The 144,179-nt window shown below is 41.3% G+C and overlaps 1 protein-coding gene across 1 annotated transcript; it reads left to right on the forward strand.

Moving 5' to 3' along the window:
• Nucleotides 1-6,376: 6,376 nt before the first annotated feature.
• scgn (secretagogin, EF-hand calcium binding protein) lies at nt 6,377-66,614 on the forward strand. The gene is made up of 11 exons (XM_060850012.1): nt 6,377-6,605; nt 9,779-9,849; nt 26,629-26,721; nt 34,776-34,865; nt 36,946-37,002; nt 42,618-42,695; nt 47,076-47,131; nt 56,518-56,563; nt 58,570-58,629; nt 62,799-62,867; nt 65,627-66,614. Exons 1-11 carry the CDS (start codon nt 6,533-6,535, stop codon nt 65,753-65,755), a joined length of 822 nt encoding a protein of 273 aa, XP_060705995.1. The 5' UTR covers nt 6,377-6,532; the 3' UTR covers nt 65,756-66,614.
• Nucleotides 66,615-144,179: the final 77,565 nt, after the last annotated feature.

Below are 144,179 nucleotides of genomic sequence, written 5' to 3' on the forward strand. Positions count from 1 at the left end.
GATTGGAAACAAAAGGGCTGACGCAACCAGCATTGACACCTCTCTGGAACCACAGAGACCAGATCACAGGAGAGGACGGCATATTATGGGGAGCAAGGGTGATGGTCCCGAGCAAAGGTCGCCTCCAGACACTGGCTGATTTTCACTAGGGTCCAGAGGCTTCTAAAATGAACATGTTGGTGAAAGGTTATGCCTGGTGACCAAGATTAGATGCAGACATAGCCGTGTTGGTGGGGCAGAACCCAGAGTGCCAACAAGGTCAACAATTACTGCCAGAAGCTCCCCCACATTAATGGGAATGGCTGGGTAAACCCTGGATTTGGTTACATGTCAACTATGCAGGTCCTTTCCTTAGCATAATGTCCTTAGTCATGTGGACGCCCACTCAAGATGGCTGGACGTGCATAGAATTCATTCATCAAACAAGGGGAAGACAATAGAAAAACAGCTCACCTCATTTGCAAAACATGGAGTCCCGGTAGGATTGGTCACAGATAATAGGCAGTTGTTTACCTGCAGGGAATTTTGAATACTTCCTAAAGTCAAATAGTATTTGACAAATAAGGACATCTCCAAACCACCCATCATCCAATGGTGAGGCAGAAAGCGCAGTCCAAACTTTGAAAGCAGGCTTAAATAAACAGTCCCCAGCTTTACTAGTTACCAAACTGTCCTGGTTCCTATTTGAATTGTAAGACCTCCCCCTCATGCAGCTACAGGGATAGCTCCAGCAGCGTTGCTAATGGGAAGAAGATTCCGCACCAGGTTAAATCTGATCTTTCTGGACCTGAGGGGTGGGTGAAATGGCATCAGGAACGCCCAGGCCAGACACAAGATTCCGCTAAGCAAGAGAAGCAGTTTACTTCAGGGGATGACATTTGTTGTAGGAATCATGGGATTGGCCCTGCATGGGTAAGAGAAATGGGTTAACGTGAGGTCAGCAGCCCTGAATAACCACGTGGACCACATGAAAGCTGCAAACTCACAAACAGCGCAGGAGCAACACTTGCCTGGCCCCTTAACTGCCTTTCTGAATCTTCTGGAACCTGTGGGTTCTTCCTCTCAGTCAAGCGTTGAAGATACATAGGAAACTGAGATGGACATGGTAGGTGTCAATGCCTTTGCTGTCTGAAGAAGAGAATGAATTTCTTCTGAGAAGCTCCAGGGTGCAAGAGGCAAGCGACTGTACGTTACCCACTGCCTGTTCAGTGGCAGAGTTGGAGGAACCTGACCCTCCCCCAGGAGGAGTGACCAAAAAAGAACTGACCTATGACCTCAGACTGAGAGGGGGAAAAGCATGGCAGTGATTGTAATGAGGTTAGCTAGGTGGACCTCAGAATATGAGTTCCCTGACTGGGGCTGTTAATCGTGTCCAAACAGGGAGCCCTGGCTGACAGATAAGAACAGAAGTATCAGACATCCTGTTCACTCTGACAGCCAGCTCTGAGGGATCAGTATAAATAACGGGTGAGTTAGTAACGGGATAGCAACCTCTGTGGAATTATGTCCGTTCTGGATTAGTGGTGCTGGAAGAGCACAGCAGTTCAGGCAGCATCCAAGGAGCAGCGAAATCGACGTTTCGGGCAAAAGCCCTTCATCAGGAATAAAGGCAGTGAGCCTGAAGTGTGGAGAGATAAGCTAGAGGAGGGTGGGGGTGGGGAGAAAGTAGCATAGAGTCGAGTTTGTTTCACGACATGGTTGAAGAGCTTCAGGGCAAAGGAAATGACCTGGGAGTTGCAGAGGGAGAGGGACTCCCTGAGATTCTTGTAGAGAGAGGAGGAAAACTTCTTCAAGGCAGGCATCCTTGCAAGAGGATTTGCAGTAGGGTTAAAATCAATGAGGTAAAAACAATGACTGCAGATGCTGGAAACCAGATTCTGGATCAGTGGTGCTGGAAGAACACAGCAGTTCAGGCAGCATCCAAAGTGCAGCGAAATCGACGGTTCGGGCAAAAGCCCTTCATCAGGAATAAAGGCAGTGAGCCTGAAGCGTGGAGAGATAAGCTAGAGGAGGGTGGGGTGGGGAGAAAGTAGCATAGAGTACAATGGGTGAGTGGGGGAGGGGATGAAGGTGATCAGGGCAGAGGAAATGACCTGGGAGTTGCAGTGGGAGAGGGACTCCCTGAGATTCTTGTAGAGAGAGGAGGAAAACTTCTTCAAGGCACCACTAATCCAGATGCTGTGCTCTTCCAGCACCACTAATCCAAACTCTGGTTTCCAGCATCTGTTTTTACCTCGTTGATTTTAACCCTACTGCGAATCCTCTTGCAAGGATGCCTGTAATACCAATCACCTGTAAATATATATTTTAAAATACTGTTGGTAAATGTAGTGAAAGTGCAATAAATAAACAAGCATGAGGTGAAGACTACCAGGATGTGTTTTGCTTATTGATTGAAGAAAAATGTAATTGCTTTGAATGGTTTTATTCCATGCTCATTTTAAACTATTGTGAGTCTTCATTGATACATAAGCAATGATTGCAACAAAATGTACAAACAGGTGGCACACTCTTTGAACAGCTATTGCTCTCTTTCTCTCGATTATAACCAGTCTGTAAGTTGTGGCCCAAATATTTGCTGGAATCTGTAGCTTATAGATGGTGAGAGTAATAACATTGGCAATATCTTCAAATCCAGACTAGGGTTCCTCAATACAGAAAGATCTGGAAAAGAGAATTGTTAGAGATGTTGCAAAAACATCACAATGTCATTGTCAGGTGGTCAATTTTGTTCATGTAATTTATACTATCCCATTTATCTACATAACATTTGAACATTAAATCTATTATTTATCACCTGTTGACTGGTGTTCTGTGAGCTGTGATACAGGATTGGCTGATTTATGGATTTGAAATTTGATCCAATCAAGTTAAAGAGCAACAAATTTGATTCAAGTCTGCATGTGATGTCTGAGTTTCAGCTGGCTCTGTGCCCACTATGCATTTCCTAATTGGAATATTAGTTCACAATGCTATCCTGCATAAATATAAAATTGAATTAACTTGAGTAAAGAAGGAGTAGTAGAACTAAAGCAGATATTATTTTTCCCATTGGCCTTACAGCTGGTAATATTGAGTATTACAATTTTGAGAGGGAAAGGATTCCATTGTGACAGCAAGGATTATATCTGTTCAGTGTATTATCTTGCCTCTATCAGGTACAGAAATAGTTCTTAAAAATCATAATTGCAATATGAACTTAGGTGATTTAAAAACTGCATTCTTATTAAGTGGAGCTGTTAACCAATGATTGCACGGTTTCAACATAATTCGCAACTTCTTTTAAATAGGGATATCTAGTGGATGCAGAATAATGAATGGGTCACGGCATCTCTCTGGGCATCCAACACAAACATGCACAGTGTTCTTGTGATCACAGACAAGCTGCACATTAAACTAATGGAAATCCTTTATAAAGAGTTAATCTATAACCCTATTGATAAATACATCACAGATCTGAATGACTTTTGGTTGCATATGAGTATGCTCAAACACCGGCTAAATTAGAAATCCTGCCAGTAAAACAAAGCAGACAGCTATCTGATTTGACTAGTTTCATTCCTGTCAAAGTGAATATAGTTGGTGGCTTTGACAAACAAGAAATTAATAAATCTGAGTGACACAGTTATGAGCTGCAGACTGTAAGATCTACAGATGTCCTCAGCAGCTCCCCCAAAAGGTCCTGGAGATGAAGAAGTTGAGTGCTGTGATCACCTTGTCAGCCATGGCAGTGCCCCTGCCCCTGCTGCTCTTGGGCAGATATCAACATCCTAAAGGCTACAGATGTTTATACAGCTGCCTGAGAGCCTGAGCCGTCAGAGATATGTTGTTTAGATTTGTTGAGGAAGCAGATCCTTGGTTTTGATCTGAATCGATGCTGAACATATCACCTCCTTCAAGATGCATCTCTATATCCATCTCCTCTAAGCTGTGAGGTTTCACGTGGTTTTGGAGAAAACTGCTACTTTTGATGGTGGTGTTACTTCTGTTGCAGGCTTCTGGACTGGATCTGTGTGCTGCTGCTCTTTGGAGATCCAAGCTATTGTAGCATTGATAGCTCCGACACTGCAGGGAAGACTTACATTTTACTTTCAAAACATATGATTATTTTTAAGACTTGTAAAAATACATAAACCATTTTGGCTTAAATTGCAGAAAGAGCAAAAAAATGTAACTTGTCTCTATGCAGCGTATTCTATTCTTAAGTTTCTCAATACAATTGTAATAACCTTAATGCATACAATAAACATCCAATGTTAGGCATGTAGTCTGTGGGCAAAAATTTCAAATTAAAGCCTATATCCATGAACCACTCTGGGGTTCCCTTAATGTAATTTCAGTTTCACAGGTAAGAAACTGAGCAATAAAGATACTATTCTCAGAAGAAGTGGTGAATTCAAGCTAAAACAACTACTCCTAACAGTGCTATCTTTCACTGCAGGTAAGCACACGCTCCCTGATCTCAGAGAAAGAAAACAAAGAGGTGGAGGAACTCAGCAGATCTGGAAGCATCTGTTTGAAGAAAAACAAAACTAAAGTTCCAAGTCCAGTGACTCTTTGCCAGAACAGAAAGCAATTGGGAAAGGGGGAGAAGTAAGTCATCTAGATAGCGATAGTGCCCAGAGAAACTGAGGACAAAAAGGAAGCAGACAAACGGATAGGTGATAATGGGAACTGAATAGTTGAAAATACGTTGGTACACTGGGAGCAGCTGGTACAGAACAGGACCTGGGGGTGTGGGGATTGATAATGAACATGAAGGGAAATGTTCACATGCTGAAATTTTAAATCCAATATTCAATTTTTTCGGCACAAAGGTACCTTGGCAGAAGGTAAGGTATTGTTCCTCCAGTTTGTGTTGAGCATTGGTAGGACACTACAACAGGCCTGAGACATGCATGTTGGCATGGCAACACAGTGGTGTGTTGAAGAGGCAGGCAACTGGAAGCTTGGGGTCATTTTTATAGATAGAGTGGAGGTATTTGGTAAACTGCTTCAGCTGACCTCCTTACCCTGTCGTCAGCATAAATACCACCTTTCCCCAACTGTTTTCGGTTCTGGTGAGGGTCACTGGATTCAAATCATTAACTCTGTTTTTCTGTCCACAGATGCTGCCTGGTCTCCAATACTGTCTTTTTTTTGTTTCAGATCTCCAGCATCTACAGTTCTTTGTTTTATCTTGCTGATTTCAGTCTTTATGCTGTACTAGTGGGTCAGAATCAGTCAACAATGGCTTCCCACTGTGCACTCACATCCTCCAATCTATTGACTGGCTGTGAAAGTTAGCATAGTAAGTTGAAGAACGACTTAATTCGGGGTGGTGGGGGAATGCTGTTTGTTGATAATGCTGCCTGAGTGCAACTTGAAAGACCACTGGATAATCTTGAGATCCTGAGCCAATGTCACTTTTGAGGATTTCACTCCCCAGGCCTGTTTCCATACTGTAGGGAATCTAATCTAATCTAATCTAATCTACATCCTTTTGATTGTGGGAATGATTGGGCCCGATGGGGGCTTGCCAATTTAGGAGATTGTTGGATATTGGGACCAAACATGACTCCAGAATCCAAGTCCTGCCCACTTGAATACCCTTCCTGGAGGTTGCCAATGTACAGTGTGTGGAGCACCGTTAGTGGGAGGGCCCGTTATAGCTCAGATGGGTGCTGCTGATATAGGTGGGACCCCATGACAGCACCTCAAGTTGGAGTCACCTCTGAAGACTTCAATAAGCAGTTCAGTTAAGTATGGTCATAACTGGCAAACCTTTAGTGTGGAGAGGGAACTGTAAGGTGGGCCCACAGTTGCTCTCAAGTACGATGGGTTTAAATATCCCCACCTTTAAACTGGCCACCAGGGGGCACTAAATTGAGCCCAGTCTTTATTATTTGTGACTGGGTTAGGTCACTTGTTAAGCTCTCTGGAAACATTATGATAGACAGAGAGTGCACGCCTGTCAATTTCAGTTAGGCGGGAGCGATGTCAGGAAATCAGCAGAGACTGTTAGCTCCACCAGCGGCGTCTGCTCGACCGTGGAAAATGATTGTTCTATAGCATGCAATGTTCCCTTCATTTATCCCACAAACGCCAATTGTATGAAACCTTTTAGAATATTGCCCAGGATTGTGTTTTCTCTCCCCCCCACCCCGCACACATACCTTTCGAGTTCTGGGTCATTGCTGTTCGACAGTTTAGTTTCTTGTGCAAACAAAAAGAGAAATATCTGGCAGGGATACTACTTTCTGTGCTGGGGTGGTGTTATTATTCCAAACAGCCCTTCAATGCAGATTTCTCTCCATGACCTTAACAAGTGAGTGCATTGGAAGCTGATCAATAGGATGCTGAGATGGGAGGAGCCGGAGCTCGTCAGAGCTCCCTGGGGGACTCGGTGGGTGTTGTATTTCAGTGGAGTTGCCTTTCTCCTGGCGGTGAGAAAGGACCATTGCCCATTCCCGAATTCTGGATCTCTCCTGATAACTGCGGCACAGAAGGTCGCCAGCAATTCAAAACTTTTTTTCCCTCACTCGGCAGCACCATGGACAGTCCGGGCTTCCACAATCTGGATGCTGTCGGCTTCCTTCAGATTTGGCAACGATTTGACGCTGATGGTAATTTAAACATTTATTTTATCACTTTTGCTGCTAAATGGTGAGATACTTAAGTTCCTGTTATCTGTACGGGGACACGAAGGGGTGATTATATTTGAAAATCTTAATCCGTCTGTAAAGTAGAAATGATTTTCCCTCAATTGTATTTCGGAAACTTTTGCGATCAAATTGAGACGTGAAATATTCAGTAGATCTGAAAGGACGAAGCAAATTAGTTTGAACGAAATGTACACAAATCAGTCGCTTGCACAGTACAAAAGCAGAAGTGGCTGGAAAAGCTCAGCAGGTCTGGCAGCATCTGTGGAGAGAAATCAGAGTTAACTTTTCGGGTCCAGTGACCCTTCCTCAGAACCCAAAGTGTACAGTACATTTTGCCACATTTCTTTATGTGGGGGTTTGATTGTCCTTTAAGTTGTGTTCTGTTCTCGATATCACGTTGGTACAATGCTTCATTTTTTTCATTCTGTATGAGTGAAGTCAACTATTTATTCCATTGCAGCCTGAGACTTGTAGCAATAATTCACTTCCTGGTTCTTAAACCATCAGCGTTCCTTTTTCTTGCATAGTTTATTGTTTGAACGGACCCCCACCCTTGCATTTATTTAGTTTATCATGTTTATGTTATTTCCTTAGCAGCTGCATCGTTCTGGAGCTTTAGATTTTTATTTTAATGATTGAGACAGGCCAGGTGAAACCTTCAATTTTGCCACCTTTAAATGTTGCTCTTGAGAGATCCTGTGAAGGGTTTGTACAAGGGGTAGGAATTAGATTTGCTGTCGATTCCTTGATCCATAATCACAGATTTCACCATTTGTTTCTTGTGGAGAAATAACAAAGAGGGAGGCAATAATAGGATTGCTGCTAGACTGTTTTTCTAGAAAGTCCATTAATGTTCTGGGGACGTTCTTTTGATTTTACTGAATTCAAATACCACCATCTGCAAAGGCGGGTTTCGAACCATTGGTGACTCTTCAGATACTGAAGCAGACCATGCGCAAGTGCTGTCAGACCTGGACGATATTCAGGCTTAGGCTGACATATGCTAGGCAATGACCATCTCCAATAACAGGCAATATAACCGTCACCCCTAGGCATTCAATGGTGTTATCATCATTGAATCCCTAACCATCAACATCCTTGGGGTTACCATTGACCAGAATCTCAACTGGACTTGTCACATAAACATAGTTGGCTACAAGAACAGATCAGAAGCTAGGAATGCATTGGTGAGTAATTCACTTGTTGGCTCTTCAAAGCCTTCACCAGCAGTTTACCATCTAGAAGGCACAGGCAGGAGTGTAGTGGAATACTCCCCACTTGCCTGGATTAGTGCAGGCTCCAATAATACTTAAGGAACTGAACACCACCCAGGACATTGCAGCCTACTTGATTGGCAGCACATCCACAAACATCCACTCTCTCCACCACCGATGTTCAATAGCGGCAGTGTGTACAATCTACAAAACTCCTTAGACAACACCTTCCAACCACTTCCATCTAGAAGTTCAAATGTGGCAGATGTATGGGACCACCACCATCTGCAAGTTGCCCTCCAAGTCACTCACCATCCTGACTTGGAAATGTATTGACATTCCTTCACTGTTGCTGGGTCAAAATTACCCCCCCCCCACCCCCGCCCGCCCCAACTGCATTGTGGGTCAGTGTACTGCATGTGGTCTGCAGCAGTTGAAGGCAGCTCACCACCACCTTCTCAAAGGCAACGGGGACAGGCAATAAATGCTGGCCAGACAGTGATGCTCACATCCCAACAATGAATTTTTAAAAAAAAAATCTGTGAGTCAAGAGCATTCTAGTTTGCTTTTAGTCATTGGCCACCATTGCACTTGCTTTTGCATTTTAGAATGAATTGTGCCGTCACAACATTGGTGCTCATCAGGGCAGTGTCCCTCATCTGAGGACCAAATGTATCAGCATCACCAGGGAGTCACAGATTCCAAAGATGCAGCCAGGCTTGCTGTACAATGTTTACTGTTCTATTTCAGATTTCCAGCATTTGTGGTATTTTATTTTTATGTTTACATCGGTACCATTGAAGCGTTCACTTAATCTATATTCTAAAGAAAACTGTAAGGTTTTGCACACTATTACTATTGCAGAAATGTGGAGATGCGAAAGTTTTAGATTAGATTACTTACAGTATGGAAACAGGCCCAACAAGTCCACACCGATCCGCCACCCACCCATTCTCCTACATTTACCCAACACTACGGGCAATTTAGCGTGGCCAATTCACCTAACCTGCACATCTTTGGACCGTGGGAAGAAACCGGAGCACCCAGAGGAAACCCACGCAGACACGGGGAGAACATGCAAACTCCACACAGTCAGTTGCCTGAGGCGGGAATTGAACCCGGGTCTCTGGTGTTGTGAGGCAGCAGTACTAACCACTGAGCCACCGTGCCACCCTCATTTCAAATGTGCTCATCCTTTTGTGAAGTAAAAGTGATCTTTCAACCTTTCTGTGGTTTTTAAGGAGATGGGAACTTGTACTATTACAGTAAATAAAGTATTGTTTTATTTTTATTTTATGATTGCTCACTCCAGTCAGGATAATATGTGACATGGTGGGACCTGTTTTTTTGAGAGTACTCACTGAGCACACTCGTTCTTCACTGCAATATCTGTACATCCTCCTGCAGCAGCAGTTCCAAGCAAAACCACAATACCACTACAGCACACCAACATTTTAAAATTGCAGCTGTTGAAACTTCTAGGTTTAGGGGACAGCAACATCTCCCAAAATGTTGTAGTCACTACAAAAGCAACCTAGTCAGCCTTCCTAGCACATAGTTTCTATTGTATGTTCTCAGGAGTTGTACATCTAGGTCTATTCAGAGAAATGTTGAATGCAGCACTTATTACATGTGAATAATGAGGTCAACTTGCTGGAATCAACATAACAGTGAAATAGCTCAGACTCTAGCTAACCATGTTTATCTCAATACAGATTTAAGGCTGGGTAAGTGGCTTTTTGACATGTGCGATTTTATGCCTGAATAAATTCAGCTCGATTTACTGTGCTGTATTACATTTGTGCTGTTCATTCCATACCCAAAGGTCTTCAGACAGGATTTCCAGAATATTTTTATGTTATTCAATTCTTCAAATGATTTTATTGAAATGGTTACACTATTTGTTCACATCTCTTCTAGACAATGGCTACATCGAAGGCAAAGAACTGGATGATTTTTTCCTTCACCTTATGAAGAAACTTGGTGCTGAAGTGAGTACACATTCTCTTTTAACTTGTTAAATAGACCTCATTGTAAGCATTTCCAAGGCAACCAACTTAGTTCCCTTCTGACAGCTGTTTGCCAAATGCACGTGTACAGAGATGGAAAGGACTCACACAAAAACAAGATACATAGCAACAAGGTCAGTTCTGCCTGAGACTAACAATATATTCTAGAAAAAGGTTACTGGACCCAAAACATTAACTCTGCTTTTTCTCCACAGCTGATGCCAGACCCAGAGATTTTCCAGCAGTTTTCCTTTTTTTTGTTGTTAATAATAATGTATTGTTGAAATAATACAGATGCTGGAATTCTGAAACAGACAGTGCAAGATTTTTTATTTAAATGGAGGACCAACATCTTAAGGTAATGCTCTGAAGTTGGGAATTCAACGTCAAGCTTTTAAAATGTCTAAACACAAAATTGAGGTGTTGTTCCTCAAACTTCATTAGAACATTGCAGCAGGCCCAGGACAGAAATGTTACCGTGAGAACAAGGGGGCAAATGAGATGGGAGTTCGGAGTCATTGCTGCAGACAGAATGGAAGTGTTCCACAAAGTGGTTTCTTTGTCTGTTTGGTCTCGCCAACATAAAAGACTCAGCATTTTGAGCAGCATATGTGGTAGACTGATTTGAATGAAGTACAAGTAAAATGCTTTTTCCCCTGGAAGGTGAGTTTGGAGCCTTGGACAGTGAGGAAGGAGGTGGTGAAAGGAACAAAAATAAAGGGAGGGTAGAATCAGAGATGGACCAAGTGAAGTGAGAGAAGAATGGAAATTGAAAGCAAAATTGATTAATTTTCCACATTCAGAAGGGTTGTGGAGAGGGCCAGAGAAGGTCTGGAACAAGGAAAGTTCCACTTTCCGTGTTCCATTGCTCTTTCAGCCCTGCTCTGAGGAAGGGTCACTGGACCCAAAATGTTAACTCTGATTTCTCTCTACAGAGGCCACCAGGCCGACTGACCTTTTTCAGCAATTTCTCTTTTTATTTCTTATTTACAACATTCAGTTTCTTTCGGTTTTTATTCCTCTAAATCATCTGATCCCCTTGCTCTTCCTGTTCCTATGGAGAAAGTGAGGAACTGCAGATGTTGAAGGTCAGAGTCGAGTGTGTGAACTCCCCAATGCATCAAGAACAGAAACACCCCCCGGTCCTCACCTTCCACCCCATCAACCTCTGCATATGTCGCATCATCCTCTGCCACTTCTACCACCTACAAACAGACCCCACCACTAGGGATATGTTTCCCTCCCCACCCCTATTAGCATTCCAGAGAGACCATTCCCTCCACAACTCCCTTGTCAGATCCACGCGCCCCCACCAGCCCTCACCCCCAATTCCAGCACCTTCCCCTGCCATTGCAAGAAGCGCAAAATCTGCACCCACATCTTCCCCCTCAGCTCAGTCCAGGGACCCAAAGGATCCTTCCACATCCAACAGAAATTTACCTGTACCTCCACAAATGTCATCTACTGTATCTGTTGCACCCGATGTAGTTTCCTCTACACCTTGTGGATTGTTTCAGAGAGCATCACTGGGACACCTACACCAACCAACTCCACCACGCCATGGCTGAACATTTAACTCCCCCTTCCATTCCGCAAAGGACATGCAGGTCCTGGGCCTCCTCCATCGCCAAACCCTAACCACCCAACGCCTGGGGAATAGCACCTCACCTTCCAACTTGGGATTGTGCAGGATTAATGTGGATTTCAATAATTTTCTCATTTCCCCTCCCCCCCACCTTATCCCTGTCCCAAGCCTCCAATTCGGCACCGTCCTCTTGACCTGTCCACCATCTTTCCCATCTATCCGCTCGACCCTCCTCTCTAACCTATCACCTTCTCCCCCACCTATCTATTGCACTCCCAGCAACCTTCACCCAGCACACCCCCCCCTCCCATTTATCTCTCCACCCCCAAGGCTACCAGCCTCATTCCTGATGAAGGGCTTTTGCCCAAAACATCAATTCTCCTGCTCCTCAGATGCTGCCCTACCTGCTGTGCTTTTCCAGCACCACACTCTCGACTCTTCCTGTTCCTATGTCAAAAGTATAACAACTACCATTTTCCAACTCCTTTCAGTTCTGAAGCGTCATACCAGACTCAAAACGTTAACTCTATTTCTGTCTACAGGTGCTGCCAGACCTGCTGATTTTCTCCAGCATTTTCATTGATTATATTGTTCAAATCTGTTTGCATTTGCAAGGACATAAAATAATCATCTGAAAAGGTTGTATGACGTTTTCATAGCATTCACTCTTTTTCAAGGTTCAACAATCTAAATCATTTCCATGAATATACTTCCCATTATCCCTTTTTTGTCCGATTTATTCTAGACTTCAAATTATAATTGTCTAAATTTTGAGTTTAATAGTTCTGACAAAATTATTGTTTTCAGTGAACTAACATTCTGTACTGTTTTTTGAAGCTTTTAATTTTGTTGCTTCTAATCAACAAAAACTTTTTCCACACGAAATATTGTGAAGTAAAATTCAATATACATAGCACAGAGCAAATACTGTTTAAAAAGCAAGCAAACTGCAATTGTTTGAAAACGTGAAACATAAATTGCTGAAACGCAGCAGATCAACTAGTCTTTATGAAGAGAACTGACAGGTACTTGTGTCAGGCTGATGCCTTCTTGAGGACTGGAAAATAATAGAGGCTAGCCCTTAGAATCTGAAAAAAGGAAGGAACAAGCAGACAAATAAATCAACCAGCAATACCACAAAGAGAAAAATGAAATATCTTTTGAATAACCAGTTACCTGAACACAATGTCAATGTAAGAGATCACCTTAGCCAGGCAATAAGAATGTAGTGTTACAGAAACAAAGGATAGCAAAATAGTTAAAGTAGTGACCAGCAAATGCACACAAACACACATGCACAAAGACACACAACACACCGTCAACAAACCAACACAGAAGAAGAAACTGGAAGAACTTATCAAATAATTTGTTCATTTTGTGAGCATCTGTTTTAATAAGTTATTGTTTCTGGTCGGCTTCATTCTGGTAGAACAGTATTCTGTTGCTATCAACCTTCGTTTAGTGCCAGGATTACCTCTTGAGTCAAAGGGTTTGTGGGTTCAAGCATATTTTTAACTGGCATACAAATGTAATACAGAAGGATCACTACAATGTTAGAGTGCCATCATTCATATGAAATGTTAATTTAAGGTACTGTCTGTCTCTGACGTTATATAAAAGAATTGATTCAAAGAAGTGTAAAAATGATGTCTTGTAATCCTCAATGTAGGTACCTTAACCAGCACAACTAAGACAGATTACTTGGTCAATTTTTTTCATTACTGTTTGTGAAACTTTTCTGTGTGAAAATTTGTTGCCTTATTTTTCTAGGTGACAGCAATGATCATGCTTCTGAAATAATTCATTGGCTGAGACACGCTTTGAGACCTTCTAAGATTGGGAATGGTGCCATTCAAATGCATATCTCTCTTTGTTTATATTATACCTGAGTAAAGCAGCCAAATTAGATCATTTGTTAAAAGTCAACAATTATTACAAGCATTTCAAAATCTTGAGTGAAAAGTAAAGATTCTTCTTGATTGATTTATTGGATCAGAGGAAAAGCTTGGAAGTAGATCCGGAAATGCAACAAAAGTTCAATGTCACCACTTAGCCGCAAGCAAACTGCTTGCAGAAGGACTGGATCAATATATGTGCCTTTGGGAGGGAAATTTGCACTTTCACCAGTTTTTCCACATTATGAGGCATCTGATCTGAATCAAATTTTCAACATTGAGATAAAAGAAATTCTGCGTGGCAAATATATTCTGACCTCGAGAATACGAAAACTATATGAAGCTGGGTGCAGTAAACTGTTCATCTGTCTCTTTTTGATAACATTGAATTTCAAAAAAATGGTTTAAGGTTGAAGAATTGAAATTAGAACCCTCAGTTAGGAAGGCATTGCTATATAAAGATCAAAGTTGTATTCTAAAATATTCTGCACGATTGCTACTCAGCCTTGCTGATTTTGTTATCCTGTCAAGTTATTAGGTCAAAATTATGGCTCTTAGAGCAAAAGCATTTCTGTGTTGGAGAATAATCTAATTTAAAGAGCTAATGTCAATTCACAATTGCTTTATTTGTCAGTGCATGGAACATTGAAGTTTGACATTGATGAAGGAGTTTGTATAATGTACAGAAAATTGTGTTTGGACTTAGTTAATGGACAGAGGGGTTTAGATTAGATTACTTACAGTGTGGAAACAGGCCCTTCGGCCCAACAAGTCCACACCGACCCACAACCCATTCTCCTACACCTAACACTACGGGCAATTTAGCATGGCTAACTCACCTAACCTGGGAGGAAACCCATGCAGACACAGGGAGAATGTGTAAACTCCACACAGAGAGTCACCTGAGGCAGGAATTGAACCTGGGTCCCCGGTGCTTTGAAGCAGTAGTGCTAACCACTGTGCCACCATGCCACCCCTTTCAAAGTATAATGCTCCTTCAACATGAAAACTCTGAGTCACCTGTTAGAGAACTCCTTTAATGCCATTGGGAAAATGCTTGAATCTATTGTTAAGGAGTTAGTAGCAAGAAATTTAAAAGGTCTTAATACAATCAGACAGAATCAGCATAATTTTAAGAAAGGAAACACCACATTTACCAAATTTATTAAAGTTTTTTGAGATGTAACCAGAAGATTGATAAAAGGGAACCAAGAAATTTAGTCTAGTTGGATTTTGAAAAAGGCATTTGATCAGTCGTGATCATTTTTGTGTCACGAGTTAATATCTATTAAAACCGATACTACCAGCATTGATTTAATTCACAGTATTAATATCTATAATGAATGTGGAGGCTTCTCATGTTCAACTTACGTGAATTTCTTACAATTACTAGGAACTCTTACCATTAATGAAGAAGAAGCCATGTTAATTCTTCATGGATTGCTTAGATTCTCAGGTCAGAGAGGAATTATCCAGACTTTTTTTTTCCCTTTATTGAATTTTTCTTTGTCTCACCAGAACATGACAAAAAGATGGAAGAATTGGGGTGACATTGGGGTGGGTGATGGGTGTCATGTGGACCAAAAGAAGTGCCTTGTCATTGTGCAGCAGCCATCATGAGTTCACACAACCAGAAATGCTTCATTGGAAATTTAGATGCACCCAAAGTCATCTTGGCATCTGAATTCCTAATACTGCCCCATATTGTTTGTCGTTCCTTCACTATCATTGGGTCAACTTCCTGAAACTCCCATTCTCACAACACTGTGGCATACCATTACCCCCATGGGCTGCAGCAGTTCAAAATGGCAACTCAGTACCACCTTCTCAAGGACAGGCTGATGGAACCAACTATCTGTCTCCCATTCAATACCCTCTTTTCATTTGATTAGGGTTAGAGTCAAGTTCAGAGTCAAATGGCAGAGTCAGGTTTTGGTAACTAAAGATGCATTTCTTGGTGGGAAACCTTTTTAAATATTGAATGATCCCTTCAGCTTTGAATTCTCATTTCCCTATTTTAGTGAATTTGTTAAAGCTTTTTGAGTTAATGATTTCAGAAAGAAAATGGGGAGCAGTATTTCAAGACAAACAGTACTTTGCCTGAAACCCCACAAAACAATGTCAAGGCTTATGTTTTTGTTTCATTTCACTGAACAAAAACATAAGCTGACAGCAACCTGTCAGTATAAACTAAGTCTGTGAAAAATAAACTTCATTGCATTTGTGGTAAAGCAAATGTGCGCAAACCATATCACAGCAATGGTAGCACATTTGTAAGTATAAATATTGTGTTCACACAAATCCACAAATTTAAGAGTTTCAGTTGTCAGATATTCATCTGTCTTTACATACTATTTGCAAGTTCCCCTTTACAGTATATGGCTAGTTTCTGTTAGGCACATAGTTAAAAATTAAAGAGGACACATGCCAGATGCTATGCAATTGTAACACCACTGTTAATGTAAAATCTAGCTTGTATCAATTGATCCACTATGTTTCTTCCTTGTAATTAACTTATCTGCTTCAGGCCAAATTAAATTAAATAATGTTATCTTGTGCAATTGCATACTCAATGTTTTCAGTCCCTGTTTCCATGAAGGCTCAAAATGGATTTTTATCCTCGATTGACTCCTACATATCTCCGAAGGTGCAGGACTTTGTAGAAGAGCAATGTGTGGAAATTAGTAGCTGATAGATATAATCCTAATATTTGTAACTTAACCAACTTGGTCATGAGCACAGGTTGTTATAAAAGGTCCGTGGCAGTATTGTAACAGCAGAATTTTCTCCAACGTTCTCTCAATGCTTGGCTAAAACTATCAAAAAATAAGTTACCAGACCATTAATCTCACCGGGATTGTGGGACATTGCTGTGTTCAAATTGGCAGCTACTTTTGCCTTCATAAGGACAAATGGCCACCGTTCAAAAATAATTATTTGTGAAACAATTTGAGATACCTTAAGTGTACAATATAATTATAACATCCTCCTTCTAATCAATTTAATGATGATATGGACGAGTGGCTTTGCCTATAAACATTACTTCATTCATATCCCATATTTTATTGGTCATGTAATATTATTTCAGACTTATTAAGCAAAAACAATGAGGAATAGCATTTTAGCATAAAAAGTAGCTGCCATGCTGATATTGTGATACCTTCAATCTAGCGAGACTCCCCTTCAAGAAGAACATGACTCGTGCAAAGGGGTCAATGCATTGACTTGGTACTTCCACTAGGGAACCCCCACAAAGCGGGGAATGAGTCTGAGATGCAACTAGAATAGTGCAGTTCCAGTTTTGAGATTTGTACTTTCCAAAAGTGTCTTCCTTCCCCTTGGAGATGCTGAAGTTTTAAATTGCCAGTACTGCAGGATGTAATGTACTCTTCGTATTGTGGTTTAGAATGAAAGACCCAATTTTCTCTTACACGTCGTCTGAGTTATGTTTGAAATGAATCCTAGCTCTCTGCTGTCAAGCTGCACTCTCATGTGAATGGACCTCAATGAAGTGTGCATTTTTTTTAGTAAGAGTGTTTAGCATGATTTTGAAATGTTTGGGGATAATTTTGTAACTAATGTTCAAAGCAATTAATTTCTTACCAATTCAAATGCATGCCATGTTGTCAGGGAAGACAAAGCTTTAAAGATTAGTGTTTGATTCCATGTGATGTGATCCAATCATTAACTGTGTGAGTAAATATCCAAGTTAGTATTCATTGGCTCCTAGTTTCACACAACCAGAAATGCGTCATTGCAAATTTGCATGCATCCAAACATGCCTTAGTGTCTGAATTCCTCAAATTGGCACCTCATTGTTTGCCTTTCCTTCACTATCACTAGGTCAAAATCCTGGAACTCCCATTCTAACAATATTGTGGCGTACCATGATCACAATGAACCATAGCAGTTCAAGAAGGTGACTCATTACCACCTTGTGCATGTGAGGTGAATTGGCCATGCTAAATTGCCCATAGTGTTCAGGGATGTGTAGGTTAGATACATTAGTTAGGGGTCAATGTAGAGTAATGGGAAATGGGTTTGGTTGGGATACTCTTTGGAGGGTTAGTGTGGACCTGTTGGGCCGAGGGATTCTGTGATTTTCAAGGATAGTTATGGATGGACAATAAATAGCGAGTGTTACCCACATTCTGCGAATCAATTTTAAAATGTTACATATAACTTGGTATTTAGAAATCAAATTGATCAAATCAAATTGATTTCTGTTTCCAACAGAGCAGTATCCCCGCTGCCATAATCAAGGTGTTAGAACTGTTGATATCTGTGGACAACAAGAGTCAATGCAGCAAGAGGCTATGCTTCAAGAGAAATGAGCACTTAATTTGATTTGACAAGCATCATGAGTAAGACATAATATGACTTCAAATTCCAATTCAATTATCCTGAAACCTGCTGTTGCAAGTGTATGCAGTCTTGGACAGTAGCTAACATTAAAGTTAATTTGTCAGTATGTTATGTGAGGCTTGTTCAACTTTCATGGATGGGATGGGAGGAGAGTGGCATATTTCAATCATTCTCTAACTCGAGGGCCAGTGATTAAACTTAAGAAAGTGAAGGTTTGAGACAACAGTAAGCAAGAATTTCAAAATACAAACAATTCCAGCCAATAAATTGATCATTTTAAATGATTAATAAGCAATTTATCAGAGTTTGTTGAAGAATTAAGATATATTGTGGAGAAAGGAGACCAATGGATATACTGTAATGAAGTTTTCAATAGACATCTGGATAGATGCCACATCAAAGATTATTATGGAAAATAAAAGCTCACAGCACATGAAGTACATATTGATATGGTTAGAGGATTGACTGGCTGACAGGAAATAATAGCCATAAATGCATCAGTTTCTGGTTGGCAAGATGTAATGAATGATATACCAAGAGAATCAATCTTTAACAATAATATAAAAGAATTGAGTGAAGGGACCAAAGGCGTGGTAGCTAAATTTACTGATGACACAAAGGTAGGTAAGAAAATAAGTTGTGAAGAGGACACAAGGAGGCTACAAATGATATAGATAGTGAAGTGAATGGGAAAAGCTCTGACAAACAGTATCATGTATAAAAATGTGAAATTGTTCATTTTGGTAGGAAAACTAAAAGTGAACATTTTGTCCACATGTTGAAAGAATACAGAGTTTTGAGATCTAGAGAAATCTATGTGACCTAGTACATGAATCACAAAAGGTAAAGTATGCAGGTAGAGAACCTAATCAGGAGACGTAGCAAAGTTATTGGTTAAAATGAGGGAAATCAAAAGTAGGGAGATTATATCATTATACAGGGCACTGGGGAGACTACATCTGGAGTACCATAGACGACTGCATTTCATTGCTTATTTTATTGAATGATACAAATTCGTTGGAAGAAATTCACAGAAGGTTTACAAGACTAATATCTGGGATAGGTGGATCCTGAGGGGACTTGACAAGTTGATGTAGAAAGGATATTTCCTCCTGTGGCAGATCCTAAAATGAGGAATCAATGTTTTAAAAATAAGCATTTAAGACAGAGATAAGAATTATTTATCATGCAGTGGCTTATGTGTCTTTAGGACTGTCCTTCTCAAAGGGCGCTGGAAGTAAAGTTTTTGCTGAGGTAGATCACTTACCAGTAATCTAATTGATGATTGGCTATTGGGTGTAAATGGAAATGTGGAGTAATCAAATTAACCATGGTCGTATTGAGTGATGAGGAGACTAATCAGAAAGGGGATATTTTGTCTTGGGAGATCTCCTGGTAAACCCACTCTGTACACCAGACATATACACTTGCACCCTCCAACAGGCAACAGCAACTAAAGAGAATTTGAAGAACTTGTACCTTCTCCCTAGCTGAGAATTATTGAGCCCGACTGCAATGTTTATATTGAAACCTTCATTCTGATCAGATGACTCAGCACAGACTCATGTCTACTATCTCCTACTCCTGTTCCTAATTTATATGCTCATATATTTCTATTGTGCCATCTCTGCTGACTTTTTAGTCAGTTCAAGTGCACCTACTTCACTGTTTAATTTTAAATGTGTGTATTTTGTTATGTAAGATTGATATATTTGCATATATCAAGCATATGATTATGTGTGTTATTATAAGCACATTGAACAAGGGTGGCAAGGTGGCTCAATGGTCCACACTGCTACCTCACAGAGTCAGAGATCCAAGTTCAATTTTACCCTCAGGTGACTGTCTGTGTGAGTTTCTACCAGGTGTTCTGGTTTCCTTCCATGATCCAAAGATGTGCAGGCCAGGTGGATTGATTATGCTAAATTGTCCATTGTATCCAGCGATGTGCAGGTTAGGTGGATTAGCTATGGGAAGTGCAGGGTTGCAGGAATAGGATAGGGTGGGGGGAGGGTCTGGGTGGGATGCTTTTCGGAGGGTCAGTGTGGACTCGATGAGCTGAATGACCTGTTTTCATACTGTAGGGATTATAACGGGGCCACTTCATCTTTGATGCTATTTAGCAATGGAAAAATGAATGCTTTGCGGTTCAACATGTAGCTAACTTTGATCCCTGTCCCTGAGCATCTCTGTCTTGAGAAATGCCTCAATGTCTCCAAGATTTTGGGGAAGCAAATTCCAGATTTCTTTATATCTCCCGAGTATTGTTGTTGATAAAAAGGATAGCTAGGTTATCGAGGACCTTTACAACTTTGTACTCCAGGAATGGTATGAACGTACCAAGTTTCTAAAACGCTGCCTGCTGGCAAAATGTAGTAGCAGAAGTGTAAATCCAAAAAAGTTTAACATTCAGGATCTGCATTTTTCCATGCATATGCTAAGAGGCTGTACAGCAGCTATGTATTTTATTCAGAAGAATTTAAGGAGCTAATTTTATTTCCAAAAGCATTAAAATAACAGATTTGGCCCTCATTCCAACAGAAAATGATTGTATTTGCTGTTACAAATGTAAAATACTGCCACACAGCTGCAAATCCTTTGTCCAGTTTATCATTATTCAATTATTGTTACAGTGTTTCTGCAGTTGCATCTATTTTGGGGATTTATTAGTTGCTCAGTACCTTGCTTCTGTTGCTGTAGATAGTGTTTTTGACAATGTTAGTGTTGTTAGCTTTTATGGACCTTTTACTGTTCTTATGGTAAGATAACGAGGTGACAAGCGATACTCTCAGAGAAGGTTGATAGCTGTTGTCATAGAGAATTATGACCCTTGCAACTCTTTTTCAGTGTTCACGTGTGCCACTAGCTCGATCAGCATTTATTATCCATCCTTTATTGGTACAGCATTTTCATTCCTGGAATGAAACGACAGAACAGATTTCTTTTATTCCTCCTTTGGCCACTTGAAGATTGAAACTTAGACTAATACTACAAATTAAAAATTACGTGAGTTGCCAGTCAAGCCAGTTATTGGAAATAGATGTTACCATCTACCACAATGGGATTTCGTAGAACATCAATTTGCGGTTCTGGATTACTAATTGAGTGGCATTACAACGACACCATTATCCCATTCTGCATCTATGCAGAGAAAAAAAGTCCCATAAAACATTTCAACTTCCATTAGTGATGTGACTCAGTGCCTATGTTTGTAGGCACAATTCAAGCTTGTGTTTCTTTGGCGTGGGGGAGAGAGGAAGTGGGACTTTTGTTTAAGATATGGAAGTGCATGATGCTTTTCTGTAGATGTGCTTGTTTTATTCTTATGAATATGAATAGTGTGTAACATTAAGTAAACAAAGTGGCTGTGACAATTTCATGCTTTTTTCTCAGCTGACCCATAGCGAATTGTTCCCGTCATGGAGAAATTCATGTGATCATAAAGGCAAAGTTACCAAAAATAGCAATATTACAAGAACAAAACAGAGTATTAATAAAGTCAAAGTAGATTTACAAAAGTAGTTACGTTTTGGACAACTGTGAAGTTACTTTCCTGGTTTATAGCAATGGAATCCTTCACGTAGCATCCGTAACGAATACACTACCACAGGTTTACACTGGTGGCTCAACTGGAAAAATCACTGTCCAATGAGGCAGTCAGTTGAGAAACTTTTATTTTCAGGAGCATTAGAGTATCAAGCTTGGTCCTAACTGTGCTAGAGTTAAAATGCAATCTGCTTCATAACTGAAATGATGATTGATGTATCCCTGGTGCAAAGTCATACAAGGACTCAGTAAAATTCTGTGCTGATCAAGATCAAAATGGCAATACAATAATTTCAGTTGGCCTCAGTATTCTGCAGCTATGGAGAACTTACAAAGTTTTCAATTACTCTTCAGTTATTGTTGCCTGCTGGAAAGTGCAAGTGTACATGTTTGGTGTAGAGAGTGGTCTTGCTATGAGATCGCTCATTGACCAAATGAGACAAAATATTCCCCAATAAATGACATTCTTCTGTAATTTATTGTTCGTGAATGCTAACTTCAAACAAAACATGGGCTTCATCAGTCACCAAAGAACTCCTGTCAAAATATCAGATGATGGCCTGGCTGTTGTCTTCAGTACAAAGGATGAATGAATAAATAAAATTTGGTGCAGGAAAGGCTAAATTGAAAGTCATTATAAATCTATCAGACTGTTATAAGAAGCCTACTGATTCACGAGTGTCCTTAAGGGAAGGATATTGTGCTTGTTAATGTAGTACAGCCATTCAAGTGGTCAGGCTGTAGCTGGTGGCTAGATTACACTCATGTGCATAAAGGTTATGGTGACCTAGTGGGTCACATTGTTTGTAGAGAGAGATTTACATAGTTCTCTGCATGACTTGGAATCAAGGATTCATGAATGTGCTAGAATTTTAGTTATGAAGCAGATTTCATGTTGACTCTATCAGAATTAGGACCAAATCTGTTACTCTAATGCTGCTGAAAATAATACAGTTCCTCAAATTCTACTGAATAAAATACATAGCTGCTGTATAGTCTCATGGCATATGCATGGAAAGATGCAGATCCTGAATGTTAAACTTTATGGATTTACCCTCTGGAGGAGCATTTGTGTTAGAAAGTTGGTTATGTAGAATAATGCCCTTCCAGGAGTGCAAAGTTGTAAAATTACTCTATAATTGTCCTATTTATCGACAATATTATTCAATCATTATACCTTGAGTATCATGCAATTTTAGGTAAAAGCATTAACTCATAAACTAAAGGATTTATGTTGAACTAACATACACATGTAAATATATGTATATGTATTTAATGCTCAGGTGGTAGTTGAACTACAGGTCATGTATAGGCAAGACCAGGTAAGGACAGCAGATTTCCCTGCCTGCAAGGACTTAAGCAGGTGGGTTTTCATGATAAGTTTTTATTCTAGATTTTTAAAAATTAATTCAGATTTCACCATCTGCCATGGTGGAATTTGACCCAATCTCTCTAGATTGCTAACTTAGTGACATTACTACGATACCACTCCCTCACCCTGTAGATGCAGGGAGGAGAAAAGGTGGCATTAATATTTCAGTTTGCTAACCTTTACTCAGTTAGTGATGTGTAATGGATTTGAAGCAAATGCAGAGACTCAGCAAGCGAGTGAGAATTAAGGCTTAGGCCTGCAATAGGGCAGAGGAAATTGTGCAATATTCCCACAGGGGAAAAATCCTGGTGAATTTTTTCCTGGTAGCTTTTCCTCTTGACCTAGAAAGAGATGGACAGCTAATGGCCAAGGCACCGTTGTCATGGTCTCCAATTTTATACTCACCTACAAATGCTGGCCTGGGGAGGAAGTGTGCAATGCATACAACTCCAACCGTGGGTACACTTTCACGTATTGTGGTGTTTAGTTAACCCTTCTCATTTTCTTTTGGAATTGAAGTTGATTTGTTTCCACTCCAATTCAGTGGGTTCTGAGGTAAGTGCTAAGTCTGATGCTGACTTGTATACTCTCTGCAGGGTAATTGGTTCTTGAGGAATGGGCAGATAAGGTATTGCACAATTGTGCACTGTCTCTGACACCTCAACTTTGCTCCCATTGAAGATATGTTTGGTTCCTTTCAAATGAACCTTCTCCATTTTGGTGTCCACAAGTCAGGAACTCTCATCAGTTGATGGGGATGGTTTAATCTGTAAAGCATCCCTAAAGCATCTGCACTGTCCTTCTGGGAGTCTCCCGCCATGGCTGAGCCTGGAGTAGAACAGTTCCTTCAGGAACCTGGTGTCAAGTCCACAAATGATTATATCTCGACCATGGAAGCTGATTTTGTGTGATTCTTACCTCAATATTTGGCATGTTAGATTCAGCAAGGAAGCAGCTGTTGGAGCAGCTTTCTTCTAAGTGAATTGCAACTTTCTATGAAGGGACTGCTGATGGTGCTTCTCCAGTGATACAAGTTTTTCAAGTCTCTAAAGCACATCAGAGCATTTGGATCTCTCGTGCCCTTTAAACAGTGACTTTAGTATTGGGTTTGAAATTCTTATCCTAAAGTACTCTCTTTCTCACCCAGCTAAACTGTAAACTGGCACACTTCAGGCCCTGGTGAGTTTGTTGTCTATGTCTGCCTTCATCAAGGAGAAATTCCCCAGAAATGTGAATTTGTACAAGATTTCAGTGTTCATCTTGCTCCATGTGGGTAGGTGATCAACTGAGAGAGATATTTGGAAGGGGAGCTTAATCTTCTAGGTATTTAGTGAACGGCCTGTTTCTCACTTCCTTCAGAGAAAACGCCAACCATTCTGTGGACTCAGTTTCTGGGTGAACCTGCACACTGTCATCCTCTGCATTTTGAAACACAACGACTGAGGTTGAAGTGGTTTTGGTTTTGACTGAAGACTGCCCAGAGTTAAGCCATTTCCCATCTGTTCTGTAGATTATCTCCACACCTCTGAATAATTTGCTTCTACTTCTGCCCCATCACTTATGGTTTTACTTTAACATAATCATGATCACATTGTCCCTGACAGCATCCTGTATACTTCCTCTTCCCAGGTGAGGAACATGAGGAGATGTGCAGCTTTGGCAGGAGTGTAGCTTCACCATGTTTCAGAATTTTAGCAGAAGTTCCATCTCCCCCCAAAGGCCCTGTAAACTTTTGACTATTGCAATTACCTGATGAAAGTGCGGAGCTCCAAAAGCTGGTGCTTCCAATTAAACCTGTTGGACTATAACCTGGTGTTGTGTGATTTGTAACTTTGTATACCCCAGTCCAATACTGGCATCTCCAAATCATGAATATTTTTTCAACTTCCATAATAGGGTATTCAAAGTGAACTGGGAAAGGTATGTCAGAATGAAGTTGATGGTGTCCAAGTGGAAGCCAGAGTCTTGGTTGATGAGTTCTTCAAAATGTTCTGTCTAGCAAGCACTCACTATCTCTATGTTGTTTTCCTCTATGATTAGGCTTTCAGTGGAATGGACACTTGAATACTTGGCCTATGGATCACTTTGACAGAAGAAACTACACATATATTTCTTCAGTATTTGCAAAGAGTTGGATTTCTTGTGGTCTTTCTACTTATCATTTATTCTTTATGCCATATCATTTATGTTGTATCTACTGTCGTCAGCTGCTTATAGGATTGTTCCTTCTATCTTGACTATTGTAAAGTTTCCAGTTTGTGATAACTTTACACTTATATTTGATATGTCCTGTATCACTTGGTCCTTTTTAGCAAATCAGTCAAATCTTTTCTGGTAAAGAGAGTACTGAAGTTTCTGCCAATGTTTTTTTGCGATGGAGGTTGTACTATAGCTCCTGATGACTAACAGTTGAGAGTTTTGCAATGGAGTACTGACAGTCAAGTGCCCCTTTGGAAGCTTTAATGTTAATTTTTTTGTAGCATTGATTTTGCTGTTTTCTTTGTTTACGGACAGGCTGATGGAGATGGTAGATTAGACAAGGTTACATCAGCACCTAATGTAGCACAGTTAAATATACCTCCCTGTAATCCCTTGCCAGATGAGGTTGAGCAAGTGCCAATGTTTAACAGTGAGTGTTGCCATAGGATCTTGTGTTTGGCTCATTCGTGGAACAGTTGTTATAGAGTCATAGAGATGTACTGCACGGAAACAGACCCTTCGATTCAACCTGTCCATGCCGACAGATATCCCAACCAAATCTAGTCCCACCTGCCAGCACCCAGTCCATATCCCTCCAAACCCTTCCTATTCATATACTCTCTTTTATATCTTTCCCCTCTCACCCTAAACCTATGCCCTCTAATTCTGAACTCCCCGGCCCCAGGGAAAAGACTTTGTCTATTTATCCTATCCATGTCCCTCATTATTTTGTAAACCTCTGTGAGATCGCCCCTCAGCCCCCGACGCTCCAGGGAAAACAGCCCCAGCTTGGTCAGCCTCTCCCTGTAGCTCAGATCCTCCAAACCTGGAAACATCCTTGTAAATCTTTTCTGAACCCTTTCAAGCTTCACAATATCTTTCTGACAGGAAGGAGACCAGAATTGCACGCAATATTGTGTAGTGCTCAGACTCATCACAGTTTGAACTATTCATGAGCATGTTGACATCCCAGAGTCCAAACTGAATCTTGATGAGTGGGTGCTTGATTATTCATTTCATGTGGAGCAGTCATTGCACATCAACCACCACACAGTTTCAATAGCAAGAAACCTTGGTCAAACTGGAAGGATATTCTGAGATAACTGCAGACAAGCACAGTGTGAGACATTAACATCGTAAGTTTCATGTACACAGCTGTGTGTGACTCCATGGGCAGGACAAACTGAAGCCGAAAAATCAGTAGTTATATCTAGACTCAGCAGGAGACTGACGACAGTCTCTCAATCATTCCAGTGCTGGAGAAGGACAATAGACTGACCTGAGATACTTTAAATATCACATTTTTATCAGATACCTACACACGCTAACACTCGAGGAGAATTCATTGTATGACCACAAGGCAATGAAACTGCTGTCCAGTTTGTGGCAAAATTAAAAGTAATTCCAGTCATGAATGACACTTTAATTGTGACATATTGCAAACTAATTAATTCTATTTGCTATAAATTCTGTGTCTTACAATCTTATTCTCCACAAACCTGATGAAGAAGTAGCGGTCCGAAAGCTAGTGCTTCCAAATAAACCTGTTGGACTATAACCTGGTGTTATAACTAAATAATTCTATCAATGTAAAGGGGGCTGTTGTTAATGTGTTGCCATAAATGGTAATTTGAAGAATTAGACATGCTGACATTGAAATGATGGTGTTAGGGATGAGAAAAGTTGTGTGATATCTTCAGAAGCTTCATTGAGTTATCAGTCAGTTGGCAAACCTTACATGATTGGGCTGGATGTCAATTGGATTCTAATACGTGTCAATCAAACCTTGACTTTCACAGGATGACCTGAGTGCCGGGAAGGTCCAGAAAGTGAAAGAGCGATTTATGTCAGCTTATGATGTCACTGCGGATGGAAGGCTGCAAATCCAGGAGGTAATCACATGTTACTAACTCCAGCTCAGTGTCTGTACAGTGTAAGTCATACAGATAAGTTATGAGGACTAGGTTTGTATTTCATTGAATACAGCTCATAATGGGATGATTTGGTTTTGATTTTTAGGTTGTTTAAAGCAGCTGGTAGAATAAATAGTAAGAAACTATTTCCTCCTGTGGTGAGGAAAGCACAAAGAGGCAGAACCTTAAAACTGAAGTGAAGCCGGAGAAGGCTAGCACCAGGAAGCATATTTTCACCAACAGGAATCTGGTGTGTTCTCACTCACAAGGCTGTTGAGGTTTGGTTAATTCAATGTTACAAAATTCAGATTTTTCAGGTCAAGAATTCAATAGGATTTTGATCCAAAGCTGGTAAATAGAGTCACTGATTAATGGAATGGGCTTGAGAGACTGAATGCCTTATATATGTTCTTCTGTTCCTTAAAACCAGTTTCACTATTGTCAGGCATTTTAGAAAATTAAATCAAGGTAAGAAAACCTGAGAAATTTCTATGCTGTTTGGCTTTGCTGTACTATTTGAGTATATTTTATATGATTTGAATGATGTTCATGACAGCATAAAGAATTTGTTGAGGAATTACTTGATAGTATGAGGGAACTAGATTAACATGAATCAAGCACTCATTCCCCTTCAGTGGTTTATATATTAATCTTGAATGTGTAAATTATATCAATTCAGAGTGCGGTAGAATACAATTCTGCTGATACAAGTGACCTAAGTGCCTTATAGATGCCCCATTCTTGAGTTGCTAGATCTTTTCAAAATCTCTCAATTTAGCGCAATGCAACTCAATAGAGGTAATGCCTATTGTGAAGGCAGGACTTCAGCTACAAAGGATTTTGTAGTGGTTGCACTTACTAATACTGTCATGGACAGATGCATCTACTATAGATAGTTTGATGAGGACAAGCTCAAGTACATTTTTCCTTTTAGATTTTCTCACTAACAGCCAAAGGCCCAAATCGCAACCTATGTCCTTTAGTCCTTGCTCTCTTTAGTCAATGGTAATGCTACTAAGCCACATTCTGTAATGGACATTGAAATCTCCCAAACTAAAGTACATTTAGTGCTCTCACCACCCTCAAATGGGGTGTTCAACATGAAAGTGCACCATTTAATCAGCTGAAGGGGGTCACTAGGTGGTAAGTCATAGGAAGTTTACTTGCCCATGTTTGACGTAATGCCACAACTTCAGTGGGTCCAGAGTCAGTGTTGAGGACTCCCAAGGACAATCCCTTTCCGACAGCATTCTCCAGGTGGATCTGTTTTGTTGGTGGTATAGGACATACTCAGTAATGGTGGTAGTCTTTGTAAGGTATGATTTTGTGAGAATGACTGTGTCAGAGTGTTGCATTAATGCTGTGGGACAGGTCTTTCAACTTTGGCACAAAGGATTTTATAGGGTTAACAGGGCTGTCTGTGCTGTAATCACATTTGGTACTTTGGTCAATTCCAGATGATTTATTTTGATTTCATTTTTTTAAATCAGATTTTGCAGCAGTTATATACAACTGAGTAGTTTACTAGGCCATTTCAGAGGATACTTAAGAGTAAAACACATTGCTTTAGGTCTGGAGTCAAGTGTGGGCTGATAAGGTGACTCTGGCAGATAACAGTGAGCATTGAATACATTCACTGCTCACAATGGAGTCTCCTCGTCATTAAGGAAATGAAGTGTAGAATTGGTGACTCCTTCGTAGAACACGTACGTTCCGAGTACTTTGCAGAACACCCATGTTCTGTCCACAAAAACAATCCTGACCTTCCAGTTGCTTGCCACTTCAACACAATCACCTGTTCCCTGGCCAGCATCTCTGTCTCAGGCTTGCTACAATGCTCACTCAGTGAAGCTCAGTACAAGATGGAAGAACAGCACCTCATTTTCCGCTCAGGAACTTTACAGCCTTCAGGATACAACTTTAGGGCTAACCCCACACACCAGGCCTTGTCATCTCGTCGTCTGCTATTACGCACATCATATTGTTAGCCACTAACAACCCCCAATAATAGTTATTCACTCTCCTAGCCTGCTTGTTATCCATGTCTTTGTTTTTGTCTCTCTTTGAGCTCTATCACTACCTACTGTTTACTCCTTGTCCTCTGACTGCCCACCATATCTTCTGCATGAAAAGCGACATTTTCCTAGCTACCGTCATTTCTGAGGAAAGGTCACTGGATCCAAAATGTTAACTCTGATTTCTCTCCACAGATACTGTCAGACCTGCTGAGCTTTTCCAGCAATTTTTGTTTTTGTTTCTGATTTCCAGCTCCTGCAGTTCTTTTGGTTTTTATTAATGAATGAGATTTTTGTTGATACCACTAGGCAAAGGTTTTATGATCAATATAAAACTAGATATTATTTCCAGATTTATTAATTAATTTTAATTCTCTCATGAGTGGATTTGAACTCATATCCCCAGAGTACGAGGTTGGATCTCTGGATTACTAGCCCAGTGCCAGCACCGCTGCCAGAGTTCCCGTTGAATTTCTTTCCAACTGTATGAGCCATTTTATCCACGTCTGGAACTGGAAATCAATACTATAATTGGCGTGCTGACACTGATTGCTGTCCATGCAACCTTGAAGTGGCTGCACAAATGCAATGTTGACCATCACCTCTCTGGACGTTGTTTAAATCTGTGTCCTTTCACTTTAAAGGCTAACAGGGCTGTCATGTTATAGAAACTTATCATCAGAATGGAGTTGAATATTTAGTTCAGATTGAAATTTGTTGTCAACATTTATTTAGTTAAGCAGTCCATAATTGATATGTTAAAAAAAACGTCACTACGTCCACAGGTATGTAAAGGAAGAGGAGTAATCATGGGCCCTTGCATGTAGGAACTAAGACCTTCACAGTTTTTAAATAACAAATGCAGAATGTCTAGCCTTATACTGCTGCTCTGAAATTTTCACAAACTACACTCTTTCTCCAATATAATGTATTTCCTTAAATGCTCCCAGCAAACCCCTTTAATTTGGAGAGACTATAGTGACATTTGACTTAAATCAGTTCTACGTCAACTGCCCAATATCTTATCAATCTCCTGAGTTTTAGTAAGCTGAAATCAATTCTTTTGGTTTAGAATAACTTTTTTATGGCTTCTCTCTCCTGTCATAAATCATCACAAATTAAACCAATACCAATTAACATTCCAGGAAAAACACGTTTGTTTACAACCAGGGTTTCAGAAAGACTGACCTAGACCGACACTCCTGTCCTTTGGCAGGATCCAGTTGGGAAAACTAGAACGTACAGTGTAGATACTAGACATCAGGCCAAGTCTGTATGGAGACTCCATCTGAGTCTCCTCCCCTATTTCCTTATTTAACTGTATCACCACAATCCTTGAGTCCCTTTTCCTTCATATCCTTATCCATGTCCCCTTAATTGCATTTGTGCTGATTGCCACAATTATTGTCTCTGACAGTGAGTTTCACATGTTCAGCACACTCAGAGTAAATGCTTCTGAATACTTACCAATTTTTATTTCTTGGTGACCATCTAATATTTGATGATCTCTAGTTGTATTCCTCTTCACAAATGGAAATACACTATCTTTGTGAGTGTGTTATTGAAACATTTCATAATTTTAAAGACCTTTATTAGGACAGTCTTCAACTTTCTCTTTTCAAGAGAAAGGAGACTGAGGCAGTTCATCTTACTTTCGTAAGTATAACCTTACACGTTTATTTCATCCTTGTAAATCTTCAATACATTCCCTCAGTGTCTCAATATTGTCTTATAATCTAGAGACCAAAACATTACACGGTGCTTGAAGTGTGGTCTATCCAAGATTTGGGATGCATTTAGCATAGCTCCTCCATTGTTCACTTCTATCCTGCTAGAAAAGTTACCCGAGACTTGGTTTGCCTTTTATGTGGCCATCCTAACCTATGCCGCTACTTTTTGGAAAAAAAGGCAGTAAGTGCTGGAAATACTTAGTTCATAACCTGAAATATTGCACTGAGTTTTTTCACTTTTGGCAAAGACTTTTGATTGAAGTTCATGGCTGGTAGTCAGCAATAGCACATGTCGACTTTTCTCAACCAATTCCCCACTCTTCAGCTCTTAATTATGAAGGTGACCCCTTGGGTGACCAGCTGATGCTGTCATGTGACAAAATAGACAGAAGTGCTCGCTTACACATTCCCAGCATACGTAACCTTCGGTCCCATCATAACATTATATACTGCCAACTTGTGGAAGCTTGGATTTAACATTAATTCAGTTTAGGTCATCATTTTGATTTGGTTTGAATGGTAAGAGAGCATTTTTCTGAAGTTCACTCAGATTTTTTGTCAAAGGCGAAGGCAGAGCTTGGGCTTGCTTTCTTAATGCAAACACTGAACAGAAATCAAACTATACGTGGAAAATATCATGATTAGAGGGAGAGGCAATGAAAGATTTGATTATTGAGCCTTAATCCAATGCAAAGCAAAATTTCCATCCAACTGTTTCACATTCTGTATCTCCTTATACTGATGTATAAGGTGACGATTCTTAACAAGGTTCACGTTCACATTCATGTTACACTGGCTCCGCCACTCTATTGACATCAGACACATTTAATGGGTAGAAACAAGAGGTTCTGCTATAGATTTCAGAAGGAGCAGATTGGTCAGTTCTGGCTCCCTAAACTCCTAATAATTATGCCTGACAAGAAATAGGTGTATTGACTTCTATCATGCAATAAATCTTCTGTTTATCTAACAGCAGTGCCTGTTGTGTAGATATTTAATAGTCTTTCTACCACAAACCCCTGAATAGGTCCAAGACAAAGCAACAACAAAAGCAGTGAACTATCTCAAGCAACCCTGACCCTATACCACATACTGGTAGAGGTAGCAAATGCCACACAGTATCAAAGGTGGTTAATGGGGAAAATACTATATAGTTACAGCAATGTGGACCTGACAACCATCACAAAAAGAAAAATTCAGAAGAAAAAAAGCATGCAAATCACTCTAACAATTTACGAGCATTGCTACTTTTAAAAGGTACAGTCAGTTAGCTGCTGGAATGCAAGCTCAGCTCTTCAAAGACAAAACTTCATTTGGAAACTAGTCGGAAATGCTGGGGCCATGAGTTGTGATGAGGAAAAACGAGAAATGTCCATCACATTTAGAAAATACAGAACCCTGGGTGAATGTGCTCTCTATGGGGAACAACTGAAGGTACTCAAAGGTAAAATTAGATATCCCTAGGAGAAAAATTACAAAATAATGTACAAAGACGAGAAAGAAAAGGCAAAGAGTACAAAAGAAAGTTCTCAACCCTCAGAATGAGCATAACCGCCATTGACAATCGACTCATAAGAGGATGCTACAGTAAGGAGCAGTGAAAGGGACAGAAAAGGTATAAGATAGCCAGGAAGGATCTAAAGAGAGAGCTAAGAGCAGCGAGAAGGGGACATGAAAAGTCCTTGGTTGGTAGGATTAGGGAAAACCCAAAGGCTTTCTATAGGTATGTCAGGAATAAAAGGATGACTAGGGTAGGTATCGGTCCAGTCAAGGATAGTAGTGGGAAGTTGTGCGTGGAGGTGGAGGAGATTGGAGAGACACTAAATCAATACTTTTCGTCAGTATTCACTCAGGAACAGGACATTGTTGCTGATGTGAATATTGAGTCACAAGTGATTAGAATGGATGGCTTTGAGGTATGAAGGGAAGAGGTCCGGGAAAAACTGGAAAGGGTGAAAATAGATAAGTCCCCTGGGCCTGATGGCATTTATCCTAGGATCCTCTGGGAAGCTAGGGAGGAGATAGCAGATCAATTGGCCTTGATTTTTATGTCGTCATTGTCTACAGGAATAGTGCCAGAAGACTGGAGGATAGCGAATGTTCAAGAAGGGGAGTAGGGACAGCCCGAGTAACTATAGGCCAGTGAGTCTCACTTCTGTTGTGGGCAAAGTCTTAGAGAGAATTGTAAGGGATAGGATTTATGAACATCTGGATAGGAATAATGTGATCAAGGATAGTCAGCATGGTTTTGTGAAGGGCAGGTCGTGCCTCACAAACCTTACTGAGTTCTTTGAGAATGTGACCAAGGAAGTGGACGAGGGTAAAGCAGTAGATGTGGTGTATATGGATTGTAGCAAGGCGTTCGATAAGGTACCCCATGGTAGGCTACTGCAAAAAGGTATGGCATTGAGGGTGCATTAGAGGTTTGGATTAGGAATTGGCTGGCTGGAAGGAGGCAGAGGGTAGTAGTTGATAGTAAAGGTTCATCTTGGAGTGCCGTTACTAGCGGTGTTCCACAAGGATCTGTTTTGGGACCATTGCTGTTTGTCATTTTTATAAATGACCTGGAGGAGGGGCTCGAAGGCTGGGTGAGCAAGTTTGCGGATGATACGAAAGTCGGTGGAGTTGTGGACAGCGAAGAAGGATGTGGCAGGTTACAGCGGGATATAGATAAGTTGCAGAGCTGGGCAGAAAGGTGGCAAATGGAGTTCAATGTAGCTAAGTGTGAACTCATTCACTTTGGTAGGAGTAACAAGAAGATGGATTACTGGGCGAATGGTAGGCTACTTGGTAGTGTGGATGAGCAGAGGGATCTTGGTGTCCATGTACACAGATCTCTGAAAGTTGCCACCCAGGTAAATAGTGCTGTGAAGAAGGCATATGGCGTACTGGCTTTTATTGGTAGAGGAATTGAGTTCCGGAGTCCTGAGGTCATGTTGCAGTTGTATAAGACTCTGGTGCGGCCTCATCTGGAGTATTGTGTACAGTTTTGGTCGCCATACTATAGGAAGGATGCGGAGGCACTGGAACGGGTGCAGAGGAGGTTTACCAGGATGTTGCCTGGCTTGGTAGGAAGATCGTATGAGGAAAGGCTGAGGCACTTGGGGCTGTTCTCATTGGAGAAAAGAAGGTTTAGGGGAGATTTGATAGAGGTGTACAAGATGATTATGGGTTTAGATAGGGTTGACAGTGAGAACCTTTTTCCGCGTATGGAGTCAGCTGTTACTAGGGGACACAGCTTTAAATTAAGGGGAGGTTGGTATAGGACAGATGTTAGGGGTAGATTCTTTACTCAGCGGGTTGTGAGTTCATGGAATGCCCTGCCAGTATCAGTGGTGGACTCTCCCTCTTTATGGTCATTCACGCGGGCATTGGATAAGCATATGGAGGTTATTGGGCTAGTGTAGGTTAGGTAGGCTTTGGTCGGCGCAACATCGAGGGCCGAAGGGCCTGTACTGCACTGGATTTTTCTATGTTCTATGTTCTATGTAAAAGAAATTTAAACCAGGGCTACAGATTGGGAAAGTCCTCAGTTTATTTCTGCTCAAAATAAGTAAGTTCAAAGAAATCTAGTGAAAGTCTATCAGAAGAACAAACGCCAGGGAAAAAAATAATTTTAACTGCATAATAATTAATTTAAAAGAACAGGTAGAGGAGCAGGTAAATAGATTGTGTGTGAATTAATCCTCAGTTTAAATGCAGTTGGTACCATTCTATTTTGCTGTGTTCTTAAAGAAGCAGCTCACTTTGGGGTCAAGCTGCAATTATGCTAAAACTGAACCAAGCAACTTCTCAACACTGCTGCAGAGAAAATGTAAAATGCTCGTAAGAGTGCAGATTAATTTTGGAATGCAAGCTCTGCTGTTGTGAATTCCTTGTTATTGGCCTTATGAATGTAAAATGATGTCATAAATGCACAAGTCAGTCCAATGGTCAATATTTTTAATCGATGGGAGATGATTACCATCAACCTAACAGCCAGGACCTGTGCTAAAGAACACCCAAACATTCAGACTATTCTCATCCATATTAACTCTAAGACTACATGTTTGGTGTTAATCAGGATATTAGAGCATCGAAAGAAGCACTCAGCCCATCAGGCCTGTGCTCAATACAAAAACTCTTTGAGCTATTTTTGTGAGGTTAGTCGTGATGTTTACCAATGTTAAATATTAAATGACGTAAAACTGATCTTCGAACACAAGCACAGAACTCAATTTCTAGATTCTTTTTTAATAATAATATATCGAGATTCTGTGATCTGACATTTAATCTTTTAAATCTGTAGCTGGCAAATATGATCCTGCCTGAAGATGAAAACTTTCTTCTGCTATTCCGCCGTGAGACTCCATTGGACAATAGTGTGGATTTCATGCGGGTAGGTAACCAGCCTCTGGGTTAGAAACGGAGGGTGATTTATGCATAGCCGATAGTAAACTGTGGGATAAAACTCGAAAAAACTGGGCACATAATTTATTCAGGCATTGAGTTAACAAATGCTGTAACACTCTTCACTTATTTATTACATGAGAGCAGACTGATTTTCTTTTGAATGGGCTCACCCCAGGGCCATAGTTAGTGTAAAAGTTAGTTCTTTGTGCTATGAAGCATTCACATAGCTCCCCTCTGAACCCTTTCTAAGGTCACTAAAACACCATCACATGGGTGTATCAGAGCTGGGCACAATACTCTACATGTGGTCTGATCAGCTACAAAATGCTTTGATTTATATTTTATGGATCTATTCATAAATCCCACTACCGTGTTAGTTTAACTAATGTTTCTCTACTTTGAACATGAAGCTACAATGATCTATGCATAAAAACACCGAAACCTTTTTCTCAATTGATCCATTTCAGTATTGTGCCTTATAAATTATAAATGTACTTTGTGTTGATCCACTGAAAATGCTTGCTCCTATCAAAGTTAACTGCTATAGCCCCCTCCCCTAGCAAAGTCTTTTTGTATGTAATTGCACTCCCCTACCATCTAAAATCTTGCACATCATCTGCAAGCTGCCTGTACATGAAACACTTTATTAAAGATAGTGAAGGGTAGAAGTTTGAAGAGCAATCCCTGGGCAACAGTCACAGTAATGTGACTCCAAACTGAACCACATTTACCAACTGCAGCTTTTTAGTAAAAAGATTCGAGTTAATTGCTTATAAAATGTCTCAAAATTCCATTGATCTAACCTGTCTTGGAATGAGTTTTTGATGACTTGTCAAATCAAATGCTACCATTAGAATTTTGAGTCTGTGATGTTTGTATTCAAACAATTGATGCCCTTGTGTATTCTTATGTCTGTTGTAATGCTACTCTTATATTAATCCACAATATGACTTTTGCCAATCAAAAACAACAAATAACCATGGTATCCTGCACATGAGCAAAATGCAGGAAGCCCTGCAGGAAGTGGACTTGTGTTGACATTGGTGAAGTCAGAATCAAGTTTGGTTCTAATTCTACCCCTAAGGTATACATGAACACTATCACCTACAAATAGTCCTGCAAGTTGTTCAGCAGCATGAATTAGAAATACAGTATATCTTTATTTCTTCATCACTGGGTCAAAGTCCTAGAACCCCCTACCTAACAGCCCTGTGAGAATACCTGGCAGGGAGAGGACAGGAAGGGATTCAAGAAGGTGGTTGGTCCATCACCGTCTTTTCTAGAAATGTTAAGGATGGGCACCCACTTCTGGCTTTGCCAGTGATGTCCAATGAACAAAAAAACAGCTTGCACCTGTATTGGGAGAAGTGGAAGACATTCCCCAATGCTTATCCCTGAGACAGCGTGACTATATTAACAGTGCTTTTTATGGAACTTGCTCAACACAAACTGGCTGCCATTATTTTCTGTATTACAACAGGAATGCTTTGTTGGATTTTGAATTTCCTGAGGTCATGAAAGGTGCTTTATATGACAAGTCTGTTTTTAAACCACCATGAGTTAGCATGAACTACACTTTGGTACGCAAAGTTGTACTGGAAAAATCAAAAGTGCAAGGTCAATGAATCCAGATTCTGATTTCAATGCCTTACTGTAAAAGATCCAAACTGACTGAAATTGTTTTCAGAGTGATCTGTCTAATCTTGATTCAAGGTTGTCTCATTCAAATTTCTGTTGATTCAATCCTTTTCGCGCTGAAGACTTACTATGTTGTTCTAATTGTTTAACATGGCTCAAATTACTAAATTAAAACAAAATGATTTCATATCAGTAGTTGTTCGGACACATTTTGAGAAATTTGTGGATTTCAGTCAAATTTAATAATAAGTCTTGAAGTCATTGGTGGTTGAAGTGATAATTGGACCAAGAATTAAGATATAATCACATTGGAAGTCAATGCTTAATGGATGATGCATGACTCCTGCTGTGTACATCTATTGTAAGATTATAAATCTGATTGGTGCTGGAGTCTCCAAAACAATTAATTCCCCTGTTGTCCTTTTCAGATCTGGCGTAAATATGATGCAGACAGCAGTGGATATATTTCAGCCACTGAACTCCGAGTAAGTCACCTCTTGAGAGGAAACACAAATGTTATTCAAGTGATAGCGTGTTATGTGTAACATTCTCCACTGGAAACAATTTTTTCACAAATTAGCTAGTTAGTGGCTAGAGGACAGGTTCTCTAAACTGGATAGCCAATAGAAAGTTGTTCAGGTCTGGTTCAAGTTAAAAATCACATAACACCTGGTTATAGTCCAACTGGTTTATTTGGAAGCACTAGCTGTTCAGGTCTGGCTCATGAGAGAAATGCCCTGTCTGTCTATTTTAAACACTTCAAATTAGAAATGGCTTCACTAGCCAGGCTAACGTGGTGATGGAGATCCTCCCCAGGGTATTTCTAGCTGTAGCCATGGCCAAACATGTGACAGAGTCTTATCAAGGTCTAACAGAGATGCTAATGCATTGGCCGTCTGTCGGGGGGCTTCCAGCGGCTAGCCTAGTTTCTGACAGCTTGGAGGACGCACAGGCCATCTGGAAACTTCCAGCCAGCCTCTGACAATAGGCCTAAATGTCCCATTAACTCTAATCAATTATTTATCCCTCTTGCGGGTGGTAGCTCTTCAGCCATCCCACTTTCAGAAAAATGGCCCAGGGTGGGATGGTGCCAGAAAACCAGCATGCCTGCCAATAGCATATATGCTGCTTTTATACTCTCACCCTGTGACCCTGATTGATGTAGGAGCATCTTCCTCTCTGTCCCCTCATTAGATCATCTGTGATTAACAAAATGTACAGGAAAAGAGCCCTTCAACCTGAGCTGTGCCTCCATGTTGGTACTTTCATTTTAATGAGCAGGTTATGGGTTCAAGCCCCCACACTGGAGATTTGTGCACGAAATTTAGCTTCACACTTCAGTACAGTCCTGAAGGAGCACTAAACTGTTTGCTATAAATTCTGTGTCTTACAATCTTACACTCACAACCACCTGATGAAGAAGCAGCGCTCCAAAAGCTAGTGCTTCCAAATACACTGGTTGCACTATAACCTGGTGTTGTGTGATTTTTAACTTTGTACACCCCAGTCCAACACTGGCACCTCCTCATTACCCACACCGCACCAACCAACCCAACCATCCCGTGGTTGAACACTTTAACTCCCCCTCCCACTCCGCCAAGGACATGCAGGTCCTTGGCCTCCTCCATCGCCAGACCCTGGCCACACGATGCCTGGAGGAAGAGCGCCTCATCTTCCGCCTAGCAACCCTCCAACCACACGGGATGAATGTAGATTTCTCCAGCTTCCTCATTTCCCCTCACCCCACCTTACCTCAGTCCCAACCCCCAGATTCAGCACCGTCCTCTTGACCTGCAATCTTTTTCCCGACCTCTCCGCCCCCACCGCCTCTCTGGCCTATCACCCTCACCTCCTCTCACCTATTGTATTCCCACCACCCCTCCCCCAAATTCCCTCCCCCCTACCCTTTATCTCAGCATGCCTGTCACACCAGCCTCATTCCTGAAGAAGGGCTTATGCCCAAACGTTGATTCTCCTCCTCGGATGCTGCCTGGCCTGCTATGTTTTTCCAGCATCACATTTTTCACCTCCACATTATGCACTGTCAGAGGTTCTATCCATCCTCTTAAATGAGAGGCTCCATCCGTCTCCATGATCACCTGGCCCAGTTTTGAAGATAATCAGAATTTAGAATCTCTACAGTGTGAAAACAGGCCCTTCGGCCCAACAAGTCCACACCGACCCTCCAAAGAGTAACCCACCCAGACCCATTCCACTCCCCTCTCTTTATTCATGACTGTTAAATTGCAGGATGGGCAACTTAGCATGGCCAATTCATCTAACCTGCACATTTTTGGACTGTGGGAGGAAACTGGAGCACCCATAGGAAACCCACGCAGACATGGGGAGAATGTGCAATCAAAGCCAGGTCCCTGGGGCTGTGAGGCAGCAGTGCTAACCACTGCGCCACCATGCCGTGGTGGTAACCACGTGTTCTCCCAGACGTGCTGGTTAATATTTATCCTTCAACCAGCATAACATGCAAATACTATGTAACCATTTGAATATGTTAAATCTGAGATCTTCCTCTGCACTGATTGAGTGTCAGTTCTGACATTACAACAAAAAAAGGCAGTTCAAAATTCGTGAATCGTCTATAAGGCAATTTGGTCTGAGGTCATGAAAAAATTGTAGTCATTCACCTTTCAGAACAAGTTTTATAATTTATGATGGCTGCTTTATCTTTTAAAATTATAAACACTAAATAAGTAATAAAGATCTGATTATTCTTAAAAAATAGAAAATTAACTCATTTAGTGCTTAAAATGTATTTGTTCAGTACTATTGTACTTCTGTGTTTAAAATAATTTGTTACAGTACCATTCCTCTAATTCTCTGTTTTACGACTTCATTTTATAACAGGATAATATGTTGCAAAATTAGGAACCTATTGATTTGAATCTTGTGATCTGTGCATTATATATCCTCTAGAATTCCTAATACATTACATTGGGTTAATGGTCAATACATAGCATTTATGATCAGGTTGTAGGCTTTATGGTGAATGCATTGTACTTGTGATGATTGCTTAGAGTTTATGGTTAGCATACAAGTTTACAGTCAGTATGGAAGTGTTACAGGTCAGTGTGCAGAGTTTATGGACAGGGCAGAAGATGCGTGACTCAGTGCATAGGATATATGTCTCAGTCACAGCATTATTACAGTGCAGGAGGAAACCATTCTCGATATGACCATTGCTTAAATCAATTCTCCTGTCTTCTCCCTATAATCCTACATAATGTTTCTTTTCAAATAGAAGGCTATTCCCATTCAATACATCAATTGAACCTGCCTCTACCATACACTCAGGCCGTGCAATCCACTTGCTATGTGACAATTTCTCCTGTTAACACTGGGGCAGTGCCTTGTGAATCAAGCCTTGCTATTCCCAAATCTTAAAGTTTTTTTCTCAACTTGGACACATTGTCCCAAACTTACCTGACATTCAGATTAAGATTGATAGAAAGTATGGGCCAATTTCTTAAAAGAATTAAAACAAGAATTATTATTTTTTGCAAGTAATTGGGCTAATGCTACAGCTAAGAGATGTAAACCATTGGCATATGACATTACTAACTAAACTCCTTATATATTTCTCTTTACACAGAGACACAAGACAAGTAAATAAGGAAAATAGTTTACTGGCAGAGATAGAAAAACTGGAAAGTCAGTTTAGTGATCTTTGTTTTCTGGTTTTGATATTGAGATGATCCTTTTTAAGCTGCCTGAATACCTTGTTTAGATGTCTTTCTCTAGTTTGTAAAAAGTACAGAGTGACTGATAGATTCACTTGGAAAATGTCTCTGATGCATCAATTCAAAAGCTTGTAGTAACTGCTGCAGGAAAAGTACTGCAAGAAAAGCATTGAAGATTTAAGAGAATAGACAGCTTCTGGGCGCTGTATCTCCCTCATGTGTTCCCAGATCCAACCAAGAACCAATTACACAGTTGTCAGCAAGCAAAAGGTCTCGGTCATTGATAATTGTCACTAATTGAAGTTAAAATCACACAATACCAGGTTATAGTCCAACAGGTTTAATTTGAAGCACTAGCTTCACAACCATCTGATGAAGGAGCAGCGCTCCGAAAGCTAGTGCTTCCAATTAAACCTGTTGGACCAAAACCTGGTGTTGTGTGATTTTTAACTTCGTACACCCCAGTCCAACACTGGCATCTCCAAATCATCACTAATCAACTTCTTGTCACCAACAAGAACTACATCGGTGCGCACCCTCTGCCCCATATTGCCTGCAATCTGAACTTCAATTCCTGCTTGTCCAAACAGTTCTTTACAATGCCTATCAGGTTACTTGCTTGCAACATCCATTTCAAACTCTTTTTTTAAACTTTTCTTTCTTATTTCTTAAAAATGCAAAAATGAAAACCGTGGTCTTGTGCTCGTATCTTATGCTTCTATTGCCAATTATTTAAATCAGTGTAATACAGCATTGTAAATAATTTTTAAAAAGGTTAAAATAGCAGAATAATCTTTCTTTTTTATGGGCTTTGAAAATGCTCTTATTTGTTGTGTAAAATCCCTTTTCTGCCTGGACTACAGGTTCGGGTCTTGCTCTGTGTACATAATGGGTGTGCTTTAACCAACCTTCTTTCTTTCAGTTTCTATCATTACACTTATCAGTCCAACAGTTGCCTTCACATGTGCAAAGGTCCATCCTTGGGTGCTTGATCTGCCAAGCAAGACCTCTTCACGACATCAGTGGTTAACCAGACCATTCCTCTAAGCTGCAGGGTGGTTTTAGTGTGAAATATATCTCTCATGCCCATGGTCTCATCCACTTCAGGAAGTCAAACAATCATGGCATATGTATTTATCCAATCACCTCTCAGCTGGGGTTGTTGCCAGGCAGTTGTATCTGCCTTTGCCCCTGCTCATCTTATGGCCTTCTTCCAGTTTAACCCACCATTTATTATTCAAGGCTTTCTTGAAGTCGCATTTGTTATCAGGCTCAGGTGGAGAATAATAAATTCTTCCAAATTGTCAAAAAAGAAAAACAGACCTTTTTAAACCTTGTTCCACTATAATAGCAAATCATAAGCTGTCCATTGTATATTTCTTAAGTCATTGTTGGCTACCTTCCTTCAGCCTCCCTTTATCCATTCCCTGCACATGGGATTACCAACAATATATCAGTACAAAACACTAACAGAAATTAGCACATAAATAACTGGCACTAAAAATGACTAACTAATTACTATAAATTGTAAGGAACAGAGTTTAAACTCTATATAAAATATGCAAGGGGTTGATCTTACAATTCAATATTTATTTGATAATTTTCATTTCCTTTTCAACAGTCTTCCTCAGTTGAGCTGTTGTCCAGGTCTAGGAGTGCATGACATTTTAATCCAACAGTTTACAACAGAATACTATGTTACTTCAATTTATATAGGAATTGACTGTGTATTTCTGATTTAGTTACAATATAACTGAGTTAAATTGATTTTATCCTTTTTCTGCTAAAAAGATTTAAATCTAACGTAATTTCCTAATTCAGCAAATTAGTCAGGAAGAGTAGTAATGTCATTGATTGGATGGGATAGAGACTAAAGCTCTTGAGAGAAGTCTTTAAATCCCACCTTGAATTTAAATTCAAGGATGAATCTTGACTGAAAAGCTAGGCTTAGTAATGATGATTATGATAGCTATCATTGGTAATTATTAAAAATCAATCTAGGTTAATCCTTTAGGAAAGGAGATCTGCTGTCCCACATGTGACTCCGGATCCATAACAATGTGATTGACTTTTATTTGTCCTTGAAATAGGAAAGCTGCTGATTTTAAAGGCAATTAAGGATCAGCAACAAATGCTGGCATTGCCAGCAATGCCCACATTCTCTAAAAGAATAAAGAAACTGGACTGTCAGTTTGACCAACATACTGGCATTACAAAGGATGCTATGTAATTGGCATGATGCTGACAACCTCATAAAAATTAGATTGGTACAAATTCTGCATTTACCAGAGTGGAATTACTTTTCCCTGCTCCATTTTTCATTGAAATACAATACTTTAATGAACAAAGTGCTATTTTAACTGGATGTTAGGCAGTTAACTTTGTTTGGTCTGTTTGATGAACAGAATTTCCTGAGAGACCTATTTCTTCAACACAAGAAAATGATTTCAGATGCCAAGCTAGATGAATACACAGACACGATGGTGAGTATCCTTGTTAGTTGTTGCAAACTCCACCTAGTGCAGACAAAAAAACTTGTTGGTCTTTTTAAAATCAATGTTGTCTTCAATGTGAGCACTACAATTCCATTTATTCTGTAATTTTGCATATATCTGAACCCAAACATTTTTCTGCAATTTCTTAATGATTTAAGTATGCTCTTCAATGTATTTCTAACCAATTTGGACATGACTGTTTACTTTCTTTTCATGTAGTGGATATATTAGGTTGGATTTGAAAATCATGCCTGTAGATTTGTATGTCAGCTGATAGTGAATGTCTTTATAGTGAAAGAGTTGTCTGTCTATAATTGGAAATAGAGACACATTGTCCTTATCATTGAAGCTAACACAAATGAGGACCAGGTATAGTTTATTGATTCTGATGAAGAGTCATTGGACTTGAAATGTCAACTCTGCTTTCTATCCACAGATGCTTTCAGACCTGCTGAGTTTCACCAGCAATTTCTCTTTTTGTTTCACATCTCCAGCATCCACACTTCTTTGTTTTGTTGTTTATAAGAGACTGAATTTCGCTAATTTGTTCCTTCATCTAAGTTAATAACTAGCCCTAATTGTCCCTCTTATAAATACCTGTTATAGTGTTTTGTGTTGCAAAGGAGAGGGAAGCAAGCAGGTTTCTCTAGAGTTTACATTTTTGAGCAGATTGCAGTGAGACTGAGTCATCACTTTTCCCCTTTTTAACTTTAGGGATGCCTATGGTTTGGGACGAGTCAATACAATGAGGGGCTGGAATGCACAATAAATGACAGATTTGTGATTTGTTTATCAAACAGACTATATTTCCTTCTCCTCAGAACTGAGGTCAGTCATCACAACACAATTGCTGCCCTGACTGGCATCAGTTAACTCGGCACACGCTACAAAATTGAACCCAGGGCTTCCTTGGTTTGCAACCTTGGGTCTACACCAGGCAGTGAGTTATTCAGCTGTACCGCTAATGGAGCCAATTGATTTTGTGTCATGTGAAGCTCACAGTGGTGATTATTTATGAAGCAATGATAACACATTTCCCAATAATGTCTGAGGTACTTAAATCATTCAAGCTATTTGCATAATAGCTTCATGCATAGCTTTAATTGTGGTTATTGCTAATATTTCATTCACAGCATTTGCAAGAGGTCTATGGTAGAATTAAGTTTAGAAAATTATATCTGAGTATAATTTAACATTTTGAACAGAGATGCAAGAAGCTCCTATCCACCACCCTCTACCTTGTTGAACTTGTTCTGACATTGAACGATTTCTTTAACTCCACTTGTCCTTCAACTGAAAGGTGTTGCTATGGAAATCCACGTGGGTTCTAACTATGACTGTCTTTTTATGAAATATATCTTTGCTGCAGCCCCAGTCCAGCTGTATCATTAATGTGTTTTCCGGCTCTCCCTATAAACTGAAAAACGCCATATTTTTCAGGCTGACAGGAATGTCATGAGTGGTGTGTCTGAGAGATCAGTGCAGGTGCATCAACCGTTTTCAATTTATATAAACGATTCAGATGAAAGGACTGAGGATATGGTAGCTAAATTTGCTGGTGACACAAAATTAGGTAAGAAAGTGAATAATGAAGAAGACATAAGTCTGAAGATGTGCAGGATAGATGGATTGGCCATGGCGGAATGCAGTCGAAAAGTGTGGCAGGAAAAGCACAGCAGGTCGGGCAGCATCCAAAAAACAACAGGTGAATCAACATTTCAGGCATAAGCCCTTTATCAGGAATGCAGGGTTACAGGGATAGGGTTGCTCTGGGTGGGCTGTTCTCTGTAGGGGTCAAAGTGGACTCAATGGGCCAAATGGCCTGTTTCCATACTTTAGGGATTCTATGATAAGGAGCCTGTAAAGGGATATAGATAAGCTATTTGAATGAGCAAAGATCTGGCAAATGGAATAAGAAATTAATAAGTGTAAAATTGTCCATCTTGACAGAAAAAATAAAAAGGAAGATTGTCTAAATGGTGAACTGTTGTAGAGTTTTCAGATGCAGAGAGATCTGGGTGTCCAGGTACGTGAATCACAGAAGGTTAGTATGCAGGTACAGCAAGTAATGTGGAAAGTTAATAGGATGTTATGTTTTATTGTGAGGGGTATGGAATTCAAAAGTACAGAGGTTATGCTACATATACAGGGCATTGTATACTCTACAGTTCTTGTCACTGTACTTACCGATATTAATTTGTTGGTGGCAGTGTAGAGCAGATTTATGAGACTAATATCAGGAATAAGCAGATTGCCTTATGAAGAAAAGCTGGTCAGGTTATCCTCTGGAGTTTAGAAGAATCAGAAGTGACTTAATTGGAACCAAGAAAATCGTGAGGGGACTTGACCTGGTGGATGGTGAGAGAATGTTTCCTCTTGTTGGAGAATTTAGAACTAGGGGTTGCAGTTTAAAAATAAAGGTCCCCCATTTAAAACAGATGAGGAAAGAAGCATTTCTGAGGGTTGAGAGCTTTCTGAATTCCCTTCTCCAAAAGGCTGTGGATGCAGAATCCTTAAATCTTTAGGGCGGCACGGTGGTTAGCACTGCTGACTCACAGCGCCAGAGACCCGGGTTCAGTTCCCGCCTCAGGTGACTCTCTGTGTGGAGTTTCCACATTCTCCCCATGTCTTCGTGGGTTTCCTCCAGGTGCTCTGTTTCCTCCCACAATCCAAAAATATGCAGGTTAGGTGAATTGGCCATGCTAATTTGCCCGTAGTGTTAGGTGAAGGGGTAAATATAGGGGAATGGGTCTGGGTGGGTGGTGGGTTGGTGTGGACCTGTTGGGCCGAAGGCCTGTTTCTACACTGTAAGTAATCTAATCTAAAGGTAAGGATGCTGCCTGACCTGCTGTGCTTTAACCAGCAACACATTTTCAACTCAAATCTAATCTAAATCCTTTTCAGGCAGAGTTGGATTAGTTCTTGATTACCGAGGGGATGAAAGGTATTCAGGAATTCAGAATCAAGTTTAAAATTAGATCAGCCATGACCTTTTTGAATAGTGAAGCAGGTTTGGATGGCCAAATGGTCTTCTCTTGTTCATATATTTGTATCAACTTTGCTTCTAACTGGAACTCTTCCTTCTCTTGCCTGCATGTTTCTCTAATTCTTCCTCTCCCTCATTGAATTCTCTGTCTCATTTCCTAGTGATAGCCTTTTGACTAATATCCATTAAATGCTAATTGATCCCGAAGACACTTTGACTCCATTTCCTTCCACCTTAGTTCCATTCCATTCTCCTAGTTTTTCTATCTCCATTGTATTCTTTATGAAATACTAGCTGTAATATTCACAATGTCTCACCTTTTTTCTAAATTGAAAATTCCCTCTCCTCCATGGTTGAATTGGACCTTTGACATTCTGTTCTGTTTTCCATTCTCTGCTGATGTCCTTTTTGTCTCTTGTGTGAATCCTACGGGGATCCCCTTGTGAACTTGGCACCCATCAGCTTTCACATTCAGTGAATCATCATCTGCCATCTTGCCAGCCCCAGTGTTGCCACAACCAAATACACCTTACCCTGATCCAGTCCTCAGTCTCAACCTGATCCCCACCACAATATAATCTAAATCTACTTCCTCTCCAATTCCAACAATAAATTTTCAAGTATCTGCTTTTTTATATTGTTTGTCCTCATAATCCCACACCCAAACAATCCTTCCAAGTGAAAGATTGCTTTGCACATACTTTTACTAATTTAGTATGTTGTATACACTGCTCAAAATAATTTGTGCTAAGGAGATAAAATACAGACTGTGACCACTTGATAGAACACATCTGGTTGATCCTTGAATGGGACCCCAAGTTCCATGTCCCCTGCCATTTTAATTCTCTGCTTCACTCCCATTCTGACCTCCACTGCTCCTGTGAAGTTTACTAGAAGCCAGAGGAATAGTACCTCGTCTTTCAGATACTTTACAGCCTCCTGGATTCAAGAGCAAGTTTAACAATTTCAGATCACAACTTCTCCTCTCTTTTATTAAATGGAAGTTATTGACTGTGATGATGATGCTTCTTTAACAAGGTTGGGTTGTCCTTAGTTTTTATTTCAAAGGGGTCATAAACGCATAGATTCCAACGTGTCTGCTTTGGATGGGTTTTAAGGTCAATTTAATTGTTGCTACGGTAAAATGTTGCCGAAGGTAAAAGCCTTTCAAGTTTAAAAAAACACTTGTACATTAAAAGGGGAGTGGCCGGTTCCCCCAGCTTAGCTTTTTTCTGCTCTGGTTTAGTTTGGTTGGTTTTAGCAAGCAGTTAGTTTTTTTGAGGCTGTTGGTCAAAGTAATGGCATGCTATGATTTGATGTAAAATGTGAAACTAATTTACTGTTCTGATCACTTACTAAAGCTCATCGCTGCTTTATTTCAGATGAAATTTTTTGATAAAAACAAAGATGGCCGTCTGGACCTCAATGACTTGGCAAGGTTAGATACTTACTATACTCAGAACAAAATCTGTTACAAGAAATTGTTTTGTTAGAGAAACTTTCAGATTCACACCATCCTTTAAGTGAAAACATAGTTCCTCATATCACTGTAGAATGACCAAGTTCTGATTTTAAGATTGTGTCCCATTGTACAAGACAGCCTCTCAGTCCCTAATCCAGCAAATCTTTCTATAACATTAAACACCCCAATTTAAATAAATTCTCTATCTATACTTGAGGGAAATATAGCCAAATTTATTATTCTTGTTCTCAAAATAAAATCCTTGAAATCCCGGTCTCCTTGTTGATTTCAAACGCAGCATCCCTTTATAAAATCCTGAACCAATCTACACAGTTCACTGCCTTACAAAGTAGAGTTTCATATGAAATGTTATGTATACAATAAGAGAGTTTAAGGGTTACTGCAGATTATATCTGCCATAAATGCTGTTGGATGCGAATCTTATCAGATCGAGTGGATCGGTTGGAGAGACAGATAGAAGCGACGAGGAATTTGCAACAGCAACAGTATGTGATGGTGGCAGTTATAGGAAGGGGGGAAAGTCTCAGATACAGTCACATAGATGGGTTAACTCCAGGAAGGGTGAGAGAGGTAGGCACATAGGGCAGTTTTTTGTGGATATACCCATTTCAAACAGGTATGCTGTTTTGGAAAATGGATGGATTCTCAGGGGAACATAGCAAGAACAGCCAAGTTTCTGGTATTGAGACTGGCTCTAATGCAACGAGGGGTACATCAGGTTCCAAGAGATCAATTGTGTTAGGGAATTCTGTAGTCAGAGGTACAGACAGACGTTTCTGTGGCCAGCAGAGAAAAAGCAGAATGGTGTGTTTCCCTGGTGCCAGTATCAAGGATGTCTCAGAGAAGGTGCAGAATGTTCTCACGGGGGAGAGGGGCCAGCAGGAGGTTATTGTCCACATTAGAACCAATGACATTGGAAGGGAAAAGGTTGAGCCTCTGAAGGGAGATTACAGAGAGTTAGGCAGAAATTTAAAAAGGAGGTCCTCAAGGGTAGTAATATCTGGATTACTCCCAGTGCTATGAGCTAGTGAGGGCAGGAATTGGAGGATCGAGGAGATGAATGCATGGCTGAGGAGCTGGTGAATGAGAGAAGGATTCACATTTTTGGATCATTGGAATCTCTTTTTGGGTAGAAGTGACCTGTACAAGAAGGACGGATTGCAGCTAAATTGGAAGGGGACAAATATACCGGCAGGGAAATTTGCTAAAACTGCTTGGGAGGAATTAAACTAGTAAGGTTGGGGGGGTGGGGGGGTATCAGGGAGACAGTGAGGAAAGAGATCAATCTGAGATGGGTACAGCTGAGAACAGAAATGAGTCAAACAGTCAGGGCAGGCAGGGACAGGGTAGGACTAACAAATTAAACTGCATTTATTTTAATGCAAGGGGCCTAACAGGGAAGGCAGATGAACTCAGGGCATGGTTAGAAACATGGGACTAGGATATCATCGCAATTACAGAAACATGGCTCAGGGATGGGCAGGACTGGAAGCTTAATGTTCCAGAATACAAATGCTACAGGAAGGATAGAAAGGCAGGCAAGAGAGATGGGGGAGTGGCATTTTTGATAAGGGATAGCATTACAGCTGTGCTGAGGGAGGATATTCCTGGAAACACATCCAGGAAGTTATTTGGGTGGAACTGAGAAATAAGAAAGGGATGATCACCTTATTGGGATTGTATTATAGATCCCCCAATAGTCAGAAGGAAATTGAGAAATAAACTTGTAAGGAGATCTCAGATATCTGTAAGAATAATAGGGTAGTTATGGTAGGGGATTTTAACTTTCCAAACATCGACTGGGACTGCCATAGTATAAAAGGTTTAGATGGAGAGGAATTTCTTAAGTGTGTACATGACAATTTTCTGATTCATTATGTGGATGTACCTACTACAGAAGGTGCAAAACTTGACCTACTCTTGGGAAACAAGGCAGGGCAGGTGACGGAGGTGTCAGTGGGGGAGCACTTTGGGGCCAGTGACCATAATTCTATTAGATTTAAAATAATTATGGAAAAGGATAGAACAGATCTAAAAGTTGAAGTTCTAAATTGGAGAAAGGCCAATTTTGACGGTATTAGGCAAGAACTTTCGAAAGCTGATTGGAGGCAGATATTCGCAGGTAAAGGGACGGCTGGAAAATGGGAAGCCTTCAGAAATGAGATAACAAGAATCCAGAGAAAATATATTCCTGTCAGGGTGAAAGGGAAGGCTGGTAGATATAGGGAATGCTGGAGGACTAAAGAAATTGAGGGTTTCGTTAAGAAAAAGAAGGAACCGTATGTCAGGTATAGACAGGATAGATCGAGTGAATCCTTAGAAGAGGATAAAGAAAGTAGGATTATACTTAAGAGGGAAATCAGGAGGGCAAAACGGGGACATGAGATAGCTTTGGCAAATAGAATTAAAGAGAATCCAAATGGTTTTTATAAATATATTAAGGACAAAAGAGTAACGAGGGAGAGAATAGGGCCCCTCAAAGATCAGCAAGGCGGCCTTTGTGTGGAGCCACAGAAAATGGGGGAGATACTAAATGAATATTTTGCATCAGTATTTACTGTGGAAAAGGCCCTCTACGTTTTGTCATTTACATAAATGATTTGGATGCGAGCAAAAGAGGTATTGTTAGTAAGTTTGCAGATTACACCAAAATTAGAGGTGTAGTGGACAGCGAAGAAGGTTACTTCACATTACAACAGGATCTGGGCCAGATGGGCCAATGGGCTGAGAAGTGGCAGATGGAGTTTAATTCAGATAAATACGAGGTGCTGCATTTTGGGAAAGCAAATCTTAGCAGGATTTATACACTTAATGGTAAGGTCCTAGGGAGTATTGCTGAACAAAGAGAACTTGGAGTGCAGGTTCACAGCTCCTTGAAAGTGGAGTCACAGGTAGATAGGATAGTGAAGAAGGTGTTTGGTATGCTTTCCTTTATTGGTCAGAGTATTGAATACAGGAGTTGGGAGGTCATGTTGCAGCTCTACAGGACATTAGTTAGGCCACTGTTGGAGTATTGCGTGCAATTCTGTTCTTCCTATCGGTAAGATGTTGTGAAACTTGAAAGGGTTCAGAAAAGATTTACAAGGATGTTGCCAGGGTTGGACGATCTGAGCTACAGTGAGAGGCTGAACAGGCTGGGGCTGTTTATCCTGGAGCATCGGAGGCTGAGGGGTGACCTTATAGAGGTTTACAAAAGTATGAGGGGCATGGATAGGATAAATAGACAACGTCTTTTCCCTGGGGTCAGGGAGTCCAGAACTAGTGGGCATAGGTTTAGGGTGAGAGGGGAAAGATATAAAAGAGACTCAAGGGGCAACTTTTTCACACAGAGGGTCGTACGTGTATGGAATGGGCTGCCAGAGGAAATGGTGGAGGCTGGTACAATTGCTACATTTAAGACGCATTTGGATGGGTATATGAATAGGAAGGGTTTGGAGAGATATGAGCCAGGTGCTGGCAGGTGGGACTAGATTGGATTGGGATATCTGGTCGGCATGGATGGGTTGGATCGAAGGGTTTGTTTCCATGTTGTACATATCTATGACTCTATGACTTTTTATTAGATTGGCCGATTGACTCTGATTTAAACCTAGGCGAAAGTGAGTGCTGCAGATGCTGGAGATCAGAGTCAAGATTAGAGTAACGCTGGAAAAGCACAGCAGGTCAGGCAGCATCCGAGGAGCAGGAAAGTCGACGTTTTGGGCAAAAGCCCTTCATCATATATTTCTAGTATCTAATCTTGACTCTGATTTAAACTTGCCTGTTTTAAATGCAAACAAAGTTTACTATCAGTCATAATCAAATTGGTGCATTCTCTATGTCAAAGCTTCTATCAATCAGAGTCCAACTTGCCAATCAATTAGCCTGCTTTTTTATGCACTGTAAAATGTTGTTTTTCCTTTGCATTGGTGTTCTTGTGAAATATCCTGATGAGTGCATGACCAACTACAGGCCAAAATGGGATGTGCCTTAAATGGGCCGTAATCTCTACCCCACCCACCGCACCCACAGAATCTCACTCACTCCTTGAAAATCCAGCACATGGTCAATTTCACCTCACACATTGTTATCCAAGGGCAGACAGTACAGCAGCAGAGGAGAGAAAAAGTGTTTGGCTACTTGAATTTGTTTGTTTGCTGTATAATTTGCACATGTCTGTACAATGAGTTCAGTTGCAGAGCAAGTCCAATTCATTGTTGCAATTGTTATTTTCTCCAAAAAGACTTTTAAAAAGTGTGCATTTCCCAGTGACCAATGCAGCAATATTGGACTACAAAATTTCATGCTAGAAAACTTTTATTAGAACAAATACACTAAAATTCACATAGAGCTAACATTATCTAGTAAGCATCTATTACACAACACTGCAGACAAAGATATTCCGTATTAAATTTTAACACTCGTGAAAATCCCTCGCCATATTTTTACATTACGGTGCATTCTCAACAGACATGTACAGCAGAATCTTCCAAATTCCTGAATGACATGGGCTGTGTGCTAAGGGAGCTGGGAAAATCACAGATGATATTCCAGTGAGGAGTCTCTCGATGTTGAGAATAGGAAGTCCCATTTCCAACCAATTGTCAAATAGGAAGACAAGACTCTCACTTGTGAGCAGTGAGAGGCCAATTTGCATACATTAACATTTCATTATTACTTAATCCCATCTCATTAATATACAGTATTCCATTCTCCCAATCATCAGATAGAAACTGGAAGCTGAGAATTCCCAATATGAAAGTCAAAGTGGTTATCTAGTGACTCTAGCTCACTGCTTGCTCCTCTGAACCTCAATCTTGGATCTTGCATCTAAGGACACATTCCATGGGCAGCAACTGTGCACATCCCACATCCACAGACCTTAGGATTTGACTCACACCAGCCTCACTGCATCATTATGGAACATTTCTAATCCACCTACAATCGGTTCTGGACTTCAGTTCTTTCTTTCTCTCCCATTACACCTCAGTGCAGTCCCAGGGTGCACAGTTGGATTGGATGCAACCAGCCATTGTGTGAAGCCCATTGGATTTGGAGTTTGGGTGACTCTAGGGGACCTCAGACATGCTGAGAGACTCCTGGTCAGAGGCAGCTGCACCCTCCTTGGCTTGATCTCCCACAGGGCTGACAGGATGTAGGAGGAAGGCCCAACCATCTCTGAGTGTCCTGTAAGAAGACTTCTGCAAAGCCTGTATGTAATTCCCCCTCTAGGTGAGTGCCAACTGGTACCAGCATGTCCCCTTTTGAGGAAGGGACACCCAGTGTGAAATCAAGATCCCTTCATCCACTGTTGCTTTGTCATTGATGGTGAGTACCAATGGGTAGAATGAAAGGGGACTGGTTTGTCCACCTTTATAGCCAATATTGGGCGTGCTGGACCTGGCTTTCCAGAGCAGCCACCAATCAGTCTGTGGAGGCAGCTAGACACTGAGATGCCTGAGGCAACAAGGTCCCACGGTATTGCTGTAGTCCTGCAGCCTGTTTTTTAGATTACTTACAGTGTGGAAACAGGCCCTTCGGCCCAACAAGTCCCGCCGAAGCGCAACCCACCCATACCCCTACATTTACCCCTTACCTAACACTACAGGCAATTTAGCATGGCCAATTCACCTGACCCGCACATCTTTGGACTGTGGGAGGAAACCGGAGCACCCGGAGGAAACCCACGCAGACACGGGGAGAACGTGCAAACTCCACACAGTCAGTCACCTGAGTCGGGAAATGAACCCGGGTAACTTTGTGCCCCAATAAACCTGCCTGTTGCTCCTGAGCCTTCTTGGACATTTCACTGAAGTCCCTCATGGAGCCCTCTCCTAAACAAAGAACAAGACAGTTCAGGCAGTTCCACCCTCCAAGCCTGTACCGACACGTTTTGCTCTTCTATACTAAAATTGCCTTCACTTAAAGGATCCATATCCCTCTATTCCCCTCGTACTCTCCATATGCTTTTTGAATTCTACTATTGTTTCTGCTTCCAGCACCACCTCTAGCAATGCATTCCAGGCACTCACCACCCTTTGCATGAAACACTTGCCTCACGCATCTGCCCCACGTTGGACCTTGAACATGTGTCCCTAGTAAGTGGTCCCTCAACCTGGGAAAAAGCCCCATACTTCCCACTCTATCCATGACAATCTTTTATAAACTTCTATCAGGTTATCCCTCAAATTCCTGTGCTCCAGTGAAAACAAATCCAGTCTATCTGACCTTTCTTGGATAGCGGACATTTCTCATTCCAGGCGACATCCTGATAAACCTTTTCTGTACCCTCTCCAAAGCATCCACATCCTTCTGGGAGTGTGGTGACCAGAACTGTATGCAATATTCCAAGTGAGGTCTAACTAAAGTTCTATAAAACTGCAGCATTGCCGATTCTTATAATCAGTGCCCTTTCCAATGAAGGCAAGTATGCCATAGGCCTTTTTAATTCCCTTATCCATGTGTACTGCGCACCCAGATCCCTCTGCATATCAATGCTCCTAAGGGTTCTGCCATTCACTGTAGAATTTCCACTGGTACTTAACCATCCAAAATGCATCCCCTCACATTTGTCTGCATTAATCTCCATCTGCTATTTTTCTGCCCATGTCTCCAACTTATCTATAGCCTGCTGTTTCCTCTGAAAATCCTCTTTATTAACTGCAGCTCTACCAATCTTTGTTTCATCTACAAATTTACTGATGAGATTAGCCATGTTTTCCTCCAAATCATTTATGTAGACCACGAACAGCAGAGGTCTCAGCATTGATCCCTGTGGAACACCACTGGTTACAGTCCTTCATTCCAAAAGCATCCTCCCACTGCTACCCTCTGTCTCCTATAACTAAGCTGGTTCTGTATCCATCTTGCCAGCTCACCCCAATACCATGCGATTTCAACTTTTGTACCAGTCTGCCATGAGGGACCTTGTCAAAGGCTTTACTGAAGTCCATGTAGACAACATCGACTACTTTTCCCTCATCAATCATCTTCGTCACCTCCTCAAAAACTTGATTAAGTTAGTGAGACATGACCTCCCCCTCACAAAACAATGCTGTCTATCGCTAAATTGATAGATCTTGTCCCTGAGAATCTTTTCCAAAAATTCGCCTAACACCAATGTGAGACTCACAGGTCTGTAATTTCCAGGATTATCCCTGTAACCTTTCTCAAACATTGGGAAAACATTGGATATTCTCCAATCCTCAGGGACCTCACCTGTGGCCAAAGGGGATACAAAGATGTCTGCCAGTGCTCCAGCAATTTGTTCTCTTGCTTCCTTAATATTCTGGGATCGATCCCATCAGGACCTGAGGACTTATCTACATTAATACTTCTTAAGGCACACAACACCACTTCCTTTTTAGTACCAACTTGGCTTAGGAACTTGACACTCCTTTCCCTGACATCATTCTGCACCAATTGCTTCTCCTTGGTGAATACCAACACAAAGTATTTGTTCAGGACCTCACCTACCTATTCTGGCTTCACACATCGCCTGGGGCTGAGCAGGTGCCTATCTCTGTCGGTACTCTAAGTGCCAGCAATGGTGAATTCTCCCATGACTATCCGCAGAGGCAGAGCAGAGGTGTGCTCATGAGCATGTGCTCCTAATTAACATATTTGCCAAGGTGTCAGTGCCAGTGTCAGAGCTGCTGGCAGGTGCAGAAGACAATCTTGCATGTGTATCTACTCAAGCACTGATGAAGAGGGGATGGTCGGGTGGTAACTCTCCTCTTGGCTGCAAAGACCATGTTGATCCACTTGTGCCTTCAGGACCAAAAGGGGCAGGTTAACAAAATATCCGCATTGGCAGTAATGCAAGAACAGCACAGTATGGATAATGTTGCCTCACCAGTGACGAACCAATCTTCTCTGTGTGGGCAGTAAGGAGCCATTTGTCAGGCTCTCCGCCACTCATCCTGGCGTTTTAGGCCCAATTATAGGTGATTGTCTCCTGGAATAAACAAAGGGAGGGAGCTGTAAGTGGCAGGTACGGATGTTATTGCTGGTACAGGTGGGGACATAGTGGTGAGGTGTCCTGAGTGAGTGAGTACAGAGGACATGCAGGGTTAGAATTTTGGGGGATTTAGGTGGGTGAGAACAAGCAAAGGAACATGTTGGAGGCAACAGTGAAAATGAGAGCCTTGGTGGGATGTGTGCACTGGAGCAGAGATAAAGTGAATATGAGGTAACAGAGAGATGATGGTGACATTTATGCTGGCAGACTGCAGAAGGTCATTGACATTCTTTCTAAATTTCTCTGAATGGATGAGACCACACTGACCCAGTTGACAACCTTTGTCTGGGTTGGTAGGGTTGAATGTCATCACTATCAGTGTTGGTGCTGGGTCAAGAGGGCAGTGTTCCTCTGCACCACCCTATCTGCCAGGACTGCCTGATCCCTGTTCACAAAGTGAGATGCCAATTTCCCTTTGTCTGCCATGTCTGGGAACAATGTTACAAGTTGTGCAGGGCAGTTCCAGACTGATAGTGCTTGACTTGCGACACAACAGCCTTTTCAATATGGTACTGGTGCCAGGAATCTCAGGATATCCCAGTAGTGGTGAGTATTTCTACCTGCCATGAGTGGGAGAATTAGGCAAGGTGAGCACCACAGCGGCATGGTGCATGGAACTTGACAAAAATGACACTTAGCTGATTTCTGATAAATTCAACTTATTGTTGTGGTTTTAAAGTCCCGAGCATCACCCAGCTTTAACAAGATCTGTTCTCCCTGACCCACCAAGATGAATCTTCTAAATCTCCTTCACTCAATCTTCTGAGCATAGTTGAATGGATTTCCAGTAGCAAAGTATCCTGTACTAATTCCTTAGTTCTTAACTTACTGCAAGTGTCGTTTCCCTTCACCAACCCTCTGTTTAGTGATTAACCCAAAGTAATCCTTTCCATTAACCTTACCCATGTAAATCTCACTGTCTCTGTGAGTCTAGGCAGTGGCAAAACCAGCTGCTTCCCTTTCATGTGAATGTTTTCAAATTTATGATTGATTTTGAATAAATTTCATTATGCCTTTCTGTCTTCATAATAAACAGGTTGTGTTGCTTTGTCTTCAGGTAGATGTAGCACTAGGCTCATATCTCAGCAGATTCCACTGGATTTTCCCTCTCCAAACTATTCCAATTTACCTTGTATGGAAAGAGACAGTTTAAAAGACAGCTACTTAACAACATGCAATGTCATACAATGGATATAAAGCAGGCCTGTTGTGTTCTTTCTTACCTGTTCCACCTGCCTTAGTTTTATTATTGTAATACCATGAGTCTTTAACGAAGAGAATTGTAACTGATGTTGGTAATTGCTTTATGATTTGGATTTGATTTCTTTTCTGCCTTTTGAAGGATTCTATCACTGGAAGAAAATTTCCTTCTGCAGTTCAAAATGGATGTAAGTTCAACTTTTCTAGTAGGGAAATCTTTTATATTACTGTTCTGCAGCCTGACTGAAGTAACAGAGTACTTACATGTGAGCAATTTCATGGCCCGTTAGTGTACAAAGTGTACAGAGTTGGCTTGGACTGAGTGAGAAATTGGGAGTTTGGTAAATGAGGGCATCTGAACGTTATCTCTTTAAAATCTAATCTGATCTGTAATTTACTGTTTGAGGTTACGTCTTTCCAGCCTTAGGTAGATAGATACTTTCATCAACCTGTCCAGAGATGTTACTACATATACCTCTGAGATTAGAATCTGGGCCTCCTGGCTCAGAGGAAGGAACACTACCACTACATCGTAAGAGACCCCTAGCCTGAGTCAGGTCTTTTTAGGAAAGTAACTAACTAATTTAAAAGTTGGTCTAATCTTTCAGAAGGGCTCTCGTGTGGTGCAGTGGTACTAGGAGCCCTGCGTTCAGGTCCTTTCTGCTCCAGAGGTGTCTAATAACATCTCTGAACAGATTGATTGGAAAGTATCTCATTTGCTTTCAGTAGCTGAAACAGAGCTGACTCTCCTCTGATTGTTAGGTAGTATCAGTATTGGGTCTGAATGTACCTTACAGGGAGTGCATCTTGGACTAAGTATAAAGCTGGGAGTTTAATGACTAGGGGAGTTGGAGCAAGGGTCGAAGGAAAGTCTTGTTTCTTTTTCAACCTTTTTCACCCTCCAGTAGTTGGTTCTTACTTGGTAAAAGCTAAGAACCTGATTGTTGAATAGCTGGTAAATTATTTTACATATAATGAATAATTATAAAGTTGAGGTAGAGGAGGGCAGCTCAGCCAGACAGAATATGCAACCTGTGACTTATGGAAAGGCATGGACAAACGCATCTGCACAAAAGTGTCAACAGCAGCAAAAGCTTAACTTCCAAGCTTCAGAATTTGAATGACAGCCTCTGCTACAGTGGTGCATTGATGAGTCAGAGAGCTATGTGTGAGCACATTTTAGAGAAGTAGCCACACCACAGATTAGGAGCATGCTGGCAGAGAATGAACGGTAACTTTGAGAGAGTCCAAAAAAAACAGGTAGGTAGTGAGGGTGTTCCTGAGATGATCTCACTCAACTAATTGATGTGCCATTTTGGATACTAGTGAAAGTGATGATTCCTCAGTGAAGTATAGCCAAGCCAATTACATTGCACTGTCAGTGGCGCAATTACACAGGTCAGGAGGTCAAAAAGTGGAAGAGCAATCATAAGAGGGGAGAGGGGATTTACTAATTAGGGGAAGAGATAGACATTACACAGACTGCAAGTGTATTTCTTGTATGATCTGTTGCCTTCCTGGTGCCAGGTTCAAGGATGTCACAGAGTGACTGCAGGACGCTATTCTGGATGGAAGTGAGCAGCCAGAAATCATGGTCTATACTGGTACCAATGACCTAGCAAGAGTGATAAGGCCTGAAAAGCAGATTTTAGGGAGCTAAGGTTGGAAAGAGATTAAAAGTCAAGACTCTAAATGCAGTAAAAACACAATTAATCTCTGTGCCATCTGACAATGAGAGTGCGGGAATTAAGCATTTGAACCCATGGCTAGAGAATTGGTGTTGGAGAGAGGCCGCGAGATTTCTGAGCCAATTTTGGGGAAGATGGGAGTTGTATAGGATGGAAGGGTTGAACCTTTGCAGACCGGGTCTAACATCTTCCCAGGTAGGTTTGCTCGTGCAGTTGAGAAGAATTTAAACTAGATTTGCAAGAAGATAAGGAGCTGAGAGGGAGCTCAGATTGAAGGGGAAAGAAAACAGGTAACAGGAAGTAGAAAAATAGTAAGAAGACAGTCATAGTGAAATCAAATAGGATCAAAATATGGAGTAATATTGAAGCCAACTCAGTACAGTCATATATTGGTAAAATTTTCAAGGTTGATCCATTTCATTTTGGGTGCCAAAATTTTGGCAATTCAAGCATTCCATTTATCTTTCAAAGGAAAGGTTTGATTTTTGTCTTGTCCTTGTACTTAGGCCTGTAGCCTGGAGGACAGACGGAAAGATTTTGAGAAGATCTTTTCTCATTATGATGTGGTGGGTTTTATTTTCTTTCTTAAGTATTTGTGTTTGTGAAGTATTTGTGTTTTATGTTTGTAAGTGCACATATATACTTTCTAAAAAAATTGGAAGTCAATTGAATTTTAGGTACAGAGTCTCAGATGAATTTATTTGGGGTGGCACGGTGGCTCAGTGGTTAGCACTGCTGCCTCACAGCACCAGGGAGCTGGGTTCAATTCCCGCCTTGGGCGACTGACTGTGTGGAGTTTGCACATTCTCCCCGTGCCTGCGTGGGCTTGCTCCGGTTTCCTCCTCACAATCACAAAGATGTGCAGGTCAGGTGAATTGGCCATGCTAAATTGCCCATAGTGTTAAGTGCATTAGTCAGGGGTAAGTATGGGAATGGGTCTGGGTGGGTTACTCTTCGGAGGATTGGTGTGGACTTGTTGGGCTGAAGGGCCTGCTTCCGTGCTGAACGAAATCTAATCAATTTTAATCAACACCTAACATATGACGCCTATAATCATGTTCATTATTCATAGGATTTTGCTATGTGCTAATGAGTTGCCACTTTTAGATCATGAAAACACCAGAAATAGGAGCAGGAATAGGCCATTCGCCCACTGAACTGTCTCCACCATTCAGAAAGATCATGAAGTCATAGAGATCTACAGCATAAATATGGTTTGGATGGCCTTTAGTCCATTGAGTCTAAACCTTTCAAAAATAGGCACTTAGCTATTCTAATCCTAATTTCCAATACTTGGCCCATAGCATTGCTTGCCTTGGCATTGCAAGTGCACATATAAATACTACTTTAATGTTATGAGGTTATTGGCCATTAATACCCTTACGGGCACTGAGTCTCAATTCCCACCACCCTCTGGGTGAAACTAGTTTTCCCTCACATTCACTCTAAACCGCCTGCCCCTTATCTTCAATAATGCCCCTGGTCATTGCTCCCTCCACCAAGGGGAAAAACTTTTCTTTCCATCTACGCTGTTAATGCCCCTCATAAGTTTATATATCTCAATCATTGTCACCCCTCAAGGAAAATAACTCCATTCTGCACAAACCTCCTTCAAAACTGAAATTGTCCAGCCTAGACAACATCCTGGTAAATCTCCAATGCACTCTCTCCAGTGGTATCATTTCCCTCCTATAATGTGGATTCCAGAACCCTGCATTGTACTCAACTTGTGGTCTAACCAACATTTTATGTAGGTCCAACATAACTCTATGATAATATAGACAAGTATCCCACATGTATCCTTCACCTTTTTATCGACCTGTTCTGCTATCTTATGGGACTGATGGACATTCACACTGATCCTCAGTGCTCCCCAGCGTCCTACTTTTTTCAAACTGGAGGCCTGTGACCAGCGGTGTGTGACAAGGATTGGTGCTGAATCCATTGCTTTTTGTCATTTATATGAATGATTTGGATGTGAACATAGGAGGTATGGTTAATATGTTTCTAGTTGATAACAAAATTGAAGGAGTAGTGGACAGTGAAGAAGAATGGGCGGCACGGTGGCACAGTGGTTAGCACTGCTGCCTCACAGCGCCTGAGACCCGGGTTCAATTCCCGACTCAGGCGACTGACTGTGTGGAGTTTGCACGTTCTCCCCGTGTCTGCGTGGGTTTCCTCCGGGTGCTCTGGTTTCCTCCCACAGTCCAAAGATGTGCGGGTCAGGTGAATTGGCCATGCTAAATTGCCCGTAGTGTTAGGTAAGGGGTAAATGTAGGGGTATGGGTGGGTTGCGCTTCGGCTGGTCGGTGTGGACTTGTTGGGCCGAAGGGCCTGTTTCCATACTGTAAGTAATCTAATCTAATCTAATTACCTCAGAGTACAATGAGCTTGATCAGCTGAGCCGATGGGTCAATGAGTGGCAGATAGAGTTAAATTTAGATAAATGTGAGGTGCTGCATTTTGGAAAGGCAAATCAGGACAATACTTATACATTTAATGATAAGGTCCTGGGGAGTGTTGCTGAACAAAAAGACCTTGGAGTGCAGGTTCATAGCTCCTTGAAAGTAGAGTTGCAGGTAGATAGGATAGTGAAGAAGGTGTTTGGTATGCTTTCCTTTATTGGTCAGAGCATTGAGTGTATGAGTTGGGAGGTCATGTTGCAGCTGTACAGGACATTGGTTAGGCCACTTTTGGAATGATGTGTGCAATTCTGATCTCCCTGCTATAGGAAAGATGTTGCGAAACTTGAAAGGGTTCAGAAAAGACTTACAAAGATATTGCCAAGGTTGGAAGGTTTGAGCAAATAGTGGGACACCGAATAGAATGGGGCTATATTCCCTGGAGCATTGGAGGCTGGGGAGGGGGTGGGGGCGACCTGAGAGAGGTTTATAAAATCATAAGGGGCATGGATAGAATAAATAGGCAAGGTCTTTTCCCTTGGATGGGGGAGTCCAAAACTTGAGGCATAGGTTTAGGGTGAGACGGAAATGATTTAAAAGGGACCTAAGGGGCAAATTCTTCACACAGAGGGTGGCGTGTGTATGGAATGAGCTGCCAGAGGAAGTGATGAAGGCTGGTACAAATACAACATGTAAAAGGCATCTGGATGGATATAAGAAGATGAAGGGTTTATAGGGATATGGGCCAAATGCTGGCAAATGGTACTAGATTTATTTGAGATACGTGGTCAGCATGGACGAATTGGACTGAGGGGTCTGTTTCTGTGCTGTACATCTCCATGACTCTATGTATTCCCTTGCCTTGTTTGTCCTGGATTGGATTGGATTCCATTTTTCACCGATAAGCCCATCAATATTCTCCTAAACTCCCTTACAAGGAGAAATAGCCTTCCAGCATCCACAGTGTCAATCCTCTCAGAATGTTTTCAGTTTCAATAAGATCATTGGGATTTTCTCTGTGGGCCGTGAGGCCTGCAGAGAGATGTTATTGCCTGAAGATTGAAGCAGGTCCAGGTTAAAAGAAACTCAGTGACCTTAGGAATTCAGGAAACATGATTGTCAAACCCCTTTCAGGTGTCAACCCTCAAACTCTGACTGCCCCTGCGTTCTCCTGTGCAGTACTCCTCAGAACAACAAAAGCTTGCAGCCACTTATTTCTCTCTCTCATTTTTCCAATGGCATTGTTAACCTTTGGAGAAAGATTGGAGCAATCTGCCACCAACTTGAGTGACATTGAGTCTCAAATTGACACCAATAATCATGTCCATGGCGAATCAGATATGGCAGACAATTAAACACTTGCTTTTCCACACCCGTGGTCTACACATAGGATAGAGGAAGGACTTCCCATGACTATACAGCACCTCAGCAGAGTGTTTTCCAGCTCTTTGGCAGCAGGGAAGTGATGATGGGCCATGGAATGAAGATAGAGCAAGGGTACACAGAATTGGGGATTGTGCTTAAGGTAGCCTGGCATTTCATTCGTGGACCTGGCATTTCTCCCTTTTGTCTCTCACTCTCGAATAACTCTAGAATGTAGCTACACATATTCTTGTTAGAATCCCTTTAAATTTAAATCTTTCCATTCACATGAGTGGGCCATCAACATTCCTAAACTATACAACTGTTTGGGAGACTTGTGAATGAGACTAAACAATCACAGCAAAGCCCACTTCCCTTACAGTCTACATCAGCTGTACCACCCTACAGGCGACATTCCCACCATCTCCAATCCTGCAAGTGGGTTCACTTGGTTAAAACTGCTGCCCAATGGACCAGCAAAGAGGAATTGGAATGAAATCGGTCTGGTGATTTGCTGACATCTAATAGATAGATGTCTGTTTCCTGACAGGTCATCAGCTGTGGTCATCACCATGGTAGCGTGGAAGTGTTTGTTAAAACTCTCTCACCTGTATTGAGAGAAGACCCTAGATAGGCTATTGGCTGAAGCCCTCCACACGAACACGTTACTGAATCTAGATATATCATTCTGCTGTGAATCTGGTTTCTGATTGCCAATTATTAAGTCAGAGCGATAAATAAGCAAAGTTCCTGTTTTGTAAAAAGAAACATGATAAAACAGCCTGATAGATTGTACTAGTGTGTATTTCTGAACACTTTCTGAAAAGGTAATGGAGTTGATATTCCAGAAGGATGTGATCGAATGAACTGCAAAGCCTTCTTTATCTGAAATTTATCTGAACTTTTGGTATGGAAGTAATACTTTATCACCAAACCTTTTTGTTGATTCCCAACTGTTTGCTTTATTGTAGAGTAAAACAGGAGCTCTGGAGGGTCCTGAAGTAGATGGATTTGTTAAGGATATGATGGAGTTGGTGAAGGTGAGTTTACAGCAAAGTGAATTAATATTTCATTTTTTAATAAAAATCTGTTTAAAACATATAGCTGCTCACATCAATCAAAATTTCAATTTCGATTCCTCACTGTTAGAGTATTGACAGTACAATAAAAAGGAAAGCAGCATTTCCTCCTTTCAGTACTTCTCTATTCCTTTATAAATCGGATAAAATAATAAATATTCATTCCTGAGGCATTTGAGAAAGATTATTCAAATTACACATCAAAATCTGATTTTTGAGAAACAGTTTCTTACGTTAGTTCTTGAAGAATTTAGTTTACCAGCAAGGTAAGGAGTTTTTTCACATTAGTTACCTAGTAATGTTTTACATTAGTTCACTAACAAGATTGGTACTTATTACGTTAATTCATCAACAAGATAAGTATATTAGTGCATAAGAAGGCCATCACAGAACACCAGGTTATAGTCCAATAGGTTTATTTGGAAACATTAGCTTTTGGAATGCTGTTCCTTCATCAGGTGGTTGTGGAGTATATACTATAGCATTGTAACCTGGTGTTCTGTGATTTTTAACTTTGCACCCTCCAGTCCAACACTGGCGTCTCCAAATCTAATATATTGTGCACTAACAAAAGTAGAACTAATCAGTTACTGGAGAAAGGGCACGTATGCAGTGAACACAAGTTACTACTTCTCCGGTGATTAGTCAGATAAATCTGCAGTGAGGTATTCCAAAGATCATCAAGCTTCAAACTCCACATTTCAGCATGTAGATAGATTTGCAATGCAGAGTGATGTCAATAGCATAGGTTAAATTTCCACACCAGCTAAGGTTGTCATGAAGATTATATCTTCTCAACCCATTCTGTAACCTGAGGCATGGTGACCCTCAGATTAACTTCACTGTTAGTCACCATCTTTCGGACAGAGCAACACCGTGGTCCCCTAGGGTGATGGTGACTTTAGCTTTTACAAATTTTGTTTTCAAAAATACCTTGAACAATATTAACTGAAATTTCATGAACTGACCTGATATAGCAACATAAGAGTGTATAGTTGCTTTTGTGCAAATCTCAGTGTCTTGAGATGAAAGCCTCAAACAATCAATACTTCATGACTTCAAAAGGGCCAAGCAACATTTCAAGGGTTTTGCAGGAAAGGAGGAAATGTTATTAATACTAAATTAACAACAATTTCATCGGCAGTTAACACACCAGTTATAAATGTGATAAGATGTACATTGGTGATACCAGACATTGTAGGTGCACTGTCATCTCACAAACTAGCAGTTCAAGAAAAAGGCACACCACCAGCCTCAGTTAAGGATGCTATAGCACTGGTCTTGTTAATGAATTTGTGCAATAAATATAGGCCTTGCTGGTTAACTAATAACAAATTCTGGCTTGAATTGTAAACAAATTGTAATGAATGCCGGCATTACAAGTTAACTAATGTAATAAATGCTTATGTTGCTAGTGTATTCAATCACTTCTTGTGACTAAGAAAGGAAGCAGCTGTCATCAGCTCTGAATATTGCATTCACCCACTCAGATTGGTTTAAAAAAAAACTTTATTCCATTTTAGAATTACTTCAACTTTAAATAATGTTTAAATTATAACTTGTGTCAACTTTGCAAAGTATTTTATTTGCCAGAATTCTCTTTTAAAGCTACAATATTTATAAGGAGTAAGAAGGGTCTGGATGAGACTTTAAAATGACTAAGGAACTTAGTGATGCGAAGATACTGCCGATCTCAGCCACAGGAGGCCATTGACAATCTGTGGCAGTCTTCTACCCACAACTTAACCAAAAGGAGTTCTGACAAAGAGTAACTGGATCTCAAACATTAAAGAGTAACTGGATCTCAAACGTTAATTCTGATTTCTCTCCACAGATGCTGCTGGACCTGCTGAGATTTTCCAGCAATTTCTGTTTTTGATTCTGATTTGCAGCGTCTGCAGTACTTTTGGGTTTTTAGTAACCAAATGGATAGCCTGGTGGGAGGGCAAATGTGTCGCTCTTTTCGGGAATATTCAGGATCTGGCTCTCTGTATATGTAGACTCTGCAAATAGTTCTCCACCGTCCCTACCAGTTTGATCCAACATAACTTGCAAAGATGATTAATTCTATTTTGGACAGTCAATCAAATTTTGAAAGGAGGTGGTGTGGCATGTGATCATCATCTATGAACTATGAACTAAAGGTTTGCTGTCAAATTTTCCTCTGAGAATACATGCACTAATCTGCTGCCATGATAAGGTGGAATCACATGTCTTCCGATATGGATTGCTGGATAAGTCTCATGCAACTTATCAAGCTTGTGAAGTAGGGAATTTCCCTTGGACTGAGCCCATCGATGCTGGCACAATTATACCAATTGACACAGGTTCACAAAGAACCTGAGTCAGCTAGAGAAAATGAATAACAATATTGCAAAAATGGCCTTCCGACATCTGAATCAATTTGCTAAAAGTTCCTTTTAAACTTACTGCCAAATTCAACACAACACTTAGCAACCTGGATAGTCATCATATCTGGTTAAAATTTGCTGTAAGCTTGATTGACGTAAAATAGTGTTGAAGTTATGCATTTTTTTTACAATAAGAGTACAAGGAACCCCCTGCCTGTTATGGATGGGAACCTCCTCAGCATACTAACAGAAGTGTGTGACTCATGCAAAAGGGATAAAGATATATAATTAAAGCGCTTATGAGGCATTGAAAACATGATAGCATTGTTACTCTTATAATAAACTCATCTTTTTACTTGTTTTGTTCAGTCGAGTATTACTGGAGTTGACCTGGACAAGTTCCGTGAAATTCTCTTACGCCACTGTGATGTAAACAAGGATGGAAAAATCCAGAAGTCAGAGCTTGCGCTCTGTCTTGGACTGAAATTAAACCAATGAGACAACCATGCAATGGAGTACTTCACACTGTCACAGAATGTAATCTTTCCTGTCAAACATTTAATATCACACTTATACAGGCAGCACTACCCACGATCATAGAAGCACCAAAGTATTACTAGTGTAAAAGGAGAGGGGGGTGTGATAAGTTAATTCTCCAAAAGGGCATTTCAAAACTTATATTAAAAAAAATTAATGGATCGGGGCTTTTGAAATTGCATGCAAAGGTTTGACTTTAGGCTTTCATTTCAACATTGATGTAAATCAAAAGATTACAGCAGACCATAATTGGAGTGTGGATATACAGAGATCAAACTCCATCCAAACATTTTCACATCTTAGATGTAAAGCACTGTCTGTGCATTTTGACAGAATGTTTATGTGAATTCAGTTGGCCTACTTGTGCAATTAAGAATAAAAGTAAGTGTGCACTCCCAAAAATAAATTCTTTGTGAAATATTAAGAATATTTTAAGAAAAGGTAAAGGACATATGCATCAGGCAGTGATATCCAGTAGTGCCTCTCAGAACATCAGTCATCCTACAGTCACAATACCAATTTGCACTCAGTAGAACATTAAGAAGCGTTTGATATGCTGCCAGTGAAAGCTACAGTTGTAGTCAGTCTGTTAGCATACCAATGGTGACTGCTGAATTTCTGCTTATTTCACTTGCAACTCATCTGACTTTACCAGAATAATTAATTGGAATATAATGTTCTGTTTTCATCAAGTAATTAGGGCAATTATTATAATTTTGCATTAAAATTTGCTGTTTGTTTTAACTGTCTCATCATATTACATTATTGCTATGAAATCTATGATATTGGAGAATAATAAACTATTATAGTGATAGTCAAATGGAGTTGATGCTTGGAAATATTTTAATTCATTTTCTTTGGCCTTATCTATGAAGAAAAACCATTTCTACAGATGAGAAAAGATATTCGTTAGCAACCTATACATATGCTGTCAAAACTCTAAAAGAACATCTGCAATGTGAGTGAGCACACTTGTGCAGTGAATCCTACCACTGGATTGGTGAAGGTGAAGTGAAAGTTCATGAAAGGTTTGCATAGCAAACGAGTTATTATGTCACTTAGCAGCAAAAGGGAGTTTGCATTGGTGCTGCCATTTTAGAGTTCCAAGACTGAGGTTAAGTGAACTCTGCACTCAATGACAGTGGGCATCTTCAGGGACAACTGACTCTCACCCTCAACAGGGAGAAACCAATCCAATCAAGTTGCAGTCAGTGACTGAAAAGCTGGCTGGCAGTCTTCTCTGCTTATCACTGAGTGTCATGTCACCAGAATCTGCCAGCCCATAGAGACTGGGATCCTTGGGGAGTTGGAGAGAGTTGCTAGAGGCTTGGACTGTGCAGCTATGAGGCCTTGCAATGACAAGTAGGGAGTAGTTTCTCTTAGGAGAGGGATCTTGGGGTGGCGAAGGGGAGCAAGGAAAGAGGTGTTCAGCAACACGCTGCTACCTGCCATCTGCCTCGAGAATGGGGCAAATGGAAGCCTCTCTCCCATCTCCAACCCAGTGTGCTCTGCCTGGAAAACAGCCCAAATCTCTCACCTACCAAAGGGCAGTTAATGGGGGCCAGTCATGAGTTGAGGCCCTCAGCAGCCAGGGCTTTAAATGATGACAAGGTTGAGAAGGTTGTCCATAGACCCCCTTGTCCAGAAATAAATGTTGCGATGAAAAGGTTGGGGGGAGGATGTTGTGGAGGGTGTGATTATCTGGAAGTGCCAGCCACAAATTAATAGCACTTTGTTCAACCTGCCCACATCACTAGGCAAGAGAAAATCCCATTCCTCTCTTAGCCTTTTCCAACTAATATGCTTTAAACAGCATAAAGACTACTTTTTTTTTAAAGAGATCATCAACCTTCAGATTACATACTGCTTGATTTATTCTGGACGGGGATGGGGGTGGAACCTTGCATGTGGTGTGCTGCTGCCTAGTCTCCTGGATGGGGAGTGGACTCAGCAAGTGCTCGCTCTGATAGTCCCATTGAACTGATTGGGGAGGGGTGGTGGTGGGGGGTGAGTGGGATGTGGGAAGCTTCATCAATGCTGCAGGTCCTTTACACACAAGTGTGTCTCTGCTCAGAAACAAACTCTGAAGACAGAGAGAGGGAGTAACACAGGCAGAGGGAGGAAAAAAGGAAACTTCAGAAAACTCTGAGCCCCAGAGGAGAAGCATTGAACCAATGGACCGAATAATTAATTATCTGAATGAAATAGTGCGTGCCCATCTTGTTCGGATAATCAAGGTTCCTTTGTATATGGTTAGAGCATTGGAGTGCATGCTGAAGACATCTGCACAAGTTAGTTTCTCTCAGACATGAATATCCCTGTAGGCATTTCTCATGACATGCAGCATGATTTGGAGAATGAACAAATGGTGCAGCACAGCTGAACAAGGTGCAGGTGGAGGAGGGGGTAAGGAGCTCATATCGACCCAGGTTATGCAGGAAGCAATTCTTTCATTGGAACTTTGTATATGAGACATCTTGACTGGGTCCAGGTTTGTTTTGCCAGTAGCTGTCAAAGCCTGTAACGATGAAATTTTGTACATCTGTCTCCACACAGATAGCAACTGGAAATATTTTGCAACAGCTTTGTTTGCCATTGAAATAAGATTGCATACAGTAGGTCACTGCGCTTTTAGTTCAAAACGAGGCGACTAAATTTCATTCTCACAGGGAGAGTTCAGCAGAGTAAGCATTCATTTTAACTGGCTTCACTATGGTTTAGGGTGTAATAGACAGCATAAATACTGCTTTGCGAGTACCAATTTCGACTTTGCACTATGTTGAAATTCACTCCCTTAATGTCTCACTGCTGTTTGAACAAAGGAATCAAATCATGCAGGTCATTGCATTTGAGTCACTCGGTGAACCACAGCAGGGGACAGTGCAGCAAACACAAACAAGATACCATGGATACAATGAAATCCAAGCTGCCATGAGAAAGGTATCAGAGCAGATCTTTGGGAGCTGAAGCACCTTTGTTGTCTGTACCACTCTAAAAGAGCATTATGTACTCAAGATTTGGTATCAAGATTCAAGATGCTGAACAACTGTCAGACCCTGAGTCACAATTACCATCAGCTATACAGTCAGCAGAAGTATGAAGAGGTTGAGGAAAATGAAGAAAGATGTATGCAAGGGAGAATCTCAACAGCCATTTTTCTCCCGTGTGGTCTGTGAAGAATTCGTTACTTTATCCCTGCATTTCCATCACAGTGCCCCTGTGGACACACAATGCAAAAAAAATGCCATTTTACATGCAAGTCATATGATGCAGAATTTTTCCTTTCCTAGTACTGTGATAGTCAAAACGTATGGTGCTGGAAAAGCATAGCCGATCAGACAGCATCCAAGGAACAGGAGAGTCCTCCCTCCCATTTATCTCTCAGCACGAAATGACATGTGGTATAGGAAATGACATCACCAACCCAAAGAAACCCAAATATATAAATAGAAAGCAGGCTACACCACCAGTGCTTCATCCAGAGGCTCACTGATGATATTACCTAGTATGGTGACAAAACGACTGACAACGAACCTTCCAGCTCAGTGAGCAAACGTACCTCCAGAACCTCAACCTCAGCTACAAATCTTCTCAAAACTCGTTTACTCTTCAGGTCCTGTTTACATTTTTCCACCTCACCTTTAACCTATACCCTCCAGTTTTGGATTCCCTCACCCCATGAAAAAGATCCTATCCATGCTCCTCATGATTTTATAAAGCTTTATAAAGTAAACTTTCAGCCTCTGATAAGCTCCAGCCTATTCACCCTCTCCCCATAACCCAAACCCTCCAGTCCTGGCAACATCCTTATAAATCTTTGCTGCATCCTCTCAAGTTTATCAACATTCTTCATTTACAAGGGCAAGCAGAATTGTATGCAGTATTCTAAATGTAGCCCCACCAATGTCCTCTACAGCCTCAACATCACATCCCAACTCCTATATTCCATGTTCTGACCAATGAAGGCGAGATTGCCAAATGCTACCTTCACCTTCCTGTCTACCTGCAAATTCCCTTTCAAGGGAATGTCCTCCTCATCTCTTTGTTTGACAACACTCTCCAGGGCCCTGCCATTAAATGTGAAAGTCCTGCCCTGATTTGCTTTTTCAAAATGAAGCACTTCATATTTATCTAAATTAAACTCCATCTGCCAGTCTTTGGCCCATTAGCCCATATGTTCAAGGTCCTGTTGTACACTGTGATAACCTTCTTCACTGTCACCTACACCACCTATTTTGATGACATCTGCAAACTTATTAACCAAAACCCCCTATATTCACATCCAAATCATTTATGTAAATGATGAAAAGCAAGAGACCAACACTGACCCTATGGCACACCACTGGCCACAGCCCTCCAGTCTGAAAAGCAACCCTCCACTACCACCCTCTGTCTCCTACCATCAAACCAATTTTGTATTCAATTGGCTAGCTCCCCCGGATCTGATTTTACCTAACCTTACTAACTAGTCCAGCATGAGGAACCTTGTTGAATGTTTTGCTGATATCCAAATAGACTGAATCTACCATTCTTCCTTCTTCAATCTTCTTAGTCACCTCTTAAACACACTCAGTCAGGTTAGTGAGACACAATTTCCTGTGCACAAAGCCATGTCGACTATCCCTAATCAGTCACTGCATTTCCAAATGCATGTAAATCCTGTCTCTCAGAATTCCTTCTAGCAACTTATCCATCACTGATGTAAGACCCACCGGTCTACAGTTCCCTGGCTTTTCCTTACAGCCTTTCTTAAACAATGGCACTACATTAGACAACCTCCAGTCTTCTGGCACCTTATCCACGGATGTTGATGATATAAATATCTCAACAAAGGGCCCGGCAATCTCTTCCCTAGCTTCCCACAAAGTTCTGAGAAGTAGCTGATCAGGTACTGGTGATTTATCAACCTCTACGTGTTTTAAGATCTCCAACATCTCCTCTTCTGGACAATGAACTCTTTTCATGACATCACTATTTATTTTTCCAAGTTCCCTGGTTTCTATATCTTTCTCCAAAGTAAATACTGACTTGAAATATTCATTTAGTGTCTCACCCATCTCTTGCAGTTGCACACAAACGGCCATGTTAATCTTTACAGGACCCTATTCTCTCCCAAATTACTCTTTTGCCCTTAATGTATTTATAGAATTTCATTGGATTCTCCTTAACTATATTTGCCAAAGATATCTCATGTTCTCTTTCTGCTGTCCTGATCTCCCTTAAGTATACTCCCACTGCCTTTAGACTCTTCTAGGGACTGACTCGATTCCTGCTGTCTATATCTGACATATATTTCCTTCTTATTCTGAACCAGAGCCTCAATTTCTCTAGGCATCTAGCATTCCCTACACCTACCAGCCTTGCCCTTTACACTAGCTGGAACATACTGTCTTTGAACTCTTGTTATCTCATTTTTAAAGGCTTTCCACTTCCAATCTACCTCTTTACTTGTGAACAACCTCCCTCAATCAACTTTTAAAAATTCCTGTCTAAATGGCCTTACTCAATTTAGAATTTTAACTTTTTGATCAGCTCTATCATTTCCATTACAATTTAAAACTGGAAGAATTATGATCACTTGCCCCAAAGTGCTCCCCCACTGACACCTCTGTCACTTGCTCTGCTTAATTTCCCAAGAGAAGGTCAAGTATTGCTCCTTTACTTGAAGGTACAGCCACATATTGAATAAGAAAGTTTTCTTGTGCACATCTAACAAATTCCTCTCCATCCAAGCCCTGAACACCAGGGCAGTCCCAGTCTATGTTTGGAAAGTTAAAATCCCCTACCATTACAACCCTATTATTCTTACAGATAGCTGAGATCTCCTTATGTATTTGCTTCTGAATTTCCTGTTGATTCCTGGAGTGGCCTAAAACAATCCCAACCAGTGATCAGCCCTTTTTTATTTTTCATTTCCACCCATATAACTTTACTGGATGATATCCAAGGAATGCTCTTCCTTAGTACAGCAATAATGTTATCCCTAACCAAGAACGTCACTTCCCTCCTCTCTTTACACCTTTTCCATCTTTCCTATAGCGTCTATACCCCGGAACATTAAGCTGCCAGTCCTGTTCATCCCTGAGCCATATTTCTGCAATCACTATGATATCCCAATTCCATCTTCCCAACCATGTCCTGAGTTCATCTGCTTTACCCGTCAGGCCTCTTGCATTGAAGTAAATACATTTTAATTTATCAGTCCTACCTTATTCTGTGCCAAGCTCTTGTCTGTCTTGACTATTTGACTTGCTCCCTTTCTCTACTGTACCAGCCTCGATTTGATTCCTACATGCCCCTTCCTAGTTTAAAGCCTCCCATAGAACTAGCAAATATCGGTCCCCTTCCAGTCAAAAGAGCGATCACAGTATAATGAAAAGAAAAAAAATTCCCTCACCTTATTATTATAGATTTACAATAAAAATTAAGATTTTGAAGTTACTCTTAGCTGATCAGACTAAAAAACCAAAGCTTACCCTCTTCTCCTATAGTTTCAGGCAGTGATTTAAATCAAAATCACTGAGTACTCTACTGTTGCACATGAAGCTGGATATTAGACCTCCCATGTCAGCTGTGAAACTGCACTGCTTTTTGTTGTTTCAGTGAAATCTAATCTCCAGAGCTCTTGTACAATTTCTCAGTCTGGCAGCTGTGAAACTAGACCTGTGAGCTGCTTCACAAAAAGCCAATCTCTGAGCCTTCTGCAATTCCCGAGTCTCCGAACTTCCTACACGGTCGCTCTCCCAGAACAATCTCTCCTTCCTCCCTTTGAAAGTATCTTTGTTTTTGATCTTTTTTAAAAAGTTCTCAAAACAATGCAAAAAAAAATCTGCCCCAAGGAAATGAGTAAATCCAGCTGAGCACTGAAAAAACCCTCAAAACCAAGAGTAGCTCTCATTGTTGCAATCCACGAAGTTCACTACTCCAGAATGCAGTGAAATCCAGGCCACTGAATACATATAAGAAAGAAACAGATTGGTTTTTAATTAACAATGGGTTGAAGGGTTATGGGGAGTGGACAGGAAAGTGGAGTTGAGGCTAAGATGATTCTATGAAATGGCAGAGCAGAATTAAGGGGCTGAATCATGTTCTGCGCCAGAACCTCCTGATCAAAAGCTATCGCGACTTGACTGAAACGTGCTGAAAACCATAGCAATCTTACTGGTTTTGCTAAAAAGCTCAGAGTCACCGCAGATGATGAGCCTGGAGATGCAGCCTGATCCAGTTCATGAATTGAATGTCTGTCCCTGAGTGCACTATGTCCTTGCCGTAGCATCCCAATCATAGGTACCACTGAAGTGCTTGTAAATGAATAGGAAATATGCCATGAAGGTTTATAGACAACGGCACATAGTGGATATAATCTCTGTGGATGTTGGTGCATGTGACTGGGGACCTGAGATGTTGCAGCTTGGTTTCCAGGAATGGGTTTGCCCCAACAAGGCCTTCACACACACAGGCATGCACACTTATATATCTCACATGAAACTTTGCTCGGGGGACTTAGAATCAGGGGATGTAGAGTCAGTATGGATAGAGCTGAGAAATTCTAAGTATAGAAAGACCCTCATGGGAGTTATCTACAGGCCCCCAAACAGTGGTCTGGATGTAGGGCGTAAGTTAAAAAGGAACTGAAATTGGCCTGTCGCAAAGATATTACTACAGTTGTTATGGGGGATTTCAACATGCAGGTAGACTGGGAAAATCAGGGTGGTACTGGACCCCAAGAAAAGGAGTTTGTGGAGTGCCTCTGAGATGGATTATTAGAACAGTTTGTGCTGGAGCCTACCAGGGAGAAGGCAATTCTGGATCTGGTATTGTGCAACGAACTGGATTTGATCAGGGACCTCGAAGTGAAGGAGCCATTAGGAGGTAGTGATCATAATACAATAAGCTTTCATCTGCAGTTTGAAAGGGAGAGGGTAGAATTGGAAGTGACAATATTTCAGTTGAATAAGGGGAGCTATGGAGCTATGAGGGAGGAGCTGGCCAAAGTTCAATGGTGCAATACCCTAGCAGGGATGGGTATTTCTGGGTATAATGCAGAAGATGCAGGATCAGTTCATTCCAAAAAGGAAGAAAGTTCCTAAGGGGAGGCAGGGGTGGCCATGGCTGACAAGGGAAGTTAAGGACCATACAAAGACAAAAGGGAAAAAGTATAACATAGCAAAGATGAATGGGAAATAGGAGGACTGGGAAGCTTTTAAAGAACAACAGAGGATAACTAAAAAGGAAATACGCAGAGAAAAAAATAAGGTACGAAGGTAAAGTGGCCAAAAATATAACGGAGGATAGTAAAAGCTTTTTTAGGTACGTGAAAAGAAAGAAAAAATGGTAAAGATTAAAATCGGGCCCGTGAAGACAGAAACGGGGTGAATATATTATAGGGAACAAAGAAATGGCAGAAGAATTGAATTGGTACTTCAGATCTGTGTTCACTGGGGAAGACACAAGCAATCTCCCAGAGGTAACAGTGACTGAAGGACCCGAACTGAAGGGCATTTATATTAGGCAGGAAATAGTGTTGGAGAGACTGTTAGGTCTGAAGGCTGATAAGTCCCCAGGACCTGATGGTCTGCATCCCAGGGTACTGAAGGAGGTGGCTCTAGAAATCATGGATGCATTGGTGATCATTTTCCAATGTTCTATAGAGTCAGGATCAGTTCCTGCAGATTGGAGGGTGGCTAATGTTGTCCCACTCTTTAAGAAAGGAGGGAAAGAGAAAACAGAGAATTATAGACCAGTTAGTCTGACCTCAGGGGTGGGAAAAATGCTGGAAACAATTATAAAGGACAAAATTACATCTGGATAGCAGTAATTGGATAGGTCAGAGTCAGCATGAATTTATGAATGGGAAATTATGCTTGACTAATCTTCTGGAATTTTTTGAGGATATAACTCTGAAGATAGACAAGGGAGATCCAATGGATGTAGTATACCTGGACTTTCAGAAAGCCTTTGATAAAGTCCCACATAGGAGGTTAGTGAGCAAAATTAGGGCACATGGTTTTGGGGGCAAAATACTGACTTGGATTGAAAATTGGTTGGCTGACAGGAAATAAAGAGCAGTGACATACGGCTCCCTTTCGGAATGGCAGGCGGTGACCAGTGGGGTACCTAAGGGATCAGTGCTGGGACTGCAGCTTTTTACAATGTACATTAGTGATATAGATGAAGGTATTAAAAGTAATATTAGCAGATTTACTGATGACACAAAGCTGGGTGGCAGGGTGAAATGTGAGAAGGATGTTAGGAGAATACAGGGTGACCTGGACAGGTAGGTGAGTGGACGGATGCATGGCAGATGCAGTTTAATGTGGATAAATGTGTGGTTATCCACTTTGGTGGCAAGGACAGGAAGGCAGATTACTACCTAAATGGAGTCAAGTTAGGTAAAGGGGCAGTACAAAGAGATCTGGGTGTTCTTGTACACCAGTCAATGAAAGCAAGCATGCAGGTACAGCAGCTAGTGAAGAAAGCTAATAGCATGCTGGCCTTCATAACAAGAGGAATTGAGTATAGAAGCAAAGAGGTCCTGGTGAGACCACACCTGGAATATTGTGCGCAGTTTTGGTCTCCAAATTTGAGGAAAGACATTCTGGCTATTGAGGGAGTGCAGCGTAGGTTCACAAGGAGGTCAATTCCCAGAATGGCGGGATTACCTTACACTGAAAGATTGCAGTGACTGGGCTTGTATACCCTTGAGTTTAGAAGGCTCAGAGGGGATCTGTTTGAGACGTATAAGATTATTAAAGGATTGGACACTCTGGAGGCAGGAAGCATGTTTCCGCTGATGAGTGAGTCACGAACCAGAGGGCACAGTTTAAAAATAAGGGGTAGACCACTTAGAACAGAGTTGAGGAGAAACGTCTTCACCCAGAGAGTGGTGGGTGTATGGAATGTTCTGCCCCAGAGGGCAGTGGAGGCCCAGTTTCTGGATACTTGGATAGAGGATAGTGGAATCAAGGGTTATGGGGATAGGGCAGGAACAGGATATGGATTGAGGATGATCAGCCATGATCATAATGAATGGTGGTGCTGGCTCAAAGGGCAGCATGGCCTATTCCTGCACCTATTGTCTATTGTCTATTTTGGGTTTTCACATTCAGATGCCAAGTGAAAGTGATATGTTTCCTAAACCAAAAGACATGGGAGAAACTGTTCTGGCTCGCCCAGCTATTTTTGGTGGAATTAGACAAAGGCCAGCCTATTCTTTGTCAAATGTGCATGTTTTACATGTTTATTTGTGAGATACAGTAAGGGTTTAGAGGAATATGGGCCAAGTGCTGGCAAATGGGACTAGATTAGGTTGGGATATCTGGTCGGCATGGACGAGTTGGACCAAAGGGTCTGTTTCCATGCTGTACATCTCTATGACTGTATGTAGTGTCACTAATCGGGCCTACAATTTTCACCTGCCTTTCTGTTTAACAGCTAGCTGAATAACTTACAACTTGGTGTGGGAGTAGAGTTTCATATAACCAGACCAGGTATGGGGAACAAGGGCAAAATTTACAGAAGTCTTGTCCCCTCAATTGTATCGAAGAGTCAAGCAGATCACCCAGGATGTCATTTGTGAATTTGATGATGAACTATTTCCGTCCTGTGTTGGGGTGGGAACATGAATGAAGGTCCAGGAATGGTGTGAATGGGTTTGGAAGGTAACCTTTATAACAACTTTGAAAAGTTAGAAATGAGATGACAGTTTGCAAGGACAGAGTTGAGCCAGGGCAACAAGTTCAGAGAGGAGACGTGAAGAGTTAAGATGAATGTTTTCTCATATGAATGTGCAACCGCATATCGGCAAGAACTCTGATTTCTTTCCACAGATGCTGCCAGACCTGCCAAGCTTTTTCAGCAATTTCTATTTTTGGGTCAACAACATATTTCATGTCTAACAAAAAAAAGGCCTGCATATATGATTTTTTATCACACCTCACATTTTCTGTAATCAATTAAATATCTTTGAAGTATATTCATTGTTAGAACATTTGCAATGCAACAGTGAACCTATACCCAAAAGATTCCAAAATACTAATGAGATATTGAACAGGTTATCGGTTTCAGCTTTTCTGGTAAACGGTGAATTGAGGCTTTAACAGTTAAAAAGAGAGCATATTGAATATATATTTAATTCAGAACTGTATGGACAGAAAGGAGACATGAACCATTTAGTCAAACAGAGTCATAACCACAATAATGTATGTAAAAGTAGAAACTTGATCCTTACAGAGAAAGTGTTGCTGTAAATGGGAAAATGGGAATGTTTTCAATTTCAGGACATTGTCACTGGATGTGGGAACAGCAGGTGCTTGATTATCCTTACAGCATAAAACATTTATCTTACTGACGACTGGTTCAGTTTTCTAATGAGAAATTGTTACTGTAATAGTCTCGTATGGTTTATGGTCACATGACAAATTCTATACTGGAAACTGTATAAGAATGTAAAAAAACTCTTTGTTCATTAAACCGTCTCTCTCTCTCGAGCTAAATCTTTATATACATATGGTGGAGTAAAACCTATGCATTCTTTGGACCCCCAATTGTCTCCATGTTGAGTGTCACTTGCAACAATACAATACTCCCTTCTTTATTTGAATTGTATCATGAGGTCTGTTATTTCCACCTGAGAAAGTTCTGTTTAATAGTTTCTTACGAGTGACAACCATATCTGGCAGAATGATGCTCCCTCAATACAGCACTGAAGTGTCAGCATAGATCATGTGCTCAAATCTCAGGAGCAGGGTTAAAAATCCAGCCTTCTGATGGATCACTGGGAAAATCTGAAGGAATATAGTCACTCCCATGTAGGTGGGGCAGCTGAGATAGAAATTTTATTTGCTATTAAATGTCTCTGTTAACTTTTGTACTTCTGGTTGGGGGAATAGAACAACAAAAATGTTGGTGTAACTCAAGAGATTGGAGTGTAGGGACCAGAATCTGTGAGCTGCCCATTGGGTAACACAGCACCCATCTCAGTTGCAATTTGACTGATTCGACTATGTGTTGTAGATGGGAGGATGGTTGCCCTGTTTGCCCTTCAGGATGCTCCTCTCCAGAGGATAAAAGGGCATCATGTCAGCAAGAGGTAGAGGCCAATTTCAATGGTGCGTTCAAAACTCCCATTACCTAGAGAAAGAAATGGAAAGGATTAACCCACAATAAGCGAATTCTATTTACTGGCACAAAGCCAGTGTACACATGTACATTGCTTCTTTTAGGTTTACTTAACTCATTTTGTATTCAGATTGCTTTTTGTTTTGATGTTTTACAGTTCTGCAGCTGTCAGTTTTAGTTTACTTTGAAATAATGCATGCCCATTGTGCAGAACTGGGATGTGCTACCATTGGAGATCTTCTTAATATAAATAGATAATCTACAAAACAAGCTCCACAATAACGCTGAGACCAACAGAGTTACCTCACTGGCTTTGTTTCTCAGAAATGGTAATGACTGCATAAAATAAATTAAAATCATCCTAAAAAGAATGAAAGATTGATTAAAAAATACATTTCCATAAGAAGGAAATGGTTAGAATGTAGAATTATACACTACATTATTTAAATTGAACCTGTAAATTGTTTTAAAAGGCTTTAGATACTTAATGAAAGGAATATTGAAAAGTGGGCAGAACAAGGAGGAGCATCAAGTTAGAATAACTGGCGTATGTGGATCCAAACACTAATGCATATTTCAATTCTATAATAGATTGAAATTTATTATTATCTGTATTTGTGAAAATGCAGTGAAATTAGTATAAGTCACCAAAAACAGTGCCATTTACTATTTTATGTTTCCAATGATTAGACTTCTTTTCCAGCTGCTACATTGGGCTGAATCTTATGTTCTTTTGCCTAAGTCCAAGTTGCATCTTAGCACTTGTAATAGATATTCGAGCTAAATAATTTCAGCAGCAAACTTTCATAAGTTTATTTATTCTTATACACATGCTTGGAAATAAATGCAATGTCATCCACCCCTGATCTCCTACACATACATACAAAGTAGGTACAGAGAAAAGTTTTGCACCTCTACACATAATAATTATCTCAGTCTTCCCCATGGCATGCCTTGTTCCTTAAATGGTTTTGTTGACTTAAACCTGAACTGAGGACCTTGTAAAGTGAAGGTTTAACAGCAGTTTGTGAGATTTCTTGAAGTTTAATAGTTAGGATTTGAATTCACAGCTGAACTTTGAACTGGATCAGGTCATAAACACAGAACTGCTGAATGTTCCGCAGAATGTTCCAAAGTGTGATTCACAAACTAGCTGAACTGATCTTTCAATGGCTTTGGTGGAATTGTCAGCTAATAGTTTCTAGTTGATCTTTCAAATAAAGATATTATGGCCATCACTGTATGAAAATTTTCACAAGTTGTGATTTTTTTTAAAAAAGGATTTGTGTTCATACTGCATTATGGATTCTGTGAAGTCACATAAACATATGAAGTAGGAACAGAAGTATACCATTTGGCCCCTTGAACCTGCACCATTGTTCATAAAATACAAGGCTGCGATAGACAGATTTTTAATCAGTCAGGGAATTAATGGTTCTGGATAAAAGGCAAGAAATTGGAGTTGAGGAATACTAGATCACTATGATCTTATGAACAATGGAATCTTATAGAGAAGATAAGAACATAAGAAATAGGGGCAGGAGGACGCCATTGGGTTCCTCAAGCCTGCCCTTCCATTAAACAAGATCATAGTAGATCTGCCTCAGGTCTCAATTCATCTTTAATGCTGGTCCATCAAAGCCATCAACTCTCTGATATTTCAGAAATCTATTTACCTCCACTTTATGTAAGTTCAGTGATCTAGCCTCCACGACTCTTTGAGATAGAGATTTTCAGACATTCAATAGCCTTTTGAAAAAGAAATTCCTTTGCATCTCTATTTTAAGTAAGTGTCTCCTCAAGGGTGTCTGGACTAGAAACTTAATTCTACTTCTCTCTCTACAAATGCTGTTGTACCTACTAAGTTTCTCCAGCACTTTGTTTGTCTTCCAGATTTTCAGCATCTACAGTTCTTTATTTTTATCATTTCTTAAATACAGGGACAAAGACTCTATACAACACTCCAGGTGTAGCCTCACCAATGCCTTGTATAGTTATAACGAGACTCCCTTGTTTTTAAACTTCAAGTCTCCAACAATAAATGCCACTTGCCTTCGTATGAAAGACCAATGCTTAAGGAGGGATATAATTGCATTAGGAGCAGTCAGAGAAGATTCATAAAATTGATTCCTGGGATGAAGGGACTGTCATAAGAGGAAGGGTTGAGCAGGTTGGACTGTGTTCATTGGAGTTTAGGAAAATGAGAGAGAGGTGATCCTTTAAAGCAAAGATGATTCTGGCAGGTTGGATACTGAGATAGTTTTTCCTTTCATGGGGTAACCTACAGCAAGATGACACTGTTTTTTCAAAAAGGTTTCCCGATTACGATGAGGAGAAATTTCTTCTCTCAGATTCAGAGAACCATTAGTCATTGGATTCTCAGTAGAAGCTGAATCGTTGAATAGATGAGGCAGGCAGGACTTTGACCAACAAACGAGTGAAGAGTTATGGGGGCCAGGTAGATCATACTCAGAGCAGCAATGATCTTGTTGAATGGTGAGGCAGTTTTGACGGGCCAAATGGCCTACTCCTGTTCCTATTTCATAATTTTTTATGTCAACACCTGCACCCTTATTTAAAATCAATAATAAGATCTTGAGAATGTTGCTCAATTTCTACATCTGGGAGCCTCTTCTGAACAAAGGTAGAGTTCATCATCTCTTCTAATATGCGAGCTCATTTTTTGGCTGACTATGGGAAAGTGAATTTTACAGACCAAAATTTCAAACATGAGACTAAGTCAAAGTTTACGGGTTAGCAGTGCTTCTCTATGCTTCAAGATAGCAGGGACCTCAAAGCCCTGAAAAAACACCAGCTGCAATGTAGTTAAAAAATTCTCCATAATCTGCTGAGTTGGATAGAATCAGGTGAGGTAACTCACCCCAGGCATTGGCAGATATAACACTATCCAAAACATATAATTCTGTACTTCAGCTAAAAGGGTAAGTTCCATCTACTGAAAGGCCCAGACACTGCTGAACTGGTGAGATTGCTGCCAAGTCCCAGTCTCTGCTTTTCGCTCGCTGACTAATCAAATTTCAGGATGGGCAATGATCCGATATCCCAGAGTCAAAGCATATTCAGTACCTTTCCATGTGTTTTGTTTTTTACCATCTTAGTTCTTTGAATTCATTCATCACTGCCTGTTATGTATTGTCCTTCTGGAGAAAGCAACTCGCCTATCAAACTAGTTAAATCCTTAATATTTTATACGCTTCAGGGAATACATCGCTTAACTTAATCTCCAGTGAATTCACTTGAGCTAAATTCCTTCATCCCAGGAACTGGATACCACTGTTCCCTCTCCAAAGACTGTGTATCCTCAGAAAGTTGAATACAGTGCTCCAAATGAGGTATGACTAGTGCTGTGCTATAATTGCAATACAACCTCTTTGCTCTTATAACAGAAACCCCTTGGGATGAGGCTCAGCATCTCATTAGGTTTTAATGTTATACTTGTCAATCTTGTTTAGAGTTTCCTTCTACTCAGAGAGAAAAAAAATTAACTTGGATCTTGTAACAAAACATCACTGTAAGAAATCTATGACAGATATCTAATTACTTAACACAACGAGTATCATGAAGACTCAAACTGCCCTAACAGCACTCAGCCATTGGCAATTCTTAAATTCCAATTAGTTGTGCCTAAGGTAACAAAGGGCGAGAGACACACACAAATGAACCTTTTAATAGAATGGCTTTGTTATGGTGAGTAGTTTATCCACCTCATTATTAAAGGATAAATGTCAAGCTATTAAATTGCCTACCATATATTACTTTATATTATTATTAAGTATTAATATATATTAACCTTTTTAATTGCACACTAATTATACCAGGCACCTGAACATTGTATTTGCCAGAAACAAAAAACAGAAATTGCTGAAAAAACTCAGCAGATCTGGCAGGATCTGTGGAGAGAAAGCTGAATTAGCATTCCGATTCAAGTGATCCTTCTTCAGAAATATCAGTAGATGAGAAAAGGTGGTTAACATGCTGATGGTAAGGGTTGCGGGTTTGAGAAGGAGATTGTGGGAAATGTAAGTGAACAGATGGAGTCAGAGCCTGGAGAGAGATAGATAGGTAGACAAAGGGATGGATAATGGTAAGCCAGGGAGAAAGAAAATTTAATAATGGAGACAATAAGTAGGTGTAAACAGGTTGGCTGTGTTGAAAGCAGCCTATGTCATGACAGGACCACAGGTGCAGGGATAGATTAAGGTCTTGGAAGGAGGTATTCAGGTTATAAAATCATTGAACCTGATATTGAGTCCTGAAGGCTGCAGCGTTCCCAAGTGGAAAATGAGATGCTGTCCTTCCAGCTTGCACTGAGATTTGCTGGAGCACTGCAGCAGGCCTGAGAAGGACATGTTGGCCATGGAGCACAGTGGTGTATTGAAATGGAAGGCAACTCAAAGCTCAGGACCATTTTCGCAGATAGAACATAGATGTTCAACAAAGCGGTTGCCCAGTCTGTCTTTCATCTCCACAATGTAGGGGAGACCACACTGGTGTGCAGCGCATACAGTAGACTAGACTGAGTGAAGTGCAGATGAATCACTGCTTTACCTGGAAGGTGTGTTCGGGCCTTGGATAGTGAGGAAGCAATTGCTTGGGAAGGTACAGGGATGTGTAGGGAATGGAGGAGGAGTGGACCATGGAATCCCAGAACAAATGATTCCTGAAAAATGCTGGCAAGGGATGGGAGAGGAATATGTGTCTGGTGGTGGATCTTGTAGATGTGGATGCTGACCTGTCGAAAATGAGCACCTAGGGGGCCTCTAAGTGTTGTGGAAGTGAAGAGAAGTGATAAGGACAAAGGTGTGGGAAATTGGTCCGATCTGTCTGTGTGCCCTGTCAACAATGGTAGGGGGAGACCTCGATTGAGGAAAGTGGTGGCCATTTCTGAGGCCTCCCCTATGGAAGGTAACATCATCAGACAACGATGGAGAAAGTGGAAGAGTGGAGTTTTTTAAGTTCATTCATGGGATGTGGGGGGTCACTGGCTGGCCAGTATTTATTACCTATCCCTTGAGAAGGTGGTGGTGAGCTGTCTTCGTGAACCTTGTAGCCCATCTACTTCAGTAGAGTCACATTGCCATTAGGGAAAAAATTCCAGGATTTTGACTGAGTGACATTGAAGGAATGGTGTTATATTTCCAAGTAAGGATGGTGAATGGCTTGGAGGGGAACTTGCTGCTGGTCGATTTCCCATGTATCTGCTGTCCTTATCCTTCTAGATTGAAGTGGTCATGGGTTTGAAAAGTGCTGTCCACAGATCTTTGGTGAATTTCTGCTGTGCTTCTTGTAGATAGTACATACCGCTGCTACTGAGTGTCAGCAACAGAGGATGTGAATATTTGTAGATTAGACTTAGATTAGACTTACAGATTAGACTTACAGTGTGGAAACAGGCCCTTCGGCCCAACAAGTCCACACCGACCCGCCGAAGTGCAACCCACCCATACCCCTACATTTACCCCTTACCTAACACTATGGGCAATTTAGCATGGCCAATTCACCTGACCCGCACATCTTTGTGACTGTGGGAGGAAACCGGAGCACCCGGAGGAAACCCACGCAGACACGGGGAGAACATGCAAACTCCACACAGTCAGTCGCCTGAGTCGGGAATTGAACCCGGGTCTACAGGCGCTGTGAGGCAGCAGTGCTAACCACTGTGCCACCGTGCCGCCCACGCTGATGTGGTGCCAATCAAGCAGGGTCCTTTGTCCTGGTGTCAAGTTTCTTGAGTGTTATTAGAACTGTACCCATCCAGCCAAGTTGGGAGTATTCCATCATACTCCTGACTTGTGCCTTGTAGATGGTGGATAGGCTTTAGGGAGTCAGGAGGTGAGTTACTTGCTACAGTTTTCCTAATCTCCAACCTGCTCTTGTAGCCATTGTGGTAAGTCCAGTTGATTTTTTTGGTCCATGGTAACTCCAACAAAGTCGAGAGTGGAGGATTCAGTGATGGTAACACCATTGAATGTCAAGAGGCGGTGGTTAGTTTGTCCCTTATTGGATATGGTCATTGTCTTTACTGGAAGCATTGGCATGAGGACATATAGTCCAGGTATCCTAGCATGTGACCTGATGGTATAAATGTCTTAGCCTGCACCTTGCTTCATGACACGCTGAAGAATGCAAGCTACTGTTTACATCCAAATTACTCAACTTTAGCCCAGACATGCACGTGCCTGTGATTATAATGTAAGTAGATACGAAGAACTATAAGAAAGTTCTATTGAATCATTCAGTACTATATTCTTATATTTCAAGAGTTAACATAAGTATCATGTATATATACCCGACTGAAGGTTAAAAAATTGTTGCATCTATGGCAGATCAGTTGCTATGGGTTAACAGTGGAGGCTTCATGCTTATAAAAAAACAATTCCCATATAACGCATCAAACATTTTAAATTTAAATTATGGATTGAATAGATTCCTGACCAAATATGTGACTTTCCTACATTAGTTTCCTCTGACATTCTTTGACATTAGTCCAAGCTAATGTGCAGGGAGAACTGAATCCATCCCAGAATAGCAGTTTAGCTCTTACATTGATTTGCACAATAATTCAAACAAAACATTGGGCACGATCTTACAGGATTCTGAGCACATGGACTATGGGTTAGACGTGCAGCAAAACTGGGCAAAAAAGAATACAGTGGGATAGTCTCACTGCACCTTTTATGATTTTCATAAGCAGTGTAGTGAGATCCTTGTGCAACTAATTTACCCTTACAGCTGGCTAGCTTGTATTGCAGTTAAGCAGTCCATAGTCTCGAGGTTGCACACCTTGCTGAACAGCAGTGTGCTACCGTCAATATCATATTTGCTCTATGCACCAATAGCTTACCCAGAAAAAAAAGCCATGGCCTGTGCAGCAAGCAGGCAGCCTTGCTTCTGACATTTAGGGAAGTAGTTCTCAATGAAATCCTTGAAGGTAGTCATCAGGCTGGCATCTCAGCACAGCAAATCAAACAGCAGACTCCCCCAATGATTCAGGGGATTGGTCATGGTCAGGCGTCCAGTCGGGGGTCTTGGTCAGGGGATCCATGCCTCTGCAAGTCCAGGAAGTGAGCCATGGTAAATCCATTAGCGCTGTAGAGACCAGTCTGAGTGGGGTAGGGCTAATGCAGTCAAGAAGATCCATAGACACCTGTTAAAGGTCTGGGCACTTCTGGTCAGGGGCTGCCTGATCATGTTGGTCAAGGGGTTGATCCAGGGTCAGTCTGTCTGAACCATCATCAAGATCTGAGGGGGAAGGGGACAGAGAGCTGGGAGGGGCTGCTGGTAATTAAAATAGCAACTGCAAATACAGCTCTGTGCCCCTGGTCTTACCTTTGAGACTGGGGGACTGTAAACCTCACTGTCCAAGAGATAGGAGGGATTACTTTCAATTACACTGTTCCAATAATACCTGAAATTACCAGGGAAATTCTTCTTGCATTTGCTTTCCCAGTCTGGATCAAGGTTTCAAGGTCATTAATCATACTAGCAGAGAATGTAACTTACACTGATCTTCGTTGATGACTTTTTATCTAGCGTCGTTCAATTTTGGCTGTACAAGAGATGTGGTCTTCTTCAGGGAGACAACTTTTATCAGCAAGTTAATTCTTTCTGGGCAGCCCATATATCCTTTCGTGGTCTCCACATATTCTTTGCTGGATCTTGTAACAATATTTTCTTTTTATAGCATACCTTGTTACATGTTCTATCTCCAGTCTAAGCTGAGTTTTGAAAGCTGTCACTTCAACTTTGTAACCCGTTTTCTAAATCCTAACATTGTCTATTCAGCTGCAAAGTACGCACATGGGTGCTGGAGGCTGGTTTATTGCAGACTTTCTTTATCTTAATCTTACCCTCCTGAACCTCCTTAGAGAATCCATCAAAAACAGACATGTAATCTCCATCAATCTACTACCAATCTTTTGCTCCACCTGCTCCAGTTTCCACAATCAAATTTTCTAGCAACTGCTGTCCGGTATACCAGAAAGGCACTGGTTAACTTAAGAATTAAACAACACACATTCAGTTGCAATATACGACTGTCGACTCCTCAGCTTCTCAACATAAGGCCTTGAACCTCTGAGATATCCTACTTGACTCAGTGCACTGAAGCAGCTTCTGGACAAGGAGGACCTCTGCTCCTCCTTGTGCAATTCTATGAAGTCCCTGATTGCTGACACCACAGGGTTATCTCCTGCCTGAACCTGAGTAGGTGCCTGGTCTCCCCTATGCTTCCAAGTGACAGTGGCCTGGATCACTTCTGCCTTGGCCAGCTGTGAAGCTGTCACAGTGAGATCTCACTCCCTATCTCAATAGTTCCCACTGAGGTGTCAGTATCTGGCCTGGTGAGGGGTGCAGGAGATGGCCTTGCTGATGCTTCCTCTGAGACCTCCATACCCTTGTTCTCAGAGGTCACGTGTGGGCCTTGTGATGGATCCACACATTTTGATGCAGAGGTTGAGACTGGGCTTGCGGAAGCTGCAAGGCAAAAGAGAGAGAAGCCATCCTGGCATGACTGGCCATTCCTCCTGGAGATGGCACTGACCTGAGTGGCAACCTCAGACCAGATTTGCCCTCATCTAATGGTCTTGCAGGAAGTGGAGAGCCATCCTCTGCACCACCCTGTCCACCAGGACCCTGTCAATAAATGTGGATGCACCCTTAAGCAGGGCAGCTTCAGAATGTCAATGCTTGTCTGGGTGCACCACGCCATTTTAAATATGGTACGGGCACAAGGGCAACCAGTCTTTGGCTGATATCATTGTGTGGTGATTTGTTCCAGGGGCAGTATGAAGTCAGATGGAACATAAATCGAACCTGAGGGACACCACAGGGGCATGAAAAGCATTTACTTTGGCAAATTATGGTAACAAGGCAAGAGCTTGCCCTCAAGAGAACATCATGGTGATAAAGCTCCAAAAACCATGACACACCTTCAACTCAGCCAAGAAAACTTAAGACTTAACCCACTGCCCTTCATAGCAAAATTGGATTGTTTTATCCTTATTGTTGATTTTCTTTAGGGTTTTCCTTTAGATGCTTTTAAACCACATTCCAGGAAACAGAAGTTCATAGAATATATAAAACAGAATCAATCCATTCTCCAAATCAATCCGTCAACATTCATTGTTCTAAAGTTAAATAGAGTTTGTTGTTGTGATCAGTTAGCTAATCAGTCAGGACTGACTGCAATTATTAGACTGGAGCATGTTGAGTTCAGTCAGAGTATAAAACAGGGTTGGAACACCCTAGTTGTGTGGTAAAACCATACAGTTGTGACAAATGGTGATATTGGTCCAGCTTGGTGTGGATGACCAGCATGAGTGAACATTTCTTCTTTTAATCTTTTCTTCTTTTCTGCAATTTGCTTCTTATGGAAAGATTTTCAAACTCCCCAACAATTCTGTACCAAAGCTGGTATTGATCCATTCTCAAGACCCCTTAGAGTCATAGAGATGTACAGCATGGAAACAGACCTTTCAGTTGAACTTGTCCATGCCGACCAGATATCCCAACCCGATCTAGTCCCATTTGCCAGCACCCGGCCCATATCCCTCTAAATCCTTCCTATTCATAAACCCATCCAGATGCTTTTTAAATGTTGTAATTGTACCAGCCTCCACCACATCCTCTGGCAGCTCATTCCACAAACACACCAACATCTTGTGTGAACAACTTGCCCCTTAGGTCCCTCTTATATCTTTCCCCTCTCAACCTAAACCAATGCCCTCTAGTTCTGGACTCCTCCACCCTAGGGAAAATACCTTGACTACTTATTCTATCCATCCCCCTCATGATTTTATAAACCGCTATAAGGTCACCCCTCAGCCTCCGACACTCCAGGGAAAACAGCTCAAGGGAAAACAGCCAAGCAGTTCGATACACTTTGCCTATCAGTCCTGTCTGATTATTATCTTCAGGACAGTTTTCCCCATTATATCGTTATATATTCCCCATGGCTATTCAATGTCCCTATATGTTAGGATCCACAGTGTTCATTTCCAGCTGTTATTTATGCCCCATGTTCAGGATTATTCCTAAAGCCTATGTAAACATTGTTTTCAATGGTTATCATGAGGTGGAGGTGCCAGTGTTGGACTGGGTTGGGTAAAGTTAAAATTCACACAATACCAGGTTATAGTCCAACAGGTTAGTTTGGAAGTACAATCCTTCAGAGCACTGCTCCTTCATCAGGCAATGGTTATCAGTTTCATTGCACTAATCTCTTATCAGATACTGAACCATAGGCTGATTCACTAAAGTAACCTCTACGCTGTTTTCAACCATTAATTTTCTCATTTCACAACATATCTCAATTAAGAAAGGACCACTGTAAAACCTGAGAGACCTTTACATTGTGGTTATTTGTTCAAGCAGTTACCAAACTCTGACCCTTTCTGGAGCAAAGCAACATCACCCAAGAATAATTTTTGCACTATCTTGTTGCCAGAGAAAATAAACTCAACCAGTTTCCAATAAAATTAATCTTAGTGCACGAACCAAATCCTCCATCGATTCCAGGGGGATTATATATTGATGTTGGTTTCCAAAACCATTCATGCTTTCTCCAATCTGACCTCATCTAATTCTGAGTCTCTATTTCCTCCTTCCTCAATTGCTTTATCTCCTTTCCCTTAATGCATCTGCACTTTTCACTTCAATTATTCCCGATGGTACCAAGTTTCACATTTACACATTCACTTGCTGGTTATTTTTTAATTCCTTGTTTGATTTCTGTTGAGGGCTATCTTATATTTCACACAAGTGGAAACATACTCTCTGTGTTTTCTCTATCACAATCTTTCATAATTTTAAACTGGTTCATAGAATGTTGGCAGGTTTTTGCTGCTTCAATGGTTTTGGGAAATTCTTTGCAAACAAAATGTGATTTGTATTAAGCAATTTTATTTTCAAGGAGAGGCAGAGACTGGGATGTTACAAATGACAGTTCACCATTTAATGTGGCGTGTCTCTCCCACACTGCAAATGATGGGATGAATTTCTTTAGACCCCTGTGCTCATCACTGCTGTCAGAGGATAATGAGTTCAAACTGTACTCCACAGAATTTAGCACATAATTAGTCACAAGGTTGACTTTTCGGTACAGGACTAAGAGAATAGTGCCCTGTCTGGTGGCTAATGAAGCACTGTCTTCAGTTCAGGTCACCCTATTACAGGAAGAGTATTATTAAGCTGGAGAGGGTTCACAAGAGATATAACAGAATGTTGCCTAGAGTGGAGGGTTCCAGATATAAAGAGAGTCTGAATAGGCTGAGACATGTGTCAGAGGTTGAAGAGTGACCTTTAAAGAGGTTTATAAAAACATGAGGGGTGCAAAGGTGAATGGCTGATGTCTTTTCCCGAGGGTAGGGGATTTCAAGACCTAGGGGGCATTTTTTTAAGGTGAGAGGAGAATGATTTAAAGAAGACATGAGGGGCAATTTTTTTTAACACAGAGTGGTTCATGGGTGGAATGAACATCCATAAGAAGTGGTAGATGCGGGTACCCAGTCACAAGGTTTAAAAGATGTTTAGGTAAGTTCATGAATGAGAAACATTTGGAGGGACATGGGCCAAGATTTACAGGATGTTGCCAGGATTGGAGGATTTGAGCTGTAGGGAGAGGTTGAGTAGGCTAGGGCTGTTTTCCCTGGAGTGTCGGAGGCTGAGGGGTGACCTTATAGAGGTTTATAAAATCATGAAGGGCATGGACAGGGTAAATAGACAAATTATTTTCCCAGGGGTGGGGCAGTCCAGAACTAGAGGGCCTAGGTTTAGGGTGAGAGGGGAAAGATATAAAAGAGACCTAAGGGGCAACATTTTCACACAGAGGGTAATATGTGTATGGAATGAGCTGCCAGAGGAAGTGGTGGAGGCTGGTACAATTGCAACATTTAAAAGGCATCTGGATGGGTATATGAATAGGGAAGGTTTGGAGGGATATGGGCCAGGTGCTGATAGGTGGGACTAGATTGGGTTGGGATATCTGGTCGGCATGGACGGGTTGGTCTGAAGGGTTTGTTTCCGTGCTGTACATCTCTATGACTCTAAGTACATGCAGGTGGGGACGAGTGTAGTTTAGGATTATGGTTGGCATGGACTAGATAAAAAGTCTGTTTATGTGCTGTATGACTCTGTGACTCAATGTCACCACATCTTAAGAGGAGGCAAGTTCCTCAAGTGTCTTTTCCAGCGTTTATCCTTCAACTAACGTCAGCAAAATATATGACCTGATCAATTATGAGCAACAATAGGCCATTCAGCCCCTTCAAGCCTGGATTTTGCAGGATCACTGCTGTATGTCCTACATTATAACAGCACTTAGAATTTAAAAACACCCTGTTGGTGGTAAAGAGTTTTGCGATCCTGTCTGAGTTGTGAAAAGCAGTATGAAAATTTACATATCTGCTTGGTCCTACTGGGTACCCAACCATGCCTGCAGCTTAGCATCATACAAGCACTAGGTAAAGGAAAAGGATTAATCACCTGAATTTTGCACAGATGCAATGGCCCCAGCCACTAGCGGAAAAGTCAGGCTGAACCTGCACCAACTGGTACATTAACCTGTAACACACTATGAATGGTTTAAGTTCATGGTTTCTGCCCCAGTGAGGGGGGAGATTTCATGTCCGCAATCAGCCAGCAGATTAAATGGCTGGCACTTCTCAGGTCTCATTAGTGCCATTGGGTTTGTTGGTCACTGCTGAGACTGCAGTCAGTCCTGAGGAGGATTGACACTGAAAGCTGGTAAGTAAAGCAAGTAAAAAATGTAAGTGGGGTGGCGTCACTCGAGCTTGTGAGATAGTGCCCGCTGAGAAGGAGAGGTGAGAGTGGCATTTGGCAAGCTAGAAGTAGGCTTCAAGTGGTCCTGGCCTTTTCCACTTGTTGGGCTTCCTTCATCAGTACAAATACCTGGTTGAAGGCAAAATCCCATAATATGTCGGCAAATCAATCCTTCCCTGGCTGACATCCCATCTTTGGTCCTCATCTTCTTCCTCCAAATACTACAAATCCAGTAGGAAAAATAGCACCATGGAATTGAACAAAAAAACCTAACAGAAACATTGACACATAGACTCCTGACCTATTATTTGAAAAGAAAACAAGTTAAAGACCCAAAGAAAAGTTTTAGAAAATATTTCATATTGAGCTGCTACAAATCCACTTGTCGTTCTCTTTAAATGCACTTCCATTAATAGCACATGAGCTGCCCTGACTGGTCATTATATAGACGCAGCTCAATAACTGAGGACTCTGTTCCAGTAAATTGCATGGCTGTCTGGGTGACACTCTCAAAGATTAGCATGAGAGTCATAAAGTCATAGAAATGTATAGCACAGAAACAGACCCTTCGGTCCAACTCGTCCATGCTGACCAGATATCCCAAACTAATCTAGTCCCACCTCCCAGCACCAGTCCATATCCCTCCAAACCCTTCCTATTCATATACCCAGATGCCTTTCAAATGTTGCAATTGTAACAGCCTCCACCACTTCCTCTGGCAACCCATTCCACACACACACCACTCTCTGCATGAAAATGCTGTCCCTTAGGGTTTTTTTTATATCTTTCCCCCTCACCCTAAACTAATGCGCTCTAGTTCTGGACTCCCCAACTCCAGAGAAAATACCATGTCTATTTATCATATCCATATCCCTCATGATTTTATAAACCTCTACAAGGGTCACCTCTCAGCCTCCGCCAGGGAAAACAGCCCCTGCCTATTTAACCTCTTCCAATAGCTCAAATCCTCTAACCCTGGCAACATCCTTGTAAATCTTTTCTGAACTCTTTCAAGTTTCACAACATCTTTCCAATAGGAAGGAGACCAGAATCGTACTCAATATTCCAAAAATAGCCTAACCAATGCACTGTATGGCCACAATATGACCTTCCAACTCCTGTACTCAATACTCTGACCAATAAAGGAAAGGATACCAAACGCTTCCTTTACTATCCTATCTACCTGCGACTCCACTTTCAAGGAGCTATGAACCTGCACTTCAAGGTCTCTTTGTTTAGCAAAACTCCCTAGGACCTTATCATTAAGTGTATATGTCCTGCTAAGCTTTGCTTTCCCAAAATGCAGCACCTCACATTTATCTGAATTAAACTCCACCTGCCACTTCTCAGCCCTTAAAGTCTGGTTGAAGATTTGTAGCTCGGGTGTCCGTTGTTGTGGTTCTGTTCGCCGAGCTGGAAGTTTTTGCTGCAAATGTTTCGTTCCCTGGCTAGGGAACACCATCAGTGCTATTGGCTCCAATAGCACTGATGATGTTCCCTAGCCAGGGAACGAAACGTTTGCAGCAAAAACTTCCAGCTCGGCGAACAGAACCACAACAACTTCTCAGCCCATTGGCCCACCTGGTCAAGATCCTGTTGTAATCTGAGGTAACCCTCTTCGCTGTCCACTACACCTCCAATTTTGGTGTCATCTGCAAACTAACTATACCTCTTAAGCTCACATCCAAATCATTTATATAAATGATGAAAAGTAGTGGACCCAGCGCTGATCCTTGTGACACTCCTCTGGGCACAGGCCTCCAGTCTGAAAAACAACCCTCCACCACCACCTTCTGTCTTCTACCTTTGAGCCAGTTCTGTATCCAAATGGCTAGTTCTCCCTGTATTCCATGAGATCTAACCTTGCTAATCAGTCTCCCATGGGGAACCTTGTAAAATGCCTGACTGCAGTCCATATAGATCACATCTACTGCTCTGCCCTCATCAATCCTCTTTGCTAATTCTTCAAAAAAATTTGATCAAGTTTGTGAGACATGATTTCCCACGCACAAAGCCACGTTGACTATCCCTAATCATTCCTTGCCTTTCCAAATACATGTACATCCTGTCCCTCAGGATTTCCTCCAACAGCATGCCCACTGGCTCACTGGTCTATAGTTCCCTGGCTTGTCCATACCACCTTTCTTAAATAGTGGCACCATGTTAGCCAACATCCAGTCTTCCGGCACCTCAGCTATGACTATCGATGGTACAAGAGACCCAGCAATCACTTCTCTAGCTTCTCACAGAGTTCTAGGGTACACCTGATCTGGTCCTGCGGATTTATCCACACTTCCTCCTGTGTAACATGGGCATTTTTCAAGATGTCACCATCTACTAACAACCCAGGCACATATTCCTAGCACCAGTGCAAAAACTGATGCAGAATTCACTGGGCTGTTAACAGAATGGGAATCGGTTACCACAGGACCTTCACTAACATTGATCAGTTATGCTCACTTAACTCATTTTAACCAGACGTTGTGGATTGGGTGATCTACTTCTGTTTTAGTGCAAAGCATACAGGAAACTGGGGAGTATAGCTGGGGAGAACAAGGTAGTTGAGTCTGAAACTGGTCGCAGCAGCAGGGAGAAGGTAGGCATATCAGGTCTGGCACCCAGGGGTAAAAGGGATCAGGTCAAGCAACAAGGGAGGGGAGCAAACCAGGTCCAGTGCTGTTGGAAACTGGGTTTGTATCTCGAGAAGTGGACCAGGATCTAAAACATGGGAGACAGTTCAGGTTTTTATTGGAGGTGATGAAGGTGGTCAGGGTTAGGGGCATGATGGATAGCTGGAGAGGGTGGGGGGGTTGGCCACATCCAGCAGGAGCAGAGCAAGGATGCTAGGTATGGAATGTGGAGAGGAGTAAGAGGTAGATCTGACAATGGTGGGGAGGCAGGGGTTGGTGTCAGGCCTCAGCTGGACAGGGACATGCCAGGTCAGGGTTTAGTGGTGTTGAGGGTCTGGGGAAGGTGTAGTTAGTGATGTATGACATCATTTATCGGTCAGTTTAAGAGCTACACATGTTATGGAGCAGGCCAGAGCCCCTCAAAATATATTAAGAAGTTGGCCTAGACCCTAATGTTTTCTTATTTCAATGATAAATATGAGGCGCTATGTTCTGAATGTAATTCAATTGGTCAAACCACTCAAGGTTAAGCAAAACATAATTTGTTCAAATACTAGAGTTAACATACCACAAAACAACAAGGAACTTGGATTAAGTTAGCTCTATTGGAAAACTTGACACAATAACAGATTATTTTATTAAACAGCAACTGTTCCAACATAGCAACATCCCATAGACACACTTGTGGCAAAAAGGCAAATTCAGAAAAACAGATTGTCTCATGTGCAATCTGGTCAGCAAGCAAGAGATAAATGCAGCAGCTCCCCAGAGAGAGAGAGAATGTAGCAGCCGTGAGGGATTCACTGCCTTCCAACCCTGCTGAGACTGTAACAACAACTGACGCAAGCTAACTAAAAATCCTGGATCTGTGAGAGCTTGACCACACCCAGACAGGCTGCTTTTATTGTTCCAGCTTCTAAAGCAAAACAATTTTTTAAATCTTCTCATAGATTGCACTTTATCCTCAATCTCTCTCTAAAAGAAACAAGGACCAAATACAGCTCTTAAAGCCATAGCATTGTCACACTTACGAATTAGTAACTAATAATCTAGTGTATCCTGAATAACGGTTTAATTCCTCCAACAGAACCTTCTGAACATGTCCATTTATATCTGAGAATTCAGAGTGTTCTAAGACCAGAACAATTGTCAAGTGAAATCTTCAATTTCCTAGCCAATTCCTTTGGACCCTACTCTGATGAGGATTCTGCAAGGTTATCAATGTACAGTTCCCACCTACACTGGGAAAACAAATATCAGGCCATCAGAAAATCCAGTCCAACATATCTTCAATAACTAATGCCACATTTTCATGGTGTATTTCTGAAAATAATAAGTCACCAAAAAGGCTTCTGTATAGATTTCCTTAATCGTTTTCCGGGACCATGATGCAGATAAGTGAGTTTAATTACAACGTGTGATTTTATTGGTATCCTGTCTCAAGGCAGATTGAACACGCATTGTGATAAGTTCACCTGAAATGTCACTGTGATTGCTGAGCTCTCAGAGGTAAGCTCAGCACTTTGAGTTTAACATCTGTGTGGTGTTTACTTTGGATCACTGCGAATGAAACAGGTAGATGTGTGGTAAGGCCTTTGCTGTAATTATTTGAATTGGTAAGCAAAGGCAAGCACCGACTAAATGTTTTGAAGAATCATAAAACTTGCATTTGTATAGCATTTTTCACTTCAGGATATTAAAACTCAACTTAAGTCAATCAATGAATTCTAGAGTTGTGGTCATTGTTATAATGTAGGCAAGCACTGTAGCCAAGTTATGTACAGCTGGCTCCCACAGTCAGTAGGGCGATGAAAGAATATTTTGTCATAGGTGGTGGGTTTGAGGAACAAGTTTTAGACAATAGTCCCCTGCGTTTCTTCAAAAAGTACCATGGGACTTCATTTGCATCCACAGGAATAGGCAAGTCAGTTACCATTTCATCCACAAGACAGCAACTTTGGCAATGCTGCACTTCCCTGTAGCTCACTGAAGTTTCACACTAGATTATTTATCAAAATCTTGAAGGGGGCATGAACTGCTAGACTAGCAAAAAAAAATAGAAGTGACACACTAGGATTTGGAGCCACACCTATGTAATGGCAATGATGCAGACACATAAATTGGATTAAAATAAAATAATACCCTGGACTCAAAATGTTAACTCCACAGATGCTGATGGACTTGCTCAGTTTCTCCAGCAATTTTCGTTTTTGTTTGAAATCTTCAACGTCAGCAGTTTGTTGATTTTTGTTTAATATTTAACTCACTGACATATCTCTTCCAGGTAGAGTTGTTTTCCTTAGAACGAGGAGGTTAAAGGTTGACTTGATTGATATGATTATATAATGAAGGGTTTGGATAGAATGGACAGGGGAGACCTGCTGCCTCCAGTGGAGAGGCATACAGATGGACATGAGAAAAATCCTTTTACTCATATGATACTAGGTGTCTGGAATTCACTAGTAAAAAATGAGGTCTGCAGATGCTGGAGATCACAGCTGCAAATGTGTTGCTGGTCAAAGCACAGCAGGTTAGGCAGCTGTGCTTTGACCACCAGTCTGGAATTCACTACCCAACTCATTTGAAAGGAAGCTGGGTTTATACATAAAGTGCTATAAAACACAATGGCCTGGTAGTACATACAACTGGCACAGACATAAAGGGCTGAATGGCCTCTTTATATGCTGTAACCTTTCCATGATTCAATAACAACAACTGATCCATTACCTCCAATTCTGTGCCACTGGCTGAAATGAATTTCAATCCCCTAATGCAGAAAAGCATCATAATATGAATCATACAGGCATCATCACAAAGATGGAGGCTAGACCACAGAATGAAATATTAGGGAGGGATTACCAAAGGCTTAATAGCAGAGGTGGTTTTAAGAGTGGAAAGGCAGAGTGTTTTAGAGTGATGGAGACCAAATTTCTGAATAATTTAACAGGATATCCAATTTTATGATTGTGATTAAGGGTTGTATTTTTTGTGACAGAATAACTGGGATGTATTGAATGGCCCCCATCAGTCGTGGTCTTCCTATCATAAGAAGAAGTCATGATTGTATTGGAGACAGAGTAATATGATCTGTAATGCACAAGGGAATCACAGTCTGTGATTTATATTTTTAGAATCTCACAGCCCTTCGATGGTATTTAATTTAAACTGAGCTGGGATCTTGAATGTTTCTAAGTGTTTTCTGCTGCCGTAAGCAAACAACATGCAACACAAGGCGGAAACAATCTTCCCAAAGCCTTATGCACCAATTCTTTATGCTCTAAAAATGTAAATCATTTCCTATGCTGCCTAAAGGAATTTATATAAAGGAACAAATGTAATTTATACAGTCAATATTTCATTCTTCCAAACTGAGGAGAGGTCATTTACATTCTGTAAAATCTGGAACTCAATTCTGTGCTTTGAACAATCCACATCTGCACTATGGCATGTCAACATGGGTTGCCAACTCCAGATAAGTGATAGAGATTCCATCATACAAGCACCCATCTAGCTCGCCACAGCCACACTGCTGCCATTGATCCATCCTTCAGATGCTTTCCAAATCAACTGAAAATTGAATAGGCCCTTTGAAGAAGAAATGCATTCATGTAAGGTTGCTTCTTGTTGCCCACACAGCACCACTTCAGAGCAGCGCGGTGCCAAACCATTTGCTACCCGTTTTGTTACCCAGTTGAATTAATCCTGACCTAGTGTGACAATTGTATACTGTTATCAATATTGTAAGTAACAAGTTAAAACTGTTCAAAGAACACTTGCACAAAACAACAACATTTTGCTCTTGCATTTTTTGTCTGGGTTGCTTGCAGCAGTGTCTTGGAGATTATTGTTCAATTCCTGAAGACTCCCAGTGATTAATGGAAGAATGCTTTAAACATCTTGGTAAAGAAATTTGTTTTGGGTGGCAGCACTGTATAGGTGGTATTTCAATCCCACTAAACCCAGAACTTTCAGGTTATATTAGAGTCAATGGTACTGAATGTGGAGAGGCAAGTGTGTTTGGCAGCCAATATGATGTTACCCATTTGCAATTCTGCCCAAGAAAATTTGTACACTTTTATTTCTGGCTCTCAAGAAATAATGTGACCTCAGTGGTGATGAGAATGAAGAGTTTGGACATTTCATAAGGCATTAAAGCACTTTTTAAAATCAAACTGTTTTGGACACATCATGATACACATCCATGGTTATCATATCCTGAGACTGGACTTAAACTTGAACTTTGGGCCAAGGGTTAGGGACATTATAACTGACACACAAGTATTAGTATATACTGAGCACTTTATACATTAAGATCTTTACAAATGGATACTGTCGATTATTTGTTCATCTAAAAATTGCCAGTTAGTTGAGTATTAAAGCAAAATTGGTTTCATAAAAATATTTAGGGGAATCTAAGATGGTGGTGATCTGAGAAGATCGCATCACAGGAGGAGCAGGACAGTCCTTTAATCCACCCACCCCATCAGGATTTCTTGGGACTCCAGAAAGATTGTGGAGTCCCAAGAAACGTCTAAAAATTAACTTACCTGTATTTTCAGCCATCCAGAGATGCCAAAAAAGGGAGGAGGAGCATCCGAGGCCGGTCTACAGTCCAGCCTGCAGCAGCCTCGGAGCCGATTACGCTCCAGGACCTGGTTAACCAGCTCTCGAAATCTCGCGAGATGTTGGGGAAACAGATAGAAGAGAAACTGGCTCCAGTCTCTCTCATGCTGCAGAAGCATGAGCAGCAGCTGGGAGACCTGGAGAAGAGGACGGATGAGGTGGAGTACAGGGTCACAGTGGTGGAAGCTGATGCCAGTTCATTCAAGGATGAAATCCAAGCCTGAAGACACAGGTTCGTAATTTGTGTGACCAAATGGATGATCTTGAAAACAGGGGCAGGAGAAAAAACATTCGGATCATCGGTCTGACTAAGGGTAAAGAAGGTGAGCCGCCTGCAGAATTTGTTGAGGATTGGCTTCCGAAATTCCTTGACTTGGAGACTGGCATGAGAGGATTGAAGATAGAGAGGGCTCACCGGGCTGCAGCACGGACATCGGGTCTGGATCAACGTCCTCATCCTTTCCTGGTGCGGTTCCATCATTACCAGGAGAAGGAGAGAGTCATGGAGGCTTCCAGAGTCCAGGAGAAGGATCCAAAGGCCTTAATTTATGAGGGGTCTAAGATCGTGTTTTTTTAGGACTTTTCAGCAGCAGTGATCCAGAAACAAAAATCTTATGACTGTGTCAAGAGGAGACTGAGGGAGCTTGGGATTCAGTACTCCCAGAGAAATCAGGCAGTGCTTCAGATCACTTTAGATGGATCCATGCATCTCTTTGACACATCGAAGGAGGCAAGAGACTTTGTGGACAAACTAACCTAATGGGTGGGTTTCGCTTCGGCGGGTCGGTGTGGACTTGTTGGGCCGAAGGGCCTGTTTCCACACTGTAAGTCTAATCTAATTTGAACAATTGTAGTATGTATAATAGCGTTGTTTAGGTATGTGTTTATCATTCTGTAAAAGAAACAGAGGAAATCCGGTTGGAGCTTTATTTTTCTTTTTTTTTCCTCTATTGATAATAATTTGGTTTAAACTATGTCTAGCGGTGGTTAAGATGTACATTTTCAATTTCTAAGTTAGGATATACCAAAGGATGGGTGGGGTATTTATTTTCCCCTTTATTATAAAAGAATTTTTTTTATTCATATCGATATTGAATGTTGTGTTTATTCTTTTCAGCTTGTGCTTGCGCTGCAGCTCTAGCTGGGAGGCGTGAAGGTAGTTGAGATGGTTAGATGCGTACTTATGGGTGGTTCAGGATGGGTAGTTGCCCCCATCCGGGCAGGGAGTGAGTTTCCCTACTCAGCGCCGTTGCTGCTTTATATGTTGGTTTGTTTTCTAGTTTTGTTTTTAATAATTTTGTAGGTTAGTTAAATGTAGTGGTTTTACTTTATGTAGTTTTTATATTTGATAGATCATGTGACACTAAAGCTCAGCAGTTTCAGGTTCTTCCTCTTTGAAATTTAAATGTACTCGCAGAAGCTTATGGCCAATGATTTGATTAAATAGTGTACCTGGAATATCAAGGGAAGTCACTCATCAATTAAGAGGAAGAAGGTATTCTTGAGTCTTAGAAAGGAGAAGGTGGATATTACTTTGTTACAGGAGACACATTTGGGTGACAAGGAGTATCTGAAATTACAGCAGAATGGCTTTGACTGATTTTATTTTTCATCATTTAATAACCAGAAGTAGGGGAGTGGCTATGTTGGATAGGAAAAATATCCCATTTAAATTGTTGGAATGTGTTAAAGACACACCCGGGAGGTGTGTCATTCTTAAAGCCTTGATAAATGGGGAAGAATACAGTGTTTTAAATCTTTATTGTCCCCCAGCTGATCCCCTTAAATTTTTGGTAGATGTTTTTTCTAAATTGATAAGTCTCAAGTTCCAGCACATCATTATAGTGGGAGATTTTAACTGTCTCATGGATTCCACAGTAGATAGGTTGTCCAAAGGTCCCTCAATACCCTTTGTATAAACTAAAGAGTTAGTGGGTCTGTGTAGGGAGATAGGATTGGTGGACATCTAGAGGCATCTCCACCCTACAGGTAGTGATGTCACATTTTTCTCCAATCTGCACAGATGTCACATAGAACATAGAATATAGAACAATACAGCACAGAACAGGCCCTTCGGCCCACGATGTTGTGCCGAACATCTATCCTAGATTAAGCACCCATCCATGTACCTATCCAATTGCCACTTAAAGGTCGCCAATGATTCTGACTCTACCACTCCCACGGGCAGTGCTTTCCATGCCCCCACCACTCTCTGGGTAAAGAACCCACCCCTGACATCTCCCCTATACCTTCCACCCTTCACCTTAAATTTATGTCCCCTTGTAACACTCTGTTGTACCCGGGGAAAAAGTTTCTGACTGTCTACTCTATCTATTCCTCTGATCATCTTATAAACCTCTATCAAGTCACCCCTCATCCTTCGCCGTTCCAACGAGAAAAGGCCGAGAACTCTCAACCTATCCTCATATGACCTATTCTCCATTCCAGGCAACATCCTGGTAAATCTTCTCTGCACCCTCTCCAAAGCTTCCACATCTTTCCTAAAGTGAGGTGACCAGAACTGCACACAGTACTCCAAATGTGGCCTAATCAAAGTCCTATACAGCTGCAACATCACTTCACGACTCTTGAATTCAATCCCTCTGCTAATGAACGCTAATACACCATAGGCCTTCTTACAAACTCTATCCACCTGAGTGGCAACTTTCAAAGATCTATATACATAGACCCCAAGATCCCTCTGTTCCTCCACCTGACTAAGAACCCTACCGTTAACCCTGTATTCCGCATTCTTATTTGTTCTTCCAAAATGGACAACCTCACACTTGGCAGGGTTGAACTCCATCTGCCACTCCTCAGCCCAGCTCTGCATCATATCTAAGTCCCTTTGCAGCCGACAACAGCCCTCCTCACTGGCCACAACTCCACCAATCTTCGTATCATCTGCAAATTTACTGACCCACCCTTTGACTCCCTCATCCAAGTCATTAATAAAAATTACAAACAGCAGAGGACCCAGAACTGATCCCTGCGGAACTCCACTTGTAACTGGGCTCCAGGCTGAATATTTACCATCTACCACCACTCTCTGACTTCGACCGGTTAGCCAGTTTTAGATTAGACTTAGATTAGACTTACAGTGTGGAAACAGGCCCTTCGGCCCAACAAGTCCACACCGACCCGCCGAAGCGCAACTCACCCATACCTCTAGATTTACTCCTTACCTAACACTACGGGCAATTTAGCATGGCCAATTCACCTGACCCGCACATCTTTGGACCATGGGAGGAAACCGGAGCACCCGGAGGATACCCACGCAGACACGAGGAGAACGTGCAAACTCCATACAGTCAGTCGCCTGAGTCGGGAATTGAACACGGGTCTCAGGCGCTGTGAGGCAGCAGTGCTAACCACTGTGCCACCGTGCCGCCCAACAATTTCTATCCAATTGGCCAAATTTCCCTCTATCCCATGCCTCCTGACTTTCCACATAAGCCTACCATGGGGAACCTTATCAAATGCCTTACTAAAATCCATGTATACTACATCCACTGCTCTACCCTCATCCACATGCTTGGTCACCTCCTCAAAGAATTCAATAAGACTTGTAAGGCAAGACCAACCCTTCACAAATCCGTGCTGGCTGTCCCTAATCAAGCAGTGTCTTTCCAGATACTCATAAATCCTGTCCCTCAGTACCCTTTCCATTACTTTGCCTACCACAGAAGTAAGACTAACTGGCCTGTAATTCTCGGGGTTATCCCTATTCCCTTTTTTGAACAGGGGCACAACATTCGCTACTCTCCAGTCCCCTGGTACCACCCAGGATTGATTTTTTTTGCTGACCCCTGCCATAACCCTGGATCTGGTGGCATCTTGTACGATTGGAAATATTACCATCTCTGATCATGCTCCAGGGTACCTTATGGTTAAGACTACGGACGTTACAGTGGGTTCAAGGTACTGGTGAATGGATCCCTTTATCGTCATGGATAGTAAGTTTGTGAGTATTTCTCTAGGGAATTTCGGGCATTCCTAGACATCAACATAGGCTCGGTTGATAGCTTATCCATTCTCTGGGAAACTGCCAAGCCTATGCTAGGGAGTTAGTTATTTCATATTCCACCAGTAGGAAGCGGCAGAAGGGTGAACAGCAATGTCTCCTTGAAGCACGGTTGAAGGCAACTGAGAAGACCTACATTGACAGACCGTCGTAGGTCAAACTACAGAGGATTACGGCACTGAGGTCTGCACTAAATTCCGTGCTCACGCAGATGGCAAAGAAGGAGCTGGCTTTTGCAACGCAAAGGTTATATGATCATGGTGACAAGCCAGGCAAATACTTAGCATGCATTGGCAGAAGGAGGAGTGCCCCACAAGCCGTTGCGGTGATTAGGGAGGGGTCTGGGAACCTAACATGTGATTCTAAAAAGATTAATGTGGCATTCCAGAGATTTTACTCTAAATTATACCAATCTGAGAATTGTGAGGAGGGGCAGGCCAAAATGGAATTCTTTTTTAGAGATATGAAGCTCCCGGGTGTGACTCCAATTGAGCTCGCTTTTGACCTATGTAAGTGATTGGGTTTGTGGGGACCCTCTTTCAATATGACTAGACATCGAAGCCTCCCAGGCAAGGTGCCCCCTTACCAGTTTGCTGTTTTTGGACAAGGTGAGGACAGTTAGGAAATATTGCCATAACCCAATAGTCATCAATACCATTAAAGCATGGAGGGCAATTTGGCAGAGGGAAGGCAACATTGGCAAAACATCTTTCTCTACACTATTAGTGGATATGCCAGGTTTTCAACCGGGTATGATAGATTCAGGATTTAAACGTTGGGCAGCTAGGGGTGTGTCTTGCATGGGTGATTTATTTGAGGGAGATGTAATCATGTCCTTTGATCAGTTAGTACGGAAATATGAGTTATCCAATAGAGACCTCTTTCATTTTTTTTCAAGTTAGGGGCTTTATTCAAAAAAAGACCACACTGTTGACTGATCCCTGCAAATCTGACATGGAGAGGGGGGTGCTAAGTGCTAAGAGTACACTCTCTGTCAGTACTTTATATCATCAGTTGGAGGGTGCCACCTCAGATGAGTCTGATTGACTCTGCAAGATGTGGGAAAGAGAGCTGGGTGTTGAAGTTTCCTCAGAGGCATGGGAGGATATTTGGGAGAATGCAAGGAAGATATCAATTTGCAATAGGACCCATGCTTTACCGTTGAAGATTCTCCACACGGTCCACTTAGCTCCAGACTGTTTGTCAAAATTTAAACCAGGGGTATCTTCAGTATGTCCCAAGTGCAAGGTCTACACAGGCACTCTTACCCATTGTCTTTGGTCTTGCGATTGGGTTCAAACATATTGGAGCGCTGTGGTGGGCGCAATGGAGATAATTTGGGTGTAAGGGTGGAGAAGGACCCTATCTCTCTCCTTTTGGGTCTGGTCACTGTATTTCCTGCAGACGCGCATAAGAAGAAACTTTTCAATATTCTCACGTTCTGTGCAAAAAAGAATATTTTGCTAGGTTGGATATCCGAAAAACACCGGGCCTGTCGGGTTGGCGGAAGGTTGTTATGGAGCATATTCCCCTGGATTTTCTCACAAATATGGTACACCACAAAACTGAGAATTTTTCCAAGACCCGGCAGCCCTTATTGAAATACCTGGACATAGATTTATCTGCTACACTAACAAAGGCTTTTATATAGCCATAACGATTGTACTTCACGAGTCCAATATCCAGGGAGGAGGAACTGTGAATGTATAAGTGTTTTGTTTGGCTGGGCTGAGTTATTACTATTTATTTGTTTGTTGTTGGTTACTTATTTATTTAGTTAAATAGCTAGTTTAGGGTTTTTAAAAATTTTATATTTTTCTATATATTTTTATACATTTGTACAGGAGGGTGGTTTGGGGACTTTTTTTATTATTTGGGTTTATTTTTGTACTATTTTGAATAGCATTGTTTTGTACTTGTAATATTTAAAAATCTATTTTTTCTCAATAAAAATATATTATTAAAAAAATTAGCAATTTTTGTTTGTTTGCAAATGCTTGAAGAGAAAAAAAAATCATTTTGCATGTCACAGTGTTTCCTTAAATAAAACAAACATGCCAAAATGAAATTCAGGAAGAAAATGCCCTTTAAGATAATATGAGTTTGAAAGAAAAAAACAAATTGTGAATGCCTTGTTTTGAACGCTAAATTCATAATTGTTAAGTGTTCAGACAGAATCAAAGTAACTGGAAAAACAATCTGCCCATTACTTCAACCAACAGGACAGCTGATTACTCTTCAGAAAGGCTAGTTGTGTATATTAATCTTGACTGGTGCCAGAGCTCAGCTATTAGAATGAGTTATTGCTTCTTCAACCTGGATTGAATTGGGTGGTGATGAAGTACTCTATTTTATTGGGTAGGAAAAAAAAACAAGCAAAATAGATCTATTCCTGGAACAGAAATCGAATAACATATTCAATAATACTGAAGGTAACTGTGAAATGTTTCGCAATATCTTTCTATTTGTCAGCCATGAATGTATTCAGTGACAGATCAGCCTGAGTGTTAACCCCTTTTATGCAGTGAGAAGGAACATGGGAGGGGTGAAAACTAATTCTACCTGCAAGCTCTAACCCAATGTATTCTTGGCTGGCTGTCACTATCCTGAATTAGGTCATTGATGAAGGTTCTGTCAAAATCATTGGTGCAGCAATACAATATTATATTTAAACTGAGGACATTCCATACTGCAGTCACCCTCAAAACTGTGGATCAGGAACTAACTGCCCAGCAGAGGCCAAATTAAGTTTGCAAAATGTGATTCTACTTGAGCTCCTTGCAGGCGGGGTCAGTAGACATACCTCCCGACAAGTCATTGGAAGGAGAGTGTGGGACTGACTGTCCTTTGTATCACCAACAGAACGGTAGCAATCTGGTAGAGGGTGTAACTTTTCACATGCTGTTTGAATACCTGTGCACAATTCAGGCAGAGTATGAGTTCTTTCGCTGACTCAGGAGAGAGAATAAAAAAGCACAATTAAACAAGTAATATGTTCTGGACTTAGCAAGGGGACAAAGAAAAGGGGGAGTGTCATGTGGTTCAGTTAGTAACATATTTGTCTCTGAGCAAAGGAATCCAACTTCCGTTGAATATTCACATTTTTTCAAATAATTTCTTTAAAATGTCAATATGACTTCCTTCAGATCTTGAAAATTGTTAATAAAGTTAGATATCACACAACTCCAGATTATAATCCAACGGGTTTATGTGGAAGTATAAGCTAACAGAGCACTGCTCCTTCGTCAGGAAGCTGCACATCATTGAATTAATGAAGCAGTGCTTGTGTTGTGCATTCGCACAGAAACTGTGGTTTCAGATTCAACAGCACTTAGGTAAACAAGAGTGACACCATTTCAAGATGATTGTCTCTCTCTATGTGAACATCACAGCAAGAATACTCTCAGGTCTTAAGAGTAATGGTGGGAAAGATTGAAATATATAGAGTAGGTGGGAAAAATTGGATTTTTTGCCATCAAGAAGCATATTTCCAATTGACCACTCAATAGCAAGTAGCAATTTTGGAATCTCACCATTGAGGGGCAGCACAGTGGCTCAGTGGTTAGCATTGCTGCCTCACAGCAGCAGGGACCTGGGTTCAAAACCAGACTCGGATATCTGTCCACGTGGAGATTGTACTTTCATCCTGTGTCTGCATGTGTTCCCTCCCACAGTCCAAAGGTGTGCAGGTTAGATGGATTGGCAATGCTATATTGAGCAGGGATATGTAGGTTAGGTGAATTAAGAACAGGAAATACAGGGATGGGGTGAGTCTGGGTGGAATGCTGTTTGGAGAGTCAGTGTGGACTTGTTGGGCAGTATTGCTCCCATTTGACTTTCACATTTGGCCAATTGCTTGAAATGCATCCAGTGTGTTTGCTGCATCTGGCACTTGATGTGTTCTAATGTTGGCACAGCACAGTACCACACAGTGACATGTCTAACTCATAAATTGATTGTTCAATATTCCCCACCATCATGAACAGCTTGCCTGTCCCTCTGCATTAAAGAGCAATGCAAGACCCAGAGTCGAGGCAGCCTGCAAATGAGCACTGAAGACCTTGTGTGCGAAGGAAACTATGAGAGCCACAAGGAAGCTGTCAGCTCACAAGTCGGTGAATGTGTGTGAAGAAAGCAATGTGAAGTATAGAGGCACAAGAAGCCTGCAACTAAGCAGGAAAGTGGGTGAGCTCTCAGAAAGCATGTTATTAGGTTATGTTGAAACCCCAATTCACCTTGGTTTTTTTTGCACTTCCAATTTTGATGTCCTTCGCCAAGAAAGCTCAAGTTGCTCACATGTTAATCAGATGCGTACCGGGTGCCTGCAAGACCCTGATAGCTCACCAATCCATCGTGCAACTGCTTCTTCAGAACAAAGTTGCTGCATGCTCCATGGCCATCATCCTTTTCTACCCTTCTCTCACACAAACCACCAGCTTCAACATATCATCATGCCTGCTGTCAGATCAACACAGACATCACTTCATTGCTTCAATACATTACTTTGGAGCTCAGGCACACCTATGGCTTTCATGTTTTCCAGGTTGCTTTGTCTGCAATGGCATACATTCACATTACATGCATCTGCAAAGCTTGGATCTTATGATTCTTAACATGCTTTCTGAGAGCTCACCCACTTTCTTGCTTAGTTGCAGGCTTCTTGTGCCTCTATACTTAACATTGCTTTCTTCACACACATTCACCGACTTGTGAGCTGACAGCTTCCTTGTGGCTCTCATAGTTTCCTTCACACACAAGGTCTTCAGTGCTCATTTGCAGGCTGCCTCGACTCTGGGTCTTGCATTGCTCTTTAATGCAGAGGGACAGGCAAGCTGTTCATGATGGTGGGGAGTATTGAACAATCAATTTATCAGTTAGACATGTCACTATGTGGTACTGTGCTGTGCCAACATTAGAACACATCAAGTGCCAGATGCAGCAAACACACTGGATGCATTTCAAGCAATTGGCCAAATGTGAAAGTCAAATGGGAGCAATACTTAGTTAGGTGAAAGAAGCCTGTTGTCAGTCAAGGGGCTTATCCAATTAAATGACAAGGAGTTAACTGCCATTGGTCAGGCACCTAGTGATAGCAGAGTTCAGGGATCCTTGTCCTTGCAATCTGGAGATAGGGCCAAGGCAGCACGGTGGCTCAGTGATTAACACTACGCCAGAGACCCAGGTTCGATTCCAAATCTCAGGCAACTGTCTGCGTGGAATTTGTACATTCTCTCCCTGTGTCTGCTTCAGTCCCCTCCAAGTGCTCCAGTTCCCTCCCACTGTCCAAAGGTGTGTAGGTTAGTTAGATTGGCCGTGCTGACCATTGTATCCAGGGATATGCATACAAGGTGGATTAGTCATGGGAAATGTAGGCTTACAGGGATTGAGTAGAGGGTGGGTCTGGGCGGAATGCTCTTCAGGGACTCGATGGGCCAGATGGCCTGCTTCCACACTATACAGATTCAGTGAGTCATTCCTGCAGATCAAATGCACCCAATTCAGAGATTATGGGTAGGTCAATCAGGATGCTTTCAAGACATCAGGCTAAGCCATTTTTTTTCCTGCAATGAGAGAAAAGGACAAATTGAGAATGATAGAAATAGATACAAAATCAGTAGTGGTCATGCGTAAGCAGGAAAGATTGTGAGTTGTCCCCACTGAGTGAAAAAAGTTCAGAGCAAAAAAAAAAGATTAGTCATTAGGGAGGAAAAGGTAGATGAGAGCCATTGAGTGGAAATGAACAATGCAATAGTGAGAGTTGTAGACTATGAGTCTTGGTGATATAAGTATGCAGTGTTAGGGTTAGACTGAGTGCTAACCTTGGGAGTCTGAGGTAGCAGACAGAAGATGCAGCCACTCGTGGTCATTAACCTTTTTTCTATACTGCTGAGCATTTCTATTCAGGCTACAGACTGGGTCTGATGGTGTGGCCTCCTATAGCAGTCAGCTGGAAACAGAACTGCTGTCCTCTCTACCGCCTGCTACATCAACACGTCCGGGTCCCTTCCCTTGAAGCAGGGAGTTGAATTTCCTTTCCTCTGGGCCTAGACTTTGATAATAATGCTCAAGAACCACAGCGTGAGGACCAGTTCCTGGCTTGGAATGTCTGGTGTGCAATTTGGGTTTAAAAAAGGCTCCAGCAGCACAGACATTACACGATCCAAGCAGTGACAAGAGCTTCTGCCTCTGGTCATACAACTTACCAAGAAAGGCAACCAAAATGGGGGGGGTGGGAGGGGGCACGGTGGCTCAGTGGTTAGCACTGCTGCCTCACAGTGCCAGATTCCCAGGTTCGATTCTATCCTCTGGTGACTATCTGTATAGATTTTGCATATTCTCCCGGTGTCTGTGTGTGGGTTTCCTCCGGGTACTCCTGTTTCTTCCCACATTCCAAAGATGTGCAGGTCAGGTGAATTGGCCATGCTAAATTGTCCATAGCTGCTAGGTGCATTAGTCAGAGGGGGCTGGGTTACTCTTCGGAGGGTCGGTGTGGGCTTGTTGGGCCGAAGGACCTGTTTCCACACTGTAGGGAATCTAATATAGTCAAAAGCACGTTGCATAATCAGTTACAAGATGAGCAGAAGATTGCATCAGAAATGTTGTTTTGAGTCAGGGTACCATGAAACTCACATGACAGAATTCACATGTGAACTGTGAATATAAAAGTTCCTCCCCAACTGCCCACGTGAGCTTCACCTCACCCAGTGTTATATTTCGACTTAGATGGAGAAAAGACAGAATATCTCAAATTGAAGATGTCTACCTGCAGGTTTCCTCATAATCCTAGTAACAATGTTTACCTTACTCATGTAACATCTTGCTTAAGACAAGAGCAACTTCTCATTAAGACTCATTAGTGGTTTTCCTCTATCACTGTAAACTAAGTAGGCCATTAGACCCAATCAAGGAAAGGGGATGGTGGCAATAAGTTACCCTAACCACAGAGAGGTAGTGGTTGGCATTGGAACATCTACAACAAGATACAACCTTGCAACTACACCTTAAATAATGGCACACACTGAGTCACAGGAATAATCACCACAGGGAATACACATAAACCTGAGTATGAGGCGTCAGTCTCATTTATTGGAAGCCTACAAACTGTAAACAATACCTGGACATCTTTAAGTAGTTCTCTAGTGATAAGGGTTTAAATATTAACCACTGCATTGTCAACTGCAGCCTTCAGGTAGATTCTGGAAGGGGATATGTAGGAGTAATTGGCAAGGAGGAGGGCAACTAGGAAAGGACAGCAAGCAGGAGAGCAAGCGCAGTGATAGGGAGAAGGGATGGGACAATGATTGAGAAGATAGAGGTCATCTGTGTGTGAAACATGTGTATACTGCACGAAAAAAAGCAATATTGTGGTTTCAGCAATTTTCCACACTGTTACTGATTCTTGCTCAACACACATTGCTGAGTGCCCCCTCTCCGACCAATCACCATGCTCCTCACCCTTGTCAATGCCTCTCCGTCCTTCAAATTGCTTCACCAAGTTCCATTGCTGCCCTGTCCTCTTCTGATTGCTGACCTCCGACCTCCTCTGTTGTTCTTCTCAACCTTCTGATAACTGTCCCTTACCAGTCATTAGCACCACCTTCCCACACACTGCTCCCTTGCTCATTTTTCCGTAACCTCTTCAGCCCTGCATATAGAGATGTACAGCACAGAAGCAGATCCTTCAGTCCAACTCATCCAAACCAACCAGATATCCCAACCCAATCTAGTCCCACCTGCCAGCACCTGGCCCATATCCCTCCAAACCCTTCCTATTCATATACCCATCCAGATGCCTTTTAAATGGTGTAATTGTACCAGCCTCCACCACTTCCTCTGGCAGCTCATTCCATACACACACCACTCTCTGTGTGAAAAAGCTGCCCCTCAGGTCTTTTATATATTTTTCCCTTCTCACCCTAAACCTATGCCCTCTAGTTCTGGAGTCCCCCACCCCAGGGAAGAGATTTTGTCTATTTATCTTACCCATGCCCCTCACGATTTTAAAAACCTCTATAAGATCACCTCTCAGCCTCAGACACTCCAGGAATATCAGCCCCAGCCTTTTCAACCTCTCCCTATAGCTCAAATTCTCTAACCCTGGTAACATCCTTGTAATTTTTTTCTGAACCCTTACAAGTTTCACAACATCCTTCCAATAGGAAAGAGATCAGAATTGCACGCAATATTCCATAAGTGGCCTGACCAATGCCCTGTACAGCCACAATATGACCTCCCAACTCCTATGCTCAATACTCTGACCAATAAAGGAAAGCATACCAAATGTTTTCTTCACTATCCTATCTACCTGTGACTACACTTTGAGGGAGCTATATCTCAAAACAAAATCTGCATTCCTCCAATTCTGACATATTGAGAATCTTTACGAAGAATACTTATCACCAGTTTTACAAAGATCGTTACCATCTATTCATACTGTAACAAAGGAATTTTTCTGATCACAGTTCCTTATTTCTTAATGCGTTGACACCAGCAAACTTCCATGCAAGGTTCACTCACCTGACAGAGCAGGATCACCCCCATCTTCTCTCTCAGCAACAGCATGACCTGCAGCCTCTGTAAAACTGACATTCCACATAATCTAGGCTCATACAACAGTGCTCTTATTCCTGATGAAGGGCTTATGCTCGAAACGTCGAATTCTCTATTCCTGAGATGCTGCCTGGCCTGCTGTGCTTTGACCAGCAACACATTTGCAGCTGTGATCTCCAGCATCTGCAGACCTCATTTTTTACTCATACAACAGTGCAGTCAATTAATTCAAATGTACAACATTAATCTCATAAATACATGCAGTAACAGAGAGAAGATATTTTAATGTAATATTGGCAGTTAGAAAGGCAAATACAATGTTAGCATACAAAGCAGGGATGTACTATTGAGGTTGTATAAGGCTCTGCTCCGAATGAAATTGGAATTTTATGGGTAGTTTTGAACTTCATATGTAAGGAAGGGTGTGCTGTGAAGTAGTGAATTTACAAATGAATTCACAAGAGTTTACAACAATAAAACCGATGCACTCACTCAAGATGGTGGTGATGGAATAGATAATGATTGGGTTCCTCAGAGTGGGGCTTGTCAATCTGTCCGCTTTTTCTCCCCTCTTTTCTTCCTCTCTTTTTCTTCTAAGATTTTAAAGTGTTTTTTTTTCAGCTCAGGAAACTTACCTTGGAGCAGCTGAGAGCTGGAGCTTGTTGGAGGACTGGGGGGGATGGGGGGGGGGGGGGGGGGCGGTGGGAGCAACTGAGAGCTGAAGTGGAGCGGGCTGGAGGCTTAGGGCTCTGGATTGACAGTGTAGCGGGGTGCACAATGGGATTTTAATGATGGCAAGAGTGCAAAATATTTTGGTTTATTCTGACATACCCTGACTGCGGTGACTTGTTCTGGGATTGTCACCTGCTCAGATGGGACTAAATGTGAAGCAACTCTCACTTAGCTAAAAAAGTATAAGATTCAGCCCAAATTTCTTTTTTCATAAGCACGTATGCCATTACACTACATTGTTTTGTGTACCTTGCCTTTAAGAAACTTTCAAAATTCCATGTGTTGTGCATACAATATTGAGATTCTGGTTAGTCTAATATGAGTTTCCAAGCTCCACATACAAACACCAGTTGGCTGCCTGTACACATCCCTGTACATGTCCATCTGCCATGGCGAAGGCCTCTAAGCCCTCCGTTATTTCCTCTCCTGCCGACCCAACCAGTACCCTTCCCCCAACACACTCATTCAATTGACAGAACTTGTCCTCACCCTGAACAACTTCTCTTTCAAATCCTCCCACTTCCTTCAGACCAAAGGGGTAGCCATGGGTACCGGCATGGGCCCCAGCTACACCTGCCTCTTTGCTGGATGTGTGGAACAGTCCATCTTCTGCAGTTACATTGGTACCATTTCCCATCTTTTCCTCTGTTACATTGATGATTATATTGGCGCCACCTCAATGCTCCCATGAGGAAGTTAAACAGTTCATCAACTTCACAAAGATCTTTCACCCTGACCTCAGGTTCACCTAAACCATCTCAGACACCTCCCTTCCCTTCCTGGACATCTCCATCTCTGGCAACCAACTCAATATGGACATCTACTTCAAACCCATCGACTCCCACAGCTACCTGGACTACACCTCCTCCCACCCCTTCCTAAAAATGCTACCCCTTACTCCCAATTCCTCTGCAGTATATGCTCCCAGGAGGAGCAATTCCACTCCAGGACATTCAGAAGGCCTCCTATTTCAAGGATTACAATTTCCCCTCCCCCCGCGTAATCAACAATGCCCTCCAGTGTAGCTCTGCCACTTCCTGCAGGTCTGCCATTGAACCTCACCCCTCCAACCACAGCAAGGATAGAACCCTCTGGTCCTCACCTTCCACCCTATTAATCTTCAGACATCATCCTCCCCCATTTCTGCCACCTATAATCAAACCCCGCCACCAGCGAAATATTTCCCTCCCCACCCCTTTTAGCTTCCGCAGAGACCATTTCCTCTGCGACTCCCTTATTGGATCCACGCCCCCTAACAACCCACCCCTCCACTTTGGGCACCTTTCCTTGCTGCAGCAAGAAGCATAAAACCTGCAACCAGAGCTCCCCCTCACCTCTGTCCAAGGCCTGAGAGGATCTTTCTACATCCGGCAGAGATTTTCCTACACATCCAGAACACCTCATCTACTGTGTCCGTTGCTGTTGGTGTGGTCTCCTCTATATTGAGGGGACAGGATGCCAACTCACGAAACATTTCAGGGAACATCTCTGGGATACACGCACCAAACAACCCCACTGCCCTGTAGCCAACCACTTCAACTCCCCCTCCCACTCCCCCAAGGACATGCAAGTCCTGGGCCGCCTCCACCACCAAATCCAAGCCACCCAACCCCTGGAGGAAAAATGCCTCACCTTCCACCTTGGGACCCTCCAACCACACGGCATCATCGTCGATTTCACCAGTTTTCTCATCTCCCCTTCCCCCACCTCATCTGAGATCCAACCCTCCAATGCGGCAACACCCTCTTGAACTGTCCCACCTGTCCATCTTCTTTCCCACCTATCTGCTCCACCCGCTTTTCCGACCTACCACCTTCACCTCCTGTATCTACATTGCTTCCCAAGCTACCTTCCACCCAGCTCTACCCCATCCTTCTATTTATCTCTCAGCCCCCTTCCCTCTTCCCCCAACCCCCACCCCCATTTCCTGATGAAGAACATAGGCCTGAAACGTCAACTCTCCTGCTCCTCGGATACTGCCTGACCTGCTGTGCTTTTCCAGCACCATCCTTTTTGACTCTGGTTGCCTGGAATGTCTGTTTCATAATTTATAGTGCGTTTTTCTGTTTTAAATAAATTGACCCATGATCCCTGATTGATTATGAGACCATTATCACGAACATGACAATGTGAACAACGATGGTCAACATTTTGAGGCTTATCATGCTGGAACAGTCAACGGGCAAGTTAATCTATAGATGATACACATGAGTTGACATGCTAAATCATGCACAAGGCAGCACTTAATGACTTTGTTACAATATTGGAGAATATTAAAAATACAGCTTGTTGGTAAGCAGATGAAACCTTATTGATCGGAGGCAATTTATTTACTTGAGAAAAGCAAGCGATCAGCATGTGCACTGGATTGTTAGCAAGTAAGGGAAGGTCAAAGGCCTATTGCCAGAATGTCCACAAAATTCCTTGGTTTAAAACTGGGACACAATAGACCTCCTGATAGAATTTAAACATTTAACTAGCATTCAGAGCTATGGTGTACAGAGATTTTGATGTGTCCATTGCAGCAAAACAAACCATCAAAGATTTGCTTAACAGCTGGGGACAAAGTCCACACAGGCTTAACATGTGAAGATCAGCAACTAAAGAGTTAAAGGATCCCCACAAGTTATGGACCACATTATGAGTCTAATTCAGAGTCAGATTAAACTTTCATATTGACTTGAACTCGTGCTATTTAGAAAGAAGCCTATATAATTGGTAGACCACTAACGAGCAGACATAGAGAAAAGGGTTCAGTGTGTGATTTTTCACATGGTGAGCTAGCAAACAGAATTTTTCAGTTGTTGATTACATACACGCTCATCGAAGCTTTCCAGAAATATTTACTAGACAAACCAACGACTTATAGTGTCAAAGAGCTACTGCAGGATAAACATAAGAATGAAGTGATCCATAGGTTGTCAAAGTTTACAGGTTGTTAAGTACAAACTTGATGGTACATCATAAACATGCTGAACCAGTCATAACAGGTGACCTCACACTAATCATGATCCATCACATATCAAGACACCAAACCAAGCTCAGAAACTTCACTTATCATTTGAGTTTGTGACTTAACATCAAAATATCCCCAAAAAGTTTTGATAAAATTGAAAAGTTCAAGAAATCATTTTACTTGAAGGGAGATGAAAGCCCATCTCTTTGTAGTGTTCACTTAAAAGACAAATTGAGGATCGTTGAAAAGGTACAGCTGCACATAGACTGATGCAACTCAATAACATGGATGCTGACGCAAAACATGATCACCGGTCACTATATCTCACAATGGAGTCTCACATTCCATATCCCATTTGGATGATACTGTTTTCAATGACTCCCCTTTGTACTTTGTGATAGCCAGGTTTTCTTTCAAGGTCATATGGACCACATTACATCCACTTTGCCAAGGTGCATCTGTATCTCTGGTGGCATTGCAATTAGTAGGAACAAGAAGGCAAGAACCTGACTACCCCCCCCCCCCCTCATTAATTGATGCAAGCAACACACACTGAACGATTGGTATTCAATAATCAGAAATATCATATTGATATGTCAGACATCAGGTCTTTCAGTTTTACTGATTCTAGTGTGGACATACATCCTGATCCAAACAAAATACGGGATATAAAAGCTATACTCTTTCCTGAAGACAAGGATGACTTTGAAGACGTCTAAGTCTCTTTAGTTTCTTGTTTCAATACAACGCAATAGCATTCCAATGGCATGCAGCCCTAGATCCTCTTCCAAACACTCAAACAGTTACTAATGGAAACATCAAACTTAAAATATTATAACTCAAGGGAGACAACTACCTGGAGATAGATGCCTCACAGCAGGTCACGGAGTAGGGCTCATGCCCGAAATGTCGATTCTCTTGCTCCTTGGATGCTGCCTGACCTGCTGCGCTTTTCCAGCAACACATTTTCAGGTCATGGAGAATGCAGACTACAAAAAAAAATCAATTATATTGGCTCTTAAATCTCTGTCTGTAACACAGTCCAAACACTCAAACATTGAGCAGGAGGCTTAGCTTTAGTTTTTGAGCCATGCATTTTCATATCTAGCTATTAGGCAAACTCTAGTGGTAGGGACAACCGCAAACCACTGGAGATGATATGGTGACAGCCACTGAGCAGTCATTGCCAAGATTGCAAAGTCATCAATAAGGACCCAAGGTTATGACTGTGAGCCTAGGTACATGCCAGTAATGTGATAGTCACACCAGAAATACTGAGCAGGCTGTGAAAACAGAACATATCAACTTGGGACCTGCAAATTGACTTTGTTGACATTGAAGTTGAAAGTGTTCTCCAAAGAATCTTGGTATATTTTGTTCAATGCAAATATCAGCAGCAACAAGAAGAAACAACAAAGGATCCTACACCACACAAACTATAGGCAGGATCATATAGATGCTAACTGACAGGGACTATGGTGAGAAATGTGGCAGAATCACGCAAGTAATCCAGTGAGGCCTATTTCAGCATTGGGAGCAACTTTCCGCACGTTTGCACTATGTTTCAGGTGTCAAGGCAAGATTTCACTAAGCAGTGCCATATTGCCTAATAAGGGGGATTACTGCTTATTAATTACTTTATTAACAACACATCTCATCTCATTAATATTCAGCTTCCTATGCTACCAGCATCAAGCAAACTAGACAGAGAATTCTTTGAAGTTGAAGTCAGAGCTGGTACTTGGTGACATCAATCTGTTGCTGACTGTGGAGACCCTCCAAGTTGGTCACCACACACAATCATTTCAGACATGATCCATGGGCACCTACTCTATGCACCCATATTCACAGATATTGGCACCTGATAACTGCCAGCCTCTTAGGATCATCATGGCACCTCTTGCATCCGCTATACAGTGGAAGTACAGATCTGCATTTCCAGGTAAGTGAGTAGGCAGCACAGAGGCCATGCAGGGTCATTGGCGTGGGGTTTGAGGGGGACCGAAAGCAAATGGGGAAGTTATGCAATAGTGAAAGTGGCTGGGACATGGGTCTTGGTGGCAGTATGTGCAGTAGCAGAGATGAAATGAGCATGAGATGGCATGGGGAAGAGTGTGGCACTTACCCTGGAGGAGTGAAGAAAGTCATTGACTTTCTTACGTTGGCTAATCCTTCATACTATTGAAACAGCGCTGACCCAGATGGCAACTTCAGTCGTGGCTGGCAGGATTTGGTGGCATGGCCTTCTCTGCTGGGAAGTGGGCAGCTTTCATCTTGACCACCCTATTCACCAGGACCTTCAGGACCCCACTGGACAATCATAATGCTATTTTCCCTCCTCCATCTTTGGAAAGACTGTTGTTCAATGAGCAGGCTGAGCTTCAGGCGGCCAGTGTTTGTCTGGTGCATAATAGCATTTAAGATGGCATGTGCACATAAGGATACTGGTACTATGATGAATATGCAGGGAGTGAACAGTTTTTCTGGGAAGGGCAATAGGTAGCATGGAGCTAGAATCAGGTGATGGAGGTGCCATTGGGACAGGTTAAGCAGTTAATGAGGCATGTTTGGTGATATACTGTGAGAGATTTTACTCAGCTTCATGAAGGGAAATACTCCAAGAAACTCAACAGAACTGAAACTTAGCCAAAACACATAAGATTCATCCCTCTGAAAGAAATATTGTTGAAGAATGGCCTAATTCAATTCAACATGTCCACAAACATATGAGATCATCTTGGTCTTTTTGAGATGATTGAAATATTTCCCAAGGAGTCATTTTTAAAAGAAGTCAGCCATCTTACAAGAATCTTTGTGACTTGATATTCTGCATAAACATCATCATTCTCACATGGACATAATCCGGATGAGAAGACTCGCAAGACAGTCAGTAGGGTATGAAAGTCCTTGTTAAGAACTGTGAGGGAAGAGCATGTTTCAAATCAACACAAAACACCATTGAAACCAGATGATCTCCTTATGCATTTTTGATCCAAAATCACATCTAAGCTTTTCAAATCCATGGACTACATCATCATCATTGGCTACTTACCAGTGACCGCATCATTTGTCAACTGCGCAATATGTTGAACACAATATAGTACATTCTATAAGCTCCATTTTTATGTTATTTCACAGCTGTAGAGAAATCATTATGGACAATGGTCCACAAGTTACGAGCAAATAATTCCAGGACATATGTGAGAAATAGAACATTCCAGATCCAGTAGAGTCATAGAGTTTTACAACATGCATTTCGCTCTTTGGGCTAGCTGAACACATGATTCATGCAGTCAAAAATCTAATCATCAACCTGGTAACAAATTATGCCAGACCAACACTGCATTGTTACATTTCGGAGCAACACCTACTAGTATAATCATTCCATGACTGATAGAGCATGTGTTTGTCAGCTCAGTGCATACCAGTTTACTGACTCATGTCCAAAATAGTCTTTCTGAGTTCACGAGCAGCTTGTGAAACAGCAAGAGAAGGTGACTAATATGCATGATCAAAATGCAGATACAAAATCATGAAAGTTATGAGTGGGGCAATAAGCTCATGTTCAGGATCCCACAGAAAGTGGCAACTAACCAAGGTGACAAATATCTACCCAGAACTGAGATCCTATAGGTCCATACATACGAAAATGCAAGGATGTGACAGAACTGGGGAAAAAGTAGACTGGTACCAATTTCCCAAACACCACCCAGTCCTGTTCTGTCACATGCAGGACCTGAACACCGAAGGGAAAATAGATAATGTTACTGATGACTGTAAACAATCAACTCCTCCAGACAAAATCACTATCACGAGATCTAGATGCATCACTAATTTACCTCCATATAATACAGATTCATAAGTTGTCTTGATATTGTAAATAATTCAGCTTCCTTCTGAAATATAACAGAGTTCATATTGTGGGCGGCATGGTGGCACAGTGGTTAGCACTGCTGCCTCACAGCGCCAGAGACCCGGGTTCAATTCCCGCCTCAGGGACTGACTGTGTGGAGTTTGCACGTTCTCCCCATGTCTGCGTGGGTTTCCTCCAGGTGCTCCGGTTTCCTCCCACAGTCCAAAGATGTGCAAGTCGGGTGAATTGGCCATGCTAAATTGCCCGTAGTGTTAGGTAAGGGGTAAATGTAGGGGTATATGTGGGTGGCGGGTCGGTGTGGACTTGTTGGGCCGAAGGGCCTGTTTCCACACTGTAAGTAATCTAATAACTTCATGTGCTATTGCCTGTCAGTTAATCTGCTTTTGGTTGGTAAGCAGTACATACATAGAAGTCAGTCAGTCACTGTAATGTCTGCTTCACAACTTGTAATGTGTTTATTTTAGTTTCAAATGAACTAACCCATAAAGTTAATCAATCAGATAGTGATTGGTTATTAGATCATTGTCATTTGCATGATAAAGGCCTTTAAAAGTCTTCAAATTGGATTTTGTTTTACCAGGAATCAATGGTAAGCTCCCATTTTTTCCCAAGCTGAAGGAGGAGCAGCCATTTATCCAGCAATTTGTGGTGATTCATAATTCAGTCTATCACATTGCAAATTATTGGATTATTTAAATACTGAGAACAACATGGGCATTAGCTTACCATCATTTTCCCAGCAAATCCTCAAAGTGGCTTTTTTATTTGTGCTATCTGACAGTGATTACAGGCTGCAGCTGGAAATCCTTTCTTTTGAAAATCCATTATACCATCTAATTTTCTCTCCTCCTTTTATTCTACAGTTCCACAGCTAACATTGATCGCTCCCCCACCCCAGGACCTCAAGTAAGCATTTGTGTTTGTGTCGGACTTAGCAGCAATTATCAGCAGGCTTATCGACAGTAACTGTTCTTGCAGTTTGATGCAGTCCTCAAAGTGATATGCACATGCTCCCTTTCCAGTAAGACTATCACAATAGCAATCAGGGATGCAAGTCTCTGTAGATTTTCTCTTCTCACCTGGGACAGGTTTGTGGGAATGACTTACTGAATATGTCACTAAATCTCACAGATAGCCTGTTTTCCACCTCACTGTGTCAGTGGCACTGGTATATCAAAAATGTGAGCTAAAACCCATTCTGGAATTCGTGACTGATATAAGAATATTTTTTAAAAGAACTTTGCACTTTAAAATTTAAATTTAGACTTTTCTACAATGAAAACTGGACTCAAGAACAGTCAAGATAGGGTATCAAGGAGGAGACAGTGAAGTCTGCACATGCTGGAGTTCAGAGTTGAGAGTGCATTGTTGGAAAAGCACAGCAGGTCAGGCAGCATCCAAGGAGCAGGAGAATCGACTTTTTGGGCCAGAGCCCTTCATCAGGATAGGGCATCAAGATTATCTAGGATAGGGCATTTCACTCATTAGACAGTGTTTGTGCAAGTCTTACAATCCAATACCTTTCGCTGAGGCATTATGACTGCAACATATTTATCTACAAAATACACTGCAGCAACTTACCAAAATTACCATCTCTGTCTATTGTAATCTCTCCTGCTGTGAAATCCACCACCTCCATGATTTGTCTCCAATTCATTACCAGACTGACCAGAACATATATTGTCATTCCTCCATTGTCACTGGGTAAGCAGCCTGGGACTTCCTACATATTCCAAGAAAATGAATCTGGGTAATCTAAGATGGAGGGCAAGAAAACATTCTGGCTGTAAGAACTACTTTTTTTTTCCCAGTTGGGAGCTGATTTCCTTGAATTTTTGGAGCAGTATTTACTGTTTTATAAGCTGTTGCATTTTTTGGGGGAACTTTGGAAAAAACAGATCAGAAGGGTTTCCTCTGGGTGCTTCAGTTTCCTCCCACAGTCCAAAGATGTGCAGGTCAGGTGAATTGGCCATGCTAAATTGTCCATAGTATTAGATACATTACTCTAATGGGTACATTATTCTACAGAATAATGTATTCTACATATCTATTCTACAGAAATGGGTCTGGATGCGTTGCTCTTTGGAGGGTCGGTGTGGACTGGTTGGCTCGAAGGGCCTGTTTCCACACTGTAGAATATCTAATCTAAAAAAAATTTTTAAAAAAGGAGGAAGAGAGACAAAGCAGAAACTACATGGGAGGTGAAAAACTGAGAAGTAAACCTGGACGACTGGCTGATGCAGCAGTGAACCTGCACAGCCGACTGCCTCAGCTGTTCAGAAGTAAGTATCTCTGGACATTGGAGTCCTTCGAAGAAAAATAAACAGTGAAATTCACAGCTGATCGTGGGGAAATCTGTCTGGGGGGATCCCAGCAAGGGAACAGCTAAGTAGCTTTTCAAAAAAAAGCCCTCTATTCTGGGATTGAAGGGTCCTGTACAAGAAGGACTAAATGTACCTGAATTGGAATGGGATTAATATACTGGCAGGGAGATTTACTAGAGCTGCTCGTGAGGATTTAAGCTATTAAAGGCAGGGAGGGGGTTGCAGGGATATTGTGAGGAAATAAATCGATCTGAAACTAGTACAGTTGGGAAAAGGAGCGAGTCAAACAGTCAGGGCAGGCAGGAACATAGCAGAGAACAAGGTCGGATTCATAAACTAAGCTACATTCATTTCCATGCAAGAGGCCTGACAGGGAAGGCAGATGAACTCAGAGCATGGTTAGGAACATGGGACTGGGATATCATAGCGATTGCAGAGACGTGGCTCAGGGATGGACAGGACTGGCAGCTTAATGTTCTAAGGTATAGGAAGGATAGAAAGGGGGCAAGAGAGGAGTGGAAATGGCACTTTTGATTACGGACAATACTTAGGACGGATATTCCATGGAGTATGTCTAGGGAAGTTATTTGGGTGGAACTGAGAAATAAGAAAGGGATGATCTTCTTGTTGGGATTGTACTATAGACCTCCCCAGTAGCCAGTGGGAAATTGAGAAGCAAATTTGTAAGGAGATCTCAGATATCTGTAACAATATAGGGTTTAATGGTAGGGGATTTTAACCTTCCAAACATAGACTGGGACTGCCATAGTTTTAAGGGTTTAGATGGAGTGGAATTTGTTAATTGTGTACAAGAAAACTTTCTGATTCAGTATGTGGATGTAACTACTAGAAAAGGAGCAAAACTTGACTCTTGAGAAATAAGGCAGGGCAGGTGACTAAGGTATCAATGGGGGAGCACTTTGGGGCCAGTGACCATGATTCTATTAGTTTCAAGTTAGTGATAGAAAAGGATAGACTGGATCTAATAGTTAAAGTTCTAAATTGGAGGAGGCAAATTTTGGCAGTATGAATCAAGAACTCTCAAAACTTGATTATGGGCAGATGTTCGCACGTAAGTGGCCTCTCAAAAATTAGATAACGAGAGTCTAGAGACAGTATGTTCCTGTTGGGTTAAAGGGCAAGGCTGGTAGATGTGAGGAATGCTGGAAGACGAGAGAAATTGAGGTTCTGGCCCAGAATAAGAAGGAAGTATATGTCAGGTATAGACAGCAGGGATCGAGTCAATCTCTAGAAGAGTATAAAGATAGTGGGAGCATGCTTAAGTGAAATTAGGGCAGAAAAAAGGGGACAAGCGATTGCTTTGACAAATAGGGTGCAAGAGAATCTAAAGGGATTCTACAAATAGATTAAGGACAAAAGAGTAACTAGGGAGATAATAGGGCTCCTTCAAGATCAGCAAGGCAGCCTATGTGTGGAACCGCAGGAGATGGGGGAGGCACTAAGTGAGTATTTTGCATCAGTGTTTACTATGGAGAAGCCATGGAAGCTAGAGAACTTGGAGGAATAAATAGCCACATCTTGAAAAATGTCCTTAATTCAAGGAGGAGGTGCTGGATGTCTTAAAACAGATAAAGATGGATAAATCCCTGGGACCTGATCAGGTGTACCCAAGAACTCTGTGGGAAGACAGGGAAGTGATTGCTGGGCCCCTTGCTGAGATAGTCGTGTCATCGATAGTCACAGGTGAGGTGCTGGAAGACTGGAGGTTGGCTAACATGGTGCCACTGTTTAAGAAAGGTGGTAAGGACAAACCAGTGAGCCCAACATCAGTAGTTGTAAGGGATCCTGAGGCATAGGATTTATATGTATTTGGAAAGTCAAGAACTGATTAACATAGTCAATATGGTTTTGTGTGTGGGAAATTGTCATTAACTTAATTGAGTTTTTTTGAAGAAGTAATGAAGAGGTTTGATGAGGAGCAATGGACATGATCTACACGGACTTCAGGAAGGCATTCAACAAGGTTCCCCATGGGAGACCGGTTAGCAACGCTAGATCACACGGAATACAGGGAGCATAAGCTATTTGATACAGAGCTGGCTCATAGGTAGAAGACAGAGGATGGTGGTGGAGGGTTGTTTTTCAGACTGGAGGCCTGTGATCAGCAGTGGGTCACAGGATCAGTGCTGGGTCCACTGCTTTTTGTCATTTAAATAAATAATTTGGATGTGAATGTCAGAGGTATAGTGAGTAAGTTTGCAGATGACACTGAAATTGGTGTTGTAGTGGACAGCCAAGAAGGTTACCTCAGAGGTTACAATGGAACCTTTATCAAGATGGGTGGTAGGCCAAGGAGTGGCAGATGGAGTTTAATTTAAATAAATGCTGCATTTTGGAATGGCAAATCAGGGCAAGACTTATACACTTAATGGTAAGGTCCTGGGCAGTGTTGCTGAACAAAAAGAGCTTGGAGTGCAGGTTCACAGTTGCTGGAAAGTGGAGTCGCAGGTAGATAGGATAGTGAAGAAGGTGTTTGGTATACTTGCTTTTATTGGTCAGTGCGTTGAGTATAGGAGTTGGTCATGTTGCAGCTATACAGGACATTGGTTAGACCACTTTTGGAATGCTGCATTCAATTCTGGTCTCCGTCCTATAGGAATGATGTTGTGTAACATGAAAGGGTTCAGGAAACAGTTACAGGAAGTTGTCAGGGTTGGAGGGTTTGAACTATAGGGAGAGGCAAAATTGTCCAGGGCTATTTTCCCTGGAGGCTGAGGGTGACCTCGTAGAAGTTGGTAAAATCATGAGGGGTATGGCTAGAGTGAATAACCAATGTCTTTTGCCCAGAGTAGGGGAGTCCAGAACTAGAGGGCATAGGTTTAGGGTGAGAGGGGAAAGGTTTAAAAGGGACCTGAGGGGCAATGCTTTCATGCAGAAGATGGTGCGTGTATAGAATGAGTTACCAGGAAGTGGTGGAGGTTGGTACAATTACAACATATAAAAGGCATCTGGATGGGTTTATGAATAGGAAGGGTTTAGAGGGATATGGGCCAAATGCTGGCAAATGAGACTACATTAATTTAGGATAGCTGGTTGGCATGGATAAGTTGGACTGAAAAGTCTGTTTCTGTGCTGTACATCTCTTTGACTTTAAAATCACAGTGTGAGGTATCTTCATCCTAAACAACTTCATTTGTTTGAGGAACAGTATTAACAGCTTCTTGGGCAACTTAAGATAGGCAATAAATGTGACTGTCTTCACCACTTGTATCTCATAAACAAATTCTTTTTGCAGTGAGACATTCTGTAATTTTAAGATAACAAATGAAAAAGGAACACTTTGGCTTGGAATCACTTGCTAATGAGTATGATTGTCCACTTAGGCATTCTGTACACATTTTGTATTCATATACCTTCTACTGTATGGTTGATGAAGCAGTAGAAGGTAGAGGGGTCCTTATTTATTAACGTCCGACTTGTGAATGCTTGTACCCACGAACACGATCCCATACAAGGATGTAATTTTAAATAGTGAACATGTGAACGTTTTCTGTACTTGCAAATGGATATTTTACATTGTTCTGCATCACGTTCTGACTCGCGTACAAACTGCCTTATGAATGGACTCAAGAACAGAACCCGCTGCAGCCTGGGGACTGCCTATATATGTGTGTAAAACACCATCTGCAGAATGCCTCCAAGTGCCTTGCAACTATTCAGTCATTTGTGAAGAGCAGTATTATTTGTTTGCTCTCTGCTTATTCATTTTCACAATCAGTAATGTAGTCTTGGCCCTAATCCTCAAGGGATTTCCCTTTCCACTGAAAATCATAAGAGTGGTGAAGCAATTAGCATGGCCTCCCAATCCTGCTACAATTCTCAGGCCCTGTAACAATGTAGAGAAACCCAGCAGCAATTTACAAACAAGGTCCCACAGACAGCGAATGAATGATCAACAGGACAACTTGTTGGTCATATTGGAATGTTAGACAGGAAATTCGGAAATGTGTTTGCTTTTCGTCAAATGAAATCATTTGAATCAGCAAAATATGATTTCACTGATCACACCTGCAGTTGCTCATATAGTTCTACTTGTTGTTTTTCCATTAGCACAGGAAATATTTAATTTTCAAGTACAAATCCTGTTCTGTTCTGAAACCTATTGCTGAATCTGCTTCTATAATCCTTTCCAACAGTATATTCCAGCTTATATTAACTTGCAGTGTTAAGAGGAATTCTTCTCATTTATGTCACATTCTTTTTGCTAATTATATCTCTGGGCTCTGTTTACTGACCATTCTCTTGTCAGGAATAGTTTTTCTTGACTCTATTTAGTCTGTCAAAATGCCTCAAACTTTAGCATACATGTATTAAATGCTAACCCTCATAAACTTCAATTGCTGCCCTCTCCCAACCCTCCTCAGTATTCCAAGTAGCTATCCCAAAGTGTCTGATGCTTTCTTGTTGTTGACATTTCTTCCTGGTCACCAGCCAGGTTGTCAATATGGCTGACTGCCAAGCAGGAATTGAAACAAAACACATTAATGAACTCCTGTCATAATATTGAGCAGAGGCTCCATGTCCCTGAACTTGCCAAGTTTTTCAAGCATTTCAGGCTGCTCTCACACCCTCTCCATTTTCTTGTAAACAGCAGGACCTTTTTTTGTATTTATTTTGCAAAACACATAAAATGTTTGGGGAACACCGCTGTATTATTCTCTCTAGTCCAAATAAATAACTATTCCCCATTAGTCTCTGCTTTCTGCCTCTTAAGCAATTTATTTCCACACTGTCAATCTCCCTCTAATTTCATTGTCTTCAATTTTCCAACAAGTGTATAATGTGATATTTTTTCAAACAACATGTACACATCAAACACACAGCACTTCTCCACTACTTCAGCAAAGGACTCAGTCAAGTTGTCAGACAGGAATTTGTTTCAGTAAATCCATGTTAGTTGCCATGTATTGACCAATGTCCTTCCAAGAGGGCATGAGGGAGTGGAAAATTAAGAAGCTGGAGTCTACCAGCTGATGCTAAGTGTAGTCTCACTGATCAGGTCAGTAAGTTTCATGGGGAGAGATCTCACAGAAAACAAGTGGATCAGTTCAGGTCAGGGTAGGCTATGATTTCCCTGCTCTCCTTTGAAGAGAATAGGAAGTTTTGTCATGACTTCAAAGGGCCTCATTCAACCGTTAACTGCAGGCCGCTTTCTGACAGTGGAAAATTGGTGGTGGTGACCCCACTCAGTTCATGAACACTCAGTTAGTGTTTCATCGCTGCTGCTTTCTGTGTATCACCACATGCACTGCCTCAGAAGCCTAGGGATTAATGACCAGGTCTAGGGTGTGTCCAGGCCAGAGGTTGTCCGGAGTAGGATGGGAATGATATCCTGGGTCAGCATTATGGCACTTGGGGCTAGATTATCCAGTCCCATAATCTTGCCAAAAGCCACATCTGCCCCAACACCCACCTCCACACAGCAGACAATCCTGCTCCCAAAGTCGAGGTAGAACCCTTTCATTGAGAGCATCCCATTTTTTAGACCTGTGATAGTCACCATACCTGCTGATTACTGTGAGCTCAACAGCTTTCATTCTCACCATCAACCAACAGAGGTATGGGAGTGGACAATGTCACTAACAACAAATCCCATGGAAATAATTTGATTTAACTTGTAAACCATTGATATACTGATTAAAAAATAATGTAGCTCAAAAGCTGATATATGGTGTATAAATATAATTGAACTTTAGAATCTTTTAAAACAGCCTATCAAATTTGTACTGGTTATTTACTCTAACAATCCAAAAAGAATCCCTGGAGTCCTATATCCTACTTCAAATATTTAGCCAAGATATGAATTCCCCAATTCAATTTAAATGGGTAATACACATGTGGCAGCCTGCTTGTGTCACTGCTAACAGTTGGTGCTATAACCACTGTTACTGCGTACTGTGGCAATTTGATTGACAAATTGGCCTGAGAAGCTTGTCACCAACTACAGTGTATACTGTTTTTATTCTCTCCACATTCAGTCTGTCAGATAAAGCGTTGTTATTTCCTTCACTACAAGCAGCCATTGGAATTCTGTTTTGTTTGTCAGTCAGGAGCAGCTATCTGGAAAACAATAACATATATCAGACTGTCTTTGATTGTACTGCTACAACAATGGATTTTCCCAGAAATGTCAGTAACATTCTAGTGGAAATTCCCTAAACAACAATCTCCTAATTATAACACATCTGTCCTCACAACAGATTCTTAAACCTTTGTCTTTAACAAGCTTCCTGCCAAAACAGATTTTTTTTCTATCACTTCCTAAAGATCTCCCTAAAATGTCTACCTCAATTACCACATTAACGCATGGGGATAGGATATCATTGAAATCACAGGGACATGGTTGAGGAAGAGTCAGGATTGGCAGTCCAATATTCCAGGAAATAAAATCTTTAGACAAGAAATGGGCAACATCTTTAAAAGAGGAGGTAGTGTTGCAATATTAATCAAGGAGTGAGTTACTGCAAGAAGGAGGAATGATATCTTAGGAAGTTCTTTAATTAAGTCATATGGGTAGAACTCAATAACAGAAAGGGGACAGCCACATTGTTGGGAGTCATGGAGAAATAGAAAAACGTATATCTAAGAATATCTCAGAATGCAAAAATAATAGGATAATAATATTAGGGAATTTCAACTTCCCCAATATTATTTGGAGTAGACAAAGTCTGAAAGGCTGTGAGGGAGTAAAATTCTTAAAGTGTGTCCAGGACAGCTTTTAGGCTGGCATGTAGAATTTCCTACAATAAACAAAAGGATACTAAACCTAAATTTAGGAAACAAAGACAGCCAAATGGTAGAAGTAACAGTGGAAAGTATTTCAATGATAGTATCTGTAACTCGGTAGGTTTTAAGGTACTCTTGGAAAAGGATAAAGTTGAGAGCAAGTATATATGACAGACTGTGGAAGTCATTCAAAAGGAAAATCATGAGAGTGCATGGCAAATATGTTCCCATAAGTTGGAAGGTGGGAACTATAAGTTGAGGAAACACTGGATGTCAAGGAAGGTATAGGATTGGATAAGGAAAATAAAAATGGAAGCTTGTGGTTAGTACAGAGGGAATAAAACAGAAGATGTAAAGGAAGAGAAAATGTATAAAGAAGTTTGGAAAAAGAAAAACAATAAATTTGAGGAATGAAAAGAAAAACATATGGACAAAATAAAGGAATATCCGAAGGCTTTTGGTATGTATATTAGAGGAGGAAGGATAGCCAGGATAAGAGTAGGGTTCATCAGGAACTAATGTGTTTGTGGAGTCAGAATATGTTGGTGAAGTTCCAATGGAGAACTTTGCAATTGTATTCACGATGGAAAGGATGGTTTAAGTATATATATCAGGGATGGGGACTATGATGAACTTTAACAAATTAGCATCAAGAGGGACGAAATATTAATAGTTACAGTAGGACTAGAGTTGGATAAATTTTCATGCCCCGAAGAATTGTCTCCTAGGCTTCTAGGGGAGACAAGTGTGCCCTGACAATTTTCAAATCCTTTATGATCATAATAGAGGTACAACAGAATTGGAAGACAGATAATGTGGTATCATTATTCAAGAAGGGTGGTAGGGATAGAGCAGGAAATTTTAGGTCAGTGACCCTAGTATTAGTGGTAGGAAACATTTGGAAAACGTTCTATGGGACAGAATTAATTACCGCTTGGAGGGACGAGGATTAATCAAGCATAGTCAACATGGCTTTGACAAGGGGAGATCCTATCTAACAAACTCGATTTTTTTTAAGAACATATATAGATGAAGGTCATGCATTTCATGTAATATACATGGACTCATTAAGGCTCTTGGCAATATGTTTCACAGGAGACTGGTCAAGGAGATAAGAGAATATAGGATCCAAGTCAATTTGGCAAATTGGATCCAAACTCACTTAATGGCCGGGAACAGAGGATGCTGGTTGAAGGTTGGTTTTGTGACTTGAAACCTGTGTCTAGTGGAATGCTGCAAGGCTTGGAGCTGGGTTTTTTTGCTTTTATTTTGTAGATTAATGAGTTAGACACAAATTTAGGAGGTTTGATCAGTAATGATACAAAAATTGATGATCTGGCAAATGGTAAGGAAAAAAATCTTTTGACGACAGGATGATAGATTTAGATGGGCAGAGCAATGGCAGATGGAGTTTAATCCTGAAAAGTATGATGTGATACATTTTGGGAGGCAAGGGGGTACATGTTGAATGGTAGGACCCTGGGAAGTACAGGGGATCAGATGAACCTTGGTATGTATGTTAATACGTCCTTGAAGGCAACATGCAGGTGGAATGGATGATTAGGAAGGTAAATGGGATATTTATGCTTATAAATTGAGGCATTGAATAAAAGAGCATGGAGATTATAATAATGGAGTTCTGTAAGATGTCAGTTAGACCATTGATGGAGTATCGTGCTCAATTCTGGTCTCACAGTTCAGGAAGCATGTGAAGGAGTATGTTCATCAAGATCTTTCTCAGGCTGGAATATTTCAGCTATCGAAGGTGTCTAGGTCAACTAGAGCTGTGTTCCATAGAGCAGAGAAAGCTGAGGGATTCACCTGATGGAGTTGTACAAAATTATGAGATGCATATATAGGATAGATAGGAAGGAACTTTTCCTTTACTGGAGGGATCAAACTTGATTTTTTTTTTGAGGAGATATATAGATGAAGGTAATGTAGATCATGTAATCTACATGGACTCAGTAAATTACATTGGAGAGGTTGGCACTGTTCTCCTTGAAGTGGAAAAAGTTAAGAGGAAAGGTAACAGAGGTTTTAAAATCACAAGGAGACTGGATAGAATAGATAATAAGAAAATATTCCCATTTGTACATTTAAGGGAGAGAAGGTTTAGAGGGGATTTCAGAATTTATTTTTAGTTTAGAGGGCGGCAGGTATCTAAAACTCACTGCATGAAAGTGTGTGGAGACAGGAACTATCACATTTCAGAAAAACTTTAGATGAATGCATGAAAATCAGTAGGACACAAGACTATGGACTAAGTACTGGGAAATGGGATTAGATTAAGTAGCTTGATGACCCGCACAGACATGATGGGCTGAAGGACCTCTTCCTATGCTGTAATTCCCTTTGACTGTAAACCGTTCAAGATCATGTTTGCACTGAATGGAATGAGTGAATGCTTAATGGAGAAAAAAAAACCTTCACAATGTGTGAAAATATCATAGAATCATAGAAGTGTTGCTTTGAAGAAGTAAGTCATTTAGCCCAAATGTCTCCATGAACTTGTTAAATGAGTATCATGACTGAAGGCTTTTTTCCTACGTTTGTTCATTGTTTCTATTCAATGCCATCTAATACCCTCTGGAATGCTTCAGTTGAGCCTGTCTCTACCAGACTTCAGGCTGTGCATTCTAGACCCAAACCACTTCTTGTGTGAAAACGATTTTTCTCCCATTACTTGCTTCTTTTACGATCATTTTAAATCTGTGCCCATTTATTCTCAATAATTTTACAAGTGGGAATATTTTCTCATTATCTACTCTATCCAGTCCCCTTGTGATTTTAAAAACTCTGTTAACTCTCCTCCTAGCCTTTTCCACTCCAGGGGGAACAGTCCAACCTCTCTGAAGTATCTTTATAACTGACATTTCTCATCCCTGGAATCGTTCTTACAAATCTTGATTGCATTCTCAAATGTCGTCACATCCTTACTATAGTAAAGTGCTAAGAACTGACCACAGTGCTACAGCTGAGGTCCAACAAATGTCTTTTACAAATTCAGCATTTCCTTGCTCTTCTATTCTATGTCCCATTAATAAATCTCAGGATACAGTATTCTTTAACTTCTGTCTCCATCCGTTCGCTTGCCTTGAATGATCTGTGTACACGTGGCATATATGGTATGGTGGCACAGTGGTTAGCACTGCTGCCTCAAAGCACCAGAGACCCGGGTTCAATTCCTGCCTCAGGCGACTGACTGTGTGGAGTTTGCACGTTCTCCCTGTGTCTGCATGGGTTTCCTCCGGGTGCTCCGGTTTCCTCTCACAATCCAAAGATGTGCGGGTCAGGTGAATTGGCCATGCTAAATTGCCCGTAGTGTTAGGTAAGGGGTAAATGTAGGGATCTTCTCAAAACTGAATGTCATCTGCCACCTAATAGCCCATTCCACCAACTTGTATGTGTTGTTTTAGAGTTCTACACTATCCTCGTCATGGTTGGAAATTATTCCAAGTGTTGTATCATTTACAAAATTTGAAACTGTCCCCTGCACACTAAGATCTAGATCATTAACTAGTATCAGGAAAACCAATATCAACTCCAATACACCCTTTTATCAGCCTGAGAAACATCCATTGACACTTACTGTCTGTTTTCTACCTCTCACCAAATCCGGTATCTACTTTCTACTGTCCCTTTTATTGTATCTGCTATGACATTTTCCAAAAGTCTGCATGGCAATATATCAAACACCTTTTGAAAGTTCATGTACACTACAGCAACAGCATTAACCTCATCGATCTTTCCTGTTAACTCTTCAGAAAACTCATGCAAGTAGTATAATTAGATTTCCCCTTTTGTAATCCATGCCGGCACTTCCTAATCAACCCACCTTTTTCCATGTGATGACTAATTGTATTCTTGATAATTGTTTCTAGTAGCTTCTTCACCAGCAAAGATAAATTGACACGTTTGCAATTGCTGGGATTATCCTTACAACCTTTGTTGATCAGGGACATGATATTTGTAATTCTCCAGTCTTCTGGCATCTTTCTTGAATCTAGGGAAGAATAAAAAATTATTGCCATTGCCCCAACAATTTCCATTCTCACTTCTTTCAATATCCTTGGTTGCATCTCAAACAGTCCCAGTGCCTTGTCAACTTTAACTACTAATGCTTTACCAAACACTTCTTACTGGTTTTGAAACTTTCGGGTGACAGGGTTTCCTCCTCACAATGTATTCATTTAACAACTTAGCTACGCACCCTGCCTCCATGTGTAAATCCCCATTTTGGACCTTAAATGGGCCTACTCCTTCTTTTACTGCTCTCATATAATTTATATGCCTTTGGAAGACCTAGGGATTCCCCATTATGTTGTTTGTCAGTCTTTTCTCATAATCCCTCTTTGTTTCTCTAATGTGTTCTCTCACCTCCCCTCTGAACCTTCTGTATTCCTCTTGGTTCTCAATTGTATTTTCTGTCATGTCACACATACTCGTCCATGCCATCACTTCTATCTCCTTTGTCATTCAGGCAGTTCTAGATTTCTTTGTCATACAAAGACTGCACCCAAACCATCTCGTTTTTGAAGGCAGCCCTTGTTCATTTGGGTCTATCCTGCTCAGCTCTGTACTTGACCTATTGGTCCTCCTGATATTTTGTGTGGTTTTATCATTAAGTTGTGGGATGCTATTCATAAGTAACTTGTCATTAGAGCAATAAACCAAAATATAGGAATTTCCAAAATTAATAGATAAAAAAGATGATTTGTTGTGGAGCAATGATTCAGACACTGGTAACATCATATCTGATTCAGAATGGTCATTTTGATGACGCCATTGTCAGAGTGACTCAATGAACTTGATGAACTCTTTACATCAGATTCCAAAGACAATGAATTGATTGGCTTTAAAATGCTTTCATTGTGCTTAAAGACACTTTTGTATAAGTATTCAATAAACCAACGCACATTAATTTAGCATGAATTACCAGAATTTGTTTCTACATTTAAAAGTGGTGCCATCAAAACTGGTAGGTCATAAGACCATAAGAAATAGGAATAGACGTAGACCATTAAGTCTCTTGAACCTGTTTCACCATTCAACAGGATCATGGCTGATCTAACATTCCTCATGTTTTCTTTCCTCCTTTTTTCCATACATATTTCCCCTACAGATCAAGAGTCTACCTATCTAAGTCTCAAATATTCACATGGACTCTACCTCCATAATCTCTGTGGCAAGGAGTTCCAAACACACTCAACCTTCTGAAAGAAAAAATTTTTCTTCATCTCAGTTTTAAATTGACACACCTTTATTTTGAGATTGGACTTTCTGGTCCTAAACTCTCCCATGAGGGAAAATTCATCTCAGCATTTACCCTGTAAAGCCTTTAAGAATTTTATGTTTCAATGAGATCACCCCTCATTCTTCAAAATTCCAATGAGTAGTGTCCCAAACTGTCTAATCTTTGCTCACAAAATAATCCCTCCATAGCGGGGACCATCCTACTGAACCTTCTCTGAACTGCCTCCAATGAAATAATGTAGTTCCTTAAGTAAAGGGACCAATACAGTACCTAGCTCATATGTTGCAGTGAGACCTCCCTACTATTAGACTCCGACACTTTGCAATAAGGGCCGACATTCCATGAGCCTTTCTGATTACCTGCTGTCGGTGGCTTTCTGTGTTTCGTATACAAATACCCCAAGCCTCTTTGAGTTGCAGCTTTCTGCAGTTTTTCTCTAGTTAAATAATTTTAATTAGTACTCTGTTATTCTGTTCTCCCTTCAAAATTGAACAACTTCACATTTACTCCATTTGCCAACTTCTTCCCCACTTACTTAACCTAACAATATCTCTTTATAAACTGTTTGTTTCCATCTCATAACCGGCCTTTCCACCTCTCTGCAAATTCGGCTGCAGTGCGTTGGCATTCTTCCTCCAAGTCATTAATATATATTGTAAACAGTTGCAGTCCTGGCACTGATTACAGCTTGCCAACCTGAAAACCAGCCCCTTAGTCCCAAATTCCTGCCCATTAGTTAATTCTCTAAACATACCAATATACCAACTTCAATACCATCTTATGACTTCACATTTTATACCCAGGATATAGGACCCAATCAGAACCAGAAGTTCTATTTTAGAATTTGTTGAGTTAGGTATTGGCTAAAACATCAAGAAGAACTCTCCTGATCTTCTTTGAAATAATTCCAAAGGAATTTTTGAATTCACCTGGGAGCCTCAGTTTAATACAAGATCCAAAAAAAAAGGACTGGATGTTAACCAGGGATCGGAAGTGGCAGTCAGGAATTTTCCAGATCCTATGCTCCTATCTCAATCCTGGAGGACACAGACAATCCTATTTATCTGTTTGGGGAGGTGGACTTGGGCTGAGGACAGGTCTGCTGCCTCAATTTATTGGGACATTGGTCCATCTGTTAGGAAATCTAGTCCTAATCCCCTACCCCTGCTCCCTCCATATCCAAATGCCCTTTCATCTTCTTTCACGCCTCCCATTCTCCTATCATGTCTCCTGATATCAGAGATGTCCCCTCATATGTTTCCCATGCTCAGTCCCCCAGGATGCAATAGTTACAAAGTTGGCAAGCCTTTGAATTGCTCAAGTAAGGGAAGAAAGCAATCAACCAATATTTCCTTTGAAAATCATCATCTCTGGTATGTTCATGTGAAACTGTCAATTAATCACAGACTGTGGAGGTCCCACTGAAGAAACCTTAAATCCACTTCATACCTCTTAATCTTGACCAAATCGACATGCAAGCATTGAAATTCATTCTTCAAACAAAGGCCAGTTTATTACAAAGTAATAAAAATGTCGATAACACCATGCTAATACTCTCCCTTACCACTGAGTGAGAAATACCTGCTGGCTTGAGTTCAATAAACAATCTTGCAACTTGGTCAAATATTCATAATGAGGCCACATATCAATTGTATCAAAAAAAGCAGGTGAGCAGATGATCAGACATCTGTTTTGCCCAATGCCCTCATTATGAATATCCATTATTTTGAAAGTGTGCTGTTTGTTCCAACTCAGGTGGAGTCATGAAAATCTAGACCAGTATGCCTAAAGTGCAAATTCCTTCAGATTTACATTGACATGTGAGTCTATATTTTTGTATTCAAGTCTCCCAATATAAGCTCACAACGTTCTGAGTCACAGGCAAGAGTGCTACATGATGAGTTGCTGCTGACAAACTTCTGTCTCTTCTATAACACACTGCTCCTATTTCACTTTTCAAATAGTATGTCTCAACGCAACTCTCCCACATCATTGTTTGCCCCATAACAAAGCATATAACAAGCATTTGTCTGCAATAATGTCTTCCAATTGGAAACAGTTGCAAATCTTCATCCAAAACAGAAATGCCCCAACATAATAAAAATATTAAGCACATGAGAAACTTAGCAGTCTTTTGGGAGAAACAGGGTGAAAACTGATAGGGGTCTAAGTGACATGGCAAGATGTGTGACCGAATCAGATAGCAATTGTGGCAAGATCCATCTCAACATCAAGGTCAGTTCACTCTATCTTTTATGCTTTTCACAAGCAGTGTGGCAAGCTTCACTCTAGGCAGTGGGTGATGTAACAATTGATGGAAATTAATGCTTGTTTAAATGCTTTGTTAACAGCCAACTCATCTCATGTATACTCAGACTTCTAGTTTACAAATTTGTCAAACAAACTCGACATGACAAAAACGCCAGAATTAAACCGATGTGTGCACCTGAGGAATTCAGCTCACCATTCGCTCTGAATGAATGACCTTCATATTGGAAACCTTGCACCAACATCTCAGGCAATGCCCCATGGGCACCAGCTACACATATCCCATATTTACGAACATTGGCATCCAACATCTGCCAGCCTCTAACAACTCTCATGGCACATCTATGATCCACTTACAGAAAGCTTCTGCACTTCAATGCTACACCTTGGGCTTCACCAGCAATTATATTTACAATGTTGCAGCAAGTACACTGAAGGACACAAACCCAGCTCATGGACTAGACCAAGCTGCATCTCTGGGCTCTTCACTTGCTGCAATAGTGAAGAGCCTATCAAGCTGATCATGGCATCTTCCAGTCAGCTGTGTGCTTTAACCTGGTAACAACCTAGGACCAGGTTGGCAAGGTCTGGTGTTATGGCCTTCACTGCCAATTCTGGGATGGAGGAACTCCCATGTTAGCGCCAGGACACCGTCTGCAAAGCAGGGCAACCACTTACCCCTGCGCAATGTTCAGAGTAAATTTCAGGAGCTGTGCAGGTCAGCTCTGGACTGACAGTGCTTGTCTGGGTACACAAAGGGCTTTTAAAAAATGCTGCAAGAACAAGGAATGCCAATTAATTCCAGGATATGCCAGTAGGGGTGAGTTATTTTGCAGACAGCGCATGATGAGATGGTGAGGAAATCAGTTGTGAGAGATACCTGAGCAGTGTGGTAGCTAATTAATAAGGCAAACTTGGTAAAATCTAGCAAAGGAACTTGCTAGACCTCATATCAAAAAACCCTGCAAGATCTCAATGCAATTCAGACTTAACCAAAAACTGTAAGATTCAGCCCAGTTACTATGAGTCTTCCTCGGAAACCCTGAGTTCCAAAGAAGATTCAAGTTGGACATGAAATGTCAACTCTGTTTCTCTCTCTATTGCTGCTGCCAGACCTGGTTCACAAGCATTTTGTTTTAAGGTCAGATACACAACAATGACAGTGTTTTGCTTTTGTAAAATTGTTGGTATAAAAAAAGTCTTAATGCAATTTTTTCTGATGATGATTGTAACTATTTTGTGCTCTTCGTAGGAACATGTGCTATCAAATTATTGTCATTCAAAAGTACACAAAATATTGTTTATAGTTTGTTTTCTCAATTATTTTAATGTCAGTATTTCTACATAAAGAAGGTAGATAAAGAAAATAATTCTTTTTAACCACAGCTGTCTCACTTTTAAAGAGGTGAAATATTATTTTCAGAGATTGTTGAAAAATGTTGACCAGGGTTTTGTTTATAGATGTGGAATTTTGCTCAGAGAATTTAATCTTCCAATCATCCTCTGGATAACTGGCATCAACTGCTGTACTGTTCCACATTGAATAAATTTAAAATTCATTCTCAGTTGTGGATAGTTCTAACAAGGTCATCGTTTATTGCCCATCATTAGTTTCACTTCAGTAAGTGGTGTACCTTAATTCCTGAATTGCTGCAGTTTGCTTTGTGAAGGTATATCCTCCAATATTGTTAGGTAGGCAAGTTCAAACATCTGAGCCAGTAATGATAAAGGAACAACAGTCTCTGACCATTTCAGAATCATGCGTGACCTGTATGAGGACATTATGGTAATGGTATTCTCATCCACTTGACTTTGACCTATTAGGAGTTGGAGTCAGCAGGTTTGGTATATTTTGTATCTAGATACAATGTGTTTACATCAATGCTGTGTGCCCAACCTACTTTTACTTTTACTGGAATAGGCCATGGTCAGCAAAAATGAAATGTTCAGAAGCTTTTAGTGTACAATAACTGAAATAAATGCAGAGTTGGCAGATCCATCTGCAGGAATGATCCTTAGTTTAAATTTAAATCATAAATTAAATTATGGTTTCTAATACACCATTCTTAATCAATAGATTCATTTTCTGATATTTTGCTGATATCATTTTCAAAACTGGTCTATAAATTAATATTGCTAAGTACTTAAGTCCCTTGATTTAAATAACAATATGCGAAGAGGTACCCTGTTTCAAACCAATGAGTAAATTACTGCCCAGATTGATCTGCAGAGGAACCTTGATTATCCGAATATCAGATTATCTGTCAAGATCGCAAGATCCCGATGCTTGGCTAAACTACGTTATCTGGTATTCGATTCTCCAGAATTCAATTAACCAAGGGAAATACTCCCCTCCCGTGTCTTTCCAATAATCGTGGTTCCAGTACTCAATTTCCCATTCATTAAAGAATGCATTAATGACCTCATTTAGCCTCTTGCCTGACCTTTTCGCTTAGGACAATTTCCTGTGTACTTTCATTACCCATCCTTCCCATTTTATTATCATTAGGTTCTTCATTCTATTTTCCATCATGTAACGTCATATTAGCATTAACCTCCATAACAACTGGATAAACACTCGTAAAGGTTTAACCACCTTTGGTGCCCTCTCAATTGTCTTTGCATTTGTGTTCTCCATTTACGACTCACTGTGCCTTTATTTTCTCATCTGCTAGTCTTTAGTCTGCCTTTTTTCTCCTCTTTGAGCAGACGCTTTGATTTAGTGAAGTCTCTATTCAGTTTAGGTTCCTTCTTTACTTTCCAATCCACCCTTCTTGATTTTCAACTGATAAACCTCTTCCTGTACGCCATTGCTCAGCTGTCACCTCTGTGTCAGAAGACTGTGGGATCAAATGCAGATGGACGCTGCAGTCCCTTATGGAGGAAGTACTATAAAGCATCATGAGTGATGGCATATTTCAGATGAGAGGTTAAACAAAATACTCTGTATAATACTCTGGTGTGGCCGCATCTGGAGTATTGTGTGCAGTTTTGGTCGCCATACTATAGGAAGGATGTGGAGGCACTGGAACGGGTGCAGAGGAGGTTTACCAGGATGTTGCTTGGTATGGTTGGAAGGTCATATGAGGAAAGGCTGAGGCACTTGGGGCTGTTTTCATTGGAGAAAAGAAGGTTTAGGGGTGATTTGATAGAGATGTACAAGATGATTAGGGATTTAGATAGGGTTGACCATGAGAACCTTTTTCCACGTATGGAGTCAGATATTACGAGGGGACATAGCTTTAAATTAAGGGGAGATGGGTATAGGACTGATGTTAGGGGTAGATTCTCTACTCAGCGAGTCGTGAGTTCATGGAATGCCCTGCCAGTAACTGTGGTGGACTCTATGGGCATTTAAACAGGCATTGGATAGGCATATGGAGGATAGTGGGCTAGTGTAGGTTAGGTGGGCTTGGATTGGCGCAACATTGAGGGCCGAAGGGCCTGTACTGCACTGTATTTTTCTATGTTCTATGTTCTATAAAAGCTCCAGGCAAGCCATTATATTGCTGCTGCCATATTCTCACAGACAGGATGGAGCCTGCTGGGTCAGAGCTCCTGTGGTAGATTGAGGAGTCTCTTGGCAGCTGCCTCATTACAAAACCACATGGACACTTTCCTGGGCTAACTAACGTGACATTCAAGTGATTATTACGCATGGGGAGAGATATTGTCAGGTTTGAAGGTAATCCTGCAGTAGTGTGAACCTTCAAGCATCTGTGCAAGGTCAGCAAAGAATTGACCTTCCCAGAATCGAATGCAGTGCTTGTTACCTGGGGCCTAGCCAAGGTGTGACATTATGCTCTAGGAGCTTAATGGGGCAGGATGTCAGCAGTCAAGTGTTCATTTATTATAACAACATAGTTTCTCTTACTAATATTAAAGCAAAATACTGCAGAGGCTAGAAACCTGAAATAAAATGAGGAAATGCTGGAGAAATTCCACAAGTCTAGCAGCATCTGTGGAGAGAAAATCAAAGCTAATTTTCTCAATCTAATATGGTTCTTCTAATAATAAACCAAAGAACTGCAGATGCTGGAAATCTGTAACAAAAACAGAAATTGCTAGAGAAACTCAGCAGGTTTGGCGGCATCTGTAGAGAGACAGCAGAGTTAACGTTTTGTGTCCAGCAAACTTTTTTCCGAATGATTCTTCTTACTTTCTCTTACTGTTCTCACAGATCTGTTCTAAAAGTTCATAAAAAGCAGCATAAATCAATGCAAAATGTATCCATGCAATCATACTGCTGCAAGTGAACCAATGCAGAAGTCAGCAGGGATAATTCCATTTGCAACTACAACTACAATTCCAGCAGCTGACACTATGAGGAGGGGAGTGGAGAGGATTTAAAGGCTGAGGTGGAGCAGGCTACAAATGACGGTCAGCCATTGCAGAAGACAATTAAGGATGTCTCAAGCCATCATGTCATACTGATGCCATCTGCTGGATGGCCCTGCAGTCACAGGAACTGCGTATCAAACCCATCTCAGTAATTCTAAACGTTACAGCTGCTCTTAATTTCTTTGCTAGCAGATCATATCAGGGAACTATTCAAGACCTTTGTTGAATTTCGTAGTGCTCAACTCATGAGCATTCAGGAGTTCACAAGAGCTCACCTAATCATCTCATTCCAATGTGACATGCGGAGTCAGCAGGTTGGATATTAGGATTCTCAGCCATCACCGATTTCCCTCTGGTGCAGAGTGTAATCAGAGTACCCAACTATCAACCAACAGACCTTGTAAGAAGAAAAGGGTTCCATTCTCTCAATAGCCAAGTCATTGATCCACAATAGCTAGATATTGCAGCTGTGCACTAAATATTCAGACAGCTATTATCCTTTGAACATCCTGAACCACTCAAAGGTGCCAAATGTTTTCAAGGCTTCAGTCCAGGCAAGGATGCTTGCTGAGTGACAAGGTATACTCCCTACACGCTTGGCTGATAACACCTCTACAAAAGAGAGAGACAACTCTATCCACACTTTGACCAGGGGCATCATAGAACAAAGCATGGGCAATCTGTAGATGTGATTCCAATGCCTGGACCGGTTAGGTGATGCCATGCAGTACATCCCAGTTAGGGTATCCTACATGTTTATGGCACATTGAGTCCTCTACAATCAGTAATCACGTGTGAATTCATGAGATGCTGGAGTGAGAGGAAACCTCTGAGGAGAAAGATGAGGGTGAGGTGAGCCAAACAGACTGTCAAAAAAAGGAAAACAAGAACTGATCCACTAGGCCAGAGAGGACCTTACAGTTTCCTGCTTCTAGAATGATTGATGAGGTGGGCTGAGACTTCTTTTGTTCTTGTTTTTATTTCATTTGCACAGTTGACTGCAGCACTCTATTTACTGTATGCTTAGGGAATATGGGTGAAATGCTCTTGGAGGGATTGATGGAAATAAAATAAACTGAAATGAACAAACATGAATCATCATTTTCTTTATTGACCATGCAGCTGCAAATGTTTGTTTGTCTTTGTTTATGAAAAGGCAAATGTTAAGAAATGCATCTGTCCACCGCGTGGCTGTTTTCAGATTAGCAAAAGAAGTTATTAAGGATTGTACATATACCTTTATCAGAGATTGTTCTGCAGTTGAGAAATCATCAAACTCAAATCATATTTTTATTGTCTTTTACAGATGAATCAGTCAATTCTGCAGCATGACACCATAGTAAAATATCTCTCCACCGTATCATTTCTGGGTTACTTTATAAAATCTCACATATAGGATTTGTAGACTTTAAGTAGGTTTCGTTGATTTGAAGACTCCTGCTGATACATATAAATACAGGGTGGCTTAACAACAAATCTGTTCTAGTCATTCAGCGACCCAACAACACTTGTGATTTCTACTAACTAGTTTCTAGTTACATGCCCTAATTGTGTGACGATTTTTATATTCCCTTAAAGTTGTGCCACAATACCTACCTCCTGTCTCAAGGACTTAGTTGCACCATATATGCTAATGAGTACCCACCCAAAATATTTAACTTCCACTGACCCAAGGAAACGGAGTCAGGAGTAAAGAGGCATAATTAGTGAGCACGCACACATCCTGATTTAGGATCCAAGCATCTTCAATGCTATTTTTTGCTAAATCTAAAATAGTGGATTTCAATTTTAGGTTTAGCTTCTAGTATAGACCATAGATTCCCCTCTCACAGCAAAGCAGAAAACCGCATCCTGCAAAATATTTTATGCTTTCTTACAATGTTAATAAATGCTCACTTGCAAAATTTACAATTAATTTAAGACCAAGCTGAGCTCCATATAGATCAGTGCTTGATTATTACTGCATAAGTAAGATGGATGCAATTCTTCAGCTGATCAACACACAAAATACTTCAGGTGAGTTAAAAGATGTTAGAGGAGAGATTGAATACTGTAGCACCCAGTCGTTAGCCATGTTAGGATCAATGCTGGAGTTTCTGATATTCACCTCATCTATAATGAATTAGAGAAAGAGACAGGATAATATGTCTATGTTTACAGATGTTACAAAGCTTGGTAAACTCTGAGGGAAACACAAAGAGACTGCAAAAGGAAATTGATAGGTTAAATGACTGGGCAACAGGGTGGAATATAATTGGGAAATACTGAGACTATTCACCTTTATTGTAAGAACAGATGTTGACGTTCAGAAGGACATAAATATACTCATACAGAAATTTAGCAAGTGCATACATTTAGGAATAAGGAAGGCAAAAGGCAGGGTCAGTTTATAATGCAAGAGGCCTGGAGCAGGGCATACAATACTGTAATAAAGAAATCCTGTTATAATAGCTCAAGATTTTGGTGAGACTACAGCTGGAATATTGTGTACAGTTTTGGTCTCCATGTTTAAGGAGAGGTATGGGCAGCATGGTGGCTCAGTGGTTAGCACTGCTGCCTCACAGCACCAGGGTTCCAGCTTCGGGTAACTGTCTGTGTGGAGTTTGCACATTCTCCCTGTGTCTGCACAGGTTTCCTCCGGGTCCTCGGTTTCCTCCCACATTCCAAAAATGTGCAGGTCAGGTGAATTGGCCATGCCAAATTGTCCATAGTGTTAGGTGCATTAGAGCAAAATGAGTCTGAGTGGGTTACTCTTCGGAGAGTCGGTGTTGACTTGTTGGGCCGAAAGGCCTGTTTCCACACTGTAGGGAATCTATAAGAATCTAAAAAGATATTTGCAAGTAGGCATTACAGCAAAAGTTCACTCGATTGGTCCCTGGGGTGAGAGGGTTGTCCTATCTTGAAAGACTGAGTAAAATGTGTCTATTTTCTCTGGGGATTAGAAGGAGAGCATTGACCTTATTGAAACATACACGACTCTGAGAGATTTGATTAAGTTGACACTGGCTGAGAAATCCGCTACCAGAGGGGCCAGGAATTTAATGCTTTTTGAAGTAAGTGTGGAGGTTTGTGTAAAAGCAAGAAACCTCACTGGATCAGACACCAACAGATGGGTAAAGGTTCACCCCTGGTAGACCAAGATGTCTGTTAATGGAATGGCCACAATCCTCCAGGGTAATAAATTCTAAAGGCTCACAACACATCGTGTGAAGAAATTTCTTCGTATCTTTGTCCTAAATGATTGGTGCCCAATAGTTTTAGTCTCAGGATAAGGCACTAATTATTTAGTATGAAGATGGGAGAAATTTCTTCACACAGTGTGTTGTGAATCTTTGGAATTTTTTACCTTTCGAGAATTGTGGCTGTTCCATCAGTGGACATCTTGGTCTACCAGGTGTCTTGCTAGTCAAGTCCCACCTCACTTGAAACTATTGGCCTATCAGAGGCTGGCAACAACTGGACACTGGAGAGCACAGCAAAGATGAGAAGGTAAGTGTTATTTTCATAATGACCACAGCATGGAGGCCCTCGCTGGGGGTGGTCAGGAAGGTTGGGAGCAAGTGGGGGTGGTGGCTTCCAGCAGCAACCCTGTGTGTGCCAGCTGTGTGCCCCCAAATTGCCTCTATATTGGGGTAAGTGGAGGCACCTTCCCTCAGTTTAGAGGGAAGATGCACTGCTTTCCCTGTCACAAAAGTAGTCAATTATCTTGCCTGCCTGGAAAGCGGGTAATCAGTCCAATGGCTGAGTTGAGGCCATTAAATGATTGCTAATTGACCACTTAATTGTCTTGGCTGAAAATGTGTTGCTGGAAAAGCGCAGCAGGTCAGGCAGCATCCAAGGAGCAGGAAATTCGATGTTTCGGGCATAAGCCCTTCTTCAGGAGGGCTGAAGAAGGGCTTATGCCCGAAATGTCGAATTTCCTGTTCCTTGGATGCTGCCTGACCTACTGCACCTTTCCAGCACCACATTTTCAGCTCTGATCGCCAGACCTCACTTTCTCCACTTAATTGTCTTATTCGGTGAAGGGTGGGAGAGGTGATCCATGGACCTTATTGCCCAGAACTTGATTATTGAGGGATCAGAAAGATTGCAGATATGTCTGCAATGCCCGTCTGTCTTATTATTTGCCATTTTTGCCACCTGAGGAAGGGAAAATTCCCACCTGGGGAAACATTCTCTGGATAAGGCAGGAATCATTTAGGACTAAGATTAGGAGAAATTTCTTCACGCAGTGTATTGTGAATCTTCGGAATTCTTCCCCTAGAGGATTGTGACTGTTCCAGCATGGATGATACATAAGGCTGAGAGAGATTTTCTGTTTCAAGGGATATAGAGCATATGTGGCTTGGTGAAATTAAAGTTGAAGATCAGCCATGATCATATAACGGCAGAGCAGACTCCAGTGGCTGTGTGATCTATTGATCCTATATCATACGTTCAATGTTCCCCATTCACCAATACTCTGAACTGTTTAGCTGTCAAACACTGACCATCGTATTATCTTCTTTCTGACAACACAACAATAAATACCATCAGAAAATGTACACTCTAATCCAAAGTTATATAGTTGATTGTTACATCATGCTCACAAAAATATTCGCATGCAGTGACCATTTTCTGTGTCTCTTTGCCTAGCCTAGTGCTCCTAAAAAGTGTTTTGTCTCACTCTTCAGTAGGGTTTGGGTTGGTTGTCGGTTGAAGAGATGGCCAATGGCCTTGCAAGGTGACCTCAATCAGCTCAGGACTGGGAAGACGGGCTTTGGACTTATGCACCAACACGTACTCACCTGGTAATTCTGCTATCCTTCTAACTTCCTGAACTTTCTGTCCCTCCACATGAGGGTTGTAGCAGAATGTGCTGGTTAGTTGACAGGCAACCACAAGGGAACCAGCAGAAGAGAAGAAGTGAAGGCATTCTAAGAGAGGACAGCAAGCTTGATCTCAAAGGAGTCACTGCCATTCATCTGCAATACCACAAGGCCATTGGAGATTGATGAATTGTTGTGATGCCATGGAAACCCTTTTGAACAGTGGTATCCACAGCAATGACGCCAGCAGTCAGGAGATTGCAAGGGTGCAGTGTGGCCTTTTATTGCATCAGTTGAACCTTTATTCAAAGCTGCTTGTGCTGCAAATAA

Source organism: Hemiscyllium ocellatum, chromosome 34 (assembly GCF_020745735.1).
Source record: "Hemiscyllium ocellatum isolate sHemOce1 chromosome 34, sHemOce1.pat.X.cur, whole genome shotgun sequence".
NCBI classification, from domain to species: domain Eukaryota; kingdom Metazoa; phylum Chordata; class Chondrichthyes; order Orectolobiformes; family Hemiscylliidae; genus Hemiscyllium; species Hemiscyllium ocellatum.

Coding starts and splice junctions, on each gene's coding strand:
- scgn (XM_060850012.1), top strand. CDS start 6,533: ATGGACAGTCCGGGCTTCCACAATCTGGATGCTGTCGGCTTCCTTCAG. Junction 37,003..42,617: donor TTTCAGCCACTGAACTCCGA/GTAAGTCACCTC, acceptor TTTGATGAACAG/AATTTCCTGAGAGACCTATT. Junction 47,132..56,517: donor GACCTCAATGACTTGGCAAG/GTTAGATACTTA, acceptor TGCCTTTTGAAG/GATTCTATCACTGGAAGAAA.